Source organism: Lonchura striata, chromosome 3, assembly GCF_050655825.1.
Source record: "Lonchura striata isolate lonStrDom1 chromosome 3, ASM5065582v1, whole genome shotgun sequence".
In the NCBI taxonomy this organism is placed as follows: domain Eukaryota; kingdom Metazoa; phylum Chordata; class Aves; order Passeriformes; family Estrildidae; genus Lonchura; species Lonchura striata.
In genome coordinates this window covers 38977645-39098525 of record NC_140705.1, presented here as the reverse complement: position 1 = coordinate 39098525, position 120881 = coordinate 38977645, and the positions used below count along the sequence as shown (strand labels likewise).

Below are 120881 nucleotides of genomic sequence, written 5' to 3'. Positions count from 1 at the left end.
GTGCAGATAAAAATGATGTTATTTCATGCTGGACTTTTAAGGTAGTATATGCTTAATCCAATTTATCTACCCAAGATTTAGATATTTATATAAATAAATTATTTATATATTTTTATTTTATATGTTCAGCCATTTACCTAAACTTCATTTACAGTTAGTGGAGAGACACAGGCATCCTCAAGTATATATTGGTCTTAAATATCTAAAATACATATCCTATTAGTCATTCCATGGAGATAATTGAAAAGAGAGAGCCTAGGTGTCAAGACTTTCATGTTAAACTATATGCCCAAACTTAAGATAGCTGAACTTGGGTGATATAAAACAAATTTACTATAAATCTAGTTGGTTCCTTTGTGCTCATTCCAGTAGTGAGCCTACTGGTCCCTGTACATTACCAAAATACTTCCTGCTTTTTTTTTTCTTTTCTTCTTAGCCAAATCAGTTTGCGTAAACATATATCCAGCCAATCTTTTGCTGAATATTGAGATGGGAGGCAGTCAAATTCATAGCAGATGATATAAGTGATGATGTGCTAGCATAGTTAACTTGCTGTAAAATAACATGAAATAGTAATGGTTTTTAAAAAAGAGATCTCTTCAGGGCTGCTTAGATCTACTTAGTTGTTTCATACTGCTTATGAACTAGATTTTTTATTTTTGAGATATTTTATTTCAGAAATCATTGATGTCTCAATACCCTTAAGAAATCTTGTGTGCAGAACAAATGCATGGAATACCATAACAGACACTGGTCTGGCCCTCTATTATTTTTCTTTGAAATTAAAAGGAAATAGATTAATAAAAATGCAAGAGTCTGGACAGCACAATACAAACCAGTAAAAGTATTTACATTTTATTTCCCCCTCTCTTGAAGTATTTTTTCCATTTACTTATGTTTTTTCTAGCTGAATCCATAAATTGACCACAGGAAATTTTATGGATTGTGAATTTCTAGGTAATGTCTTATTTCCTTTACACTTCCCTGATAGTTGTTTCTTTTTGAACCTCTCAGGCTTTCAATAATTTTCACTCCTGTCTTTTATGTAATAAAACCCAATTTCCCAGTGTTGCTTCCTTCTGTTGCTAGTTCTAAAACAACAGAGAAATTCTGTCCCATTTCCTGCTTTGCTGCTGTGACACTGAAATTGTTGTTTCCAGCCCAAAGCAATGCCTTCTTTTTTGCCATGCAAGCAGGAGGGAGCTGGTGCTGAGCTGTGGTGCTGCAGGAGGAGGTGTCTTTTCTTTAGCTACAGCCGTGCATCACAGCCCCACACAAGTAGGGAAGGATGTGACAGGTAGAAGCATTCCCTCACTACTTGGTGGGACATTAGGAGAGAAAATTCTATGTACCTTACATAGTTGCAGCCATTCCACCTTATTCACATTTCTGCTAAGAGTACAATTTGAAAAATTCCTGGGCTTTGAGTTTGGGCTCATGAGCCTTCCTGGAGCAAACTGATGGTGGGTGACAATTCTGTTTTGCTCCTCCCCCCACACAATATTTGTCACTTTTCAGGATAAATCCTTTCATCAATGTATGCAATGTACAGCAATCCAGTCCAGCTCACCATATTATCAGCAAAATAAATTCAAAGAGAAATTGGAACGATCAGATTACAATGGTTCTCTGTAAATGGAAGAAATAATCTAAATTTGAAAGGGCAAAATTCACTAAATACAGGTTCAGCAATCAGTAAGGCAAAATCAAAGGCATAAGTACAAAATGAGTAACAACTGGGTTGTCAGAGATACTGCAGTGAAGGCTGTGAGAGTTGTAGCAGATCACAAATGAAACATGATTCCCTGCTGGGATTTTATAAGGAAGGAAAAAGTATCTCTCATTCTGTGTTGTATTAGCAAGAGTGGTGTATAAAGGAACAAATTGCTTCCTCTGTTAAGGACTGCTGAGAACTGGAACTTGGGCAACAAATTTAAAGAAGAATCTATAAAAACCTAGAGGAAGACCATTGAAATTAAAGAAAAAGCCCTTGGGAAGCAGTTGGGTTTATTTGATCTAGAAAACAGAACAGATGGGAAGATGGCAGCAGGCTGTGGCTACCAAAATGTAAGTGTAAGGATATTCTCCATAGTGATCAGAGGCAAGAGAAAAGTTACTTTGCAGCAAGGAAGATTCAAGGCAACTACTCAGAGGAAAAACACTTTTATCCTTCCTTTATAGTATGAGAAGGTCCTTCCTGCGTAGTTTCTGGCACCTTACTGGCCAGACATGTACAACCAGTTTACCTCCAGATACCATGTTCAGTTCTTAAGGTCTCTCCCTGACAAAAGTGCCTTTGGTTCTATAACACGATCTCTGCAACCAGTCAGCCTAAAAGAAGAGTGGCTGTTTTATTAATTTACTGTGAAAATGTTTTAAAAGAGATAAATATAAATTGTCCTAACTTCAGAGACAATGCACATACAAACAGAAATATATGGAAGCTTATTTATTCTATTCATAATTTACTATGGAATCTTGCCAAGGTGAATTACTTCCTTCCAAAATATTTCGTTGAAGGATGAAACAGATGGGCAGGGATTTTTCCTTGGTATGTGTCCATTAAATTATAATTTATGCCTACCAGACTATGAGCTTTACCCAGCTGGGAACCCATACATATGCAGATTCAGTACTACGAACAGATTATATGCCTAGTAGGTAAGTCAGTGGTTATCAATTGAAAACCAACACACAAGAACTTAGAAAACAGACTCAAATAAAAAGATATGCTGACATAATTTTAGAACAAATTCCAGTGAAATTAGCTTTATGTAATTTTGGAACTAAAATAGGTTTTATCTCCAGCAGACTCTTTGTTGGACCTCATGGATCTAGTGTTGTTGCAGAATAATCTAGTGTGTGTTAATTGCGTGCTATATTAGTGATGTTCTTCAGTGAACAAGCCAGACGTTCACCTAAAAAAGGCTGCTGGGCCACAATATTTTGATAAAGAATTCTGTTTGTAGGTTTTACCAGTGAGTTCAGATACAAACTACACCTGGAAACTGAACATGGAAAATACAAAAGGGGGATAGAGTATTTTCCTTGATAATTCAAGAGATATTAAAAAGTAAGCAAGTTTTATTACAATAATCAGTCTTGCCTGCAGTTGCATGAGAGTTTAATATTGTGCAGAGGTATAATGCTGTTGCAGTCAATAAGGTCGATTCAGGAAAAAAGGTAAGTGAACAAATCCCTACCGTCAAAGTTTATGAGCAACATGGGAACAATTGAGTGTTGCCATCCCAAGAAGGGTCTTGTCAGCTTATTGAGGTTTCTGCCAGAAACAGGAGGAAGAAAGAGAGGATCTGAGGCAGAAACAAAAAGAATAAATGACACTGCAAAGTATATACTCTTCATTCACACTCAGCCAAGATATCTGCTCATCTTGCTGCCATGAGGTTAATTCAGAATAGCTTGGGATATTGGGCATAAATTCAGCTCGGCATAAGCAGATTTTTTGGTGAGAAATGTTGTTCATTCAGCTAGTTCTAACCACCTCACATGTTTAAGCTGTGTTATGCAAAATTGTTTTACTGAGTTTTGATGATGAGGTCATAACCTATTACTTTAGAGAAAAAAGCTGTGCCAGTCAAGAGTTTTGGATGGAGATTATTATTTTCTTGTGTTGTAGTGAAAATTAGAACACAAGGAAATAGTGATGGGGTTGTAAATATGCTAGGACTGCTTTATCTTGTCTCTGTGATTTTTAGATCTTAAATTTTAGATGTGCTAGGTTCCACATACCTTACTCAAAATCCCAAAAATCTCAAACCAAAACAATGTATATTGAATTATTCTCTTTTGGGATTTTTATCTGAATGGTATAGAATTTTTGAAGCATGTTGACCTAAATAATGAATTAATATGATGAACTAATTAATGAAATAATTTATTTTTGAAAAGTAAAATGTAATAAGTGTGAAATAGGTGAATTTGGAACATCTATTTAATTTGTTTGCACACATGTAAATAAATATTCATTTGATTCGTTAAAATTTTTCCATGCTGGACATGTGATCTGCCATGGTGAATTTCTCTTGTGTTTCTACAAATACATTCAGTCCCAGTTTGATAAAAAATGTGTCCCAAAATTCAAGGAATTTCAGAAGATGCTTATCAGAAGAGCCAAATTTCTTCTGCTTGTTTCAATATTTCTCTTGTCCACCAGTTCCTGTTCTGTGCAGTTTGTATTTGGAAATATGTACAGAATCTTGCCTTTATTCAATTATATGGAAGCTACCCTTTTTGCCTGAATAGATATTGAGTGCTGTGATTTAATGAATGGACTATTTAATCAAGAGCTATCAATTCTCCAAATACCTGGAAAAGATTGAGTTCACTCTTACATGGTTGAACTCCGCAGGAGGGCTTTCATGGTAATCAAGGGTAGGGAGGTCATCAAACAGCACAAAATTTAGACATAGATTAAGTTCACATTTTATGTCATACCAGTTGTAAGAAATTTTGGTTTCATTAAGGAAGAATTACCACTAAAAAAGGGCAAAATGACGTTAAATACAGACGAGTAAATTGTTAGAACTCTGCCAAACTGATCATGCATTGAACTATAACACAAAAAGATTTTTCCTAAATTGAGTTTAGGGCTCTTTTAGCATAAAGTGATTACCATTCCCAGGGAACATGACAATGCCTTTTGCAGGTGGTGTGATGTGATATTGTTTTAGTTCATGAGAAAGACTATTCATGAATTTAAATAGGTACCTAGTATTAAATGCTTAAATCTATACTTGAAATATAGATGCATTTTACTACTAAAATATGTCCATGACCATTCTCTGGGACTAGCTACAGTAGCCACACATGTCCACAGCTGTCAAATCTATCCTTCAGAACAGAATAGTCATATATTAAATGCCTCTTGGCATGAGATGACCCCTGAAATGTGCTAGGGAGATACTAAGAGGGCAGTAGGTGGTCTGAAGCATAAGTGGGAGCAGGGTTCACTCTAATAATGTAGTTATTTAGATCCCTCTAGCAATGTAACATACTATATCAGATAACAAAGCCTGGGACATGATGGAGAAATTGACCTTGAATATCTGATTCCTGCTGTCTGTGTCTGCATGTGAATATTTGGCCCATAGTTTCATCAAAAGCAGATTTAAGAGAGAGTTGTGCCTTCCTCAGTCATTTTAGGGTCAGGCTGAGAAAGAAACTCTATGGGGTCAAAAGCTGTGGAAGTCCATGGAGCCAAGCAAGGATGAGCCTTCTGACAATTATGAGAGGACTGAGAAAAAAGTATCTTTCACTTATCTGTGACTCCAGGAGGCTAATGCTGGGTCTCTAATTAATTAACAGAAACAGGCCTATATTTTACATTTAGAAAGAGATCAAGAATTCTACTAGTGATTCTACCAACCATGTCACGGTGCTGACAGTAGTTGTGAGGCAACTCTGTGCACACACTGCTGTCTCTAAGGCGTGCAGCTGTCTTGTCCCTGGCAGCGTGTTGTTTAGCACTTCTGCAGGTGCAGAGAGGTGAGTTTTCAATTGACACGCTCAAGAGATATACTTGGAGATAAACGATGCTGTTACACAGGTCTGCCATCTGCTGCCATGTCTGAGGCTGACCAAAAGAGGTGCATGCTGCTGGGATTGCCTGAGGGGTGCACACTGTTAAATACCTATGATGGGGATTTTAGAAGTTGGCCCGTGAACGTGGGGCTGACAGTGGTCTCCAGAATGAAAACCACCGGCCACCTCTGGGACAGCTCTGAGATGCTCTCATGGGAAGCTCACCATGGCACTTTGTATGAGGGCATAAGAAGGATCAAGCTGGGTAGCCTAGGAGTCTCTCCAGGCAGGTGGTCTGTCTCCAAAACAGACACAAGCAGATGTCCAAATGTGCAATATCATAGGCTGCCGAAGAATCATTTTTAATGGCTGTTTGGCTTAATGCTTATTTGTGAGCAGCTTGTGTTTGAGTGAACAGTTGGGAAATGGTTATCCTTTAGCAAAAAATTTTAGCTGTCATTCTCATGTTTAAAACATTTTATCTGGACATTTGAGAAACAGAGTTTTTGTATGTGAGACAAGAAAAATATTGTGTGAAAAGAGCTTTATGTGAAACTTACAAATTCAAGGCAGTCTGAAGAAGAAGGAAAAGGTTTGAAATTGGGTTAAAAGTGAAACAGCAGTTGTTTCAGCAGAGCCTGGCTTTGTCTTTCATGTTGCATGGAAAGTGAACAACTAAACCTGCATTTATCTAAGTGTGTATAAATGGCACATATTTATACTAATGTATGGTAGAAGGAGATATGTATGAGGATTAGATATATTAGATATCCCCTAGGAATATGAGACTTAAGTGATTACTTTCTTTCCTTCTCTGCTTGTCGCTACCTGTGTTTCCCTTTCTGCCACCCTCTTTCACACTTCCTAATTTACCAGCATATCAGCTGATTTCACAGTGTTAGTAGATGCAAAGATAATATGTTCACATGATGTTAATCAAAATAGACAATGAACTAGTCCAAGCAGACCTGTAAAGTCCCCTTTCTGAAAGAAAACCTTATTTATGAATGCAACCCCCCAGAGACATGAGGGAATCCACAACTGAGAACTATTATGAGTGCCCTAATTGTGAGTAAAGCTTTAATTAGATATCATGACTAATTATATGCTAGAGAATCCAACTACAAGACCTGAATTCATAAACTAGGCTTCATTGCTTCCTCTGCTAGAGGATGTTAAAAGGAATATATGTCTGTTAGGAGGATGAGGCTGCTGATATGCTTTGCTGAGAGACTGATGTGGTGGGATGCTGTTATTTTTGGTAAACAGAGTGAGGAAGAGCACCATATTGTCTGGATTAAAAAAATGATAGTGAAGTGTGATGTTTTGAGAAACTTTTTAAAACCAGAACGCATTGTGAAGGAAAACCCACAGAAGCAATTAGTTTCAGAGGAGATAACAAAGCTTATTAAGCATGTATTCCTCTGTCCATGGGGTGTAGTGTTATACAATGGAGATATTAGAACAATGAAATCAACAATGCCTTGAAATTAACATTATGGACTTCACAAGCAATTTCAATTATATTATGCTAATATGTTAAATTGGGAAAACAAAAGCTATGTAAGACTTTTAGATAACGTTGGGGTGCTGAGCTGATAAATGAATGGAGTTTTCCTGTAGTGGGAATAAGTGACTGAGAAACTCTTAAAGAAATGTAATTGGTAAAAGTCCACGAACTAAGCAATCAGCCACTGGAAGAACAATAAGAAACTACTACAAGACCCAAGACACCATTAATAAGGGTCTTCCTTGGGGAGAAAGATGGAAAAATTATTTATTATTTTTGAAATTTTGAAGCTGGTATGACCAAGCATCTCAAGCACTGCGTAGATGTCTAGTCACTCGGATTCAGGAAGAATAAATTCCTCCTAGCAGCTAAGAATATCAGGGGATGGCAAACCCTGGTGTAGGAAGTAAATGGAAGAACAAACTGAAAATGGAGATAGATTGCAACACTACGGAAGCACATCATGAGCCTAAACTTAAGGGAGGAGAAAAGTATTTTCCCTCCTGAGCTAAAGAGCAGTGCTCTCACAAGATGAGATGGATTTTCATGAGAAGGAATGTTCTCACTTAAGAAACTGAGACTTCAGAGCAGCAAAACACCTTCAAAAGTAATTTTTGGCACAAGTATGAATTATACACTCAGATTTGTTGACAATTGCTAGTTCTGGGTGTCCTGGCCTAAAATGCATCCTTTTCAGTCAAGTCTTAAATCTTCTATATCATGTTGCCAGCAAGTGCATGAAAAAGACAGAAGACTACTAGAAAACCAATTGGTAGGAAGAAGACAGCTCTCTCCTCAGTAAGGGTTTTGCAAAACTTTGAATATTCCACTGATGACAGGTTATAGTTGTCTTAAAAGGATTGTGCTGAGAGTTTAAGAGAAGAATCTTTGAGACATCTTTATTAATTTTCTGGTAAACTGTAAAAATATGTGTTAGTATCCACCCCAGGGAGGTGCTCCCAGGTGACTTAGTCACACCTTTCACTATGGATTATGAAATTTAGAAAAGTGCCTAAGGCCTGTTTTGTGACTAACTTTCCTGGAGGATTCTAGAGATTTTCTGAGTTGAAAGGTTTAACAGATCCCCTGCAGAACTGCAATGGTTTGAAATGAGCTTGCTCAGCTGCTGGGCCAGTGCAGAGGGGGGGTTTGTATTTTTGTACAGCTGTGCTGTACAACAGCTGAGCTCCTTCCCCCTGCTCATGACTGCAGTGGGCTGTGCAGACAACCCAGATAGCTCAAGTGTAATGTCAATCATCAACTCTGCCTCAGTTCTTTAATGCAAGGCTGAAAAATTATATTTATATAAGAACATTTTATATAGAAATGAGATATATTTATAAAATAAAATATTTATGCAAGGCACCAGTTTTTCTGGCAAGTAAAGGCCATAATTCTGAAAACACTTGTGCAGATGCTTTACATAAGTGTGGAAAGAGTCTCAAAACCATTAAGCCTACAATTTGCAATATCAAAGGAAAACATTTTTATAGACGCTGAAGGGTCAGATCTATTTCACCAACTCTTTGATCTCCTTGGTGGCTGTGAGAATTATTATAATTTTGGTGCACATTCCTGCATATTTTTGCTGATAAGATAGAGCTCACAAACTATATTTTGATTTAAAAATACATATTTGATCCTTACAAAAAAGGTAAATGAGCTCTGCCTTGCTATACAATATGTTTATCTGTAAATGCATTCATCTTGAACACAAACTTAAATTTAATGCATCAGAGACATGTAAAATCACTACAAAGATTAAGGGATTGATTTTGTAATTTTTGTAAGAGCTTTTGAGTGATTATTTTAAGTGCCACTGCTTACAGAGCTTTTTAATATCAAACAAATAGAAGATAAAAGAATTTTTCAGAGATCCATCATGAAAGACTTGAAAGTTACTGGAAACAAAGAAATATGCACTTTTGAACACATTCTCTTGTTGACCTGGCTCTCATATGGCTAATAGGTGGCCTACAGGATCAATCCTGCACACCAGGCAGTGCTATCCAGCTCTCAGGAATGTTTGAAGATGCATCTGTACTTTCTTGTTTCTGGGAAGTTTGTCCATGGTGCTGGAGAGTTCATGGATTCAAAGAAGCCAGAAGTGCCAGACAGATCCTAGATTGAGACTCAAGGTCTGTGCTGAGGCACAGCTGATAAACTCTGCTGTACACAAACTGAGTTTGTGCAGGATGATATGACTGTAGTAAATTATATGCTATGTCTAGATGTATTTTGGTTGGCTTTTCTTCTATTAGTCAGGGAGTATTGGATAACTGCCTAAATTATTATCCTGTGGTATTTGTCTGTCCCCTCAGCAATGCTTGCTGTCTTTGAGCTGAGGACTGGGGCTGGTGTGGTATAACCACAGGACATCTTGGATCTACATTTGAAGAAAAGGCTTCAAGGGTAAAGCCACCACTCTGGGTGTGATTGTTACATCCAGCTGATTGCAGTGCAATATATTTGTTTGACAAGCAGAACTGATTAAAAATCACCCGATTGCCCATGTACCTCGTTACATTTCATTTCAGGGCATTAAACTTAATGTGAATTAAATCTAATTCAGTGACTAGGAAGGGGAAGTGGCATGAGGGTATCGGGCTCACTACTTCAAGGTTACAGAACCTTGTATTTGTAGCTGGAAAAAGATTTTTTTTTAATGTCAAAATGCAGACAGAGCATGTAAAGATATACAGGTGGTATAAAAGCACAAGGCATGATATGTCTGAGGAAACCACATGGATATAAGGTGAAAAGAATGTCAACAAATGTCAGAAACTGCAGTAACAGGACTGGGCAGCTTAAAAAGCAGAGTGAAGTTCCTAGCTTCTCAGTGTGTATGTCTGAAAGCTGGAAATCAGCCATTAAATGATTGCTCCTGTTGCAGGAATAACAAAATTGTGGTATGGCAACAGTCTGTGACTATATAGAAATTATTTTGAAACCATTTGCAACTCTTCCATATTGATTAGCAATATCCCACTGAGTATGTGTTCTTCACACATGATGACAGGAGCCAAGAGAGGAATGAAAATGCAGTTAATGATATATTCCTCATTCAAGAATCCTGCCATAGAAAAACAAACTCTTTTAGGAAAAGGAACTATTTCAGAAAAATAGTGTTAAAATTAGTATGAAATTTCTGAAATTAAATTTATTTAGCAATTACTGAAATAATAGGTTTTTGATTAAAGACAGGAATTTTGAGAGTAATTTTGATCTTTCATAAAACCATCAATCAGAATGTCAGAAACAACTAATTTTGACTGGAAAATGAAACCTGATAATTTTTCACATTTCAACACAAGCCATTTTCTTTCTTTCTTTTGATTCACTGTACATAAAAATCAATTTTAATAACAATTGTTATTGAACTGCAAGTCATTAAGTTATTTTTTAATATGATCTTAGATAGGATTAACGATGAAAACACTCTGGGTAGGTAAGATGAGTTACTCTCAGACCCCATTTACTTTTTCAAACTTGTGACTATCTTATGTATACTGGAAATTTAGAAATTCAATGCTTGTCTGTCCATCTACCTGTAGAAACCTGTTCTGAGGTATCTTAAATTGCCACCAGGTCTTTGGTCTAAAGACTTGTTATTCTATCCAAAGGGTTTATCAGAACTGAAATATAAGTTGATATATTTCTTGTAAGGAGGCTTCTGTTTTAGTCTGTGTGGGAATTGACATGGAATATTTTGTGTTTTGAGTGGTGGTAGCCTACTCTCAGGCTCACTGGCAGCACACTTGTTTCAATTAAGTGTTTCATGCTGTAGTACCAGCCTGTGTAGAGCTTATGGAGAGCTTATTGTTTGTTTCACCCCATGAAGAAGTTGTGCCAACAGCAGCCTTATCACCCAGAGATGTAGTTTCAGCATCTGTAATAGCACGCTATTGCTGGCAGGGTTAGAAACCTGCACACCTCCTGTGCCCGACCCTTTTCTCTTTCAGGTGGCACTTCAGTGCTGTGCTTTCAGAAGTGTATCATTAAACTGACTGCTTCTGACAGGCAGAGAGACCTGGCTTTCCAAACACACAAGGCTTTGTTGGCATATCGACGAGAATTTTGTGAGAGGAAATAGAAGTGGATCATTTAAGAAGAAGGCTTGGCTTGTTTTAAAGACAGAAAATTCTGTGTTCTGCCCTAGATTGAATTTCTGAAGTGGATTTTGAATGGAAGAATGTGAAAGAGTTGTGTGTCTGTGTGTGTGTGTGTGTGTGTGTGTATGTGTGAAACGTGGCAGGGACTTCTGTCACTCATACTATAGAAAAGTCTGTCTGTCTCTGTGCTAGTCAAGGATGAGCTCAAGATAATGGTAAGTTTGCTTTAAGTAAATGGCAAAAATTAAATAAACTTTTAAAGAATGTATCCAAATTAACAAGGGTTTATTAGCTCAGAAGTAAATTTGGCTGTCTGATAGAAAGGAAAAGGATTTTTGAAGATCCCTAACCTATTTTTGAAGCTGAACAGCAGTCAGATGTAATATTGTGTGTTGGATAAACTGCAATTGCTGTGACCAGAGGATCTTTTCTTTTGGAAATACTGCATTATTTATTACATTTATTTCAGTGGCAGCTCTTTATATTGTTTGCACATGTATTTAAAAATAAATCTGTCACTATTGTAACCATTTACTATTTTAGATGCAGTTAATCTCTGCAAATGTAGGTTATTTGTACAGTAGATATAAAAATGAAAAATGGCCATGTAAATTGCTATTCCACATGGAAAAATTTTAATGATCATTGTTAAAAACAGGGCAAAGTAATGTCAATTACAAGATCATATTAATTAATCTGTACTTGTTGCTGTACATAAAAAAATTGCATGACAGTCTGTATGAATTCAGTTTAATCCTGAGCAGTTACAGGAATCCCTTGTGCAATAGCTTGAAAATGACCAAAATTCTGTTTGTGAAATCTCTGCCAGAAGTCATGGTTATGAGTAGCAACAATCTTCAGATCAGGCTCTTGATGAGAAGTATCACAAGAAGAAAAAGAGTGACATCAGACCTATGAAATAATGATCAGAGACTGTAGTACACTTGGAATGTTCTCTTTTTATTTTAAATATACCTATTACAATATTTTGTTAGGCTTATATAGAGCACTATTATTTACATGATTCAGTGTTTATCCTTTAGGGAGAATTCCAGTGCTCAATAAATAAGAGTCAATGAGCTGCTCGTTAACCATCTTGTAGTTTCAGTGTTCTGAAATATTAATTTCTCATAAATGGTGAAAGTCTGAAATAATTATGGTTACCTGTAGTTTCATTCAGTAGGTATCTTCAGCCTGCAGTTAAATTATGTTGAAAACTCTGAATATAGCTATAGGTAATCAGAAGAAAGTTCAACAACAACATCATACTAAAAAAATACCACAAAACATCAGTGGTTGATCTCTACATTTTCCAGATGCATCTCAGGGTGATGGTAGTGTTCAAAGGGAAGAAAAAATGTTTTTTGGTAGACTCCCTGATATAAAATGTCTAGATCATGGGGCAAAATATACAATCACTAATAAATAAAAAATACAGGTTTTTACAAGGTCTTTCAACATGGCATCTTAAAATGTGCCTGCAGGTAAGAATGGTTTCCATTATTTTTATTAAGATTCAATTTGCCATGGTTACTCTTTCTTACACATGAATTTATGCATTATATATATATATATTATATAAAACACGTGAAAATTTTCAGTACAAGGTATATCATTAGCTGGGAACATTGAAGAAAGGGTTCCTATCAGATCACACTCAATGTTATGTGTGTAAATTCAAATGTAAAAGAAAGGGACTTTGGTCCTGATCTTTCACTAACACAATAAATGTAGTCCCCACGTGTTTCTATGTACAGAACTTACTCTCCCTGCTGAGATTGTCCCAGTCCTGCCTTGACAACCACCCCATTTTCATGGGACCCATCACAGAAACGGAGTTTAAATCAGGACAAACAGCTTGTTTTTTTCCTCCTAATCCTCATTAATGTATATCAGAGGTCAAATCCATGGCACATTATTTAAGAGACTGAATATCTATGATGTTCAGCTATGGCATACAGTTTTATTTCCTCAGCAGGAAATAAAGACAGAAAGACAGCAGGGAAATGCAGCTTGTAACTACCAGGCATTTATCCTAGAAAATGTGACATTGTCATAATTATTGGACTAGAAACTTATGTTTATTGACAATGTGCCTATTTTTCAACAAAACATCATTGATTTCAGTAGCATTACAGTTTGGCAAAAATAGTTTCTGAATTATCTCTGTTACAGATTTGAATCTCTGGCACATTTAAGATGCTCACCCACCTATTCAAATAATATTTTAAAGCAAAATTAATGTTTGATACAAAATAACAGTTGTGCTGCAAATGTGGAAAAATAGTCTACAAAAAATAAGTATAAAAGTGATCTCAGATTTATGAATATGTTTCATATAAACAAGTCCAGATGAATAATCTGTGTTAGAAATGGCCCTTCATAGCCTGTGTCACAACAGAACATCACATTTTTCACAGTTTACAATAACACAGTTAAATTCACAATGTAATGACACCTTATATCAGAAAAATAGTATTTTACAAACTATACATTTGGCATCTATTTTTAGATTTTTTTTCTGCTTCTTTTTCAGTTCCTTTTTTATTTTATTTTTTTTTAATTTTCTTACAAAATAGTGCAAAATTACAGTGCGTTAATAGAAGATTTTGTAAATCCTAATAAAAAGTAAGTGTACTTAACTGTGTTGTTCATTCAATGGAAACAGTTTGGCACATTAGGATTTTGAATAGATGGAAAAGCTTCTCACTTCTTTTCAGTGTATCACGGATTCTTTAAAACATTAAATTACACCAAGGGAGTTAACTTTCCAAACTTTTTAATCTCAGCTCTTATGTGTGTTACAAAGCAGCAAAGAAAGTGTAGGTTTTGTAATTAACTTATTTGCCAAACAGCATCTATCAGGCTGATTTTCTCATGATGTTATAAAGAAATGTATTGATGGGAACATTCTCTTTCTGGTAATTGCTAAAGTGCTTATTTATAGTTTCAAGGTTCTATAGGAAATTTGTCCCAATTTTTTATATATGCATTGGTTTACCATATATCTTTCAAATTTTGCTATCAAACATTTTTCTATATCTGGATCCAGCCAGGACAAATCAAGCCAGGGGGATTAAGTTTCATCAAATCCTCTTTTCCACTGGACTAATTCATAATAAAGAATAACAAACAGTTGCTTTTGCTGCCAATTTGCAATGAGCAAATTATTTTCCTGCTAATTAATTACTTAAGAATGTTAATGAAGAGTTCCCCCAAGTATCAATAACTCATTTGTACAGACTGGCACCACACCTCAAAAAAATGCTAGTTCTCTTGTTACTTGGAGCAGCAAAGCCTTCTGCATTCCCATAAAGAAGCAGGGTACAGGCTGCAGGAGTGAGAGTGTCTTAAGCCACCCTGTGAGCCTGCCGTAAAATGCACAGAGGGTGTCAGATGAGTCTCAGCTCTGTTCCTGGCCTTCCTTGGCTGAAAGCAGCAATGCAAAACCTGCGACCACAGAAGCACCTTCCAGAGGTTGCCAAGCAGGGATCTGCACCAGCCAAGTCCTAACTCTGGCTGCTCAGCTGGGGGTGAGAGGCTCTGTGCCACATGAGTGAACCTCTGAGCTATTCACTCCACAGAGACTGTTGCTTTCAGTCAATAGCGTCGAGAATATGGTGACACAAAAGATTGCCAATTAATTACTTTTACAATAGACTAATGAAGTGACTTCCTCCAGTACGAAAACTGCTGGATGAAGTCTCTAGGCAAAGTTATTTCTCACAAGTTGATGGTTTTATCATCTGTATCGCCCTGTAGCAATTGTGCCATGAATTAAAATTACCACTGCATGGTTTATTTAATCAATTTATTGGTATTTCTGTACTTTTTATGAGCATATCTAACAAGTATGCTTTTTACATTGTTTCTCTGAATGTAGAATTTGCCGTAGCACTAACTAGATATTAAAATATTAGAAGGTAAATATCCATTAATAAGACAGGATTTTTCTAGCCAAGCCATTTCACCCTTGGCTCAATCCTTTGTTACTAGCATAGGAATCTCCCAAATCACCTGATAACTCTGGTAGAAGATTTGCCCAAGCAAGGAGCAAAAGATAAATGTGAAATAACGATCTTGTATAAATCGTATTGATTGATTGATAACATTTTCAAATCAATTTTATTAAAAACAATAACAACAAAAATCTAAAACACCACTGTCAGCCAAAATTAATGAAAAAGCCCACCAGCTTTTAGGTAGATATACAAATACTTCCCCTGGACTCTGTTCTCAATAACATACTAGTTTTAACCAAGGAAACACTTGAGTATTTGTTAAATTTTCACTGCTAGGTTTAAATATGTCAGAAATGTCCTTGTCAGCCTACACAGAGATACCTCTTGTTCCCACTTTGCACACACAGTGATTACTCAGTCTCACCTAGAATGAACCAAATACTTTCCTCACAGGAAAATCAGGTATGGCTGAGACTGACTCCCTGTAGGGCACAGTGAGTCCAGATTTTAGGACATGACCACATTTTATGCTTTCATCCTTGGACAGGCCTCAAAATACTACCTCAGCATCCTCAGCCACTCTGGCTTCTTTATGTCACATGGAAGTTCAGCAACCCAGCACAGCATGGGCAGGCTGTAAGCTGAGTGCTGTGCTGAGGGGGTGGCCTGAGGTGGTGGAGGAGAAGAAAAGTTGGGTGAAGATTTATTGGTTAGACACCAAATCAGAATGAATCCAAGCATTTCAGTGTGGACTGCTCAGTAGTCAGCCACTCTTTACTTTCTACAGACATGATGTAAAAGAGGCCACACAAGTTGGTCTCTGATGTCTATAGATTGCACTCTTTGGCACAATTCCTAAAGGCAATGAAAACATATTCTCTGGAGCCCCAGTGCATTAAATCATTTAAGATGCTCTTAAAATTAAGCACATGCTTAAGTCTCATGGTCATCTGCATACACTTTAGGTCTTTTTGTATCATGTCCAGAAGATTTTGATGCATGAGGACTTGTAAATCAAATAAGAAAATAAGAATAAAGATCCTTGAATCTAGATAAGAAATAGAATTATCTTATTGACAGATTTCTCTCTTCTCCTGAATGTTATTCTGCATCTAATAAAAAAGACAGTACAAGACTAACAGGAGTCCCATTCTTGAATAAAAAGGAGTAGTTATTGTCTATTTAACTGCTTGTTTAGAGATGGGAGAAAATTATGTGGATTTTATTCAAGCCTATTTTGAGAAAAAAACATGAGCATCCAGAGAGAACAAGTAGTTCTTTATTATGTTCAGTGATGTGAATTTCCCACATCTTGCTCATGGGAGCCTGCATGAACTCTACAAAGCCCCACATTTATGATCTATCAGTCAAACTTTCATTTTACTTGATCTGTTTCTTAAAAGACAAATATGTTACTGGATGTCTCCACTTTCTGTGGGCCTTGCTCAGGCTGCTTGCTCACTGTGGTATAGACATGTGGAATGAGGCATTCAAAGAAACTGGCAAGAGGATTCACTATGGAATGGGGATCTCATACTAAGCAAGATTTGCTGTGGACATTGTCTATGAAATAAAAGGAAAATTGCTTTAGAAGGATCTGCTGCCAGTTTTGTCTTGTACCTGCTCACATTCAGTAGGGTAAAAACACATGTGCACTTAGTATTTTATCTGGTTTGGGTCTTATTTTCCATACAGGGAAAAGCAGTTATGTTGATAGCTCAGTGCATGACAGAGAGACAAAAACATCCAAAGTAAGCCACTGTAAAAGAAAGAATGATGATACTCTGTGTCTTCACTGGCTGCTTAGTTAACTTGTGATGAATGCAACTCAAGATTGTTGTGGGCTAGCAAACAAAAGAAACTGAATGTCTGAAAGAATATTGTTGAGAAAACAATTAGAACTGGTGTGATTTCCTATCTTCTAGTTCACTTTTCTGCTACAATTATCTTCTTTTGCCAGTGATACCAAAGCACAATACCTATTTTGCCTAGTCCCTTCCACAGTTGGTTGAGTTTGCTCATTTTCTTTCACAATGATTTGTTATTTTTCTGTTTATGTTTGCTGCTCATGTAGAGTAGATCACAAAAGAAGCACAGACCTCACCAAGCTGAATGTCATATACAAACTGGAAGCAGCCTTAGGTGAGTTAAGTGTCTAGGTCTAGGTAGGCAACCTTTATGCATGCATGGAGCACAGATGTTTTGTATCCACTGCTTCACAACATTTACTATATAGGCTTAACATGTCTAAAAATGCTTCATCTTTTGTCAGCAAAGATCTTTATATCCAGAACTGCTTAAGGCCTGATACTTGCAGATCACCTTAAAATCTTCATAAAAATTGGCTCAATTTTGTTCCAGCACTTACTCTTCAAGAATGCCACAGTGGCATTAGGGTCATGTATATTTTTTGGATTTGGTAATGATTTTTATGCATAATTCTGGATTAGCTTTCTCTCCTGTTTTATTTATCTTTGAAGCAATTTTAGCAATGTTTCCTGAATGAACTATATACAAGCCTTGTGTGGAGCTTCTTGTGAAGAGAACAACATTCTTTCCAGTTCCATGGAAAGACTTTCACATTTTTTAAAATTCAGCCTAAGATTAGCCATGCTGACTGGATCTCGTCCTTACAGAGGTAAAGACATTACTTAGAAGATTAAAATTCAGTGTATATTTCAAAACTTTCCTGTGTATACACTGACAAATATTTGTAGTAACGCTTCATATATCTTATATATGCTTGCTTGTTATTACTATAAGGACTTAGCTGAACTTGCTGCCAAAAAACCAGTCTGAATTGACCCAAGGCCTTCTAGCACACAGAAAAACTCTCATGATCTGAAGTGAGGAATGGTTGTACAAATTCACTTTTCACTGAGGTCAATGCAAAGGACTTCCTAATTCCAGCACTGAGGGAATCAGGTTATTGAGCCAAACCAGTGGTATGTTCAGTGACTGGGAATTTCACACTCCTCCTGGAAACAAAATGTTATGATGTCCTGTAGGACAGACTATAAGCTAAAGCCACTTGCCTTCAAAATGATAAAATACTACTCAGATTACATGCACATCAGAAGTTTGTTTTAAGAAGACTCAGTTTCCTTATATTGCATTAATTTTCAAGGTAAGCTTATCTTGCTGCATACTAGAATGCTGGTGAGTTTAGGTGATTCACAGTATATTGAAATCTAGCTGGATCAGAATACAGGTTTTGAAACCATAGGCAGAGCAGAAGTAATTCCATAACTTTTCCACAGGGTTTTAATTTCTAGAAATTTAACTAATTACTCTTATGGCCTTTTGTGTTTCTATTCCAGCCTGTAATAAGTCCCATTGTCTTTCGCTAAATATTTATAATTTATCTCTCATTTCCTTACTGCAGCAACATTTTTTTCTGCAAATTTAATCTCAGTTACTTGATTGACTACTTTTCTTGATCAGGGTCTTATACATCCCATAAGCAAAAGTCTTTTCAGTTTAACTTTTTTCTTTTTTCTTTTTTTTTTTTTTTCAGTAGCAGGTATGATTTGCAGAACTTTGACCTGAAAATCCAGGCTGATTGGCTTTCATTTGATACCAAAACATACCCATACATTTATGTCATTAAAACAACCTTGTACATATGAATGTATATGGCAATCAGAAAATTGTCTTAACTGAAGGAAAGAAGTAGTAAAATAAAATTATACATGTTTGAAGCAGACATTTTAAAAGTTATGACAATCATCACAATTTTGTATTTGCTATTAGACCAAATTTAATACTTAAAAATCTACTTATATTATCAAATATTGACAGCAGCTGTTCCTCTGAAGAGTGCATTTTTAATACCTCTCATAAAAAATATTTTCAACTTCCCAAATTCACTAGTATAGTAGGTTGAAATGTTATATAGCAACCTGATAGCTTACTTACTGAATTTCAGCATGTTTCTCTGAGAAAACTGCTTAGTAATTTTTCCCCACACTTGTGTCTCATAACATCAAGTTGTCCAGCTACAATAAAAATTCAACAGATCTTTACAGAACTGGGGGAAAATTCACTATAATTCAAGAAATTATATAAGAGAGTTTTCTGAAATTTCTCAGCAAACTGCTTCTAAAAATCCATTATTATCAGCTGAATTCAGTGCATACGGCTGATGTAATCAAACACCTTTGTTAAAATTTGTTTATCTCACTACTTAAAGCCCTGGTTCAGGTTAAAAATACTTGAGACATGTTGAGAGCCAAGGGTGTGCTGCATTTGAATACAGTTAAAAATTGGATGAATCTGGGCTTTGGTCATTTTCTCTAAATCTGACCCTCTTTCAAGGGTAAGAAGGGATATATTCCTGAAGCAACATAATGGGACTGTTTGTTAAGAAACCTTTTTAGAAACAAAGACTATCCAGTATTCTAATACATTTTAAAACTATAGTTCTAGGTTCATTACCCTTAAAAGGGGAGCACTTAATCACACTTCCATAATGTTAGGTATCGTACTCTACTGTGTACTTAAATGCAAGATGAACATATGAAACTTTACTGTCTTTTGAAGTATTACACACGTCTGTCTGGAACAACAAACTATGTTCTTAAAATTTTCTTTTTTTCCAAATAGCTTAAACAACAAAGATAATGTTAAAAAAATGCTAAAAATGACTACTTCAAGTGTAAGACTGGGACATGTTTCACAGAAAATGTGGAAAATTTTGTTTGAAATTTATAATAAGCAATCAAATACTTTTCAGTGCACATAATTAGTATCTGTATTATAATTTGAAACTGGGTACTGATGACTGCTGCTGATCTTTTAAAATCTCTTACAAAATATAAATAGGATAGCCAAGAGATAATAACTTATAAACCATGACATGAGATTCTCTTTTCCTTCCTTTTTTTCTCTTTTCCTTTCCTCTCCACTTGGACTGAAGTCCTTTCTGGCTTCTTCAAAAAAATGCACACACACGCACACACCCACACCTGCCCTCCCCCCCTCCCTGCCCCCCCCCCCCCCCAAATTAATTCCAAAACCATTTTTCTAAATTTCCAATGGACTTGTATTCCTGATGTCTTTTCACATGATCACAAGCAAGACATGCATGTGATTCCCAGAACCTAGGAAGATGCACTGAAAAATCCTTCTTCCAGTTGAAATAACTAAGATACATCTTATTATTTTTGTCAAGCATCAGAAGATATTCTGCCAGCTCTCTGGGGGAGAGAAAATCTTCCACATGTATGAAAGAGTCTGCTGGAATGTAATTTTCATAATTTTCTCTGGAAGGGCCCAGTACAACTGGTACTGATCCAGCCAGAAGAGCATTGTAGAGTTTCTCAGTAATGTAATCTTTGTGGATTGAATTTTCAAAGGAAAGGTAGAATTTGCAGGTGGAGATAGTTGGAATCAAGTTCTTGTCATTGACGTAGTCTCCGAAGGCTTGTCCATAGGTGTGGATTTCAATGTATTTGCTAAGCTCATTGTAATACTTGACTCGAGCGTGCTCAGGGTTCCAGTTACTCACAACCCAACAGACCAAGTTTTCCTTACTTGGTACTTCAAATGTGAAGGAACTGGTGCCAACCATCATGAAGCCATAAGGCACCTGGATATCTGAATCACGCCGGTAAGTCAGGGTCAGGTTAAAAAGGTGTTCAATGCCACTCTTTTGTGGAGTATGAGTTGGAGACTCCAAGTTCATCCAAATCCACTTCTGGAATGGTGGCCTGGCTTGCTGAGGTAAATTAGCCAGATCCCAGCTAATGTCTCTGTGATGAATGAGGACAGCGTGGGATCTGTTATATAGCGAGCGGTCAATAGTCAGATGGCACCCGGGGATGTTGAACATCGTTTGGCAGGATGTTAGATCAAATGTCTGACCAAACGGCCAAACCCAGATCAAAACAGTAGTTTCATTGAGATTATCAGTTTTGGAAGAAAAGAAGTTCTTCATTTTCAACACTGAACTGGCTGATTCTATAGGACCAGAGATCCAGCTATTTGTTGGTTTGATATAAATTAATATAAATGCCATGAAACAACCAAGGATAATGAAGATAATAAAAAATGGCCGGAAAATTCCTTTAGATGTCGATGTCATAATTTGCTCTGAAAAAAAAAAAAAAGAGGAAGAGAAAGAAAATAATATCAGGTATTAAATTACATATATATGTGTCCTGTTAAAACAATCAGCCATCATAATAGATAGAACTTCAATAACACTGAATCGCAACCTCAGAAATTTCCTTTGGAGAGGGCATGGGTTCTTGTGCTCTGTGACAAAGTGACAATATTTCCCTTCTTCACATTAAAAGCTCACTGACAAATTAATACCAGGATTTTAATATGTCTCATACTTGGTAAATTAGTACATATTGAGAAGTTTTTTTGCTCAGAACCTAGGTCAAGCATTTTGAACACAGAAGACAGACAAAATTACCCTATAGTTCTATCCTCGTGTCTGTGTAAAGGATAACATGCTGCAGATTTATTGATTTGTATTTGTGTGACTGTGGAGGACATAGGATTAGAGGACTGGAAAAGGAAGGGACTATAACTTTAATTGTGTAATCAATAAGACTCTTATTAGAAAACTAGTTCATGTCTGGTGGCTACATAGGGATGAACATTCATGCCTTCTCCAGGGGACTCCTAAAATACCTAGGGGAGGAAGCACCAATAGAGGGTTTCCCTATGCAGCCACATATCTCATATATTTCCCACATAAAGAAAAAAAATGAGAAATTGATATAAAAGAAGTCCTTGTATATTTTTATGTGTTAAAAAGGAGAAAAAGCAGAGATATGCTGCATTGTTATGAGGTATCTTTCTTTCCATGGAGAGATAGGGCTGAGACATTCATATAGCCTCCTTTGTCCTTGCTCTAGCTGTTTCCTTCTGAGAGAAGTGATCAGTCTCTTTCCAGAATGACTCTTTCATATGGTCCTTGCAAAACCTAACAACCTAGTTAGGGATTGTTAATAGTTGACTTTTGATCCTGAATGTAGCCCTAGAACTCACAGATGTTCTAAAACTAAAAAAAGTTAACCATGCAGCACCATGGCACACAAGGGAAAAGGAGGGGAAATCAGTTACCACGAAAAAGTATTCTGAACATATTGGCACACTGTAGATTTTACAATGTGTTACAGTAATTTTTGTCTGACTTTCTTTTTCTGCACATTTTTCAATTTTTGTGTTTTGTTTTCTTGGCTAGATAGTGCCACAAAAAAATTTTATTAAAACCCCACCATTATAAATAAAAAAATATATAATAATATATAGATTATATATATATATATATACAATCAAAGTCAAAGAAAGCAGAAAGTGAATTTCAGGACTTTAAATCCACTTCCATAGCTCATCTCTTCCTACTATGAAATAAATCATTAAATTCAGAATGAAGACATTGTAGAATGTGATTCAGAGGCCCACTAATAGCACATAACTTTGCTGCCTTAGTGAATGTAAAAAACTTATGTGTGAGTGTATCACCACAGTTACAACAGAAATGTTTTCACATTGACTGCTCAGGAAAGGAAGAAAGAGGTAACATCCCTTAGCTTAGCTTTATTCTAGCACTCTATCTTGAAGAAAAGGAATTTGTCACAATATCTCCTGGTTTTGGGAAGATGGATGGTCTTAATTCTGGTTTTAGTTATAGTGGTGGGTTAACCTTGTCTGGCTGTCAGACCCACCCAGCCACTCTCTCACTATCTCTCCTCAACAGAATATGGGAAGAAAATAAGATGAAATTCTCATGTTGAAGTAAGGTTGGGAAGGCTGGGTCGAAGTAAGGATGGGAAGGTCACTTACCAGTTACTTTCATAGGCTAAACAGGTTCATCTTGGGGAAAAATAATGAGTTTTATTGCCATTTAAAATAGATTTATATAGTGAGAAACAAAGACAAATATTAAAATAATTTTCCCTCTCTTCTTGCCAGGCTCAGCTTCCTCCTTCATTCCCAACTCCTATACCTCCTACCCACCCCTGAGCAGCGCAGGGGGATAGGAGTGCAGGCTTGTGATCAGTCCATAACTATTCCTCTTAGCTGTTCCTTCCTCCTCATGTATTTCCCTTCCTCCAAATTGAGTCCTATCTTTGGGATGCTGTTCCTTCAGGACACATCCTCCTGCAGGGTCCTTCCCAGGCCACTGTGGGCTGCAAGGGAATCTTTGCTCTAGTGCTCAGAGTACATTTTCCTATCCTTCTCTGACCTTGGTGCTCCAAGGTTATTTCTCACGTTTTCCCCCTCATTCTCCACTGCTTGTGCCTTTGTTAAATACACTTTCCCAGTGATGCCAGCACCTTGGCTGCAGGGCTTAGCCATGCCCTGCAGTGGGTGTGCTGGAATATGCTGGAATTGGCACGGGGTGGCCCCGGCCGCTCTGTGCAGAGGCTGTCTTGCAGTCTCCGCTGCCAGTGCCTGGGCACAAACATCTCCTACAATTATATAAAATACATGGAATGCAGAGTCTGGTGCTTTTATCTAGGCCCTTTTTCTGAAGGACATAATTTAGCAGGCCCTCTTTGATTTTAACAAAATGATCCTGAGGGGAGTAAAGGAGCAGAATGACATGTCCATGGCTTTTCCAGTTATCAGTTTAAATCCCTCTGAAAGAAAAATGAGGCTTTACAGCAACATTACATTGGCTTTTTTTAGCCTGTGTTGATTGTTGGTGGAAAATATTTCTAGAAGGAAGGATATGACCTATAAGCCTAAGACTGCAGCCTTGCCTTACTACAGGGAAAGTGAGAATGGGACCTCTGAGGAAGAAGGGATTTAGGTTGAACAGCTCTAGGAGATGCAGCTCAAGGAAAAAGCAAGAGGCTGAGCTGATATTCATGTAAAGCTGTTCTTTGTTTCTGTGCTTTTGAAAGTGATACACAGAATAACTATAACTTATCACTGAACAGAGAGTGTGACCTGAGTTTGAACAATAGATGGGAGACCTTTATTCACAGGAGCTGACAATTCTCTAGGGATTAAAAAGGATGATGAAAAAATCAGAAAAAAAGGATTTTAACATTATGCCTTGTAACATAGACACCCTCCAGTTAAAAGCCTTTTGACTCAAGTCTCTGACAGGGATTATTTTACGCTAAGCTCTTCTGCTAACTAATAGCAAACCCCTGCATCATCACATGACAATTCTTACTACATAGGAAATGACCAGATATTATGTATTCTCTCCTCTGCCTGAAATTCTAATTTATCCAGACTGTTACATTCGTGGAAGAAGCTTCTGAAGTGTAGAGCCAATGTGAGGATAATCACTTGTGGTTTGTGCTACCCCAAGTACCAATATTAACATCTGACCATGTTAAACAGATAACTTTGCCTATTTTTGTATCTTCTGGGTTGATTTCCTCTCCTGGCTTTGCTGCCCTATGAACGCATGTCCCCCTTATGATGTGGGATTATGGTTTTTAGTTGTTGCCTTTTACATCCACAAAACACATCCAGGCTGTATAGTCCCTTATATTCCTGCATCTTTTGGATTCAGAGAACTAACCATTCATTATGCAGTTCACAGATACAGTAGAGGTATTGGCATGCTTTGCTCTGAAACTACTGCTAATGGAATGGTGAAAAAAGCTTCTAATAGCAAGACCCATTAAAAAATTCCCTGCAAGGAAGCAAAGGACCTGGGCAGACTCCTAAAAATACCACTTAGCTACACCCTGAGGAGCTGGGCAGGATTTTTTCATGGAATTCTATTTTTGTATTCCATTTTGCAGAATATAGTAATAACTATTAAGATGTATACTGGGAATAGCGGCGATTTTTCATGATGAAGTATTAATAGAATCAATAATTTCTGTGCTTCACAAGGCAGATTGAGGAACCCATGGAATGGACCAGCAAACTCCTTTCATGGCTTCTGGGACTGAGTCCTGGCCACAGTCAGGCAGCAGTAAGTATGGTGAAGGCATGTGTTAAGCACTTGTTGACAAATATTATTTGCATAGCGTCATAAAATTGTTTGGGTTGGAAAGGATTTTTTTGAGAAGTAGCTTGTGTATACTACTAGGACATAAAGATTATGGTACATTAGAATTCACAGACTATTTTTTTTCATAATAATCTACAAAATGGGGAATCTTTTCCATATTTGTTTATGTCCTTTTTTGTGCCCAAGATAACCATTAGCATCTCACTGTAATTCTCAGTATAAAGGTGACAATATAAGGAGACATTTGGTACAAGCCATCCAGGCAAGTCACCTTAGTTCACCCTTCCTCTTTTATGGCTTTCCTTCCACCATAGAATCACAAATTTCCTTTCTGTGGATTCCCTCCCCCATGCATGTCGAAGTCTGAAAGGAGAACTTTGTCAAAGAGATGTGTTTACTGAGATTTTTGCCAGCTGGAAGAATTCTGTACTTTTGATAGTTTTGTTATAAAGTACATTTCAGAGTGTTGTGGCATAGCAAGTATTTTCTAGATGCTTTTTTCCCCAAGTTGAAAGTATAGTATTTTATCAGTACAAGATTGTTTTTCTTCTACAAAACTTAGCAAGGCTTCTTTTTAAGTGCAAATCTTGGCATTCCATCAGCAAGCAACTGCATTTAGCAGCAACACAAACAGGGAGATAGTAATGGGGTACCAGCCCTGTTAACCCCAAGTTTACCGGTCAAGGCTTGCAAAAAAATCTGGTTTTGAATGCATTACGTTTATTAAGAAATAAAATTGAATTTTATGGTAGCTGTTTTATCATATTTTCCTCACACCTAGGACTTCTCAGTCATTCTAGAAGGGACAGATAAGTTTTGTAGGTTTTTTTCTGATTGTGCAATACTTCAGTGGAACGAAAATATAAAATTTCAATAATATTGATGCCTATTTCTCCAGCATTTTTTGCACCAATTTCTCCAGTTTCTCAAGGTTTTGTCAATAGCTCAAAATATATCATGACTTGCAGAGGTATAATCTTCATTACTAGTCTAGTACTGAGATTTTCCAAATGAAAAGGACGGTACTTTAAAATAAAAAAAATGAAGAAAATAATCTTAAAAGCATGGACACCGAATAATGAAAAAGCAATCATGTTATTTTTCATACCTTAGAATTCTTAAGTGTTTGGAACTAACTCTTGTCTTCACCACCAGCTGGTCTCAGGATTCCTCAGGTAGAAATACTTAACCTCAAGATAGTCTCTGAGGATCACTTCTGGCATCAGACTGGGTGAAGGACTTTGAGGTTAACAGAGCTGTCAGAGGTAGGTACCTCTAGAAATCTAGGTAGATACTTCAGGGCTATAAAAGGACAGTTGATTCCTATCAGTTTAAACTAATAGGAATCGCAAGCAAACAATTGTTATTTTTAGAAAGAAAACTCATCTGAGATAGCTCTCCCTGTCCTCTGGCATGTTTTACCAGACTCGGCCATGGCATATTTGCATTTATGCTAACAGCTGGATTTTCTTAAAGCACACTTCCAATTAGCTGGAGCTTTTTCACCTGCAGTATTAAAGAAAACCTGACTGCCTCAGGATAGCCAGTGAGTAACTTCTTATCTCCAAGTCACTGCTGCATGGACATGCCCTCAAGAGCTTTTGCTTTAGCTCTCTGAAACTGAAGAGTGCTCCTTTTATTGGAATTAACTCTTACTGCTCCCAGTTAAGCTTCCTCTGTTTCAACCAGAACAGTGGATTTTTTTCCCCCAACATCCAAACACAGGCTTGCTTCCACACATTTCCATGCCTGTCCACAGACTTCTGAAAACAGCCCAGCATGAAAAGGCTAAACAGAGCCTCACAGAGTTAAAAGGCTGAAAACTGAATGAGCTGCTGATCTCAGACTGCATATTTTTATTCTATTGTTTACAGCATTCTTTTTCTTCCCCTCTCCACCTCCTCTGTTTTTGAGTTATTTGTTAATTCCACAGATTCCAGTTTTTTGTATTTGTACTCTGAGAATATTATAGAATAATTTTATTCAGTGGTGGTAAATTTTACTTCAACCAGTTTTAGAAAAATGACCTAAAAGCACCCCGAGGACAGGTAGCCATTAAGATAGATTGCTTAGGGATGGTGCAGACCCTATCACTGGAGACTGGTAAGAGCAAGCTTAGACAAGCACCACTAAACAATGAGAGATCAGATTGTGCCCCCAGGTCCTAGGGCTGAGCTAGAATGACCTCACTTAGTTCCTTCCAGCCTTGTGCTCATAGCATTAAACACGAATTCTTATAAAACCAACTTAATAAGAACGCAACTTGGCAGTCTAAACCTGCACAGAACTGCAGAATAAATGAGTAAAAACATCCCCCATCCTCAAAATTGTCTTGCAAACTATGAAGTAGCCACATGGCACAGAGTGAAAACGTGAAGGAAAGCAAAAAATTATGTGAACCATAGCAACTACAAAGTCCCTATTTTTAAAGGCTAAACCTAAATCTTCCTGTCAATTGCTAGATCGGGTACAGCTGCTTTTTTTTGTGAATGTCTGAATCTTGACCCCTTGCTGAAGAAAACCCTATTTTCAGCTTTCTTCCCCAAATTGCTGTGCAGTGCATAGCATCTTGCTATGGCTCAGCAGCCCCCAGCCTTCCCCCTGATTGTCATCTATCCTCTCCTTCTCTCCATGGCAGTCACACACTGCTACTCTGCAGCTGCTTATGCAACAGCTCAGTGGTTTCTTACTGTGATCCAACTGTACAGCAAAAGGCATTAGCCAGGGACACAGAGTCTCTCAGAACAGCAGGGGAAAATGGCTAAAGCATTGCTGTCCACACTGGAGTGACTCTATGTCGACCAGCACTGCCACATATTAAAAAAAAAAAAAAACAAAAAACAAAACAAAACAAAACAAAACCACCAAAAACCAAACAAACGAACAAACAAAACAAAACAAAACAAAACAAAAATCCAAAAACCACAGTCCTATCAGCAAGAAACTTTTCCAGGCAATCCAGAGTTAGTGTCAGGACACTCCACATGGCAACATTGCTTTCTAATCATGAGCTTATGACTTTGTCTCAGAGGGTACAGGAGGTACTCTTTCCTTCCCTTGGCACAACTGGAAAATAAATGGCATGCAAAATAATCAGAACCTCAGCAGCACTACCAGTCTTGGTAGCATGCAGACAGAACCTTTCTTTACCTTAACTTCCACGTTTGCTTGTCCACATCACAGCTAGTTTATGACCAACAGCAATCTGTGAAAGGAGTGAGGGCTTTCCATACTCTGCTAGGTACAGAAAATGGAGTTCTTCACCACTGTAGCTTAGTAGCAAATTTATCTGCCTTGCTAGAAAAGAGCTTTTTATCTTTCTGAATATAAAGCTCATCCTAGTTATCCAGCACAAGCCAGTCCCTGCCTCTTTCAAAAGCCCTGAAAAGGCTCTGCACAAAATGAAGCTGATCAAAGAAAAGTGCTCCAAAAGCAAGTGGTCTCTTCCTCCCCTCTTTCCATGTGGTTTGGGAACAGCAAACTGCTGTTCTCTCTGATTCTGCCAGAATTGCAGAAAGAGCTCTTCAGCAGCTTTGTGACTGGCTTGTAAAGCTGCAGCCAGCCAGCTGAAATATGAATAAAATACCTGCACAAGCCATGTATTTGTGATGGCCACCTGCCCACCAGAAAGTCCTGATTAACTCACAGTGGCTGTGAAAATGATGTGAGCAAAGCCAAACAGAGAGTGAGCACGAAGTGGCAGGAGAACCATAGGCATTCCTGTGCACATAAGTTAAACTCTCCATCAAAAAATCACAGTTGTTTCTGACTGATTTCCTAATACATAGGTCCCTTGTATAGTGGAAAAACACCTCCTCCTGTGAAGAAGATAAATCAGAATCAGGAAAGAGCAGAGGATGCCTACTTATAATATTGAACACTTACTCTAGGGTATATTAGTTCTGTGCAAAGCAAGGCTTTTAGAGCTCTCAGCACCAGCTGTTTGTGTAGATATGATTAGAGGCTAGGTGCAGTAGTTACACTGCTCTATCCTGCTGCATAAGCAAGATCAAAAAATTTAATTGAGATTTAATGCTGCCTTTTTTTGCAGATAAACCTGCATAGATCTGAGGATTTTGCCAGTGGCAACACAGCTTGTGAGATAGCTCTGTAGCCAGGAAAGAAAGAGACCTGAGAGGCCTTTAAGAAATACTATAAATTCCCCATAATCTGATCTCTGCTTAACATTCCACTTCTCTGCTTGCCTAGCACCTCTTCCTTAAGAGACCCGTTATACCTCTAGGTTTGGGATCTGTACTGATATAACTGGTTATTTGGGATGCAGATCAATGTTCTTGCTTTAATTTGAAAAATCTTCTGTGCCATGGATACTAGTTGCCAGTGAGACAACAACTGCCCTAGAGAGGGAAAAAAAGCTATTTAAGAGCTCAAATCAGTTGCAATCTGCTCTGTGGCTGAATTGGAGAATGCTATTTACTACTATGTTAACAGAGAAGAAAGGTGACAATTTATAGGCTTACTTTTTAAAATATGTCCATCCATATTCTTTGCAAATTAGACTTTTTTCCCTTACAGATGGAAAGATAGGCATTTGTTTTACAATGCAATCAATAGAACTGCATTTCTTGACTATTCTGAGCTAAGAAGTAATTAAGTGTTTGTCAAGAGGATCCAGGATAGCCAAGAGTCCTCATCCAGGTTCTAGTTGTCTAAATGCCTTGAGAAGAACTCCTCACTGATCCAGCTTTCTTAAAAGCCCATCAATGACTCAAAGCTTCAGTTTAGATTCTGTGCATAGAGAATACTTCATATTGTAATATACTGAGTGCCAAAAACAATGGCTGCTTGAAAAGTGCAGTTCAAATAATTGATGGATTGTAAAGCTCTTGTGTGTGTAAGGACACCAGCACTAATTGGAAAAAAAGAAAAACAACACCGATCATTTTCATTGTGCACTAACAGCTATGTTTTCAAGATTATTTGTGTTGGTAGTACGAAATATTTCAAAAGCATAAGCTGTTAAGTGTAAGATAGAAGGTGATTATAAAACAAGACTCTTGAATGAAGTACTTGTCTTGCTAGAGCAAGATTAGTAATTCACAATAAAGATTATACTATACTGTAAAATTTGGACATTGAAAACAAGAGCAGAAGACTTACTATCTTATAGAAGTGCCTTTTTACTCAAACACAGGGAGAAAGAGCAAGATCCACAAAAAGTAAATTCAGAAACTTTCCTAATAAGAAGTTTAAACATACGCATGCACACAAACTTTAAAAATAACTTAATCAACCAAAACCTAAAGCATGATAAAACCAGAATGAAACCATATTTATAAAAAAAATATTTTAGATAGTGTATACTATAAAACCAGCAAAACTAACAATCACTTAACCTGTCAAACTGTACACTCTTCTGACAAAACAAAATTCCAGTTGAGAGAAAGAAGTCGTTAATTTCTTGGACTGTGCATAACTTTCTCTTTGTGTGCACAACAAAAGGAAGAGCAGATAGCCAAAACTACAAGTATAACAAGCTGAGAAATACAAAGCTTAACAAAGTCACTGAAGAGACTTTTTAGGTGGAAAAGACCTGAAGTCCTTCAGTGAAGAAATAGCAAATACAGAAGAGGAATGGGTTGAAAGAACAATTGTCTGAAAAAATCCTCCAGTAGCTGCAAACACCGACATGTTCTAAGGTGATGTTTTCTTTTCACTACTTATTGTCCAGGTTAACATAGACACTGATGCCTCTGAGAGCAACTCAAGGTTAGAACGTGGCAATAAGGAATATTCTGCACAGGCTGCTGAAACAACACTGCACAAAGCAGGCCAGCAGTTAGTCCTGAGACCATATTTCTTTTGAAAAGGGTCAAGTTATTTGATATTTCTTAGCTTATTGTCTTCCTTTTAAGCATCATAAAAAGACAAGATAAATGTTTGCAGTCTAAGTCTAATTTTAATATTCAATTTGCACTTGATTCTAATGTTCATTTACTGGATTTTAGTGTCATACATTATTCTACTCTTAATAGAAAAAAAATCCATAATGAATTAATGAATGTTTTGCCACTAGAGTAACAATTCAATGTACAATTATTTACTGTGTCTTAGAAATACAATTTGCCAAGTAGCCTTTTTCCCATCTTAAGGTTTGCATAGTCTTTCTCTGGCACAACTTGACTGCCTATTAAAACTTGGCATTTAAAAAGTGGAAAGAAAGAGATTTCCTTTGTTCCTACAATTCAAGGAAGACTTTATATAGCAATTTTACTCAGAAAGTAACTTTCTAAAGAAAGGCTGCTTAGATAGGTAGGAGGAAACACAGAGAGGAAGAAAAAGAGCAAGGGAAATAAATTGGAAAAGATTAAAAAAGGGGTCTACATATGAGGTCAGCAGCACTTAATGCTGGATTCCTTTGCTTCCAGGAAATTGGTGTAAAAAAAAGTGATGGCAAGCAGTTGCCTTTTCAAACAGACTGAGAATCCATGCAGTTAATTCAGTTTAGGAAATGTGGGTAGGACAAATTTGATGACAAAAATGTTAAGAGGAATCTAAATCCCTAGTTGATTAGGCTATCCCAAGTCCTAAGAAGCCCCAAACCAGAAACAGGCTCTACTAGTAGGGATCAGGGAGACATGTTGCAGCCCTACAACCCTGAAAACCTCTGTTTATTTGTCTTTTAGTGCTGGTCATGCTTAAACTCTCTGTGACCCTCTGCCTTTCAGACTCCTGTGCTCTGCCTGATGCCAGCACATCCCCAGAAGGGGCTCAGTCTTCATGAGGAAGGGCCACTCAAAATCGATAAACTAGCTATTACCCCAGCTCTGAGCCCTAAGGAAATGGATGTGCCTGGAAGAGCAGACTCCATCTTAAATGCACTGTAACAGCTGCTTTTTGTTTGTTTGAATTTAAAGGAAACAGGCATAGGATGAAGTCCCCTTATGCAGAAATTGAAGCTATGACCTATTAGATATGAATCTTTCTTCATCCTCAAGTGATTCAGATCTCGATATTTCAATTTCCTTAAAGGATTTCTAGCTCCTAGACAACAATATCTGTCGATTTTACAATGTGCGAAGAGCTTTAGGAATAGAGGTGAGCAATCCTTTTCCCCTCACTGGAGGTCTAGGTGCTAATCAAGACAATACTCTTTTCTTTTGACCTCTTTCTGTCTCCTGCCTATTGAGTTCCTAATGATTTATGCCCAGGGGCACATCTGCAGCAGTAGAAGGTAGAGTCAGCTTCCTTTCTCATGCAGTTTACAACCCTGTAAAGAGAAGGTGAAAGAGAGGGTTTACATCTCCATTGTTGGAAACACCACAAAAACTGGTGTTTATTTTGGGTGAATAATTTTATGGCTGCATTTCAAAACGTGTAATTTCCTAACTCCTTCATAAAAGGAAGGGACTAGATCCCTGCTCTTGAGGGAGGATTCCCAGCTCTGAATTCCAAGAAGGAACCAGTCCTTTAGAGCACTGGATGTATCTTGGTGAAGGATGGAGGAAGACACATCCCAGTTCTGTCCTGGGCAGCCTCTTTCACGGTTTGTGGTGTGTTGCACTTGTATAGATTGTCTGCATTAGGTAGGTGCTCCAGGAACCCTAAGGAAGCTTTTGGGCTAACAACCAGACCTGCTGATGGTCAGAAGTTGGTGGTTGTTGAGGACAGCCTTTGATCTCTGTGGTTAGTTGCAGTCAAATGTCACAAAAAACAAATATTAAAGTACCACAAAGACATCTTCCCAGCCAAATTGAATGGAATGTCTGCTAGAATATATGGCTATTGTAAGTCCTCCTAAAGGAAGTGTAATCAAAAGCAATGATAATAATGTTAGGAAATCTTTATTCCAATGACAAGTGCGTTGGTCAGCACTGTTTTACCAGAGCAATTAGAGCCTGCTGACCCTGGCAAGTCTCATACACAGGACATAGAACAACGTGGTAGAGAACTTCCTGACTCTTTTATCAGTTTAATCTGAGTTTAGTTGAGCAGAATTTAATTTGAGTTAGGCACTAATCACTTTCTGTTTCATAGATAGCCAAAGTGTAAGACTACTTTCCTTTAATAAAATACTTTCAAATCTATCAATTAACAGTACCAGCAAAATAAATGCTGCTCTAGTAATAACAATACATTCACTTTTGAAAAGCCTTTCCCTAAAGAATCTTTTGGACTTTTGCAAGCATAAAATTTTAATCACAGCACAGTCAGAAAATTATTACTGAAACTGCTTTATGTAAAGGAGGGGTGGAAATCAAGTCCATTACAATATAATGAAAATTTGAACAAGTATTTGACAACTATGACTTAAATTTGCATCAAAGTAATGGAATCTGTAGGATAGAATTTTTTTCTTCAAACTTCACCAGAAGGTAGTCATATCACATTCAGATCAGATATTTTTTTTATATATCTTTGTTTCAAAATTCTGAAAACACATCCAAATTTTCTTGATTGAGGTAAATTAGTTCAGTAAAATGGAAGATTTAATCAGATAAAAGTCAAAGACCCCTTGATCTTTAAAATAAGAAAACCCCAACCCTTTTGCAGAGCTATAGTTGAAATTCTACCAGCAAAGCTGGATTTGCTGAAAGACAAGAAGTATCAGAGATGAAATCTTGCTCACAGAAATACTGGAAAACCTATTAATTTCAGTAGGAAAACGTACTAATTTCAGAATTTCATATTTCAGTATGAAATTCTGAAATTTCACTTTCAGAAAAAAACAAAGGTTTTGTTCTTTCAGTGGCTTGCAGTAATATGTAAAAAGAGGGAAAAAAAAGAGAGCTCAAAAGCTATCCCTTTGTGCTCCTTAAAGTTAGAAGTAAAAATCCTAAGGCAACTCAGGAGACAGCAAGACAGATGTAAGTTAGAGCACAGCGTATCTAAAATTTGGAACAAGGTGCAAATAATAAACACCCTCCCTTATACACACACATACAGTGACACATACAGTCTGCAACTTCAGGAAAGATTTAATCACCTTTTTGAAGTGTTTCTCAGATTTCACACCTGCAGTATTTTATAAATACATACTTCTATGTATACTTTTATATATATATATATATATACATGCACTATTTACATGGTATTTCTAGCACACTTAATTTTATGAATGTTTAGGCATCACTGCTCAAGCTGCTGGCCCTGGATGGAGGCTGTGATCCAATGGGAAGTGCTACTGTTGTCTTGTCATTGTGAGATGTGCTGCAATGTGACAGCCAGTGGGTGCAGAAGGCAATGGAGTTCCTACTACTGCTGTGCTGGCAAATAGGGAGGAGGGAAATCGAGCACTGAATTCACTGGGGCACTGAGCCAGGGAGAGGTGGATGGGAAAGCAAGGCAGAAAGAAGAGACAGGTAATATTATTATAGAAGAAATAAAATATTTTTCTTTCTTATGTCCTTTAACTCTTTTGTCAGAGAGGACATGAAAGAACATATTACTCTGAAACAATTATTTCAGCAGGAAACACAGCAGCAAGCTGTATCCTGCAATCCTGAAAAATATTTACAACATGAGATGCATGAAACCTCTGTATTAATTACTGGAGATGGAAATCTGCCTTTAGATTTCTAGAAAAAGTCTAGGAAGGAACAGAAGGCAGTTACTTAGACTAGAATTCTGATGAAATATGTCATGGGGGGAATTTGTGAATTTACTCTCCATTAAGTAAACAAGCATGTTTATTGATACAGCTGATATGAATAGAAAGCTTTAAAGAGAAACGATTCTTAAACTCCAATTGAAGTTTCATTCATATTCTGTCCCTTTTTGCATTTTCAGCACCAGCAATTATTATCAACTTCTTTTTTATTACCAGTTTCTTTCAAGCCTTCTGCTCTTTTAAGTTATGAATAAGACAAACACAATTGTTTTCAACAGACTATTTTTAGTGGATTAATTTTAGTTGCAAATACAGATGTCTAAGATTTATGAGCATGCTTAAAAAATAATAAAAAATTCTAAGAACATGTTAGAATAAAGCCTTTTAAAGGCTTTTTCTACATATCTTCTCTTTGGTTTTTAAGTTATTCAGGTTCCTATGTCATGTTCAACACCTTAGCATCTAGTTTTGTTATTTATTGTTCTGAAATTATGCTCTGCAATGCCAAAAGAGAAGATTATAATGTAAGTAGAATTTGGTACAACAAATCAAGAGAAAGATATGAAGATCAGAGGAGTATTTTTAAAAATTGGGTTAGTTTGGATTTTTTGAGGTGTAACTACAGTGCACCTGTAGTTGCAGCAGAATACTTTTTTATAGATTCAAAATAATTTAACTGGAAAACAGAGTTTTCAGATACCCATCAGACAGTCACAAAATTCCATAGAGTTTAAAGGAAGTTTTGCTGCTTTATGCTGTTTGTTTTAATGCCAAGCAAGTATTTATTCAATGTTTATGGTGTAAGCATTTAAATAGAAAATAAAATATTACTTAAGAGTACATGTGTGTGATTGACAGATATTGGAACTGAGTGCAATCTGTGCTACTTAAAATGGTAACAAATGAAATGTATGCATCCAGAAAAGCTGGTCTTGGATGGATGAACTTGACTTGATGAAAGTAAAATGAAATAAATTGCACTTCAACCTCTCTGAAACTGGCATATAATGCTGAACTGAACTGTAAGTATTTCACTAGGAGGCTTCAGATAGATTGTCTAAGATTTTTTTTAATCCTAAATAGAGAATAAAATACAATAATCTCCATGAGACTTCTGGAAAGATATTTTAAATTGTCATTTTATGAATTTTTGCAGACCTGATGTGTTGATAATATGATTACTCCAGCTAGATTTATTTTCCCTTTTGGATTTTACATTACTGTTATCTGCCACATGGAAAGAAAATTAGATAAAAATAACAGCATGCAGGAAAATGTGGATCAGAATTTAGCTTTGGAATAGATTGACTTACAATATTTAAGAACAATAAAAACCTTTTTACTGCTATAATTATTTGAAGTGAAGAGTAAGTTTTTAAAATCTATTTTCCAAAATCCTGCAGCGTATAACCTGTTTTTTGCCAGTGAAGGACAAACTCAGATTTACTGCACAGAAGCTATAAACTATGATGGAAATGAATTTCTTATTTTCATTGGACAAGATGAATTGTGTCCTTTGTTCTCTATTCTCTCTTCATAAACTGCTTCTAAAATGATTTTTTGATGCATTGTGCATAAAACTATATTTTGATCTATGAAAGTTCAAAGATACTCGACCACAAAATGTTTAAATTTTTTTTTTCTGTTATAAGCTTTTCAACACAAAAATCTATCTTGGGAAAGCTGAGTTTGCTAACATTTTCTCAGCAATGTTTTTTTGCCATATTTGAAACAAATTTTCAGGGAAGCGCAAAGATGCTTTAATGTCAGTGTACTTCATTAGGGAGAGATTAGTTTGAAAGATTTCCATTTTGCTCAGGACAAAAAGGGAACATTTCAATATCTCAAAAAATTTTCAGAGGACAAAAATTATCCCAGCGATCATAAAGGTTCCCTTAATGGCTGGAGGATTTGTTCTGCTCTCAAGCTTGATGGAGAGATACACACGGTCAGGATGCTGTCAGGGTGGGATATGACAACAGCATCACATCCCTCTCATGAGCTGTATGACTGTATGACCTTCTAAAAGAAAGTAAGAGGGGAAGAAATGTATCTCACCTTAATTACAGCCTGAGTAATTAGTAGTTTCTATTAGGAGAAAATCCAGCAACTGTTGCTCTAGCAGCAAGCACCCACAGGAGTACCAGTGTCCCCTAAGCTTCCCATTGTCCCCAAAGATTTTAGGTAAGGGCGCCTCAGAAGACCTGTCTTAAAAAGCTTGTACCTGAACATGCACATGTACAATGCTTCTACAATACAATGCTTCTCCTTATGGTGGTAACCCAGATATTATGCTCCTACTAACAGATTGACCTGCTCTCTTAACTGTCCCTCTATTATTTTTTTTCCTTCTACTGTTCCCTTTTCATAATTCTTATGACCCTGTTTTCATCTTTACTCCTTTCTTTTTGGGGCAAGGTCAGAACCTTTCAATTTCTTAGAATTAGAAATGACTAAGGAAATCTGTCAGCTCCAGCAACATACAAACCACTTCACTGAAGTATCCAAATAACACTGCCAATGCCGCTTTTCCTAGCCTTTGTCATAATTTAGAGTGTTTTTATTTACTGAGCATTTACATATATTAAGACACATTAGCAGAACTTTGATTGTTCTTGATAGGGCCCAGCATATTCATTCAACGACAATTATTTCATACATGGAAATTGGTGAAATAGAGATCTATCAAAAGACTAGGAGAAAAGGACTTGGAAGCATTGTATATTTTTTTCCTTTGTGCACTATTCCTTTGAAAAAGGGGAAAGATTATCAGTGGTCAGACAGGGAATGTTAAAGAACTGGAAGCCTTAAGACTTCAAGAGTGCTCAGGAGAGAAAGGATCTCCAGACTCATCCAGAGTAAAGGTGGCAGAACAGAGGCAGTTTCTTGATAGTTATTTTTATGTTAAAGACATAATATATATATGTCCTATTGTGCTATTTATTCTGTGGTTTTGGATCAGAAGTGAAGGATCATGACTTTGCTATGCTATTTATTATGCAGAATTAATTTCCATGCCTATGCATGTTTACGCGAAGGGTGCTGCAGTTACTTTCATGGAGACAAGGTGCAGGGTACTTTACATCCCTGACATTTCATGTAGGCTCTTAATCTTACAATGCATTTTATACCACCCTGACTCTACTCATTCATTACTAGAGTTGGACCTTGTTACCCCAGCAGCAGACACTCCAAATTAAAAATGACTGCAGGATCTAATCAATGACACTTTCAGATGTAATCATTACCCAGTTAATGAGCATGAATTAAAAATCCCATTAATTTGGTTATAACATTTTATTTTGCACAATCTTTCTGGACCTGTGATTGCAGGCTTTGTGTAGATCGCCATCCAAATGATGTCTAAAGAGGCTGACTTGGAACAGAGGCTAGACAGAGTTAAAGGAATAAAGTAGGTATTTATTAAAAGGTTTTCAAGGGATACACTTTGGGCAGTATAAGGGCCTGGCCGTGGCTCTGCCCAAGATGGACACAAGATGGACCCAAGATGCACAACTGGTCATGAATTTTCACACTTTTATAAGTTTTGGTCCATTTACATATTGGGGTCAATTGTCCTGAAGCTGGCCCAACATCTACCTGGTCCTCTTCAGATCTTTAGTGAGGTTCCAAACTGGACTTCACTTTTAATATGCCTAAAATACAATTGTAAGCTTTCAATATGTGTATGTAATTTGGAATCACTGTTCTCAAACTTTCCCTTTTGACTGGCCACAGTATGACCACTAAGCTATAAAGATATCTGTACACCAATCTGGTCAATTTATGATTCCACATCAAGCAGCATAATAAACAAAACCACAGAATGATATAGAGCATAACTATTATCAAACTGAGTACAACACAAAAAAAAAATATTCATTCTGTAGCTGCCAGGGAAGAAAATCACTTAGACAAAGCAAAGCAAGGGAAGCTTAATAAATAAATGATATAGGGAAGGCAATTCTTAGCCCTTTCCCTTTTAACTTTAATGGAAAAGTCTCCTAAGAAGAATAATTCCAAATAGCTGCTTGGGGTAGACTTTTTTCTAAGGGTAAAAAAGATAGGGGAAGCACAAATATGGACTTTCCTTTTCTTCACTGATCAGCACTTTGCCTTTCGCTTTGAAAGCTGTTGTTACTCCCTAAATAAACTCCTTGTTACTCCACTTTTCTATAATAAGGGTGGCAGATGTTTGCTATCGTGTGTCATAAGTCTGAAGGTGTATTTTGGTGGTAAATACAGAGTATGAAACCCACTATTTGGATGTCATTCCCACAGTTCAACTAACATGCTGTCACTGTCATTTTAGCATCCTAATCACATCAACATTGTCCTCTGTGACTCTCACTCACTGCAGATTTCCAATAAAAATGTCTGTGATGAAGGAAGCAGCATTATTGCAATCAAACAGCTGAACAACATCTCTAATCCTAGCTTGTTCAACATCCCAGACACACTATAGAACATAGTGAACAGCTAAACATGGCAGGAAAGTACACCTATGCTGTGAACTGCTCTGCTTAGACAGCTACTGAGAAGCAGTCAAACATGGATGAGAAATGCCAAATTTCAGTGCACCTCACTCCTGGGACACTATAACATTGGAGGATGGTAAAGAAAGAGCATAACAAATATAATTTCTGCCTCTTAGTATCTTTCCTGCATGCTTGCATACAGGCATATGAATTTCCACACAAAAACATCCCACATCATAAAATTACTCAAAATGTTTTCACCATTGGTTTTGATTCAATTTCATGGCAAACCTAAATCCAGCAAGCCTGAAGTTCCTGGGTTCTGCAGCACTGTGCAGAACTGCACAGAGTTAGGCAGAAATGTTTCTCCAAGGAGATACATTTCTAGGAATCACAGCATTACTGCAAAGTTTGAAAAAATAATGTACTCTACCCCAAAAACTAAGATGAAAAAATATGGTACTGATTGCAAAAAATCCTATTAGGAGACTGTAGGAAAGAAGCTCCTGAGTTTCACTGCTATTTCCAATAGAGTATAAGAACTTGCTGCTTGTTCTCTCAAGGCAGAGAGCTCTTAACATGGAAGGTTTGAAATAGTCTTGAACAAATGCTCTTTCCTACCTTTCCTAATTTTTTTTCTTCTTTTGATGCCACATGGGTCTGAACCATGACTGCAGCCTATTTTGTGTCAGGAGCAGAAATTGTGCTGGACACGTTTGGCTGCAATGCGTCATTAGGAACTGGTTTAGGAACTGAGGAGACCCAGAGTAAAAAATATTCGAGTGATGCTCTCTGTGATTTGGAACTCATCAGAGGTGTGGAATGAATATAGTCTGAATAGTTCCAGCTCTATTATTACAGAATTACTGCTCTAATTTGGAGAAATTTGCCACTGATTGGATGTTCCTGTCTAGTTTTACTGCATGGTAAGTCTATGTTAGTTAGCATGTGTGAAGTATTTTCTGCAAATTGTGGTGAGTTTTTTTTCTTTTCTCCTAAAATGATCCATGAATTTTACACTCCTATCCTCTGTTGACATCTCTACCAGTGAGAGCACTAGTGAAACAAAATCATTTTCCTCTTCCCCAGTAATGGTATACACATTGCTTTCTGCACCTTTGGTGAAGAAAACAATGACTATGGTTTGCCAGCACCATCCTTGCTTCTAAAATATGAAGAAACATGAATAATATGTTTATTTTGTGCAAAAAATACAGAAACTATACAGAAACTTTTATTCTGCTGGGGAAGGATATATTGAAGTCTAAAAAAGATTTCAGAGCTACTTATGCTATATATAAATAAAAGTGACTCTTTCCTTATTCTGTTATTAAAGAAAAAAAAAAAGCTTAGGATCCTTGCAGATCTCTCAGATCTAGAATACATTCTTGGGTGAAAACTTTATTCTGAACCATCAAAGCCGTCTGTTCTGAACAGAACATTGATCTGCAGCAAGTCTTCCCAAATGCACATGGAGCTCCCATTCACTTTCTAGCCTCTTCCACAGTTTTTTCCTCAGATTGCCAATCTCACTACTTAATCAAGGCATCAGTTTTCAGCATTGCTCCCAAAGGATTGCTGAGTGTTACAGCAATTGTCCAGCTTTGGAAATCCTGGTATAGCCAGATATGTTACCTGTAAACAAACATTTTTTTTTAAGAAATTGTAGAAAGCATAATGGCTAGTCTGGTATTTAATTTTGCTATAAATGAAAGATTTTTGTCACATAAATAAAATCTCCCTCTACACCAAAAGGAACATGTTTATTTCACTGTAAACTTCTTTACACTTTCCAAGTATCATTTAATTCCTACACATATAAAACTATACTTCAGACTGCCATAAAAGAGAAGCTTTGATGTCACTTCTGACAGAAATTAGAAATGAGAGCAACCTATCATAAGTTTGAGTGTTGGTGACATTTTACCTGGTCTGCTTCAATGTTGAAAGAGCTGATGGGGACACTGGCAAGTCAGATCTTATGCCTTGATTTAGTTTCCTCAAACAAAAAATCGAGTTAAAGAGACTCACCTTCTTTGTGCAGCATTCTGAAAGTAGTTACGGAAATTATAATGTAACTAATATCATGTCACTTTCTCTTGTACTGACTGAATCCTCTGTTAAGTGAATAACTGGGATCTGTGACAGCTTTGGGCTTGCAAATCAGTGCAGATGAGATTCAGCAGACTGGAAAAGCAAAAATCAAAAAGTGCTCTATCAGATTACTTCCTAATCTCAGTGTCGTGTCAAGTGCACCTGTAGTAACTGCAGAAAAAACTCTGAATTGCATTTCTGGTAGGTCCAGATCACCAGATCATAGCCTCAATGTGTTTGATTTCCAAATAAGACCAAAATAAATGATTTTAGTTCAGATATAATGGGAGCACTAGCTGTAATTTACCTGAGCTGATGTATCCAACCTTTCAGCATGGCTTTAAGGGGCTGGCTGCACTGGTGGCCTGAAAACCAGCACGGAGCAGAGCTGGCTCACTTCTTGAGTATGGACAGATCCACTATGCAGCAAAGATCTTACACAGCATAGACATTGTGGCAGTCCTTATGAATCACAATTCATTAGCACTTCTACTACTTCACACAAAAGGGCAATGGGGTCAGAACTTTGCTCATAGGAGGCTCGTACAGGTAATAGTAAAACACTGCATGGATCTTGTGTGTAAAGGATTTCCAGTTTGAAAGATTGTCATGCACTTTCTTTTATTGACACCAAGTTTTTTAAGTTGAGAAAATACATTTTCTATTCTAGTATGACTTCAAAGCCTAGAAAAAGCAGTTTTTAGTCCCAAGGTGATATGAAGAAGGATTACACTGATGGGCACAGAGGAAAAGCAGACTAGGCAAATATACTGCAAGCTGATATGGAGTACAGCTATTATTATTACTGTTACATTTTGTCTGCCTTTATAAACTGTATATATACACACTTGGTAGTAGAGTAGAATTAGCAGTCTCTGTTCATCTATTCATTACTTTCAGATATACTTCAAGTGCTTTTTTAGTTGACATGGATCTAAACCCAAAGAAATCAATAAGAACAAGTAGGCTATAGCAGTTGCACATTAGATTAAAAGAAAAAAAAGTATGTAAGGAGTTCTGTCCCATGTTAAGTTCTTTCTTACTGCATTATCAGTGTAGTTATGCCATTGTAGCACTTTGCTATTAAAATTCATTAACAAAGGTTATTTTTTAGAAAGTATAAATTCTAAAAGTTTTCAGTTGTGCCATTGTCTCTGAGGCAAAAGTTACCCTAAAATTCCTTGTTCAGTTTTCTTCTCTCAGCTACTTCAGATTATTTCCCCAAAACATGATTTTCAATTCAGAGCTATCTTTTTAATGACATATGAATTAGAGCAGTGATCACAGATAATTATTTTTTTCCGTATTATAACTTTAATATGGTCTTATTAAGCTCACAATATTGTTTTATAAACTTAATTATAAGGATAATAAGGATGAATGAAGACTCATTGCTATTTTCTTTCAGAATAACTTCTCTGTGGGAGCTAAAGAAAAAAGCTAAAAAAAGGCGTGACAATAAGAAGATTAAATATTAAGTGTCAGCAAGTGTTTTTATTTCTCTGCAAAGACTTATATATAAAATTAGCTTTTTAAAGATTCTTACAGAGTATTTTATAACTGGTTTACATGGAGTATAAATAAATCACCTAATTTTGGACTAGCCATTTAATAAAGAATCTTAATTAACTCTTTTACACACAAAAAACCTGTTAACTCTTACTATGCAAGTCTAATGATGATGGCCACATTAAATTCCTGATTTAGTACATACTAATGGTTTTGAGAACAGCTTGAGCTATACGTTGCAGAATTCTACAAAATCCCAAGTCAAAATAGTAAGGTTGGTGAAATTCATCCTCTTTGTGGAAGGAATAAGGTCACACTTTAAAAAATCACCTGACATAGATATGCATTAGAAATCCACCACTGATTTCAAAACAAACCTAGACATTTTAATTTGGACTTCAGTCTTCTGAAAGTTAGGCATGTTTTCTAAATTGGTCATATAATCTATTTTCATATTTAGGGAGAGAGACTACTCAGTAAGTAATTCATAAAATAGGTGTCTTTTAGGGAGACTAGATGGTTATTTTTTATTTTCTCTGGGGATGTAGAGTTATTAATTCTTTTTGGAGTTAAGTGGAGGAAGTAGGGTCAGTTCTTTCTGGATTGGCAGGTGGAAAATGTAAGGAGCATGTCTTAAATGCTGTTCTAGAAAATAGGAGAATAAAATCCAAATACCTTCTCTGTGTAATTTGTGTTCTTATCTTCCAGGAAAGAAATCTAACAACTGAGCTGTAAGGAGGAATTCAGAAATAAAGGTGTTTGTGCATCACAGGTGAGACTTAAATACTTGGCTACTGTAACAGAATGTAATTCTCACCAGTACATTGTGGCTGTGGAGACAAAATCTTCCATCTGTGATGCATCCTAGAATACAGCAGCTTCATGAGACAGATTGCAGAATGGGTAAATATCTGTTTTAAAATGAAACAAAACACATTTTAAGGTCATCTTGTGATGTCATAAGTCAGTGCTTTCAGCTACATGTCAGTTAAGCATCCTTCCTTGTCACCCTGATTCTTAAGATTTTCTAAAGCTTTCTGAGTTTACATTCTGTTGGAGAACTTTCCCACACATTTTCTATAAACAAGATATTGTTTTGCATTCCTTCGTGGGGGTGGAGGAAATTGATGTACTGGTGGTTGGTCCAATGTCTTTGGAGAGGTGGCCCATTCACTCTCCAATCCACTGTCACCTTTGAAAAAGTATAAAGGTTGGAGTCAGAATAATAAACTTCCTTCTTCTTTTGCCTCGCCATCGCAGCGGCTCGTGTTGTGCTTTTTGTGTCCTATAGCGATACTTCCTCTCCATGCTGATTTACGTAAAGTTCTGTCATGCTCCAAAAATCATGAGGGGATGAGATATAGGGAGAACACATTTTGATTTGAGAATTCTAGGGGAGTAATGAAATGTCCTCGGGCTTTTGATAGCACAGTCACAGTAGAAAGGTCTGTGGCTTCCTCAGAGCCAAGGAGCCAATGTGTGGATTTCCATGCTAGAGACCTCACCAACAATTTGGATGAAGAGGTCTCCAGAGACAGAAAGCCTACATGGCAGCTGAGAGGGTAGACTGTCCCACAGGTGCCTAAACATTTGAACTTATGAACATGAAGCTGTTGCCTAAGTTATCTTCAATGAGACTTTGACTCTCTAGGCTCTATATAAAATATTTCCATTAGTGACTGTATGTTAAATGTTTTACTTTTATGTAAGGGCCTAAAAATTCAAGCAATAAACCAAGGGAATTTAGCAAATATTCTGGGTATTATATTAAGCATTAATATTCATACCTTCAAATTCTGCCCTCTCCATGCCTTGTACTTGTTTTTGAAAATGAGATTTTAGAAACGCTTTCATAACCTACTCTGAAAAACTACCCTCCCATTTCACTAGAAAAGTGCGTAAGTTTTATTGGTTCAAACACTGACTTAATTTTCATAACATCAAGTTTGCCTTTAAAGAAAGAATAAAGGAGAGTGTAAATACTAATCTTTTAGGGCTTTGATATGTTTGAAAACAGAATCCAATTAAATCCCTATAGTTGCTAATCTTTGTCTTAATAAAGTTTCTGTGGGTGTTATTGGCTGTTTATATCATGAAAACATGGAGAAGCAGTATGATTATTTTCATATTTGTGTTCAGATGTTTTACCATTATAAACACATGAGAAATCCTGCTTGAATCTATTCAATATATAAAAAAGCAAATAGTTTTAAAAAGGAGAGAAGGTAATTAATTTCACTTCTTAATGATGCTCCTAATTTAAACTATGCAAGAGATGTTTAATGGGTGAGAGAAATGTTGCAGAAAAAAACTGTTCTTCAGTTAAACAGACAAAATGAGAATTAGTAGAGTTTGAATCTATTTGCACATCTTCAGCAGACTTACTCTGTGACCTTAACCAAAATATTTGATTTTTTATGCCCTGCAGTTTTTCTATAAAACATGAATAATAAGAGTCAACTTGCTGAGAAATTGTGGGTCTTAATTGTTTACTATTTATATCTTCTGAGGGAATACAGATAGGATTGCAGAGTGTGATGAATGATCAACTTTCTTTTGCTGTTACCAAGCTCTGCTATTTTTGCCCAGCTATTTGATCATACAAAAATTTTTACTTTTTATATCCAACAACTGCCCTGACTGAAATGCATTGAGAAACAAATGTGAAGTCCTTCTCATGTCTCTTAAATGCAATTAATGCCCAAATTACTCTCAAAAGCAGTAGAGAACAATAATGTTCAAGTCTATCTCCACTGATTGTACCTGCCAGTTCTACAGGAAGATGAGTAAAGAGTGTCTTCCAGGTAAAATATATTTACTGCAATTTAATGGTTTAACCCCCCCCAAATCACCGTGAAACTAAGCTTCAGGCTTAGTATGCAAGTCCTGGAGAATGGAAATAAACCCACAACTTTCTGCTTCTGATTGAGCTGGTGAATACACTCGTGGTCAACAGAGAAGATTTGTTTTGCAGATGATGAGTTCCTGAAGCACAGGTCTGGCCCACACAGCTGCTGGATCTGAGTGCCCCACACAGAACATTAAGCAAACCTCTCAAGCTTGGTTACAAGAAAAAGGCTACATAGGTACCAAATGCACTCTAATGGCTGATGACTTGTTCAGAGAAATTACAGCGTAATACTTGTGATGAACGAGTACTGCTACTTCTAAGCAACAAGTAATTGCCAACAAATATCCTCAAAAATTTCCTACATAGTCCAAGAGAAAGAGGTTAATGGTATTTTTACAAAAACATTTTCTTATAGTTATTGGTCTTCATGTATTGTTACTTTGGATTGGGGTGTGCGGACAAAGGTCTTCAGGTTTTTTAAATATCTGATGCAGCCAAGCAAGTGGAACTTCCCACTTGATTTATTTGTCAGCATAAACTAGGAGAAGGTGCATGTATCCTTTCTGGTTACAAAAAAATAATTATTTTGAATAGAAAAAATTCTAATGCTTTCACACAAACTATGTAACAAAACAACAAAATTAGTACACTTTCCAATCTACATTTAATCCTGCTCTGTGGAGTTTGCATGTATGCATACTCATGAACAGTAATATAAAATGCAGACATCAGAAAAATTCTATACCTTGACTATAGACTAAGTTGAACTATAGATCCTGAGCTGTTACAAACAGGGTGCAAAGCAGTGTACATAATACAGTGTATATAGAACATGTCTGTACATGTCTTCTCTACCTTCTTTTAAAATCAAAATCTGAAGGACAGTGCCACTACCTAGGATGTTACAGACTATGAAGAACATTTTATTTCAAAACTTCAAGCAGCAGCTCAGGATATAAATTCCATCATGCCATTACAAATGTGAAATTAATCCAACAAACAAACAAACAAACAAAAAAAACACCCAAAAGAAAATAAAATCTATGCACAATAAACACAGATAAAAAATGGTTTATGAAAGTGCTGTGGTAAAGAAAATAACACAATAAAATAATTAGAAAATATCACAATAAAATAATTAGAAAATCTGGAATAAAGTTTGCTGTTTAATTATTTACTTATTTATTTTATTTATTATTTGAAATGATAATTTAATCCTTGTAATTTAAAATGTTATTAGTAACATGCAAAAATAAAATAAGCTTTTCTGTGATGAAGAAAACCAGCCGTTTCAGGACAGAATCATAGTCTCTTTACAGGCTTGAAGAGAATTAAACATTTGTCAGTGTGACAGGTCTTAAATTCACAGAAAATAATACCGGGATGCAAAAAATAAAATTTCATATTATTGAATGCTAAGGACATCACAGCCACCGGGCATGACAAGTGACAATGACTGATCTAAACCATGTAGTAAGTATGTTAAATAGTGTTTTGAGCAAAGTAAGAGTGCAAACTAAACACCTCTCCTATTTATGACAAAAAAATTTTGAATGCCCTTAGAAGGACAAGATGCAGATATTTTTGACCAATATGATCATATTTTTAATTTGCCAAATACATTTACAACCCTGGAATACATTTGCAATCTATCAGATTAATCCAACATTATATAAGTGTCAGATATGATTTGAAGAAACAGAAGGAAAAGATGCAATTAGAATATAAAAAAAGGCACAATATGTTTATTCTTTTTTGAATTCCTGCTGTCTAGCTTTCCCATGCGTGTGTCACACCTCTCCAATCTGACCTTCAGGGTAAAAAACCAAATGTGAAAAACATGAGGTTTCTTATTTTGTACACAGAGCCTTTTTTGTCCTCTCCTAGCTATTTCAAATCCATTAAATATTTCAGTTGTAGTTTGGGTATTTTCAGACCTACATTTGATTTTTATCTGGTTCATACACTAAAATATTTCTCTTAGTTCCTTATCATTGACCTTCTCAGCAAAACACCTCTTGGTTAGCCTCTGGTTTTCTCCGCAGTGTGCCAAATTCTCCTTCAAAGCTGAGTCAAAGCCTTTTGAATATTACCAGCTTGCTGGTGTGTAGGGTAAGGATTTCAGCTGAGTGTTGTAGCTTACATTAAAACTGTCTGGTGTGCTAAGGGTACAACTAGGCCTGCACCAAGCACACAGCAGGCCTTGGAGAACAGCTCCAGGGGATAACCGCCACGCTGCACACCCTTACCTTCAAGCAGCTGAAGAACACTTGGCTTAAAGCATTCAGTAGATGTGTTCTTAAAACGCCAAGGCTGTACTTCAGGAACACAAACTAATTTAAAATGGAATTAGCAGCTACTTGCTATAGTGAGATGTCCCAGTGAGAGACTCTTCAGGATGCTCTGAGCAGTTTTTTACACAAAATATTGAAAATGAATTGCAGCACAAAACCTCTTAACTCCCTACGCTTACCAAAGGCATCTTTTCCCACTCCCTCTCTTCCAATAGACTTTTTTTTTAGATGTTTCTGTTTACCCCCTCAGAGAAATCAAAAGGGATTGTGTATCTTTGCTCTTTTTTTTGCTCCATCTGATATTGCCTTAGCTCTGAGTCACCTACATTCTCCTGAGCTCTCAGCCTGATCTTGTCTAGGAATTGTACTCATTAACTCAGCTGAAACAAGTTTACAAAGACATCACTAGCATAATATACAGAGTACAGAGTCAAGGTCAAGTTGCTTAACATATGCATTTGTTCAGCTGTTTTTGAAATTTCTTCTGCAAATGTGAGCCTGGGGACTGAGTGGGCTTGCTCAATGCTCTTGGAGATCCCAAATGGTCTAATTCAATATAAGCTTCTTGCATCTGCAAAACTGTTTTTAGCTTTAAATTTTTTTTGCTGTTGTTTTAAAGACTATTTTAAAATTTTAGCTACTACAAATAGAAAAGATAGTGCTAGAGTGTATTACATTATCTGAGAAATAATTAAATACATGTAAATGGTAGCTGTACTATAAACATGTGTGGAAAACAGTAGTTAAGGAATGAAGTTGTTATTTCCTGATGACTCTAAACTATGATATATATGTTAGTCCCTTTTGCTCAAACTGAAAATCTGAAGTACTTTTTTTTTTATACAATACATTTTATTATTCAGTGGAATTTGACTTGCACTTTTGTGTTAGGAGTCATGTCCTGCTTAACAGATGATGGACAGAGCCTATCTCAAACTGAGTTCATTTGGGTCATCAGATAGCTCAAACTTTTTTAAGTCTTTGCAAAACTATATGACCACAGAACCTTCTTTATAAAGATGTAGTTTAACTAGTTTATGTAACACTTAGTTCTAGTTTCTAAAATATTATAGTAATAACATATCTTTTGTCAAGTTCCTGGGGGGCTCCATCAAAACAAAAATTGCATTGTGTTTGCAATATGAGCATTCCCTTGCAGGTGGAAAACTTGCCACAGGAAATATTTTGCCTGAGCCAAGATACAGTAAATGATGGCAGCAAAAGAGGAGAAGAATGGTAAGACAAAAATAGAGGAAGGAAGATCATGCATTTAAATATGCAGTTCTCAATGGCTTCAGAAAACTTAAAGTATCTATCTAGATCAAACATCCTATTTGCTAGTGAATTCATACCAGAGTGCTCTCTCTTTTTTTTTGGTGTTTTTTGACTTTTCTTTCCTTAGTTGTTAATGGCAAGATCGACTCGAGGAGCCTGTTGTAGCATTAAAGGGCAACCTAGAGGGAACTTGAAAGGTGTTTGCTACCACAGCAGCTATATGAGCAAAGATGGACAGGTTCCAAGGTGAGTACAATGGCAAAAACATAAAGGCTGACTCTGATGTAGTAGGAAACAGAAGAAGGAGAAAGAGCTTCAGAACAGAAGCGAGCCTTTCATATCAACTGACACAGCTATTTTGGCAGCTGTATTTTATATGAGCAGAGCAGTGCAGCGAGGAGCCTGGGCAAAAGCCTAAGAGAGCAGAGGAGGCCTTTAGCAGCAATAAAACAAAACACAATGTAAGCTCATCTGAAGGAACCACCTGGCTTTATCATAGCAATAAAGGTAATGGAAAAGGAGAAATTAAAATTTTTCTCTTGCAAGTTAAGGCATCGCTGTTTTTTTAATGTTTGGATTATCTGAAAAATCTGCAAGCACTGCATCATGGCAATCCAGTCTAATGGTGGGAAGGGATGGAACATCTAGGTAAGAAAAACACAGAGTATCCCCATGTCCACACACTAAGTCATTGTTCTTATTGCTGATCCTCATTTTATTCCCTTTCTTTCCAGTGTACTTTACAAATATTCTATATAGCAAATATTCTCCAGCATGGTCTTCAATCTCTCCTGGCTGATTTCTGTTTGCTTGGTGCTTGCTGAATACTCTGAATGAATAATCTGAAATCTTTAAATCTAATTGCATTATTTATTATGTTATTGAGTAGACAACTAACTCCGCACTTAGCCTCCGAGATGTTAGAACTTGAGTGGATGTTGACTTGGCTGCTACAAAGGATACCATTGTCTTTTTCTCCTTCTGCAGTGTGACTACCAGAATGAAGGTACTGTCCCCTTAGTCCTTTTAAAGAAGAGGCCTTTTCTACAGGATATGGCCTCTCAAAACACATGTGAGGAAGGAGGTTTATAAAATCCATTTATACTTCACAAGTAGAAGCCAAAAGGCATTTATAGCCAATAACGGGGATTCTGGATGAATTATGTTTCAATAATTGCATTGGTCCTGAGTTAAATAATTTTCTTGCTCATTTTTCTATCATTTTTTCTCCATCAAATTACAAGTATGAATCTGAGTGCAAAATAGCCCTAAGATTGCCTGGCATACTATAATTCTTTCCCAAACGGAAAGATTCCATCCCAGATAACACTCACTAATCGTCTTACCATCCTGCAACCACTCACTTCACTTTTAACATTAATCTCCAAACTGAAATCATATTGAACACTCTTTGAAATACATCCTTCACAGGTATTAGGAATAATTTCCTCTGGTCTGAACTCATATGCATCTTCTATTCATTTAAGTAGGCAGCAGAGTAGCCACTTTTTTTCTGGCTTTTCTGCCTTTTCTTATAATCCAAATCTTGCGGCAATTTTTGTAACTTTTTTCTAATGAAAGGAAGTTGAAGAATGGGAGAATACAGTGCTCAGAGTTATTTGTCTTAAGAACTAGAAAAGGATTCAGGCAGATACAATTTAATGCTGCAATGCCTAAAACTTCCACACTTGGAGCCAAGCATAACATTTGCACTGAGGGGTGCACTGTGCTACTGAGAAGGGGAGCACTTGGAGTTGGGTTTGCAATATAAAAGCAGGTGCCCTGTTCCCTTGAATGAGTGGGACATCTGGATTTGCACTTAGCAGCAGCTGAAACTATTTGATGCTTAAACCAGTTCAGAGCTGGTCAATCTACGACTCCATTTTGCTTACAAGTAGGCATATTCAGATGGTAGGGGTCATGTCTCTTAAACTGGAAAATGGGTCCTGAAGCCCAGCCCCAGACCTTGGCTACCAAATAAGGTGTTAAGTGGCCTTCCCTTCCTAGGATGTGAAGAATACATGATTGTAGAGTACAGCACTCATGATTGTTAAGGCTGGAAAAGACCTTCAAGAACATCAAATCCAAATAAGAGCAAGTATTTTCAGAAGACTGTCCTAGCCAACAAACTCATTGTGGAAAGATGTTGGTAAAACAACTTCTATTTTTTCACCTGTTGCATTTCATCAGCCAAGAATATGAAAGAAATGGAGGGTGAAAGGCTTGTGTTTTTTCCATATCTCACTAGTGCACAAGTTTGTTGCTGCAACACACATCTAAAAAAGAGTATTCTAGAGGTATCCTGCCAATATGCTCAATTATAGGTAGTCAGTAAATATAATGTTTGACCTGGAGATAATTGAAAACATAAGAAGTAAATTCTTCCTGTGCTGAGGAGGCATAAAGCCAGAATAGTTATAATTGCCTTCAAAACAGGAGCTTCACCCATGAAGCTTGGCTGCTACCTTGAATTTAGACACTGAAATTATTATTTTTTTCCATTTGAACCTGCAGAATCACTTCAGCAAAGCAGAATAACTCATGACCTTAACGTTGAACACAAAGTATTTGAATGGTCATGGACACGAAGCAAGATATATGATGCTTAATAATGGAAGTGGAATTTTCCAAAGTTCCTGTCTGGGTTAGTATAAACTTGTCTCCCTTATCTGTCAACACATATATACAATCAGCATGGCTGCTTTGGTTCCAAATTATAATGTCTCTATCTGCTTCAGATCTGATGGGAAAGCTCTCTTCTCTTTGGGAAAGAACTTTGCAAATCTTGCAAGCCTTTTTAAACTTTCTCCAGTTTCATCCATGAAAGCCTATTAGTTACTGATGTTTACACTAGGCAAGTTGTCCTCATGGGAATCAGGTAGCATGATACCTTCTAGAACAGAAATAGTCTCTTGAAACCTCAAAGCCTTCCTACTTCAAAGTGCTGCTTGTTGCTAATTTATTTCTTGGTTCACATATGTGCAAAAATACCAGTAAGTATCTAAATAGAACTGAAAAACTGATCAAGATTTACTGGTAATCTATTACAAAAAGGTACAAAATACTACATAATTGTCCTTATTAAGAACTAAAATGTTTCACAATTATTTAACAATTTTATCTCATTTTGCTGAATGTAAATTCAGCCCATATATAAAATTAAGTAATTAAAAAAATATTAAAGTGAGTGTTTATTTTTTCTATAATACAAATCTGCTGCTTCAGCCTCAATGAGTTTCTCTTCCTGCATCGTTAAGTTGATTGACAGTCAATCCACTTTGTTCATCAAAAGATTTGAGAAAGCCATTTCCACCACAAGTTCTTCTATATTACTTTTAAAACATCAGATAACTTCCTTTATCTTTCTAGATGAAATGGCATTCACTGTATCTCAGGGGGTTTTTTTGTGTTTGTTATCCATAGGTTATCTTAATTTGACATTTTTTTTTGCCAGTTTTCTGCCTCTTTTTCATTGTCCTAATTTAATCTGATCCTGTGATTCTTTTTTGCCTAGAAATGATTTTTTGCTATTTCTCTTAGTTGATAATATAATTTTTCTTGAGCATATTTCTTATGCTCTTGTCTAATTAGCTATGATATAAACCTATTCCACTCACAAAAAAGGCAGTTTATACTTGCTTAATTGACCTACATCATGACACAAAATAGATTTTAATATAATTTACAACATAAACTGAAAATTTAATATTAAACTAGATTGCTCTGTGTTTCTCCAGAATTCAAATTATTTTAAGGATGTTGGTATTCCTTGTTATACTAACTTTCTAAAAGAAATATAAAAGTAATTTTCATTCATATGTGTTGACAATTCTATTGAGCTGTTACTCACGTGTAAAAAGTTAAGCACATGCAAAAGCATTTCACAGGAATAATTTTAAGATAATGATAATCTCTGGGTAGTTATTTAGAGAATATTGTACTGAAGCAATTTGGATTCAAGTGCCCTATTTTTGGTTTGAAAAAGGCAAGACTAAGACACATGCAAATGATTCCTCACACCTACATATGAGTACAAAATTTTTGGTACCAAGCTAGAAAAAGTGAGCATTACCTTTCACAGCTGCAATGTGGGACAATAATATAGTAGCTTGGCCAATAGATTAAAAAAAAAAAAAAGTTTTTTAAGTTTTTTTTTTTTTGTTTGTTTGTTTTTTTTTCTGGAAGTTCTGCTTGATTGAAAAGTTCATGATCAATTCCCAAAAGGAAAGTTATATTTTCCCCAGCATATCCCAGCATATATGTCTGTATCCTCTGTCCTTTGGAGACACTGTAGCTATGTGTAGATAAATATGAGAGAACAGAACAGGCTTAATAAAAATCAACAACAGATTTGTTTGAATAAGGATTGCATGATCAGGATTTTTACTAGCAGGCTGGCAAGTATCCAAGGTTACACATCCTTAGAGGGAAAGAATACACAAAGAGTGAAGACAAGTTGAAATTTAGAGTAAAATTATTTTACAATTTGAGAACTCTTGTCTTGGGAATATATAGCAACTTTATATTTTCACTGTATTTCTACAGTGCTAGTAAAAGCCTGACCTGTGTTGGCCGTAGAATTTCCATCTGTATGTATTAGGGCAAACTCAATACCTTGGAGCTATTCCCTGCTCACTCTTTCCCGTTATTATTCCTAAAACTGACATACATGAGTTGGCAATAGTATAACTAGCACAAGATAAGTGACTTTTTGCTGCATTTCCCCTCATCCGCTTAAGAAAATTAAGTGATATAGCATAGATTTTATATGCAGAAAACTTCTCTTCCAGAGAATTACAAAGTATTTAGATCCATACGTATAGAATTTTTTCTCTGAAGTGAAATGTCCTTAATGTTGCAAATGGGCAGTTCAAACCAGCTCATTTTTGTCCTTTTGTTGGTGAGTCCTTCTCATAGGGGTGATTTATAACACCTAGTGCAGAACTGAACATTTATCTAATCAAAATAGTTGCATTGCAAAAATGTTTTTTTTTCCTCTGCACAGGAATTAGAATATACAATCACTATGAAAACTGAAAAAGAACCTGTGCAGAACCTGTCCTACTGACATTACTGTTACTGCACCACCAAAGAAGACACTACTGCCTTATAGAAGAATCCAAATTCAAATACAGGAATAAAATGGGTGAGGGAGATTATCCACAATTAAAACAAAAACCAAACCATCAAAAAAACCCCACACCAAAGGGTTCTTTGCCCAGTCTTTTGCATTGGTATTTAATTTGCATCTGGTTGCAGAAGATGGGAAAAGGAATAGTGAAAGAAATCAAATAAATATATAAACCATTTTATATTTAAGTTAAAATATTTTAAAAATCATTAACTCACTTTTAAAATTGCAGAATAATGAAAACATCAGTTACAAAAACTAGCAGTAAATATGTCTATAATTCAGATTTGCAATTCCACAAATAAACAGCACTTCTCTGTGTCTACCAACTGGTTCAGAGACAGAATGCTTGGTTTTAAACAAAATCATGAAATACATTTTAAAAAATGTAGTTATTTTAAACAAAATCATGAAATACATTTTAAAAAATGTAGTTAGTTACAGATAACCTCTTCTGTTGTTTATAGGTAATCTGTTAGTTTATAGTTTGTAGATAATCTCTTCATAGCTTTAAACTCACCAGTATTCATGGTATACTGTTAAACTACAAATTAACCATCTAAAGTGTTAGGCAGATGCATGAAATGCTGGTTTGGACCTCTTTGTAATCACACCACCTGAGTCTCATTATCTTCATAAACCAAGATTATCCCTTTACACTTGGGCCAGAAGATAAGAGAACGTTAAAAACCAAAACAAAGTCTAATTTCACTAGCATAAGTGTGTATTTTCCCACAGATTTAAGTGAGAAAATGGTTTGTCTTATCTACTACACAATCTGCTACCATCAAGCTACTGAGAATTGATCAGATGGAAAAAAATCACTGCAGAGACAAAGCATGGTCAGAATCAACCCTGTGACAATCGCTGCCCTATTTTCACCTAAGTTTTTACCAATACAAAAGGCTCCTTTTCCTGGAAGTGGATCTGTTAATTTTTTCTCAGTGATCCAAAGTTTGACTTAAATTAGTTTTGCATGAATTTTTTGCATGAATTTCTGTGTAATGGCAATGGTTCAAAAAAGAAAAAATCAAAAGCCATATTGTGGTGAGCAATTCTTGTGTGGAAGCACATCATGAAGGTGATTTTCTCTTTAGTATCATATTCCCTCTCTTTAGAAGTGTATTTTTTTTTTCTTCAGACTCAGTTTTTTTTATCTTTAGCAAACACAATGTAAGTCAAGAACAATGTGGAGTTCAGATTAACATAATTTCCATTACTTTCTCTAAAATCTGTTAAACAGTGAGACTTTGGGCTTTCATGCACGCTTTTATAAACTGGCACATTTATGCCATGGTACTAGAAAGATGGAGGCACCTGCCTGCTCTTTTGCATTGCAAAAAACCCACTTGATTTTAGTGAGCTAAACAAGCCTCTGAGCGTGCCTTTGCAGGATAAAAGCTTAGTTGCTTCAAACTTCAAGTTTCAAGTGAAAACATGACACACCTAGGTCAAGTTTCTTTTCTGTTTTAATAATCTCTTTCTGTAATTGCTTTTGTTATGTGCTCTGTTTTTCATCCTACTTTCTGTAATTAAATTTGTAGTTCAAACCTATGCTTATTTAGCAATTTATCAAAATAAAAACAAAGCTAGCTATGCTGTTTTTGACAAAAAACCCCACAGAATCAATAAAGCAGCTAAAACTTTTTTCAGAAAAATAAAGTCAAACCAACAGGTCAGGCAGAAATTCATAAAAACTGAGACTTATTTAAGCACACACACATAAGAAATCTTAGAATGAAACTGGAAAGGCATAAAGAAAATTGTTTTCTTGCAGATTAGGTACCTATGAAATGTACAAAAAAAGATTACCCAGATATTTCAATTTAAAGTATAATATAGCTGTTTGTCATAGCCTGTAATAGCTCTATAACTGGACATAAAAGAAGTAATGGAGTGACAGGCAGGGAAAAAGTTTCTGTGTTTCTCTGACAGAGTTTTAAACTGCGGGAAACCCTATGAGACTTATGCACTTTATATTTCAAATTATTTGCATTCATCTTCCCATATGACTGTCTTTCCTCTGAAGATTTTTCTTCCCTTCATTTAGTTCTACTCTGTGCATTCATACCATACTGGTTTGCTAGGTGGAACAGTAATGTAAAACTGACTTTCTGATTTGTGAGTTTTGCTTTGAAGATAGAAGGCAAAGTAGTCAGATTTTATGTCAGGCACTCATGAGCCAATTTGACCAGGTCTGTCTATGGAGGAGCTTAAGCTGCTGATTAGCTATAAAAGGAAGTGAGCATTATTGGATGACATAGCATCTAATAGCTTAGAAGTCACCAGTTTATGGGATGGCTATAACAATAAAAGGTGGATTAATCTTGCCTTTGTTTATACTCATCAGCCTTCAACTTGATTATTCACCTAGAAATCATTATGCACAAAAGACATGGTCCTTGTGCTGTTTACTCTGGTTAACATAAATAACATGGCCTTGAGCATTTGGAAGCTGATTATTAGACCATTGCTTTACTTTTTTTTTTTTTTTTTTTTTTTTTTTTTTTGTCTTCAGAACATGGGCGAAACTACTGAGTGATGGTACTGATTGCTTTTGATTTATCTATCTTTTCTTCTGGAGTATGTGAGCTAAGTACTTGACATTCTTCCTCAGGTCTTGCCTCTCATCTCTTGGTTTTGGTCAGCTAAAGACTCTTCCAGATGGTGAATAATCGTAATAATAATCAAATCATAATCAGAGAAAAACACTGCAGATTGAGGCTGAGTGGGAGCAGTGTGGTTTCTTGTCCCTAATGATGTTCACACTATGCTCCATGTGCTGGAACTACCTGATCATCCACAATATTCTTATCCTTCTGTTGCTATCTTCCTGGGACTGAAATTAGCATAACTTTTTTTCCTCAAGTGGCTCTACTAACTAGCAATTAAATACAGCTAAAGAACATTCACTTTATAATTTATCTGTGCAACTGGGCTGTCTTATAAATTGTTTCAAACTGTACATTATAAATATCTATTATAAAATGCAGTATGGAGGAAAACTTGTGCTGTTGCTAAAAATGCAGCTGGGTCGCTACTATTAATGTAAGTAGAAGTCAAACAGCTTGTTCATTTCAAAGTTTGTTTGCATTTAAATACTTAAATATTCTGAAAATTGCATAAGGAAATAGGATACTTTCAATTGACTTCCCTGTAAAAAACTTACCGTTATTTAGACACTTGGATGCCTACTCTATATGTTCACCCGCTCCACCCCTATAAAGTAAAAAGTAACTTCCTTTTTTGTCTTTTCTTTTCCCCCTTGGCCAATAAATCTTCATCTTTCCTTTAGTATAAATGTTTTTTGAATAGATGAGCCCTTTATTTGCCATTCACTGAGGATTTACAAAGTTTTGTGACCAGTGTGGCAAGGTGCTTTGGGAAAACCAGTATGGGATTGTGCAATTAAAGATATAAAACACACATTCACACAAGGGTAGACTGATACTGACAAATCTTGACTCTGACACTTCGCAGCTCTTTGTTTTGGCTTTCCAGCCCAAGTAACCTTCTTCAACCCTTTTTTTGTGGGTGAAGAGTTGGTTTATGTGAATTACCATTTGTAGGAAGTGTGATTCAAATAAAGAGAGGAATAGTCTGAACTGAATTCAAGTGTTGCACAACTTTCCAAAAAATGTGAATTCATTGTGCATCAAGTAGACTGAGCAACTTTTCCTACTTTGCTTTCAGAAAGAATTGACTTGACATCTTTGTGTTATTCTATATATTTTCATGCCTCTGGGGACACTCCTCTGCTTTTTATCATTGCATGTAATTATTTATCTTCCTCCCAGGTAAGTTTATCTACAGCTATCTATATCTTCAGTCTGCAGGTAAAGGAAAGAGTCTTCATTGGATTTCCAAGTTACTCTATAGTAGATCAGTATTTGAACATTGTAGTTTAAAAATAGGCCAGTAGCAACATTGGAGGGATTCTTATATGCTTTTACTCAACTGCACTAGTTTTTTGTAGAAAAGAGACTGTGAGGTGAAACTTTTCTGAAGTAAAAAAAATACTCTATAAATATCTGTAGAAACTAGATCTTAGGAATCATATAATCTTCCATTTCTTTTCCAATTCTGCCATTGTATCTATCCTGCCTTGAGGAAGCTGAGACCTCAAGGTCTGAGTGGTGAGAACTCTTGCTCAGTTCACAGCACTTAGCCCAGTTTGATGGATATGAACTCAATACAAGTTTATCAGCTAAGAACAGAATTAATAGGATGGGATTTTTTTGATTGCTACAATTCTGAGATTGCATTTGAGCCCACCATTTTCTTATTAAAATGAAGTAGGGAAACAAAGGCCCACAGGCAATTGCACATAAAAACCCAAGTTTTTACTGCGTCATAAAAAGATGACATATTTACCATAATTTTAACACAGTGTGAAACAAGCAGCAGATATTGGTTTCAGTGAACAAAGCTCCATTTTTTTCTTAGGATCTGGACCTGTAAATTTCTAAAGCAACAATACCATAATGAATACAAAGGTTTCCACCATCTGTTCTGTTTTATAGGGATTATTTGTTGCCCTTGTGATTTTGGGAAGTTTCCAGTAAATATTCCAGCAAATTTGAGCATAGAAATAGCCAGGTATGAAGCATATGACCATTATTGTTTTTGATGTGCTATAAAACATGAAGCAGTGAGGGAACAGAGAGGAGAAGATAAAAATAGAGCACCAAACACAAGGGAACAAATGTTAAAAGATATAAAGAATATTTAATTTTTTAAAAAAATTCACTAAAATTTCACAATTCTATGCCTTAAAAAAGACTAATATTAAGGCTGTGATTTCAAACACATAAAAGCAGTAAATATGCTGTTGGACTCCTCATCAACTGTATAGAAGTCCCTTGTGGCTTTATGAGAAATTGTCCTGCCTGAGAGGAACTCAGGTGACAGTGAGGTGTGGAGCTTGTGACAAAGATGAAAAGATACTGGTGGCATATGTAAAATGGTCAACAGCAAACGACTTTAAAACAGGAGTACAAGGATGACGCTTTAAACTAGGAAAAAATAATTATAAAATCATTATCTTTGGTAGAAGAATTGACAACAAGTTAACACATGGTATTTCTATTTCATTTTGTGAGGCACTGCATAAAATTTAGCTTTACTGTATTCATCTGAGTGCCTGAGAGTGTTCTGTTGTCACTGTGAATTAATGAGGTATGCTTCCTCTCATGTGCTCAAAGTTGCAGCAGGAGCAGCCTCAGACTTTCCTATGCAATGTCTTGCATAGGAAGACATTGCATAGGAAAACATAAAAAAAAAAATCAAAAAGAATTAACAAAGGGCAAGTAGATTTAAAAAAAAACCAACATTGCTATGACCAGGAGATTCATATTAAGAGGAATAGTGTTTTGAGCAAAATAGAGAAATAGCTGTTCTGATTTCTATTCAGATCCTTGACACAGTCTTCTTTTTGATAACAGAGAAGACTTATATGAAGTAGGATAGTCTAAAAATGATAGAGACCCCTGAAATTTTTTTAATTTTTCACTTGAGCTTTTTTTGGTCCAGTTTAATAATAAATTATTTGTAATCTATGAAATGAAAAAAAATAATAAAAAAAAATGCCAGCCACTCCTCCAAATCTGAATGGAAAAAAAAGAAAAATCTCAGGTTTCTTTTTCAGTTTGTTTGAGTTTTGTGAGCAAGTGTTAGATGTTTGTCTAGGGCCTCTAGAATCTGGTATAGAGCTACTGCAAAATTCAGGTTAGAATGTTCATGGCAAAATCAACTCTGCTATCTCAACTCTCAATCTGTACAACTTTGCTTATTGTTGCAATGTTTTCCTGAGTTGCTATTAACATGTTTGACCAGTCAACAAACAAATAAAGCAAATTAAGTGTTTGCTTTGAAAAGAAAATAACAAGGCTGTGATCCATAGTGAAGATGGATAAGGTTGGCAGGGTTACCAGAGGACTAAGGAAATATGTTCCAGTTCAGTATTTGTTCAGAATTTTCTCTTTTCAGACTAAGATAGTAATAAATAAACTAAATTAAAGTAAAATAACATAGGTTGTTCTTGTAAAGGCATCATCAGATATATATATAAAAAATACAATGCCTCTTTGTGGCAGCTGTGGGAGGACACAGTCCTGGACAGGAAGGCTTCAGAGGATATTGATGAAAAGAGAGCAAGACCATGAAATGGAAACAAAGTGATAAGGAATCCTGGAGGCATTGATTTATGAGAAAAATGAAAAAGGTAAAAGAAATCTATTGCTAATCAGTGACTGAGGATGAAAGGCAGCAATGGATGTGGGCATGCTTTATAGTCATGCAGGGAAATGTTACTGGAATAATAGAGGTTCTGGGGATTGGCAGCCCAGTTATCTCATTCCAAGATGATCCAAAAGAGCTCAATAGGCTGACTAACATTTAAAAGCAATGGAAATAGAAAAGGCAGTAATTGACTACAGGTGATAGAGACAATAGAACTAGATTTTTAGTTTCAAATTCAGTAGCATATTAATGTCAAAATGGAGCTGGGAAAAAGAATTTGCCATGCTGACTGCTATAGTGGCTGTCCTCAGCCTATATCCTCTTCTTTTCCATGGTTATCCCTATCACACTGGGCAAGGAGAATGTAAGGATCATGTATGTCTGTGGAGCTAAGCAGCTTATGGGGCAGGATATATACAAGATATTTGTTCAGCCTAAATTCAATGCATGTGGCTGTAGAAAGTATTGAACCTTGCTCTCTCTTAATAGTGACTGACTCATCTGCCATTGTCTGAGGACACATGAATGACCTCTCACCTTAGTGACCACAGGCACACTGCCATCCAAATGGAAAGAAAATCTTTTGTTGATCTGAAATACATTCATATTTATATATGAATATACAAATGAAATACTGAAAAAAATTTCTGGTGTGTTAGTTGATGGAAAGGTTCTAAGACCAGCCTCCAAAAGGGCACCCCTGAGTTTGCCATATGAATTACAGAGTTTGATGGGTACATCTGAAAAGGAAGAAAGCCCAAAATATGTTTACTTTTTTCTCTTTTTGATGGCATGAAAATCCCTGTATACTCTAGTGAAGAAAATAAGTACAGCATGTCTATGAATGTACCTGTCTGCTAAAGATAATCCTGGCTTCAGGATTTCTGGCACTTAAAAAAGCCTATGAGTGGGATTTAGTATATCAGGAAAGAGTGAAAAAAGGTATTATTTGAAGATTCAAACAAGCTTGGTACTGCTTTCAACAAAGGTGGTTTAGATCATGTGTTCTTCTCAAAAAGACCTATTCAGAAGCAAAGAAAATGCTGCACTAAATGAGCAGTAAAGGTTACACGAGGGCACCAAAAATGACCATTTCAATTACAATTTATGTTAATTTGAACTAAGAATGGCTTAGCTTTCATGAGCTTTCCAGCTCTCACTGCTAGAATGACTTGTGAATGACCATCTTACATAGATGCTTTTGTCTTTAGAGAACGAAGATGTATCTCTGTGATAAGTGTTTTTGGTAAGAAATTTTTCTGCCTTGGCAACCAAATAAATAGGTAAGGGCTAATGGCCTATGACTCAGAGTGATTTAAGCAAGCTGGAGGAAACTGGAAGAATGGGCCAGAAGAAAAGTTGCAAATTTCAGTAACAAATGCCAAGTCCTGCACCTGGGAAGAAGACCCCTTGTCATGACTGGGGAACAGGCCTGTGAAAAGGAACTGAAGGTATTGGCAGACAGGAAGCTGAATGGGAGCCATCACTGTGCCTGGCAGGAAAGGCCAGCAGCATCTGGGATCTGGCCAAAGATCAAAGGAAATTATTAACCCCCACTAACTCAGATGACACCCAGACATGTGGTAAGGTACCAGGTCCAGTACATGACTGATAAAGTCAAGTAAATTCAGTGAAGGACCACCAAGATTCTCGGGGGGCTGTAGCATGCCCTGTGAGGAGAAGCTGAGGGACTACTGCCTTTGTGCCTGGAGAAGATGTGGCTCTGGGGACACTTAACAGCTCTTCAAATCTACAAGGTGGTCCCTGAGAAAACTAACCCATGATCCTCTCTAGTGGTACATGGAGAGAGAAAAAGACATGATGGACATAAACTTAAATAAATAGAGAAAATTTTATAATCTGAAGACAGCCAAGCTGGTTAGAGATGTCAAGTAGCCTCTGTCCTTGGAGATTTAGAAGACTCAGCTGGACACAAACCTGAGTATCTGGTCTGGTCTGAGATCTATTTTGAACAAGACAGTGGACTAGAAATGTCGCAAGGTCCATTCCTACCTCCATTACTCTCAGATTCTTACTGAATGAATGACACTGCTAGGTCAGTTGGATGAACTTGATGGTCTAGGCAATTGTAATCTACTGAAGGCTTTAAATGAGAATATAACATTGAAATCAGAGAGGACTGTAGCTAAAAAATTTACTGGAGCACTAGGTTTAAGACCTAATATCAATTCTGTTTAAATGTGTCACAAACTTCGTAAATACTTCAGTACCACCAACTCAAAGGAAAAAAAAAGAGAGTAAGCCAGTTTCTGCTCACAGTTGCAGTGACTTAAGTGTTTGCTTTTTCACATTTTTTCATGTGCAAAGATAAGGACATTCAGTGATGTCCCATAACACTAACAAATAAAATATAATGATTCAGTGCTCAGCCAAGGGAAAATTAACTGCACCTGGAATTCATATAGCTGTCTTCTTGTTTACCTGTATGATTTAAAGAGTCTATAAAAATCCCCAAACAAAAAAATCTTAGCAATAAGAAAAAAACCTCATAAAATATTTTTAATGGATTGAACCCTAGAACAAGAGTAATTCAATTAATTCAATTTATTATTTAATCAGGGAATGCAGAATTCTGGGTATGCTACCAAAACATTTTAAAAAGCAAATTAATAATGCCCAAGTGACTGACAATACAGCAGCACTATCCTTAGGCTTCATTTTGAATTTAATTTATTTAATCCAAAAAGCCGAGACACGCAGCAAGCAAAAGTCTTTTCCACTTTAAGTAAAGATTTAGAGGTAAAGAAACTACATACTACAGAAACTATTAACTTATTTATACTTTATTTGCCATTCAAAAATTATTTAAAATAGAAAGACATCAATTTTGTCCTATAATTACCTTTGTCAAAGTCACCAATTTTATACCTAGCTGACTGATTTTTTTCCTGATTATATTATCTGCTGAAAAAATACTATGTTTGAAATGAAAGGCACTTATGGTATACCTATAAAATTCATTTTTAAAATCTGTACACACTATCTATATTAATATATATTATTATTAAATAACAAATCTCATAAAGTTTTTATGAATTGTATTAATTTGGAGTGGATGCATGTTTCCATTTATCTTTGTTGTGCTGGATCACAAGTGTCCATACCATTAATAAACATGTTTAAAATTATCTTTTTTGTCTATTAATTTTCCTTTCACTTTGTAAATACTTCCTTTGTGTCTTCCTTCTTCCTTCTACCTTTTGGAATTTCTCCAAGTTATCTCTATGTTTGAACTACGTATTTCTTCTCTAATTATTCTGTAACTCCCTGCTTCCTTCTCTTTCCTTGTTACACATTTGTCTACCTTTTATTCCAATCCATGACTAGACATTTGTTACTCTTAAAAGAGGACCTCATGGAATCTGTAATGAGACATATTAGCATGGGGCAGAAACACACAACCCATGGAAAGAGGAATGGAAAAAAATCAGTATGGGAGGGAGGCAATCCTCACTATGCCTTAGATACCAGGAGTCTAAGAGTGTTAGATGAAAGAGCAGTGCAATTAAACACCATCAGCAAAGAGCAGCTGTTGTGGTGTTCAAGTTAAAGACAAGGAGGAGAAAGGCAATGTCATATTGCAACAGAAAAGTTACATATATATACATATACATGCACTCTCATTGCTGTTATATTTCCCTGCTTTGTGTTTCTGTTTTCAGAGCTGGAAAATCTCTATTATTCCTTTCAATGTATTTTGATAGCAGAATCATCTTTTTAAACACTGTCTCCATTAACAACTGTATGCTTTCACCACAGTCTGCATAATGAAGAAACTACTGTAACTACCCTAAAGTAATGAGAAATGAGCAAATTAAATTGGCTGTGGAAGATGTTAAAAATTTCTAACTAGGGAATGCATCCTCTTGAAATATGAAATCATAAAAGTACACAAGTCAGAGCACTGCTTAGTTTCATTCTAAGAACAAGGCTGTAATTTTTTGCAAGTTACACAAAAAGCCAGATATCAAATTATCTTCAGAAGTCATACTAAAACTGTAATTCTGGAATTATATTCAAATACAAAAATATATATGCTTTCTCAGAAGAGTTATGTATGTATGTATATGTACGTGTGTATATATATATATATATATATATATACATACATATATATATAATTACAGCAGAAGAGTTTTCCCCTGGACTGTAAAATGACAAAAGGTGTCACTTCTCTGAGACTGAAACTAATTTTGTATCACATAAAAGAATAAAAGATGGCAACATCTATTTTTTTTAAAGGTGAGAAGTTTCCCAACTATATAACTTGGGATTAAAAAAAAAATCTATCAAGAAATCAAGGATAATGTGCATAAATGTCACAAATAATGAAGGTATTTTGACAGAAAAATATAAAAAAGTACTAATATTTAATCAGTTTAGCAAGAACTGATTTTTTTCTAGGGAGTGTGAAAAAAAAAATACTTTTTATTATGACTTAAAGTACTTATAGGTCACATATAAAATATTATAGAAATACTTTATGCTTTCTCTTGAAAACATTGAAATAAACCAAGTTAGAAAAACACAGATTTTATTGGTCTTCATAAATCACCATTTGTGATTTGTCTCAGACTGGTGGTTTCTAAAATAGTGACCTTCTGTAATTTTAAAACAAGGGGTGTCTTTCAAGTTTGATGTTCAGGCAAAAAGATTTGAATCTTTGTGCCAATTTTTTAGAATAGGTGGTAATGCCCTACTGCCATGGGTGTAATATAAACTCATATGTCGGATGGTCTTGTACTAGCCCAGCTCCCCAGGAGAATTTGGGATCGTGCTTCCACAAAAATAAAGTGACAGGGACATATCTGAAAGAAAGAAATACTGCCCAATACCGGCAGACTGTTTAGTCCATATGATACTGAATTTTCACAATGGGAATATAATTTGGTTTTAAAAGAGAACAATATGAGAGGGTGTGGGATAATATACCATGAACATAAAGCTTTTTAAACATAAAATTCTCAGAATAATGAGAAAGTTGCAGCTCAGAATAGAGAAACAAAATTCAGCTCCACAGAGACATTTGCAAACAAGTGCCCTGCACAGAAGACCTTAATCATATATGCTGTTCAGCTCTTGTTTTTAAGACATCTAAGTCATCTTTTCCTTTGTTCATTCATTAATATTATATGAACATCTTTAAAGAAGAGGAAGATGAGCCATCAGTGTGTACTGTCATAAACAAATTATCCCAGACTCTCAATAGTTTCTTCACTTCCAGTTTGTGCATGGGGTTCTGGATATCTGACAGGGGCTACTGCTGATGTGATGGCCCAAAATATCTCAATTTCCCTTTCCTTTAATGTGTTTCTTCCCTCAAAATCACTGGGGATAACATGAACTTTTGGCAGTGCAGGGGAGGAGGGGGCAGGTCCTGTCCTGAATAAGAGATTTTGGTAGATACACTCCAGTGATGATCCATGCTAATAAAAAGCAGGCAAAGAGTTAGGAAAGACACATTTGTTGTGTGACCCAGCACATACTTTCCTAAAATGGAAATTACTCCTTGAAATTGTATTTTGGAGTATGTGCAGGCACCGATGTTTTGATTAGAATTATGAGATCCCAAAAGGGAAGATTCTCCATGAGATGAAGCAGTACTTCAAAAATGCTTTTAGATTTTGAATTGTTTTCTTGGAGTTCAATGCTAAAATTCTCACTGTGGCCTCTGAAGTACCATAATTTGCATCTTCTTTTCTAAGATCACATGCCATTTTCCAGATAAAATGCTACTATACCTGCAACTGTATAGATGACCTTGCAATGATGTCATTTTTTTTCCCCCCACTTTTTAGGATGCTGCTTTCATTATTCATAGCACATTCAAAAGTACAGTGAAATCACATTTTTTGTGATTTATATTTATCATGCTTTTATGCAATCATCCCTTTGTTTTCATGCCTGTGTTTCAGTGATTGTCAGTGTGTACATTTATTCCACCATTAGCAGAAAATATTTCTCTTTAGAAGTAAATCCTTATCTTATTTTTAACCTATTAATATAATATTTGATAACTCTTTCTTTGTATAGTTCAAAGCCTGAATATAGTTTTTTTTTTTCTTTGCTACCTATTCTCTAGACTGAAAATATTAACTGATACTTTCTCCAAGTAGTCAATAAGTGTTATTAAACTATTTAATGAGTGAAAATTATTTTGAAATACATCCTTACCATGATATTTATGAGAGGAATTCAAATGAGTGAAAATGCATTTTTGCCTTTGTAAGCTAAAATATATTTGTGTTTCCAATTGCAAAAACTTAATTAATATTGTATTTTGATTCTCAATAATGATCAAATATTTGTGCTGAACCACAAAGATCCTTATCCAAAGAAAATATACCAAATTCTACTACATGTAACATAATGAATATAAGACTCAGGAATGAAGGCAGGACAGTACAGTAAGAGCAAAGGAGTTCCATGCATAACAGGATTATATTTTATCACAACTATGCTAATATTTGGAAGGACAGATCCAAGTCAGGATTATTTATTATGCTATCTAGATAAATAGATGCAACATATCTAAGTAGATAAATGGCTGATGAGATTCTTGCAGACATCACAGAAGAATAGGCTGGTCAGAATAGATTTAAAGAAAATAGTAGGAACCCTGTAGGTGTTTTAGAATGATGTAAAAGAAGATAATAAAGGAAAGAAGAGGTCATGGGAGAAAGGAGAAGAATTTAAGGGTAAAGCACCTACCTTAAAGCAGTTGAGGTGCCTGCAGAGTGTGCCAGCAGAACCACCACTACAACCTGCACCTGAAGGATTGGCTGGTAGAATGGACAGTGTACCCATGGGCATAATCCCAATGGCAGTGTAAAAGAGCACAAACCTTGGCAATGGCAAAGAGGCATCAGAACTGAAGGAGTAATTTATTTATATACAGTGACAAGCACTCGTAGGTTTTTAATCTGTATGACAAAAACAGAAACAAAAAAATGGTGCAAAGACACAGCATTATTGAATTTTCATGTTTTAAGAAGACAGCTGTGTCAAGGCAAATAGCTCCTGGAGAAGATACAGTTTATTTCCAAACATATTGTTCTCTATAGTTAAAGTGTGCTGTCATATAGATACTCTGTACAGCTCTATGTAGTGACTTGGAACTGTGCTTCACTTTCAGACTGATTATTGAGGTTTTTTACAGAAATGGTTTACTGGGAATGGAATGAAATTGTCCCCTAAGAGCAGACATAAGTGACTGCCTATATGATGAAGACAAAATAGTGCCTGAAATAATGTTTGATTTGAGCATTCTTATTCTAAAGCAAAACATTGCAAGAATACACAAATCTTGCAATGCATTTATTCTGTCATATATGAGTAGATTTTAGTGTATGGAATCTTTACAACTGCACAACTGTAATATTCAATTTCAAGTAATTTACCTTTTTTTTTTAAACAGGACAGTAACCTAAAAAGTACCCAAAGAAAAGACTTTATCTAGGCCAGTCCTATTTCCTGTGTTCTTTCAGGTCAAAAACCTGATCTTGTGAAGTCAACAAAACATCTTCATACCCATCCAGACTCTGGAATCAACTCCTCTTTGCTGCTATAATTGCTATAATGAGGATGAATTTATTCACCTGCTCAGTGAATCCCAGGTGTGCAGTGAGTGCCTGATCTCTGTCCCAGCCTTTCTGTGGACCTGCCTCAAAAGTTTGGTTCCAGCAAGTAAGACCTGTTAATTGAAATAACACTGTTAAATAATCTGAGAGCAAATTCTCATTTTTTTTAAAGGTCCATAATTCTACTTCATCATTAAGTCAAATTCTGGACCACAATATGTCACAGGGACTGAGCAATTTACTGAGCACCTAATTAGTGAGTGTAAATATTCTTGAGTGCCTCAATAATGAGTATAAACAAGTAAAGGTGTATCTAGAAAGAGGTTCAATTTAAAATGAGGTTTATGAATTTAATATTGGTCTCTTGGCCAATTTACATATGGGTAATTCCTATCTATATTGCTTTTGCAGTTCAGCTGGAAAAGATAGGTTTCTTTTTTCACCTTTTAACACCTCTAGTTTGCAGCCATGTGTCATCTATCTGTTGCTGCATTTGGACTCCAAAATGATCTTTTATTTTTGTGGCTTCGTTTAACTTACTGCTCATTAAATAAGGTGCCACTCCTTCATCTTCAATTCACATCTGTAAATTTATTCACATTTATGTTCTTTACTTATTAGGGCTATTCATTCATAAGAGTAAAATTACAAAAATAACCTTTGTAATGTAAAGCACCTACAGATTAATGTTCATTCTATAGCTAGGCAATCTCTTGCCTCTTTTTAACCAGTGTTATAGGGCTTAGAGAAAGATTCTATAAACTCACTCTTTTTTTTTTTTTTTTAATAATATATATGATTTTCTCAGTTAGGTGTTTTGTCCCGATCTCACAGAGACTTGTTTAAGCCTCAAAACATAAAAACATAAAGCCTCAAGACTTTTCATAATGTTTCTAAGCAGCAATGGTAATGCCAGTCTGGGAATCTCAGGATTGTTCTCACTATATTATCACTATATTATATCTTGTGTAACCACTCAGAAGTCTGCTAAGTTAGTATAGAAACATCAGAGCCTTGCTGATTTATGTCTTTCTTTTTTTTTTTTTTTTTTTTTTTAAGGTGAGGGGAGAAGAAAACCTCTTTAGACTTTTAATTTTGGACCAAAATCAAAATCCTATAGCCTAACAGACACTAAGCTAAATGCCTACTAAATTCTGGGCATTGGATGAAATATCAGATATTACTTCCATTTGGCTGAGAATACAAAATATATGTTTTGAACTTAAAAGAAGAGGAGTTCCTTTATAATGTGTATTATTAGAAATTATTTTAGACTTGTTGTCAAACAGGCTCACTTAACTATTCAAAAAGCCTTGCAGTTTTCATTCTGCATCAAGAGAAATGGCTTGAACACCGAAAGGGTCAGGCAGAGAGGGAAGTGCATTAGTTGAACATGCCAAAGGGTAACCAACAGAGAGAGAAACCACTCATCCTTTAAAATTAAATTGCAGTGTGTGTGTGTGTGTGCTGTATATTCTATATTCAGTGCTATTCTTTTTACTGTTATTGAAGCTCTTTTCCAGTTCAGAGCCAACAGCTATAAGTGTAACTGATCTGGATTAATTTACACTCATTTTGTAACAGTTATTTTGACAAATGAATTTTTTGTTAAAAAAATCCATTTCAGCATATAATTATCAGCCACAACTTTCTCCTGCAATATTGCCAGTAAATTTCAAATAAACTAGATGCCTGAGAAATAAATAGAATTTAGGTTCTAAATAGTTATAATACAAGTTCTACATCTGTAAAACTGAGATCAATACTTCAGAGGCTGTGGAATGCTCTAGTTGTATGAATATGATGTGAATAAAGCTATTGCCATGACAGATGAATTAAAATGCATTATTTATGATTTCATTTCTGTCTCATTTAAATCTTTGTCTTATTCTGATGTCTAAGTTAAATTCTCCTTATTTTCCCCCTGTTACTAACTGACACAGCCTGCAGAATTGCTTTTAGGAAGGCAGATCTTTTGCTTCAGTAGACACGGTAAATTCCTAGTGTTGAAATAACCAATTTGTTTAAGAACTTCAGTTTCTGAACTGATCTCTTATGCTTGAGATATACTCTTTCTAAATGTGTGTACTGATAAAGGACATGAAAATGAAACCCAAGTACATGTGCCTGGTAGGTACCATTTATTATGAAAATGCACTTTGAGTTTGAATGTGAGATACTAGAATGTGTTCATAATTCTCCATTTTTGGGTATTTTCGGAGGCCTTGAGCTCTGTATAAATTCCACAATATTTGGATTGGTAAGTATCAGAGCTAAAGGTCATGAAGATATGAAGGTCCATGAGGTTCTGTTTCTATGCTGTGCTCTGCCATGCTGGGCTATGATGAATGCATGACTTTGTTTTGGATGCTGTCTGTTGCTAGTCCTGGTAGATAAACATGCTGTCCTTACACACTATCTCAGCAGCAGGGATGTCCAGAGGAATGAGCTCTAAATTTAGTATAGGAGATTAATGAAAGCAGCTGATGGACTGGACTAGTATTTCTTATGTTAGAATAATGTTTGTCAGTGCACATGTAAACATACATCTATGGCTTCACCAAAGTCTTATGTAAGGATACGGTAGTGTTGCAACAACTTTGAAAGACAGCTGCTGACTGTTGGGTGTGTATAAATGCTAAGTCCTAAAATAACATTAGTCAAGACTTTATGTATTTTGTCTCATTTTTTTAAAATTATGAGCTGTGACTGATCAGTAATACTTAGAATTTTGTTATCTGTGACTGAAAAATCAAAACAGCATAAAATAAATTTTTACTTCCTGTTCACAATAAAATTGGTGTAAATATTTACAGGGAGAAGAAAAAACCCTGTATTTCAAAACTAAAAAATGTTTTGCTCTTGAAACAAAGCAGGAAGCTCTTTGGAGCAGATTTGGATTCAATATTTTTATATAAGAAAATCGTGAGTTTTCAGAAGCAAAATTGGGGAAGCAAGATATTAAATATTTTTTTTTGTTTGTTTTTCAATAAGTGCTCTGCAATCTGTAATGAAAATTCTGGTCAGAGCCATGAGCATGACCAGATTCCTCCTGTGTAAATGATCTTTAACCTGGGATTGGAGAGAGCTAAGGTCAGATACTGAAGCCCAGTTCAAGTATTTGATTAAAGAAAGATGGCTGATGGCCATGAATTTAGGGTCACACTTATAGATTAAAACCCAAGCCGGAGCCTGAGGATAACTTATGCCACATGTCCATGGACAAACTTCTTTCTCGTGAAGTGGGGTAGATTTATTGATACTGCTGGCTGAATTCTATGTATTCTGCCAGTCTCCAAACCATGTTTCAACATTTCTTAGTTCCAGAGAAAATTAAGGCAGGGAACATGCTAAAAACTAACCAATGTAAGATGATGATAATGACTTGTTTGTTTAGCTAATGCTGATGTAGCCTTAGTGTCCTGCATTCCAGTCTTCCCTTCATTTTCAGGGCTATAATTTTCAGAAGTTCAGCAAAATGTAAATATTTCCACTCAATAGAAAAGGGCATGAGATGATCAGCTCAACCTTTCATTACAATCACTCTAAATCCCTGAGTACAAAGGTACTGGCAACAGAGCATCTGAAGCAGGTGAGAAGAATTGTTATGTTCATTTTGACCGCAGTAAGGTCAGTACTGAGAAAGGTCTCAGCTTAGTTTTTCACAGAAGTTATAGAGAAATCTGTAGCAAGTCATCCAACATCTATGTGACTCACCCCTCTCCTTTATTTAGTGGTCTTACTATGATGCTTTAAATAGCAGAGAATACCCCAAGGTGGTTTTCCTTTCATAATTTGCAGTGATGGTTACTCAGGCACTTGGCTAACATGGATGTTGCCTCTCTTATGCTTCCCATTCCAGAGCTTGCTTGTTGGAGCAGGGAACTCTACAGATGGCTACCCTACAGCGCTGGGAAGCAAATGCTGTTTTCTTCTTTGAGTATAAGTGTCTTAAAAACCAAGCACTTAGGACTGAAAGAACTTTAAGTTTTAAGCTTATAAGGCCTTTAAGGTTTAAAGTGATGCTTAAGTTATAAATTTTAAGCTTTTATATAGCTATATAAAATAATTATATTTTCTTTTTCTAGTTTTTCTTTTTTTTTTCTTCTGAGAGGAATTTGTTTTGATCTTTTTTACACATTCAGTAAATATGAATTTACTTTCTTACATTCAGTAAGTTAAACAAATTTCAGGCTTTAAATTTCTTGACATACTTGCTAGCAACAGCTCTCAGAAGCTATCTCTTTGATTCTACTTTTCTTCCCAAATCTTTATTGCAGATGCTAAGTATCATTACAACTGCCAGTGAAACTTAGACCAAATTCAGAATAATTAATCAGATAATATTCTCAAGCTTATTTTTTAAAATTTAGTCCTTCAGAATTTGAACTATATGGGTTCAAAATCAACCAGAACAAAGACAACATTTTTCTGTAGCTTTTTTTTTTTTCCAGTACACATTATGGAATTTACAATTAAATGAAGGCAAAATAATGGTATTCAACCTTTCATGGAGTTTTATCCATTCTTTCCATATACAAATGATGAGCTATTACTTACTGTAGCATTTTAAAGGCATATCACTCTACATAGACAGGTACAGCACAGAGGGATACAATGCTTTGTAATCCTTAGAAGAAAACCTGTCATTTTATATGATAGCTAAGCATATTAGGAATCATTTAATTTACATGCCGATACAGTGACACAAAAAAAAGCTGTAGCATTTTATCTGCACTTCTATAAATCTGAATTGTCAGTTCTTTTAAGATGGATAGGATTTTGATGGGATTGTTATAACTGTACATCATGATAAGAAACTAAACCCTTCCACAGAAATCCCATAAATATACAAGAACCTTTTACCCAGCTGTTTGAGAAACATTTTTGTAAGGTACAAAACATGAAAAGGCATCAACATAGAGGCATCATCCAGGCACTCAATTTTTGAAACAAAGTATTTGAATGAGATTGGGACAGGAAGCCTTCCCCACCCAAAACCATGATGTCACAGACAGCTATGAGATATTCCTTCCATCCTCTTGTCTCCTTTTTCTCTCAGGATCATGGAACTATTTCTATATCCATATCTATATATCTGTATCTATCTATACATAATTTATCTTCTACTAGCATCTTGTCACAGTCCTCTGCACTCAATAGGAGAAATTGATTTTCATCATGAAAACAAAATGAAGGTTCCTCATAAGTAGTATTCAGAATTTATTCATATTTTTAAGCCATGTACTTTCCTTGAACACCATGTAATACATATTTTTGACAAGAAAATTGTTTTCTAGTAAATGTCTCAAAGAAAGTTCAGTTATTTCTGAGCACACAACCTAGTGTACACAGAATAGTTAAAGAAGACAAGAGAATTCATTAGCATTCTAGTGACCTTCTAGACAGACTGCATAGGAATCCTGAAGGTTAATTTAGAGGTAAATTAATTAAGATAGCACATAATTAATAGCACAAAAGAATTAAGACAGCAAATTTTCAGGACAGTGACAGGACAAGGGACAGTGGGCACAAATTGAGACACAGGAATCTCCATCTGAATATGGCAAAAAACTTTATTTTGGGGTTGATGGAATTGCCAAAAGAAGTTATAGAGTCTCCTCTGGAATTATTCAAAATTTGTCTGGCTGTGATCCTGTGCAACCTACTTCAGCAGATGGATTGGACCAGATGATCTCCAGAAGTGCCTTCCAGCCCTAACCATTCTGCAATTCTGTCACTGTGATAATACACAATATCAGACTGTGGTCTTTCCAGAATTTTTCTGTCTGAACAAGGCATTAGTTCTTAAGTTTGTTCTTTAAAAAAAAAAAGTACTTATCTGTGTCACATTATATGCAAAATATTTAGGAAAGCAAAGAAGAATGAATTTCTAATGCACTTTCATTCTTGCTGAGTTATATCACTCAATCATCAGGTTTTTTCTGCCATCTTTTCCTTAATCATAAATAAATGCAAAGGTGTAAATGATTAATTAGTCCAAAGCTGGCCAGGGGAAGCAGGGAGAAAATACGAGAAATGCTATTCAGATGGAAAGGAGGTATTCAGGTCAGAAAAGGGGTAAAATAGAGCAGTGATGAAAATTACCGTAAGGACAGCCATTGTTTACATACGTGAAAACGCCACTCTCATTTGAGTACTTCCATCATTCCATGAAATGAAATGACATCTTAACAGAATCCATTGCATCTTATTCAGGAGAGCAAAAATGATAAATTAATTAATTTTTAAAAAGCAGAAAGCACAGCTCTGATATATTTGATTACTTTCTGTCTTAGGAGTATCTGGAGTCTCTATAGGTTGGTATTGACTAACTAGGCCAACCAGGTCACATAGTGTCTCTTTTTTTCTTTCAGCCATAAGTAATAATTGCTTTTATCCATGGCTGTGGCACTGAAACAGCCATTGATCACTTCATAGCTTTTAAGGCCAGAAGAGAACACTACACTCATTTAGTCTGACACATAATGTGACATAGGCAGTAACACTCCACCCAATGACATCCATATGAAATCCAATAGTTTATGGTTTAATACGGTACATCTCTGGAAAGAAACCCAGTATTGATTTTAAAATGTTGCATGATGGACAGAAAATCTACTACTTTCCTTCATAAAGTGGCCCAATAGCAATTTTCTCTCACTGGTAGAAACATGTCTCATATTTCCGCTCTGAATTTTTCTATCTATAAACTGTAGGCAATGAGTTTTGTTGTAGCTATAAATAACATGGCATCCATTAGCCCTCTCCTACTGCATACTTCTGGCTTAATATTATGTTATAGGTCAGTCTCTTTATTTCCTCTCCATGGATAGATTGCCTCCTTGAGTATTTGCCTCTGAGGGGCTTTTGAGTCCCATGATTCATTCTGAGTAACAGCTAGAAATTTTGTTTTCAGACTACTGCTTGAAACTGGGAACTAGAAGCCTTTCATGTATAGAGGCAATATAAGGTTTTGAGTCTTACTAACCACTTAGCTGTATATGTACAAATGATTTAAAAGAGTATCAAATAATCTTATGATGATGATGGTGGATCTTGCAATTCTATATCTTAATGTGGAAACAGCCCCTGCAGATTGGCAAATGGGACAGCACTTACAGATGGCTGGATATGAAGAAAATAAACTATATTAAAGTCATATAGTCTGAAGGGGCTTCCTTGCCAGTCTGAACTATATAACAGGCTGCAGAAAGAGAGGTTCCTAGGAGGAAAGAGGTCAGAGAGTACCAAAATACATAATGTTTTCTTGACCATAATACCTACTGCACTGGCAATATCTGTATGGAACATTGTTAGAAATGTAAAATAGATATTTTTTTTTATTTGTTAGTGTGCAGTTAGCAATGTTAGTTAGTTTGTTTCATGGGGTTGTCAGTGTTTTTATTGTTAGGTGTTACAAATTAGGTCTGAGCTTGAAATATTCTTAGGAACTCCACAGATAAATACACTGGCTAATTTTATGTCATGTTCCTCAAATGTATTGTAGAAGTCCTATTGACGAGGGCCAATGAAGTATTCTAGGTATGGAAATTAGACTATCTGAACATTCTTTTTTTAAGCAAATTTTTTTCTATTCTTTCAGAACAACCCAATTTCCAATATAAACCAGTCTTCTCCAGCATCTCAAAAACAAAGGAGACAAACTGGATTTTCTGGATTGTTCTCATGGCATAACCTAGTTTCCACAAAAGGCAATGGAAGATTTATCAATTGTTATAACGGGAGATTAAATGGCAAACTTGACAAAAACATCTAACCATAATGTTTTTGTGTCAATATTAACTCTGCCAAGTTGAGCTGTACTGAGGATCCAACCTAAAACAGCAGGATACCTGATACTGCAATTACCATCCTGCCTGTCAAAAGCCCTTCTTTTTTGACAGTAATGCCATGATTTTTTTCACTTGAAACCTCTTTAATTTGCTGTAAGAATTCATAGATGGTGTTCAAACAGTTGGTGATGGAAAAAGTTCTGAGTTTGCAATGAACATCATAAATGAAAAGTTCCTAGAACTATGAAAAACTAATTTTAGGATTTTTTAAATCTCATTTTTGCAGTATAAAGCATCTAATTTGGGCAGTAGTGCATAAACTTCTAGTCCATGGAGGCAGGTGGTAAACAATATGACTGACTTTATTGCCTTCTATAGTAAAGTGAAAGGATCTGTGGGCAAGGATAGAGCAGTGGATGACATTAGCATGGGTTTTAGCAAGGCTTTTGACTGTCTCTCATAATGCTATTGTATCCCAATAAGGACTTGTGACTGATTAGAAAATCTAAGGGTAGAAAGATGGAGGGTTAGACTGGGGGCTGGCATTTAGTTGGTCATATGCTACAGGAAGGCAAGTAACAAGTGATCATCACAGGGTCTAACTGGGTACCCCCTCCCCTCAACACTTCTATTTTTGGCCTGGAGGAGGCAATTCTCATCCTTCAACTCCCAAAGCCCAGGAAAAGCATCAGTAACTTGGAGGCAGCACAGCAAAGGCAACCAAGCTGTTCAGTGAACCGGAGTACTTGTCCTCTGAGGAGAGACTGAGGGAGTTTAGCAGGAGAAGAGGCAGCTTTGGGGAGACTGAACAGCAGCCCACTGTTAGCTACTCATGGGCATTGAGAAAGCAGAGCTGGCCCTTGCAGCTGTGAACAATCAAAGGGTGAGAGACAGTGGGCATAGCTTGAAACATGAAATGTTCAGACTAGATGTAAATAGAAACAGTGGAATAGGTTGTATGGAGAAGTTGTGCTGTCTCCATCCTTGGAGGTTTCCCAGGTCCAGCTGGGTAAAGCCCTGGACAACAGTGAGTTGGATGAGAAATGTTCTGAGGACCCTTCCATCCTTGACCCTGTGGTTTTAACTCTTCATAATAGCTAATTGCCCCATAGGGTGCCTAAACTGCTATGGAAAGAGCCTTTCTTAGATTAAGATGCCTGATTTTTAAGGTGCCAGTTGACAGGAATATCATCCTATGAGGGAAGGTAAATGGTGTAATAAATGGAGTCATAATACTAATCATAGCACAGGACTCTTAAATGACAAGCCACTTTTTAAATCTCACCCTGTAATAGTAACCAAGTATTTTCTCCTGGAGAAGCCATTTTATGTAAATTCCTGTCATAGGTATTTAGATATTTTTCTCTTTCACCCACACATTCACACACACACTAACCATGAAGCCTCATTCCAAGTAGTTTCTGAGCGGTATTTATGCAAATTTTAATAATTTCAAAGAGCAGAAGGTTACTCTAAGTCCATGTTTATGCTTGACGATGTGAGATCCAGAAGGACATTGCTGTCCTCCTTTCTATAGACACTGGACTTCATGTTTATCATGTCTTCCTTGAAAATTGTCATGTTTATCAAGTCTTCCTTGAAAATTGTCCTCCTACATCTTATTATAATCAGATGAAATAGCTAAGAACCATGGTTCTGCTGGTCATGCTTTATTCCAGCAGTGCCTATTTATCTAGTATGGTTATGCTTGCTTCCAAAGCAGTACTTGGCTTCAGGTCCAGTACCCTGTTAGATGTCTCTGATGAACGTTTGGCTTTTAGCTGCTTACAACTATGACCTATTCATTTATTAATACAATAGTAGCTAAATTACAAATGAAATGGCCTTTGGTATCATGAAAGACAAGTGTCTTAATCAACAGCAAAGTCAATAATAGTTTAAAGGTATGTAAAGTTATCATCTGGAGTACAGATATGAGAGGGGAGCTGATAGTCTGAAGGGTAAACTTAATAGCCTAGGACAAATTATACATGCCTAATTATTAGATGCTTAATTTCCTATCTCTGTTAAAATGTAGGAGCAGACATGCAGTCTGCCTGAACTTCTTTACACTCTGAAATGAGAGGGGAAGCCTGAAGAGCAGATGTCTATGAACAATATAAAATTCTTTAAAGAAAATATATGGACGTTTTATTCCTATGAATAGGAAACTATTGTATGTGCCTTAAGATTCTTATCTCCATTTAATTATTCATCAATTATAAAGCTAGTGAATTTAATTTGTAAATAATCAGTGATTATTTCATTTATATGGTTCTAGTTGCATACCTTAACAAATTTACACAGCGTTGAAGAGCTCTGTCCTCCCTTGTTTTTAACCTCCCAGTCATGCCATCTGGTTCTCTGCAATGGCTGTTGAAATCATTCCTTTTTAAGGTGACCTTGGTTTGACTTCACATGTCACATAACTGATTAAACTTAGTGGCAATTATTTTCAGATATTTTAACATACTCTGAATCCTTTCTCATGTACTTGCCAGAAATCTAATTTTAAAATAAATTTGCACATGTAACATTTTTGCTATTTGCTTTAAGTGTATAATTATAGTGGTACCACTGTGAAGACACCTTCAATGTGTCCAAAATGGGTATAAAGACCTGCTAGCAAGTGTATTCAAGATGGTAATTTGGACATCATCTTTCCAATGTACAGATGATGATGAAACAAGTACAAGAACCCATTATTTAGAATTAGGCCTGTAGCAATACATATGTTCCAATAGATAAAAGTCTTGAGTACTCTAATGTACAAAGTGCCACCCTGGTCATTTATTCTATCTTTGGATAGAATAAATGGAAATATCTTTGAATCTTTGCCATCTGATCATGCAATCCCAATTCAGCAGGCCTGTTGAATTACTGAATATCATTCAGGCATTTTGTTTCAATGATTTGATTTTGTATTGTAATTTATACTCAGAAGTTATTATAAATTAATTAAAAGACCATCTGAAACCCCTCAGGTAATTTTCAAACACAATGAGAATCTCCCTCATACGGATACTGCTGTCCCTGTCAGTCTGTGAAGATATTTTAATCAGATACATTAATTTTTTTCCACTAAAATGTAAGGGGGAAATATATGATTATGGTCTGTCCCTACTGTCAGCAATGCATAAATCTACTGGAATAAGTAGGATGCACAGAGTGTAAGTCAATGGCACAAATCCAGTATATTATTTCACTTGAAATATCGCAGGCTGTAACAAAGCAAAAAGCCATTCTGTGTAGGCTGTCATGTGTAAGAAAGCCAAGATGAAGAAAGATTTATTTAACACCTTTGGTAATTAATATACATATGTGTTATGATAGCTCATGGAAGCAGTTGGCAACAGTACCCTCTAAAATAGCAGTTCAGCTGAGATGCTCAAGGATACAGGAAACCCACTGGTGACAAAGGATGTCTGTCTGAAAGCTGCCTCTTTCTCTTCTCTGTTAGTCTTACTACTTGAGTTGTCTGTTTTATGGTTTTGTGCAAGTGAGACATACATACTTCTCCTTTTCTTGGTAATTTTGGTCTTAGATGCTCAATAGTTTTTGCATATCATTCATGGGGAGGGTCTTTTACTGCTTTGCTGCTCATGCTGACTTCTCTGTATTAATAATGAGCCATTGCAACAGGTGAGTGAGCTTTATCTTAATTTCATTTTACTATTATGGATCCAAGGTTCTAACTGACCAACAGTGGCTTTTTAAGAACTTACTGTCTTCCTATAGGTATTAGCCTACTGGTAGCTGATAACAAAAGTGAAAAGGCATTGCCCTCTGAGCTGCCACTGTCCACAACCTGTGACACTCCCATAGAAGCCACACATTTCATTTTCAAATGATATGCAGAACCACAGGGTGTCATGACCCAGAAGATAATATATATACTTCTTCTACTAGGGCATAAAAATTCTGGAGCAAATAAAAAGGGATGACTACTTCTTAAAATATGTCACCAGAAATCAGGAGACCTCACTAATCACTTCCATTTGAATTTTTCCTTCTGGTACTGTTCCATTTTCCATAGGTTTAGCCAGAAGAAGTAAGTTTTTAGGAGTGGTTCTTCTAGAGTGATGAAGGATAAGGAATCTCTAGCAGCTTTCAAAATAAGCTGGAAAGGAAGAAGTAAAATATATTTTCATTACAGAAGGTCTGTAGTTTGGGGGAAGCTCTTCATATCTTTGCAGAAAGTCATGGGTTTTTTATGTATTCCCAATACATTATAATACTTGTTGTTGAATCCTGTTCTCCTGCTATGGCTGTTGGAATGTATAATCTTGATAAAGGAGACAAAATAGAGTAAAAAATGACAAAAAACCCCTCAGTTTGCTAGTATGCTTTGCAGTTTTGTATTCTTATCTTCAAAATATTTTTATTTAGGGCAGCAATCCCAGTGTCTCCTGTTACCCACACTAAAATGTAAATGGTGGTGTTAGTGGGCTACTCTGTAGAAGTGTCACTTCTGCCTTGGGCTTTTTTATCTTCTTTTTTTTTGTTACTCTACTGAAACTGCAGAAGCTGAGTTGAGAATCAAGGAGAATAGAGGTGGGCTCACTTTCTGAAAGGTGATCACATCAACTAACACAATTTAAATGTTTGAAGGAAAAATGATTGCTGCTCAGGTTCTAGGCTTTCATATAATCTTTAAGATATGCTTGAGTATTTCTAAGGCCAAAGTATTGCAGATAGCAAGCTATTTCAGGACAGTTCCTGTGGCTGAATTCCATACTCAATGAAAATTGAAACTACTGTACTGTATACTGGATGTCAAGGTCACAACATTTTTGCTTCAATTACCCTTCAACCACTGGCTTTTAAAATTAAGAATGCAATTATCCAACACTGGTTTTGTAATCCATGTGTTTAGGATTCATGTTGGGAGGAGTGTCAAGAGTGTAAAGAATCAAAAATAAAGCAAAATAAAGTAAATATCCCATATCTAGATAGATACAAATTAAATCATTGACTAATAGATTGTTTGGAAATATTTTCCTATTTAATTTTTAAAAATATATCTCTTAAAATTATGCATAATATCTTGGTTTAGTGCCTGTCTCAACACCCACAAGAAATATTATCATGGGAGCCTTATATCCAGATTTGAGAACACAGGATTTTTTGACCAGTCAAATACAGTTGTAACCTGTTGAATATACAGCTGTTTTATCTTTTACTAAATATAAAGAAAGGCCCTACAAGATGCAATCAATCCATCATAAATGGAAGAAAAACTCAAAATAATCTCTGTTAACACACAGGAGTACTTTAAATTTGGTCTGAACTGTCAGAATCTCAAGTTTCTATTTAAGTGTCACTTGGTTTTCCTCAAATAAACAGCAGAGTGATCCTTTAAAAACACCAGCTAGAACTGCTACAATGAAGTACAATCACTTGTGTGATCATGGACAAGAGCATTTCTGTGTATGTTTGTCAAGCTTACAGCAAAATTGGCTGAGGAAGTCCGAATTCTACTGCTAATAAATATTCTCACTAGATACCCTGGAGAGAGACAAAGAAAATGAACATGGAACAGAGAAAACAACATATGAAGAGAAAAGGAAAAAAAGGAGGCCACATAAGATCACGAAGTAAGAGGTAGATTTGAAAAGGGAAACAGAAAAGGGAGGGGGATGAATACATGTTAGAAACAGGGAAGCTGTTGATAGCACCATAGAATGAGCTTGCATTCATTCTTTCTTTTTCCTCATAGGATATTTAAAGGTATGACCTATAGAATTGCAGATGAAAATACAGAGATGAATGATACATACAGCACAGCATACTTAAGCCCATAACTAATTATTATGACAGTCATTATGGGGCTCACAAGCAATTTAGAGGGATACCAACCTGCCAACAGTGAAGAAACTAAGAAAATAAAGTGCTTGAACTAGGAATTCAGTTAATTACATCTTGCAGAAGTCAAATAGATAAGAACACTTCTATTTTTAAATGCTCAAATACTTTTTTTATTATTTACTCATGAAAAACAGCACTGGAAGAAGGCAATATTTCTGGGCTGAATCAATTCAAGTACAGTTTACTTTTTTGGAGACCAGGGATGCTCCCATTATTAGCAAAATAAATTAATTTTTAAGACGCAGTTAACATTCTGTTACTCAGAGGAACTGATAGTATAATAAGGAGCTGGTAGAATACAAATCCTGTAAAGGAAAAGTTACTTTCAAAGGTTAATGGCATATAATTTGCAATAAATTTCTTTTCTTGACTGTAGCGGAAAGTCAGAATGTGCTGAACTCTCACAATACTCAGACTAAAAAACATATTCTTTTACACTTTTCTCCCTAACCTTGAAATTTCTCCATCACTTTACTCCTTTGGAGCTTATGCTCTAATGTGATATGCTGCAAAATTTGCAATAATGAATCATAATATCTATAGCAGTACTTAAAACACAGTCTCAGATTATAATCTTAAATATGCAAGTATTGGGTCATCCTAAAAGTAATTTTTATTGCTCTTTCAGAATGAGATATTAAAACAAAAAATCATAACAAAGGTTTTTCATTCTTAAAATGTACTTTCTGGCAGGGAAAGGCTCCAAGAGAAAAAGTGTCTTCACTAAAATTTAGTGAGTGGTTAATGACCCTCCATTTGAACCTCAATTTCATACACTTCAGTTCTTGCATTTAGATATTTTTTCTCCTTAACAAATCAACAAGTAATTTAGCTTCCTAAGGAATACAATATCAAAGCAATATCAGAACCAAATCCAGTAGGCTTAAAGTGAGATATGTTTGAACTTTCTGAATAATATTGGGAGTGTTTAAGCAATTATTTTGCAAAGCTTGTAGAATATCATGCTGCTAATGAAACCTTGCAGTTTCAGTGATATAACTTTGTCACTACAAACCATTTTCTTATAATTTATATTTTTTGGTTAACAAAAATGCAATGATAATTCTCAATTCTTTTCAGGCTATGTGAACACTTTTTTACTTTGCAGTAGTAATTTATAATTTTTATTCACAACACATTGTAAAGTAGACTGGGGAATAAAAAGAGAACTTTGCAGGGCTGTGAAAGAATTGTGGACGTGACTGTCCTTGTCTAATTACCCTAAACCAACCCACAGCAGAGGATCGCAGTTTAGCACGCTCCAGAGGTGTTGCAGGGTCTCCAGCCCTGTTCCTGAGCAATTATTTTGATCTCCTGGCTTGTCTTTGGCCTTGAATTGTTACCCATCTGATGCACTTAATACTGCCTGCCTTTACCCAGGGGACAGCAGGTATCAGTCTGTGCCAGCACCATTCCCCCCGGCTCTCAGGGAAGGCTCTAAACTGAATTAACTCCCACATGGAGACAATGGTTGCCTGTGACCGAGTCACAAACCTTTACAATGGAAGAATGCTCAGAGGAGATGGCTGTGGGTGATGTACTTGCAGTGCTTGGAGCAGAGGGCAGAAAGTGATAATGGCTATGGGAGAGGGAAGTGAAGCTGAGCAAGGGAATAGGACTGTGTGTTCTCAAGAGGTCCCTTCCCATCTAAAGGATTCAATGATTCTGTACAAAAAGCTGTTCAAAGTTTGCTGCAAAGCCAAAGAGAGAACTAAAACCAGAATTGACCAAGTTGCAAGAGAAGTCGAAGGTTGTTTACTTTAGCCTACAGTTTTGTACAAAACTTTGCTCTCAGAATTCCACCTTTGACATAAATAACATATAATGATAAATAGTGATTTAACTCTAATGGAAAAGTAAACTTAAGTCTAAAATTTGTGCCTCAATTCATGCAATAAAAGTGACAGTTATAACATTTTACATACTCAAAGCTTAATTTGCTGCTTTTCAAAGAGAAGCATTAATTTTGTGGTGCTTGAAATTACTTGATTAAATCCTGGAACCACTGAAGTCTGTGTAAGGTTAGCCACTGGCAGAGTTTTGCATAATTTACTCTCTGCAAGAGAGTAAATAATTTACTCCCTAAGAGTCATTGAACATATTTCTTGGAATTCCTATAGTGCATCTGCAAATGTTGTAATGAATCAATTCCTCCCATTCCCATCAACTTTCAAGTTGTCTTATTAGTGTGTGCATCATACCTAGCTGACAGTGTGCTTGCTGATCTACTCTTTCTTTCCCATAGCCTCAGAAAAGTTCAGGTGCAGTCTGTACAAACTCCTGGGTCACCATTAGCACCACGATATTGAGTAATTAACTGAACACACAGCTTACAGAACTCAGAAGGGAAAAGAAGCACTGCATCAACAGAAACAAATGGGCACTGGAAACCCAACATAAAATTCTGCAATTCTGACCTAGGAAACAGAGGTGGGTTCCTAAACTCTGCAATCAAAAGAGTAAGTCTGTATTCCCAGCAGGCTGCAGACTGTGCAGAAATGCTCAGAGAAGCATGCTTAGATGCACGCTTTGGACCTGTCCACATGAAACTGCTGTCCAGTTCTGGCCACAGCTCATGGTCTAAGCTACTCCTACACAATGAGATACTGAACAACTTGCAGTGGAACCCACATTAGAAGTTAAATTCTATTCAAGATGACAACATGTGAGCAAGTGACAGGAGAAGTAGAAAACTAGGAGAGTTTGGATTCACTCCTGGTAAGATGTGATATGCCTCACCTTTCACCACTGATTGGTCTAAAGAAGGAATTGTGACAGAGCTGACTTCCATCCAATGCAGTTTGAAAATCCTATGCCAGGGGGTAAGACATGATGAGAAACAGAGAAATATTCCATGTAAGCAAAATAAATAGGCAAACAAACAAATAAATAACAACCCCCCACCACCACCAAAACCAAAATATTTAGAAAACTGTTTCTATTTAGGATCTACTGTAAACCTGCTATTTTCATCAAAAAGTTTAACATTATGTCAGAAAATTGAATTCTGGCAGCAGAGCAGACCACAGAGTGTATCTCTGACTGACAATGAATTTTCAATATGCTTGTCTTGAATATTCCATACCTGAGACCATCAACTGACTTCGTGTGCACAACTCAGGATAGTGGGATTTTATTTTTTTGTCTCTAGTTCATATGTATAAAGAATCAATTTCTATTTCCAACTAAAATGTCTGTTCTGTTCTAAAAAATAATGCTTATATAGACTGTAAGTGACTGACTGTAAATATGAACTTTCAACCAGTGATGGAAGCTTTAATTATGTATAAATAATAGAATCACAGAATATTTAAAGTTAGAAGGGATCCCCAAGTATTTCCAAAAACTTTCTGCTGAGCAGAGCAGTAACTTTTAATTTCCTTCTGTTGACTTCCACTGGCTGCCCTCTGTTCCTAGGCTGTATCTACATGTTGTAGTTGTTAACTGCTGCTGTCTCAGTCCCTATGGAAATGGAAATAAACTGAGATGGTACTGAAAGGTTGTTAGGAAACAGTCAGATGATGGTGATGAGGAGGACCGGGTCCTCTTATTCAGGATATTTCTCTACAGTTTGTCAATATAGATGGCCTTTGACAATTTATCAATGATAGGTACTGCTAAAGAATTAAATTTTAAAAAATTCAGTAATTCTTTTCATACCTGCACTTAGAGAAATGTAAATTTTTTTTTTTACAAGATTTTGATGCTTTTCTCAACTGTACATGGAACAACTCTTAAATTTTATTCTAACTCAGGCTGATCTAGAGTGCAGTAAATTATCAGACAAGTTGTATAGCACACTTATTATACTTCATATATCTCTTTATAGCATACTCACAAGAAATATTTGAGTGCTTTCCAGTAGTACATTAAGCAATGTGACTAATGGTTGTTACATGTTTATTCTTTCATTCCTCTCCCCAGGGGAAGATGTGTCTACTGTGTAATGTTTTGTTATACAACATATAATGTTTGTCTGACTGTTTGTCTAAATGTTTATGTTGCAGAAGGAAAGGTTAAGAAAATCTAATTCGCAGTTGGAAAGGAGGATGGCACTCAACTTGTTCTAGACCTTGCCTCCTGCTTGAGTCGATTTCTCAATCTCAGACTGGCCCCAGCAAAAACACTGCTTGCTATTAAATAAGATTTACCGTCCTTGGAAAGGTTTCCCTTTGCTAGTAGAACAAAATCGTCAATCACTCCTTTCATTCTGGGACTTCAGTTTAGATACCCTGGGTCCTGGTAACAAAAAAACCCAGTGCAACTTTAGAATCCAATTCAGTAGCTGGTGAGACTGGAAATAACCCTCTGTAAACTGCAGCAGTTGTTTGTCAGCTGGAAGAGTTTGAAATCCCCCACAGCTCACTAGGCTGCTACCACAAAGATTATTTCTCTTGCCACATTCTGTGGCTGTGACCTGCAAATGTGACCAGGATTTACTTTTAGCAAAAGGGCTTTCTGATGGCCTGTGTTTTGGGAGAAATGCTCTCTTGTACAGGAAGCTTCCAAATAGGAAAAATACAAGGATTGGCAGCACACAGGCCCCAACAGGAAAATCAGATGGATGGTGAAAAAAAATAGAGGAAGGGAAAAGAAGGAATTTGTTATCTGGTTTATTTTGATATTGCAAAAAAACTATTGAAAGAAATCTTTGCTAAGTTTTCAATACAACACAGAATTTTTTAATAATTAATGATATCTGTAGTGAGCTGCAAGCAAATTTGTAAAAGGAAAGTATAAAAGAGATATTGATTTCAGTTTTATCTTTATTTTATTTGTACTCTATAAATTGTAAAATTTCATTATAAAATTCTCACTTCATGCTTTATGGCATTTTTATACTTAAGCTGTATTAGTGCCATTACTGTGTATTTTATGTTTCATAGCACATAATGTTTCTCATAGCAATAACAACATCTTTCCTGGTAGCAGTCAGTATCATAAAGAGTCCTGAAGGTACAGCATAATTTCTGGAGATGAGCTTTACAGCAATCAGGACCATGTGCCCAGGCTAAAACATCTGGAATAGCCATAAGGCTTAATATTTGCATATTAGTGAAACTGAAAATGAAAAGTTTTGAAAGGTTTCAGCAGATGTTAGCAAATTCAGTGAAAAGACTACCTACATGCAGCAATGGGAGGATCACTGGTTTTGTGTTTTTTTTTTTTCTTTGCAACTTGCAATAATCTTTAAGACATAAAGAAGAGCGTAATGGATCAATCAAACTATTTTTCAGGAAAAGTTATGACTACCCTAAGACATTAGCACTTTCTTTCTTCTCTGCTCTCCCTTTATATTTTAATAGATATTTATTATAGTTTGCCAAAACTGTATCTGAAATACCTGCTTTTGTGAAAGAATATAAAAATAAACCTTTCTGAATCTTACTACACTATAGAAAAAAAGTGTTCTCTTTTTATGTCCTGTGTTTATAAAAATGTAATCAATGAGATAGATATATAAAGACAAATTAAGACTCCTTTGCACACCTTCTTGTACATGAAATACATTTTTATGTTGGCAAATGTTTTTCTCTAAGATTGAAGTTTTTCTCATCTCATCAGTAAGTTACAAGTAAATCAAATTATGACAGTGAAGGACCTATCATTTCCTACAGTATAGCAGATGGGTCCCATGGTTTAATTAAATAATGTTGCTGTGGGCACTAAGATTGAACAGAAGTGTTGAAAACTTCAGTGCTGCAGAATTCACTGCCAAAGAGCAAATGCAAAAATGGGTACTTGGGAAAATATGTAAGAGGAATAGTCACAAGTACTCTACCCTCAAAAATATATATATTGGAAATCCACTGGTCTCCTGACCTGTCTATCCTCTTCTCTGGTCTTCCTTTATACTTAACTGCATTCCCAGTTGAATGAATGAAAAGTTTGTTTCACTTTTCTCCTATTTCTCAGCTGATTTATACCAGTTGTAACAAGACGAGTCTCAGAGGACTAATCTTAGGAAAATCTATTTGCACTGGGGTGTGTTTTATAACCAGCACATTCAAAATATTCCTGTGATAGCATCTTTTGTAATGTCTGCATAACATCTGATACCATCTAAATCCCACATGTTTATTTGTGTATCATCTTTGGATTAGATCCTTTAATCAGAAAATTTGCTATCTATTTGTCACAGTTTAAAAAGCAATTAATGATTTTTTTCCTGTTACTATCAGAAAATATTTCTATCACAGGAATTTAATTCTCCCTGGTAAGTTTTCATAAACAGAAAATTTCACTCCCCCCATTTAGTTAAAATTTATTCATTCAGAAAAATGATGTAAAAAGCCCTACTACAATGACCTGAAGGAGATTATCTTGTTTTTAGGAAAATTTAAGAGGCCTAATAAAGATGAGAATAAGAGGCCTTGTGGTGAATTTTTACAAATATATCATAGTAAAAATGGGAGATGAAAGGTGACAGCCATTAGTAATTTAATCAATAAATTCATCTAAGAAGATAGGATATATTTAATTAAATAAAAAAAACTTTTCTGTTAATTGAGGTTCCAGGTTTCTTCTCAGTGCAGCTGAGAACCGGGCTTTAACTTTGGACCTGAGTTATGACCTTGTGCTACATAAAAGCCCTTGCAAGGAGTCAGTCAAATATTACTGATGATAACATATTTTGGTATTTTTCAATTAAATTTATGAATAAAGAGTTGTCTTATCAGTCCTGTATGTCTTCCTCCTTTCTCCTACGCATTTCTCAACATTAAAATGAGATTCTGTCTTTCTAAAAGACATCATAGATATATATTATTTATTCAGAAAATTAAAATCTATGTCACAATTAAGTAACATGGAAGTATTTTTTAAATCATGTGGAAACCACATAGTATGCTACAAAAAATAAAACTCCTGTGAACCCTAGCAGAGTCCAGAATCCTAGAATGACAATAGCTGTGAAAAGTAGTAAAATAAAACAACAGGCAGTCTGTTATTTTTCTAAGCTATCCAGTTTTTACACAATTTAATGTCAATGCCAGTATTCATGCATACAATTATATTCACAATTTCATGTGGAGAGAGTGGATGTAATTGAGATGTTTAGTGGAACATGTACTCATCAACTGATAATGTCTCAATTTAAAACTTGCACACAAACTGAGTGGGACAATCACTGTCAAGAAATATAACAATGGGGACTAAATATGTAACTGCTGCTACCTGTAAAAAATAGTGATAAAGATGGTCATCAGCACTGTCACCAATTTACTGCATCCCAATTTAGCATTTTTTCTGCAAATCTCCAATTGTATCTGTGGGCTTTGTTTTCAGTAAGAAAAGATGTGAACACAATTTTAGATTGCTGGTTAACAGACAGATATATCTTTTTGGGTTCAGCTTCACCAAATAAATGCTTTTCCTTGAGAAATTCTACAGAAAGTGCTTTATCTGTGCAGCCCTGAAATGGAGCCAGAACCTGCAGTCACTGTCTCAGAAATAGTGCTACCATCTTTTACCTTGTGAGGATGTTACTAGTCATGTTCTAGGATTCACTGTCACTCCTGGTTTGGGACTTACCAGAGTTCAATGACGTGCATAAACTGGAAATAGTATTGACAGAAATAGGAAGTCAGTATGAAGACAATCTGGGAAGTTAGAAGAAATATAAAAGACGAGGGAAGATACAGATAAAAAGGACAGAGAAGAATGAATTAATTAATTTAATGGAGGGATAGAATGGAAGGATATGGGATTCCAGACAGTAAGAACAAAATGAAGTTAGCATCAGAATAAAAATTAGCTGGTTTTGGAAGAGGCTGGTGAGTTTGATGGAGACTAAGGAAATATATTTTATGGATGAAAATACAATCGTGAAGAAACTTCAGAGTATGTGAACCACTTAAGCCTGTTTTGTTCTATGGATAAAGGAAAATTATGGAAGGAAGTAACCCTGAACCTGTAGTTTGAAAAAGAATAATGATATATTGGCTATAAGTGGTCAAGTCTATCCTCAAAACCACTTTGTGTAGAAGACAGTTCAGACAAAGCTCAATCTGAACAGCTTGAACATAAGTTTGAAACAACACAAGAGAAAACAGTGAATTCTCTGCCAAGTATTATTCCATACATACATATTATTCCTGCTTTTTCATCATTATTTTTGTGCAAAAGGCAAATGGATAAAATATGTATAATTTCCAACAACCATTTCTGGGTGTAGGGTCTTGTAAAAGCTATGCAAAATCAAATGCATTGAAGGATCATTGATTAGGGCCTGGAAAGTTGGGAAGCAGAACAAATATCAAGTTTCTAAATATTGCCATTAAGTAGGAAATACATATGCAACTAGACCATCTAAATTTCTGTACCAATTACAAGCAGTATTTGCATGCTTAGCTGGCTTTCCTCAAAAGCTTACCCACCTCTTTTTATGCTCCCAATTACACAGACAATTGCTATCATTAGGCAATGAGTGCAGATGAATCTCTCAGAAAATTCATCTTGCAAAAGGAAGGAGAAAAAGATTGTTGGTAAGGGTTAGGTTTTATCATTCTGTCTCAAACAATAACTTCTCCAGGTTTTGAAGAGTACATATCCTTCCTCTTGTCACATATCTAACATGGAGTTCAGGTTCCTCTAAAACTAAAATGTTAAGTTATTAAAATACATGGAAGCCACCATGCTTTCTCCCTGTCCTTGCAGTAGTAAAACAGGATCTTTGGGAACATTATGCTGGAGAAGGCACTGAAAACTAAGTAATAAAGATGCCATTTTTTGTCTTAGTTTTTGTTTATCTTTACACTGTAATAAAACAAGATTGTAAATTATTAACATAAAAATATAGCAATGTAGAACAGAGATATTTATGAATGGGACTATAACTTATAATATTCTGTATACGATGTGATTGCTTTCATTTCAAGTGTATTGGGGATAACTTCCATAAAGTATGGGAAAAAAAAAAAAAACATTTCAGGGCACTTTGTAGGAGATATTTGCCTGTTAAACAGGTTTTTTTTTGTCTGTTTACATGTGTTAGACTAACTACGTATTTTTGTTGGTTTACTTGAGGAGCTTCTATTCACAAAAATATGATCTTCAGTGCCATCACATGGCATCTGAGGGATGACCAGGGTATCAGGTCCAATCAGCATGTTGTGCCAAGGCAAACTTAGTCTGGATATCATAAAAAATTCAATCATAGAGAGGGTTGTTATGCATTAGAACAGCCATAGTAGAGTCAATCTCTGGAGGTATCTGAAAGAGATGCAAATGTGGCATTTAGGGAGACGATTTAATGTTGGACTTGGGAGTGCTGGGTTCATGGCTGGACTTGATGATCCTAGAGGTTTTCCAACCTACACAATTCTATGATTCTATTACATACAGCAGTGTTTCCATTTGCTCAGAGAAATTGTGCAATTGTAATTTGGGTCAAAGATGATGTGTTCAGCTCACTGGACTTGGTAACCAAAAGAGTGTACTGCCATACTGCTATAACAGACTAAAGCAGAACTTCACCTTGTGTTAACTTGAAACTTATGAGCACTTGCAAAGCAATATTAAAAGTTAAAAAGTGAAAATAATTTGTGGTATTTGTCATACTTTCTTTGGAACAGAGCAAACAAAGTGGAATTTCCCTGAGGGATATTGGTGATTTCTTGGCCACTTCCAATCAAAATACATTTTTTATTCAATACCAGTTGATAAGACAGATACCAGATCTCTGGCTAATTTTCCCTGCTTATTGTTGTATTTATGCTAGTTTGACTTGTTCTATTTTTCACTGCCAACATATTTTCAATCAATTTTTATGCTGTACATTCCTCTGTGCTTTGTTTCCTGATGTATTGTAAACTTTGCAGTGAAAATACATTATAATACAAGAGATGGAGAAAGCAGCCAAAGGAAGCAGCCAAGGCAATAATACAAAAAAAATCGATATTAAGCCAGCTGTTATGTTTGACTTCCTCATGTAGAAAGCCCTGGAAAAAGAAGTGAGAAGGTTTAGTTGGGAACAGTGATTTTGGCATTCTTGGTATATGTGCCTTTCCATGACATCCAAAATCTTTCCCCTTATCATTCCCTGCTAAAATAACCCTTCAACACTCCAGTCTTATTCTTGCTGTAAAAAAACCCTCATAAGTAGCAGAGACATCTCTGCCTCCCAGGCAACATAGATGCAAACTCCCGTTTTGGTGCTGACCACCACTTGAAATGTGTTTTGATTTTGTTGTTCTCAAATCTAGCCATCACACAGGCCTTCAATATTTGGGAGTGCTCAAATACTGAGTGCCAGGCCTGCTCACTAAAAGGGAAAGAGAAAACATTTCTTAGAACAAGATAAATGTTACCAGTCACCTGACAGTCACTTTACCTATCGTAAGCACAACCCCCCCTATCGTAAGCACAAACCCCCGTCCCCAGGAGACAAGACTTACATTAATCATCCTACATTATGCAGCCATTGGGTACAAAGATGATGAAAGTTGTGCCCTTTGAGAGCTTGTTATTGACAAGTTTCACTGTGCCTCTGTGATGAACAGCTCTTATTTTTCTTTCCTCCCACACATGTTTCTAGGCACACAAAACAATATTTAGCCTTTGCGGTATGTCACAGATTCAACTATGATTCTCTGTTAATTAGACACTACCAGTATTTATTTATGCCCCTTTTTATTGGGTTTGAATGTCTTTGCTTAAGTATGCCCTTTGCAGCATTTAATGGTGTTCTCTTCAAACCACCTATAATTCAGTTTCTTTCCTTTCTGTGCTTACATAAAATACTATAAGCATCTCCTTTAGGTAAACAGAAAAATGTGCAAAAGGTATCATTAGCTGGGGTATAGAAAATTGAAATGTTCCTTCAGAGTAACTAGTTTTGATTATGCCTGCTTTTCCCCCACATTTTTCAATCTATTTTCAGCTCTTTTCTCATAGGCACGAGGGATTTTATACTGTAATAGCTTCTTCGCTATCCTCAAAGGAAATAAAAGTGATAACAGACTTTTCTATTAAGCAAGCAGTGAAGACAGTGTGCTGACAAGATGTTAATTTTTTTTAAGTTTCCTCATTTATTTTTTCTAACGCAACTTCATTGAACATAATTGGCCTTGTAGTTTTTAACTCAGATGGCAATTGTGTTGTCACTTGTTTTCTCCATTTAAAATATTTGTAAATTCATCCATTGGTACTTCAAACATTTATTCATTTTTCACATAGGATTATTATACACTTAGATTTTATTAATTTAAAAAGGATATGCTGTATTACTTCTTCAAAGTAATGCCAAATCATTCAATTTTGTCCTTAAATGTAGCTTTTTCTCATTTGGGAAGAAAGCCAGTTTCCCACCCTTTGCTCTCTCCCTCACTGTCCCTGTCCTCTATTTTCAGTGGTCATGAAAAGATATTTTCTTTCTCAACTGCTTCAACATCAAGTGCTCCTCTCTTGTTAAAAAAGTCAAGCATTTCCTACTAAAACTTAAACTGACATTTTTATTATACTGCTGATTCTGCTGAGTGAGAAGACCTTAGACAAAGGGTGCTTTTATAAGGGAACTATTCACAGGAGGCTTGTGCTTCTCAGGAATGGGAAAAGCTTTACCTAGTGACAACTAAGGGCAGCAAAACAGAACAAAACTGAATGCTCTAACAGCGCCTCAGATTTCCCAAGTTGAAAGACTGGTTGCAGGCTGCAGCATTGACCCTTTAAATGTAGGAGATAATGAACTGAATATCAAACAATAAAAAGAAGGTGGGTCCAGAAAGATGATGTGATATTTCCTATGTTTTTAAGATCATGTTATTAAAAAAGATACAGAGCAAGGAAGACTGGAAATGTCACAACTGCAGAAGAGACATTATGCAGATAATTCTCATAGTAAGACCAGCAAGACACAAATGAGGATGAAAAAAATTTGTGCTGTTGCTAAAAATTTAAAAGTTAGAAATCATTATTTTGCTTAATTCAGTACCCAAATAGAGCCCCCACCTTGAGCTAATCTGGCTGCTTACTTAGGATTTAAAAGAAACGATTGTCCACCTGTCATATCTGGCTTTAAATAGAGCTATTTTATTAATTTTGGACACATTTATTCATACAGAGTTATGTGCTGTTGTCAGGAGCTCAAGGATAAAAACTCATGGGGTCAAATACCATCTCTTGTTTGGACTTCTCTCTGGTTCTGCTTTCTTCAGCCACTCTAACATTTTCCTCATGCTCATGAGCAGGACACAAGTATTACAGCCTTCAGTATTCCTGCTGCTTGAAGGTGATAATCCCTAAACCAGATCATAAACAGATTTATTTAAATATATTTGAAGAGACAATATTTATCAAATTTTTTGGAGTGATGAAAATTGTCGGGGCTCCTGAATTTAGCAGGTCTTCTGAAGCCTATGATTGGACTCCATATTGCAGTTCCCTACAGGTTTGGTGTGGAATATTTAGCTAATCAAGCTTTATACATGCCAAGAGAACAGACTTAATTTTCAGCTGGCAGTAGTCCATACCTACACACATGAAAGAGGCGTATCTAAGTAGGAATTATATATAGTCCTATTGCCTGACAGTGTCCACTTCCATTTTTTCTTAAAGATGAACAACCCACTTTCAGCATTCAACTATTCCCTTTGAAAAAGATAAATAAGGAATATATACAAAGCAAGGTATCTAGCAAGCATTTTCTAATATTTGAAATGAGTCCTCTCTTTGTCTGGAAGGAAAAAATGGAATTATCATGGAGGTTATGATCCTATTCGCAGAAATGGAAAGGGCAAAGGGAAAGTGATTTTCTCTGTACAACGAGGCAGCCTGGGTGATACTGCCATAAATGTCATGGATTTGGACATGACCACTTTTGCTGCCAGTCACACCAGTCTTATTTTTATTTTTAGCAAAATCCAGCTCAGTCTTTTCAAGTACTTAATGTGTGACTACCCTCATAAGGAGGCTCTGGATGGAATTTGGGGAAAAATTGCACCTTGATAATTCAAAAATCAGGCTGCATAAACAATGCTTTTTGCATCTGTCTTAGTAAATCACTGGTCCCTTAGAATTTATATTAAAATCTTTAATTTTTACAGATATGCTTCCCTTTCTTGCTGATTTTAAAGGTAATTTCTATTTATCTAACTGGAAATACATTCAGAAATAATTTATGTAATGCAGACATTGTGTTTTCAACAATGTATCTGCAGTGGCTGTTCCAATCCTCAGCATTTCTTTTTCCTTCTCTGTCTTTGCTCAGCATAAAAGTGTTTAATTTAATTTTGCTGTCTTTAGCTATTTCCTTTAAGATCCTTCTCTGGATGAACATTTTCACTTTGTTACATGCTGCTGTTATTTCTAGTCTTTAAAAAAATTTTATTTCCTATATTTTAGCACAACTTTGGAAGATCATTAAATCATCCACTCTGAATGATAGGTTCATGATAACTCCTTTCTAAAGATAAAAATCTTTGATCATAAAGAGAAAAATCCTCTTGGACATAAAGTTATCATTCATTTAAAAAGTTTCTCTTAATCTTGTTAAAAAACACACAAACCAACCCAAAACTTCATGAGGCTGGATTCACAGGGAAATGCTCCCTCCTTGAGGAAATGGCAATGCAGGCATCTTCATAATCGTTCAACTACAGTAAAATTTGGAGAGTCCAGGGTTAACTACAGAGATCTGAAAAGCCACATCTTAAACTTGTTTTTATTCACTACAAATTCTGTGCCTTGAAATAAAGCTGAGGTAACACATATTTACTCCCCCAAATCTCAGATAAAGAGTAAGAAAATGTTCATTATTTTAAACATTGAAACTATTTTTCTTTTTCTGTATCAATCAATGGAGTTTAAATATCTTTAGGAAAACAGTCTGTGTGAACAGCAGAATAAGTTTCCTCCACTCCAAAGGAACTTTTTAAGAAACTGTTAGTTTTTTTAATGATGTTATTTGTATAGATAATAAAGTTTTAAATGTGGACTAAAAAAAAAATAGATTCTTAATCATTAGTGCAATAATTTCACCCAGAAAGATGTCTCACATTTAATATCATAGCAAGAGCTTTTTATACTGCCTCCAAAAATATATGCTGAAATGTGTTTAATCACTTTCTTAAATAAATAAAAATTGTTAATGCTGTAAAGAGATAGTAAGATTCAAAAGCAGAATGAATTTGAAGTGCTGATAAAAAAATAGATTATGCTGACCGTACTGAAGCAATTTTGTAAAATTAGCATTAAAGATCTAACGATATGCATGCAGTTTAAAATAAATATATGTGTAATCAGCATAATTCAGTTTCATTTAGCATCACTATGAATCTATATAAGGAAAACCTATTTTTTAAAATCAAATTTACTCATCTTGACACATTTTTAAAAATTAAGCTCATTTCCAAGGACTGAAATTTACTGCTTTTTCCAAGAACTAGCAAGTTCTGGAGAATGGACTGATAGCACTACCACAGTGCCATAATAGACAGAAATTAAATGACATTGAATGCAACACTAGAGGTCTTTTAAACATCCTTTTAAACTAGTATGATAAATGCCAGTGGTGGAATATTGTGATATGAGGTTTCCTTTTATATGGGGGGAAAATATTACACTTCCTTAATTAGAAAAGAGTTTCAAAAACAATTTTATTCAGCAGGTGTGAACAGGGTATGTTCAGGATTTCTCAGAGGACAGGTGTTACAGAACTCCTTTAATTTCCTTTGAAAGCAGGGTTTGTTCTGTGGTCTCTGTGAAGAAGATCTGTTTTTCCAGATCTTCCAAGATTATTTTGGAAGCCTTCCATGGTGTTGTGAAGGGCTGTAAGGTTGTTTCCCTTTATCATTGTGGTAAGTTCCCTGTGACAGTTCCTCAGCTGATGAGAGTTTGCAGACAAGCCTGGAGGGTACCCAGGGAGCTGTGCTGGCTGTGCAGCACAGCATTTCCAACTTCACAGCAGCAGGGAGGAGCAAATCCTTACAACACCATGGATTGTTTATCTCTCTAACATATCTGTGATGTTCTGACCTTGCACAAGGCAACTGGGTCATACAGAGCAGTGTGAAGGTGTTCCCTGGAGGCCTGGTACTTATTCTAGGTGTTTGTGAGGCTCCCTAAATGGGTGACTTCTAAACAGGAAGAGCATGAAGTGAAATAATGTTTCCTTTAATACTACATACCAGTGTCTAGAGCAAAATTATGTTAACTGCAAAGCTCAACTAGAAATCCAGATGATAAAACTTTCCAAAATATACATCCAACTGAATATTCTCTGAAGTCTGTGCTCCAGTATTAGTCTTTTCAATCTCATCCAATGACATAAGAAGTGGTCCTTAAGGGTGGTAACACAATGCTCAAAATTCTTCAAGAACTTTCTCAGTCTTGTACCAAAAGTAATAGAGTGAAATCTATCTAGAAATCAATATTTGTCTGCCTAGGACAAGAGGACTATGATGCCTAAGTCATATAGAGGATACATTGTTGATCTACACAGTAGTTATATATCACATTAAATGAATTGAATTGAGGGTTTCCATTTCCAAAATCCATTTTTCAAAAAGAAAAAAAAAGAAAAAAGTCTGTGAACTAGATCCCTTTTAAATAAGACTGTAAGAAAAAACCCAAACCAAAATCCACAGTGTGACCTACAATTCAATAACCTAAAGCAAACCAAAAGTTTTCCTGAAAATTTTAGAAACAAAATGCTGTATTTAATATGGCCATTAAATTGCTGATGTTATAATTCTTTAGAATACCATGATCTTGAATACAGTCTGGGATTAAAATTCAAAATGAAAATTATTATATTTTGTGAGTATTACCAAAGAAAATAGCAAAATGCATTAATTTCAAAAATTATAAAGTAGATAATACATTTTATCTGTTACAGAACAATGTTGATAATACATGAAGAAAATCCAGATGCTTAATGAGTTATCAGTTTCTAAAACATAAATAACACATAAAGCTAAATTTCAGATACAATCTATTGTGATTAATGATAAAAGAAATTACTTAGTAAACATGAAGCATTAAGTGGTAGAATTACTACTGCCTTTTTTCTTTGGCAAAACTCAAACAAGAACCTCTCCCATGAAAGTGGATAAGCATCAGATACAGAAGATATTAAACAATGCCTCCTCTGTCCATATGGAGGGCTCAGAATGAATGTTGGCAGCATGCAGCCAAGGACCTGAGTATTTTCCAAGGGAAAGTGATAGTCAGAGGAACAGTTTCCAAGAAATGGCATGTGCTCATGGTGCAGCAGACCTTTAGCTTTTAGTACAACTGGTTTAGCTCTCAAAACTGCAGTAGAAAAGTGTACACCCCCAGTATTCTGGCCTCCACCCAGCTATTTTTGTTACAATCACACCTTTCTCCCACTATTTTCTTGAGGAATAATTTCAATCTTCATTCACTCATGCTTATAAAACCTTCACCAATTTCTGCTAGAGAAAAATAAAAAAGCACAGATGAAAATACTTGACCATCTTGGAACATACAGTACAGTAGGTGAGATGAATGAAGCAGTAATATATAAAGAGCAAGACCTAATGAGCAAATAAAATATGCAGAAAATCAAAGGCCTAGTGTAGAACCTTATGTTTATCAGAAAAAGCAGCTGCTCTGGGAAACCTGCAGCTCACAGCATCAAATCATAATGAGTCATCATCTCCAATTTCCCACGCCCTACCCCATAACCAAAAAACACAGACTAACAAAAGGTTCAATCATAAGGCTTATCTTCAGTTACGAAGCAAGATGAACAGTCAAGAGGACTACTACTTTGTGAAAGATTATAATCATAGCATTAGACATTTCCATGCTGATTACTCACCCTGATTTAAATTCCTACTGGTGAGTAGGCACACTGATGTCAATAGTATTACCTGCTTAGGTATATGATCATCCAAGTATAGGAGATAAATTTGGATTAGGTTAAGATAGGTTGAATTATATATCAGAAAGATAATTTCTTAACAGGTTGCCTATGAAAGCTATTCTGTAGAGAACGTAAAAATGGTAGCTCAAAAGATACTATGAGGTGTGCTCCAAAATTATGTGAATCAAAAAGAAAGACACATGAATACTTTTAAAATATTTTACTTTTTTGTTTTGGATCCATTTTTTTTTTTTTTTTTTTTTTTATGGGATGCCTTTTGAAGTTATTGTCTACATTCATGATATCTAGAAAGTCAGGATTCAGAAGCACATCCTTCCTCTTCTGGTTACAGATATGATTACCTTTATTAACTTCTACCTGCCCTCATCCTGTCACCTGAAAATTATTATTTCTGTGATCTAGAAGTTAAATTTCTCACATTAGTACATGCTCATAATTTGTTCTGTCATTGAGGCTAAAATATGTAGTGTAACCTAAATACTTTTAATAGTATTTATTAGAGAAGACAATAATATGCTTAGCAGCTGGAAAAGATTTTGCATAAAAAGAGTACTATTACTATAGATATATTTCTAGTTTTCTCTCTTTTTAATTTTTTTCCTGTTTATGTCATTTGAGATTTTCATGCAGTGCTATAACTTTCTAAGTTGGAGTATTAAGAGGAAAAAAAAAACAACAAAGCATATCAGAATAATGAGATTAGGTATCACCAGTCCTCTCATGTGCCCATAAGTGGTAGGAAAACTACGCAGTGAATTTTTAGGAGGAGAGACAATGCAAAGATATTGCTGCTATTAAACCAGTTTTAGTTTCCTTATTTTGTGTGCCTTGTTACTTTTAATCAAAAGTCCATTAAGAAACCAAAGTGTATGTGAAAGAATTAAAGCAAACTTTCTGCTCCAAGAAGACAGAGCTGGATCTCAAAGCTGCTGTCTCCATGCTTTCCTCCTGGTGCAAATGCAGCTCAGCGAAGTAGAACAAGTTCAAATGCTCATGCTGTCCTGGCAGTTCTTAGAGAGAGGCATGAGAAATTCCCTTAGAGCAGGTCAGCTCCCTGCTCATCTCTGCTGAGAATGACAGTCATAAATTTAGCTGAGCCTCATTTTTATTGGTTTAGGATCTCCTTATACACAGATTGTCATTTCCCAACCTAGAAGTACTTTTAGGTGAAACAACACAGTTATACTTGTGACAAAGAGTAGTAAACCAAAACAGAGACCGGTCTATTCCAATGTAAAGACATTTTTCTTGGCAAACACAGATTTGATTCTCTCCAATCAAAATACTTCCTGTTGCAAAACCCTATGAAGCACTAATACTACAGGGTCTAACTTAAATTAAATCTATTCAGCTGGTAAAATGATAATAACTGTACAGAAAGTCAGACTTGCTTCTCAGGCTTTCAGAAAAATTGCAATTTTATTTTATCCTCCATAGTCTTGAAGTGCTAAAAGAAATACTGATATATCATGAAAAGCTTCAGAAAATCTTATTTGGAAGGGCACTGTAAGCATTTACTGCAAAATTTATGTGGTCTATACTTTTGGTTTGGGAGTAATTAATGATCTGCACTTGTCTAAGCATTCAGCTTGAATTCATTAACAAAAAATTACAAAAGGACATTTCTGTAATTTATTTAAGTTGAATTACTCCTCCAGAACTGAATATCTGGATGTTCTCACTTTTTTCCTGCTTAACATGTTCTTTAATATAGATGTGCATTCATGTAGAAATTGGAGGGTGAAGGAATGATTGTATTGCTTCTCAGGAGAGCATGCACTCTGTACCAGCAAGTAGCTTGCATGAGATGTCTCTAAGATATCTCTGAAGGTTTGGGATAATCTGTCCAAAACCAAGTTAGAAACTGAAAGAATGTGTTAATCTGGAAGAAACTTGCTAAATATGCGGGCTTTTCTAATCTGCTTGCTATTAAAAAATTTCATATTAGTTTTTTTTTATTCTGCCAGAGAATTAGGCTGGTTTCAGCAGTGTTTCTTTACACAGTGTGCAGTGCTGCATGAACACAGCTGTGCTGCTCCACAATGGCTTCTGTGCTGGCAGCTCAAATGTCTGTGTGCCACAGTCCTCTGCTTTCCCAACTGCAGGGGTAGCACAGCAAGCTCCTCTGGCTCCTTTCCTGCTCTCTACACATAACCCACATCAACCACACTAGAAACTGAAAGTCTTGTAGAAGTATAATTAATAGTCTTAAATAATGCCATCATATTTTAAAAAGAAGTCTCCTTGGTATATATTCTCTATGGTACTCACTGAAGCCTCTCTGTAGTGCTATATAGACTCTCTCCTTTATAGAGGAAGAGACTCTAAGAGACAGGTCCAGAAAGTGAAGTGAATTATCCTCTTGGGATGGCTTTCTCTCTCCTAACTACAGAACTCTTGAAGGTTAGCTGACTTCTTGGTGGCTAAAGTTACCTGAGGAAAAAACCACTCATGAGTGCATTTTGAACTTCTCCAGGCTGACAGCTTTGGGTAATTATATATAAAATTACAAGTAAGATCATGAACCTGAGTGAAAGAATACTGCTAAAAAAAGATAGGAAGGTACAGAAGATGAGAAAGAAAGGTGCAGATTACTAGCAACAAAAAGGAGAAAAAATACAGGGATTAAAATACTTAAACCTAAAATTTAGGTGGCTTCACAAGGAAGGTTAGGCTGTATTTCAAATTAATTAAATACTTAATTGTCAGAGGCACACCTCTATCTTAACTCACTGACTTTAAAGAAAAACTCAGGGATTTCAAAATGCAAATATTTAAAGTTAGCTTTCCCACACCTATTAAAGTGCACTCAATCCATAGCTGAGGATTTGACTAGCAGGAAACAATGATTATGCTGGCATATCTGTGCTTCAGAAAGAAAATATAGACTTTGCAAAACTCACAGAGAGACATAGACCCAAAAATAATTTGAAAGATTAATATATTGTGGAATAGATATATTGTAGTCACTGGATTGTAAGTCCAGGAGTAATGCAAGTCATAATTGATCTATCCAAGAATTGCAGGATACTCATCCAAAAGGAATTACACACGTAACAATGAAGCTACACATTATAATCAGAAAAATAACATTTTCCAACCTGTTAAAACTTATATAGATACTTTTTTTTGCATTAAATCACATTGGTTTGGGTTAGAGGAAGCTGTAAAAGGTTAATAGGTGAAGGCACCTTCTAAACAGGGAATAATAAATGTCAAGTATTTGTTTTCTTCCATTTTCTGAATGAGGGACGATTTACCACAAACATTAGAGTTTTCTCTGGAATTATATCTATGATTTGAAAATTCCTCAAGGAGCATTAGGAACTATGAATGCCCAGATGAACTTGAATAAATTATATTTTTAAGGACATCAGCAAATCAGTTTTAATGCTACAGAAACCTATGTAAAATAAAAATGTAAAAGCTATATCAGATTAAGTTGAACTATCAAGCTAATCCAGAGATGATTTCTGGGACACAGGACCCATGAAGACTTAAAAGTCTTCAATAGGAAGAGCAACTGGTAAAGAACTTAAGTAAAGATCTTTTTGAGTAAGTAGTAAGTCAAAATTTACTATTTATGGGAAGTGATATGAAGTTTCATCTGAAGCCTAATTCCCTGAACTAAAACATTTTTCTTTCAATTGAACATTAACTTATTTTATTATTTTGCCACTTGAATACCTTCTGACAATAAATGGAGAAAAAGTGCTGAAGTAAATGGAAAGCTATACTATCACAGAGTACACTCTATCTCCTACTTGAAAGGAGAGAGATCTTTAGTACCCCAAACTGGATACTAAGATCTTGCTCTAAAATATTAAAATTATGAAATGTTTCCATTATAAGTATCTTCCTGTATTTCCTAAGTGTTGCTTTTTAATGCCCTAAAATGGACTACCAACTCTATCAACGGATTCCACTTTGCTCCATGCCAAGTTGAGCATTCAGACACCCCCAACACTTTCCAGCCTCCAGACAACTGCAGCACAGTCCAAGCTCATGGAGCTCATGCACCAGCTCCCTCAAGCACTGAGCCTACCAAGGTTCTTGGGCCACAAACCTGTTTTCAAGAGGTAGCAGTCTTACAGTCTCGCCCCACAGAGAGAACCACTATATTTTCTGAGAACACACTTGCCAGAGCAGATGCCACATGAATGGGAGGAAAAAAAAAATCCCAAAAGAAAAAAAAAAAAAAAGATAGAAGCAAGACTTTCTGAAACTGCAGAAAATTAAATTCCCTCTCGGGAAACTGACAAGCCCACTTTATCTGATCTACAGAGAGTATAAGAATTAAGATTTTCTGCCTCCCAGGAGGTTCCTATTAACCAGAAAATATTTGTTATTTGACAAGACAACTTTTTAATTTCCCCCTCTTGGAACTATTCAGTTTGCTTTTAAATATTTATTCAACCAAATAGCAAGCAACTCACTCCACAGACCAATGTTAGTCTGTTCTTCTGTGAAGAAAAGGGGTCAGGTTTAAGTTCCTGCTCCATTAGCTATTTAATCAATTATCCAAATTGGCAAGGTTTCAAGAGGAGAAAGTCACTAACTTCATCCTAAAATAACCATTCAGTGAGTAGCTAGGGCACATTTCTGACCTGAAAATGCCTATGAGAGAAATTTTTTCTCAACTCAGGAGTGTCTTTATATGTTTAAAAGGTCATCCACCTCAGTGGTAAGTGTTCTAATTACTGGATATTTGGGCATCAATTAGCAGCATGTTCTAGTAATTTTGGAGAAAAGGAAGATTGGTCTTATATATTTATTTTCAGAGACCTCTCCAGTGCTGAAAGGAGATACCTTAAAAGTGTAGGTTTTATGTATATTACTGTCCCACCATATTTCTTGAAGTTATTTTTCCTTCTGCTCAATGATTTCTCTGGTTGCCCCTCTTAGCCATCTATCTCTTATGCTTTGTCCAGGAAGCCTAACTCAGGCTAGAGAAAGTCTTTATAAACAAAGTCAGTTCAACATTGCAATGCTTGATGGTTGCATTCAAAGAAGTGTTAGGGAGCTAAAAGCAGACCAATCCACTACACTACTTTTGGTGTCTTGTCCCCATGTTGGATGAAGCATGTTTCATCCATATGAAGCATGTCCCCATGGACTAAAATATGGATGAAGCATCCATAATTTACTGTTTATGAAGTGTATGAGCATCTCTCAGGAAGGTAAGCAGTACACACTGGGTAGTGGGAAACCCAGAGAGCTATGTAATGCCATGGCACTGAAAAGGAACTTTGATACAGAGGAGAGTCTTAATCACTAAGTCTGTTTTAAATTTTACTCAGCCAGAAGTTAAGTGCCTATACAAGATTAAAAAGAGATGCATCTATCTGTTCAGACTTCAGATTTTGTTAGCAAACTAAACTTATTTTTAGAAACTGGAGAGAGAGGAAAAAGAAATGGAATCAAGATTTTTCTTAAACTAAAAGGATAAGAGATGTGCTGGTGTTCTCCTAATGATATTGTGATTTGATTTGCTAGACAAAATACTGACAGAGTTCAATTTTGCTGATTCCCTGCTGTATTTGTGGCACTGCAACCCACTACTCCCAGAGAATGTATTGAGATAAAATGTTGGCCACATGTAGCATCCCATGAACTCTCCCACCATGGTCAATTCCCAAGTCCTCGGCCCCAGCAATGGCAGTAACTACTCACTGCAGAGTCAGTTCTCCTGGGGGAAAAAGCCCATATGGGCTTCTGTGTCAACTTCCCCTGTGTAACATCTCCTGGTTTCTGCTTTCCCTGTGCCCTCACTGGATTGGCATCCCTGGTGGCCACCTCCCTTTCCCTGGACATCAAACTCCTCTGCCCAGCCCTTAGCTCCATTCCCCATCCCTTCCCCTTCTTAAGCTGCCTTCTCCACGTGTTTATTCTCTTTTACCTCACTGGGTTCCCTTCAGTCACATGTGATATCCTTCACTGGAATAAAACCTGGCAAAAAGAGCCTTTCTTGCCTCTGTTGCTGAGCCAGCTGGGGGAGTGTGGAGTGAGGTCTGGCTGTGTTGCCAGAAGGCTAACTCAGCTTGCTTTTCCACAGGAGAGGCTTGTTGGGAACAGATTATAGGCAGCAGCAACCACATTTTTAGCCACACCTGCAGGAACCATGATCAGAATTAAGGAAATAAATGTTTATTTGGCCACACAATAGTGGGGAATGACTCTTTAGCCTAATGCCTGACACAGCTGACTAAGAAGTGAGTAACTGATTGCAGTACTTGGTCCATGAGCCAGAACAATGAAATATTTACAGTTCTCAGACTTGTTTACTTTTCAGAAGACTTTAGGGCTCTCCTAGGGACAGAAACAAATAAAAATTTCAAGGCTGAGAACTGAGTTAGGAATGTGCAATTGCAGGACAAGGTGGTGGAGTTTGTTGTTGGGAACCTAGGAGAGTGCCACTTGGCTGGGAGACACAGTGTTGGTTTGCAGTGAATGAATCCCAATTGCCATACATTGGTTAGACTTGGAAGCAGCCATGGTGCGCATGGATTAGATTTCTCTTGAAGCAAAGTAATCTGGAAGCTCTGATTAAAGTCTGTATCAAATGTACTGTAACCTGTAGTGGGGACAAAAGGATCTGAACTAATTAGTCCTTTGAATAGCCTCAAACTACTATCAGTATAATAGCATTTTGTCTGAGACAACAAACTAGATCTAGTCTGTGGTAAAACATATTGATCACGCTTAAATATAAGGACCTCCACACCAGATGCTTTGGTCTACTGCTCTGCTCCTATTGTGCTGAATTGGTTGCTAATACAGGCAAAAACATCCAAGTCACATTTTCTGCTACCTAAAAACCTCTATAGAGCTGTAAGTCTCTGTGTGGATTTTGCCTTCATTCATCACAGATAATTGCTAGTGAAAACTTCAAATTTCCCCCATTTTTTCTCTAGAGCAAATAAAATAACTTTTCAATAATTAAGTAAGAAGGAATAATTGGGGGAAAGATACAAAGGACAAGATGGAAATTAAGAACTGAAATAAAACAAATATTTTTTGTTTCATTATTTTGCATATTGAGGAACAATATGCAGGAAGAAAGTTTCACAGAAGTTAAGAAAATGTTAAATAATGACTAAGAGGGAACAAACCAGAAAGGAAAACAGGTGGTAATTAATCAGCAGGAAAATGTTATATTGAAGCAACAGTTTGTAGAAAGCTTAAAAAAATATGCATACCATATATATAGAGAGAGAGATAATTTTTGTACATTCAAATGTATACATATCAGTAGATAAGTTATCTAGACTGATCAGAGACTATCTTCCCAAGTCTATACCAGCATTTACTCATTTCTGGTGAAGTAATCTATGATTATCACACATTACCTCCCCTTCATGGCATCAAAATTGTTGCCCATATTTTGAGGGAAATCTGTGCTAAACTAATTTTGTATTATCTGAGGAGACATGGCTGGAGCTGGGGATTGGGAACTTAGAGCCTTGGCTTCCATGTGTATCTGTGCTTCTCTGGTCTCCAGGGAGGGATAATTCTGAAGTTATTTTTTTTCTACTTACCTGAAAACCATAGATAATCCATAATCATTACATGGCATTAAGCACTTACAAAAACAGGACACAAACATCAAAATTACTTATTCTATAACAAGCCAGTGAAAGGAACAAATATCTGCATAGTAATGTGAGCAAAAAGAATTACAAATTAGGCTAAACCAAAAAAGTTCAAGAAAAAAAATCACTTCATCAATCTACCACAGCAGATTGCTCTATTGGAAAACAAAAACCCCAAAACTGCTGAGTTTCAGGGAGGAAGATTTTAACCAGGTTGGGTGCCTGAGGAGATCAGCTGCTATTGCAGACCAGAAAGAAGTATATATTTGTGTGTATGTACATATATATACTTTTAGATACATGCATATTCCTTTGTAAGTGTGTATATATACACTAAAGAATTATATATATGCATATGCATGTGTATAAACACACACACACACACACACACACAGAGTCTATATATATATATATAAACTAATTATATGGTTAAGGCAAAGTGATACTGTTCATCAAATTAAACTACTGCTGTTATACACTTTAACACAGAAAGCTGCAGGTTTTCCAATATCTTCTGGTAGGACATGATATAATTCCTCTAGATCTACAGCTGCATGAAATTTATCTGGGAAGAATGAAAGACAGCTTGGTATTTTTACACAAAAAAAAAAAAGTTGGAACTCTGCAAATTTCAAGAAAGAATTGTTTTGAAAGAGGTATATTTGTAAGGTTTCTCTTCTAAAATATCTTTCCACTGCAGTGTCTTTTTCCATTTTAAAGAAGTAACCAATTGGTTTGGTTTTATCATAATCAGTCTTTTAAATTTATCTACCACTAAGTTGACCTAAAGGAGAATTACTGACTGAAAAAAAAGTTCCAGTTCTTAAATATTCAATTTATGGTTTTGCTCTTTTGGAAAACTAGTTAAACTGTAAAATTTCCATAAATGAAATAATGTTTTCAAATGGCTGAGCGCTTCATTGATAATGTAACAGACTCCTGTCCTTTTATTGAATTGATTCATTCATACTCTAGTTTGCATGTGCACACACATAGCAGCCACCTTCCTATTTATTTCATTGATTGAATCAAATTAAATTATTTTCAAGCTCATGCTGGGTTTTATTGACTGTATAAAAATTCTCAGCCTTGAGTTTCATAGGAGTGCTGTTGTGTTTCACTCCAATGCAAGCAGCGTGGAGGTCCTTCCCATTGAATATTGGTGCCACTTGCCATGCAAGGTTTAAACGTCTATTGTCTGGAAAGATCTATAAACCAGATGTAATTGTTTGTTTTGATTTTGGTTTTTTGTTTATGATTTTATTTATGTTTATGTTTTGTTTTTGCTTTAAAAATACAGATGCTCTCATCTATTTGTGCTTGCCTTCCCTAGGATGTCTGTGGAAAGAATTTTCATCTCAATTGGGCCTTAAAGGAAACATACTTCTATCTATATGCATTTTAACTGCCAAAATATTTTAAATGCCATTTTTAAATTTCTCATAGCTTTCTCCCTCAATATTCTTTAGTTTGAAATACTGTCAGTTTGTGGCAGGTGGTCACACAGGCCAGTGCTGGAGGTCCAGCAGGTAAGGAAGCTATGTACACAGTACTGAGGCTTAGTGAGGTCAAATAATTGGAAATTTTGTCTGTGTTCCCCAGGAAGCTCTGCTGGGGAGGCAGCTGGTACTTCCTGTGCTCACCAGGCATGCTGTCCAGAAAGGGTGGCTGGTAAGCATCTGTAGGGAAGCCATGGAGACCATCCAAGCACTAAAACTCAATCCCTTCCTCGAGCTCCTACCTTCCAACTCTAAGACCAGCCCTAACACTGAACATAGGACATCAGCTGTCTTGGTGTAGCTGGTTGAGGTGAATGTTGTTTGTGGCAAACATTCTTTTTGGAAAGTCCCCTAATTTTTGCAAGTTCTAGAATGAGCAAGCTTGTTATGTTCCCAAAAAGCCATTTGTTGGATACTACTGCATTTTCTTTCTCCATTTATCTAAATGAGGTTGCTTAAAAACTCTTTTTTAAGTCTGGTAGTTGCAAGAAACTAATTACCATTTGTGTCAGAGCAATCTTACTTCATTATGCTTAAACATTGGCCTTTAAACTATGGGTATTTAGAACTGCTGAACAACAGTCTTAAGCAGCTAGCTTGTGAAAATCTTCTATTGTCAGCTTAAATAAATCATAAAATCAGTATAGCCTAGGTTGATAGCCTTGTCTGATAAATTTTATTCCAAACATAACATATAGGCAATAATTTGATTGCTTTAAGTGTAGTTGGGTGTCCTCTCATTCCATTTAAATGCAGTACTCATCAGCAGTGGCTATAAAATATTTACAATTTCAAACTATAAATTGCAATTTATGCTTTTCTGTTTTTCAAGATAAATTAGTGGTCTTCTATTACTGACCCTCACTACTAATTTCAAAGGATTAACTATTTCCATTGAAAAATAACTCTGATGGAGAATTGCAGATCAATTTCTACCAAAAGTTCTATCCTCTCCCTCTAAGACAAGAATTTCACTGCTTTGCCAAAGACTCAATTCTGATAAATTCAAAGTACTTGCCACATGAGTAACTTGATGTACACAATCAGTTAATTTATTGGAATGCACACACTCCCTTTGCTCTGCATCTACACAAATAATTTTCAGATTGATGCATTCATTCACCACAACCCTAATTTTAAGGAAGGTGTTTCTTTTCTAGTTTAAGCCATGGAAGAAACTTTACTGAAGTCCTATCTTGTCAGAGTATGGAATCCATTCATTTTGTTTCCCATAACTGAAATAACTTTGCTGGGTTTAGTTTGAAAGAAAAAAGATTTCAAAAAAGAAATATTTAAATTGCCTCTGATATGCTGGTATGTGTATTACAATATACATACAATACCTTTTATTCTATCCAAAATGTTTGCATGAATAAACTGTTTTTTGAGGACTTCTAAATCTGTGTCTTTTATTTCCAAAGGAGAGATGTGAAATTTGAAATGTCATGCTGATAAACAGGGAAAACTGGTTTTGTTGCTTTGTGAGCCTGCTTCACCCCATGGTGTCTGGCATGGTCTCCTTGCCACCTGCGTCCATCTGTTTTTGGTTAGGAATCTGCTCTGGGTACTGCTGTTGGTACCTGACTTCACAAGATGTGGTGACTCATTTGAAGAAAGTCTTTGAATATACAGGGAGTTAATGCTGCTTAATTTTAAAAATAAAGGTTCTTGACAAATACAAATTCCACCCCACTCCCACCAATATTCCATATTTTAAAAAGCCTATACTCATTGCCTCAGTGACAAGAATATTTTTGATGGAAGCATTTGTTTTATATCATTTTGACAAAGCTAACCTCCAAAACTTAGACCTTATGGGTCCCTGCCTCTCACCTCTGTTCTAACACTGGAATGGGAAAACAGGCTTTCCTGCAACTTCAGCTCTTACACACTTTCTCAGTTTGAAATTCCTGTAGTAGCTGCCCTGGTTAAACTAAGAGGAAGAAGACATCTGTAGAAAAGACAAGAGATCTTTGAACAGATGGATTATTAATTAAATATTCATTTTCAGTGTTGGTGGCTTTCCTTAATTCAGTAGCATTATTTACATAGTAGGTTTGGATTGTAGCATAAAATGATTACAATAGTTTTAAGCTGATTTTTTTCCCAAAAGACTACTAGGTTTAAATTAGACAAAATAAGCCATTTTACATAAAGATCCATGATAAATAAAGTATGTTTATTTATTTAGTCTACACTTGTTTTTACATTTAAGTATTTATATGATCTTTTAGTGGTAGATATGGGGGGAAAACCCAAAACTACAAACATTAGTATTAGAATGTTTCAATTTAGCCATGTATGGGAGCGTATGGTGGGAGCGTATGGTTAAATCATTTTCTACTGTCAAATCAAAAATGCAGCATTATTATTATTTGGTAAAGAAATACAAATCTATGAGGCTGTTTGCTCACAGATTAGATATGTATTCCAGAACCAAATATCTGGCATTTACAGTCTCTCTACAAAAAAAAAAAAAACAAAAACAAAAAAACAAACCAAACCAAAACAAAACAAAAACAAAACAAAAACCAAAACAAATCAAAACAAAAAAATCTGTGAAAGCACTTTTTAAAACAAAATAAAAATATTTGTGTTGTTAATTCATTTCTCTCTACCTCAGTTTCTGAAATACAAATAAGCATTTCCAATAAGCTATTTTTGAAGAACTAAATGTCTCATGGGACTGGATAATCACATTTTTGGAGCCTTTCACCTCTAGTTCACTGATTCAAATACAGCCAACATGCAACAGTGATGGAAAATCATTATGATTTGAAAGCTGGTTTGTGGCCTGTATGAAATGAACAGGTATTTCACTCCATTTTTTAGAGGATCCTGAGCAGGCACTTGGCACTTCTGAAAGCACTGATGCTGAGCTCCTTGCAGGATCCAGTTGGGTCCCCATGGAGTCACAACCAGGGCTGAGGTTATCAACTGAAATCCCATTCCAGACAAATTTCCTCAGTACATTGATCACTTGGAGCAAATTGGTCCTTAGCCACCTGGAAGATCTCAGTGGGCAAACTTTTTTCCCATGTCAAGAAGCTAGTGAAACCAGGCTGAAGTGGCAGATCATTCTGGGGTCACCACACTGCACTGTTGCTTCCTGTGCTCCACAAAGGCTGAGTGAAAACAGTTTCATTTTCCACTTCTGCTAATCTGGTACTTTGTACTTTCAATTGGCATTAGTTATACTTAATTTGGGGAGAAAAACAGCAGAAAAATGTTTATTTCTGTTTATTTCTGCAGAAAGTCACAGAATAGGTGACTTCGTCTCTTTCTTTAGATAGAGGTTCATCCATAGTTATGAATAGTTAATAAAATGTCCTTTATTGAGATAATACATACCATATTCTAGAAAATTTGTCTGACAACATTTTTTTTCTCATCATCCACAAATTATCTCAGTTCTGTTTCCCAGGCTTTATATCATCTTTTAATGATTTGATCTCCTTTATGCTCAGAACTTATCTTCACAAAACTTGCATATGTTTTTAAGAAAATAAAGTAGGTTTTTTTTCTGACCATTTAATATCTTGTATTAGGAGTTTCCTCAGAGGGAAGAAAGAAAAGTCTATCTTCATTAACTACTAAATATAATGTGGGGAAATTAAAACATTTGGATGTCATGTCAGCTATATATGTTGTCTTCGATGATGTCACATTTGATTTTCTTTTTTTTATGACTTTTGACAGCATCATATTAAAAATTTGATTGCACTATGACAGTACAGGCTTTGAATTATTCAGTTTATAAGTGCAGTCTTGCAGGAAGACTGTTTTGTATTTCTTGCCATTTCTGAAAAACTGACATTTAAAAAAATGTAAAAAGAAAGAGAAAATGGTTACCAATCACTAATTAATTATTTGAGCTTGGCAAAGGCAACATCATTTTAATAAAACATCACACAAATTAAAACCAGATTAACTATAATGTGCCATGTTTTTTAAAACTAATTTGAAACATTATTCTCAGGTTGACATTTTGGCCCTGAGAAACAGATAGCAAGCCTCCAATTCATTTTCAGTGAAGTCAGGACTTCCTTCCAACTGTAGAAAGACCATACCTTTCTAATCTGATTTCAATAACTATCACTCTGAATTCTTGTGGTACTTAGTTAATTACCCATCTCTTCTCTTAGCATACATTCCACACTATTAATGTTTACTGAAATCAATGGGGCTTTTTCTTTTTGACTCCCGTAAGGGAGTCAAACAGTTAACATTGGAGTCTCTTGGGCAATTTTTGCAACTCTTTCAGGATTTATACTGTGCTTTTCCCAAGATGTCTTGTTTTTGCCAGCTTTCTTTTTTGTTCCATTTTACTACTGTCTCATGTTAAATAAGTGCAATCTGTTGGTTAGTTTGTATCAAATAACTTTATTTGTAACCCTTTTCAGAATGTCCAAATTTGTCTTTTCTTCATTACGACTTAAGGTTATTTTTAAATCTCTAAGGATATTTTTAATCACTAAAGATAGAAGCATCTACCCTCCATCTTGATTAAATTAATCTAGTCCTTTCAGATTAGAACCTTAAAGCAAATAAAGCAAAAAAAAACAAAAACCAAAAACCACATTTTAAGAAATGTGTTATTCCCACTCCCTAATATGAAATTTTTGTGCTATCTGATATGAAGATATCATACAAAGTCAAACCTTTTTCCAGTAAACATGACTATTATTTGGTCATAATAAAGCTGCCCCTAAAAACATGTATTATTCTTTCTCACAAGAATTATCTCAGCTGAGCTGTCTGGGCAGGTAAGAACTGTAGGCCTGACTACTGCTTAGGAGGGTAAAGTGTGGGCTATTCCATATGAGATACAAAAGAAATCCTTCCAGCTATGATAATGGGGAAAAATACAAATGATCTTTTCATGTTCCCATTCTTCAAAAATGGATAGCAGAGTTGTCTTTGATTCAGCTCACAACAGTGCCAAGGGAGAATCTCATACTGATTTAGCTGGGATCAGAATCATGACGAAAGTTATACTACAAAATGGGCTTGCATTCCCTCAGAAATACTTGATGTTTATTCAAGAGTTCTGTCTGTCATTAAATATAGGTATTTTGCTGTTCTTCATCTCTGTTCCAGCATCTCTAAATTCCAACTCAAAGATAACAGTACCTATTTTCATTATAAGCAGTGAAAATTATTTATGGATCACTTACACTACATTGTTTTAGTTCACTTATTTAACCTGAATCTAGCCTGTTTCTAGACATGAATCACCCTGGGACAGCATTTTTTTAAACTTAAATCAACATTTACACATTTGTGTTGCTTTCCCACTGATAAGCCAAACATTTCAAAATGTACAATTGGAAACAAGATATCACAATTCAATAACATTTCATTCTGCAATATCAATATCAGTCTTCAAATATTCTGATGGAAATAAAAATGCAGGAGCTGCCAGGACAAAAATCCTCTGTCCTTATCATTTACTGCTCAATCTCTACCCAAGCAAACTCTGATCGAAGACAACAAATGGTATCTACAAAAGTGCAGAGTAAAAATGTCAAAGTAGTACAGCCTGCTACCAATTTTATGAGTTTTAACATCCATCCTCCTCAATGGTTTCAGGGTTTAAACACTGTGTCTAAAAAACTAACTAAACTGAAATCAGAATCAGACTGTTTCTCTTAGAACTATATGTGTTTTGGCTTAGAATAGGCTGACCACTAAATGTGATAGAGAAACTTACTTCCATAATAGCCTTTAAATCTTATTGTTTCAGACTGCCACCAGCTGTGGCAGGTAAGATGTGCTGAAACCATTCAGATGAGTCTCGTAGATATTCCTCTCTGCATTACAAGGAGAAAACCATCATCCTGTGACTTGCACAGAAAAGCAAATCTACAGAATTACAAGATATTGCAAATGATGTGCTTTACTTGTATGTAAGAGCACTTGAATCCATTTGCCCAGTCTAATGCAGGACTAAAGACATTCTCTCCAAGTAAGAAAAAAGTGTCAGTAAAACACATGAAAAAGCACAACTCACAATCAAGCTAAAATTCTGACAAAATTTAGCAAAAAGCAGGAATTAGGTATGGGGGAAAGACATTTTACTCCAACCTCCTCCAGTCATTAGCTTTATCACAGCACCAGCTTCTGGAGAAGGGAGTGAAGATTGAGTGTGAATCTTATATTTGTATTTGTTCTCTATTTGTCAAAGAGGCACGAGACTGCTTTATTATCTTTTTTGTCCTTTCTTTCTTTCTTTCTTTCTTTCTTTCTTTCTTTCTTTCTTTCTTTCTTTTTATTTTTTTTTATTTTCTTTTTAATTAAGGCTGTTTCCAGGTCTTTGACATTACCCTGTGCCAGAGATAAAAAAAAAATAAAAGAAGCGAGGACCGCTGCTGCCATAACAACCCTTCGACAGGGAACTACTGGGATACAGATAGTTACTATACTAGTGTACCACCAGCCGTGTGCATCATGACACATAAAAACCAGAAAACCCTTTTCAGAGACAGCATCCCGTCGTTTGCACTCGCGGCTCTGGGCAGCGAAAGAAGATCAAGCAGAGACTTCTAGCCCACCCCCCCCACCCCCCCCTTCACTTTATTTATTTAATTATGCTAGTGGAGGGAGTGTTAGAAAAGTCCATCGAGCGCCGAGCCCTGCCCGAAGCCGCCCCCGAGCCCCGGGGAAGGGCCGCGCTCGGCGGCTCCGGGAGGGGGACCAGGACCCTCCGCCACCTCCCTCCGGGGCGACTCCGGGGAAGCTGCCAATTCTGCTGAGCTGGGTGCTCCTTCCCCACCTCCAAAGGGTCCCTTGCAAAGTTAAGGCGCTGCCCCCTCTCCGAGAGCCGCCCCGGGCGCCCGGGGGTGCGGGCTCGGGGGGCTCGGGGGTCTCCTGGCCGCGGCTGGGGAGCGGCGCTGCCGGGGCGTCCGCGTACGCCTGTGGAAGATCCCGTGGGAACGGGCGGCGGTGCCCGGGAGGGGCAGCAGGGCGGGAGCCCCGTTGCTCACATCCCGGCGGAGCCGCGGGGACATCCCCGCTGCCCCGCGGACCTTCCGCACGGGCGCAGGGGGCGCGGGCCGGGACGCTCCGTTCCCCCGGGGCGGGGGCCGGGGGGGAGCGCGGAGCCGCCCCCGCGGGCCCCCGCTCCCCCGGCACGCGTCCCCGGGGCCACCCCGGCACGGGAGGCGCGGGAGCGGGAATGGGGGGATGCCGGGCAGGTGCTTTTCGGGGCGAGGGCGCAGGGCCCGGTCACTCACCCGTCCGAGGCGGGGGCTGCGGATGGCGCGGCGGCGGCGCTGCCCCCGGTGCGCGGGGGGCTGCGGGGCAGGAGCAGCAGCGGGCGCGGGAGCAGGGGCGAGCGGCGGGGCCCGGGCTGCTCCTGGGCGCGCTCTCGCTGCCCATCCCCGGCGCTGCCGCCGTCGCCGCCGCCGGAGGAGGATGCGAGGAGAGTCAGCCCCGGGCGCGGGCACGCGCAGCGGCGGAGCGGGGAGGGGGGACCGGGAGACGCGCGGGGGCGCGCAGCGCAGGGCGAGAAGCTGGGAAGCTCGGGCGCTCGCTCTGGCAGCCCCCTGTCCTTCATCGCTTCCATCCCTTCGTCCCTCAGCCTTTATTCTCTCATTTTAATACCCTTCCTCCTTGCATCCCTCTTTCCTGCATCCCGTATCCTCCGATCCATCTGTCCTTCACCCCTCCATCACTCCACCCGTTACCCCTCATCCCTCATCCATCCGTCCATCCCGCCATTCTTCAGCCCCTCCGCTTCCCCGGCCGCGGAGCCGCCGTTCCCCCGCGGTGCCCTCCCCGCGCTCTCCGCCGCAGGGTGTCCCCGGAGCTCCCCGGGGCCACGGCGGGCGTGATGCTGCCCCCGCGGGGCATTCAGACGACTCCCCCTTCCCTCCCCCCCGCCTTCCCTGCCCCTGGGAAGGGCAACCTGCTCCTCTGAAGGACAGGAGGTCGCCAGCCTCGCTCCCTCACTCCCGCCACAAGCCCTAAAGAAAAAGCACTGCTAGAGCTTTCCTATCCTGCTCTCCTGCTCTTCCTTTCTTCTGCTTTGTTGGTTTTTTGGTTGTTTGTTTTTTCTTTTTTCCCTGCAGGGCAGGAGGAAAAAACCCGTTCTTCTGTGGCAGGGAAAAAGGGAGTAAACAAGAGGAAAACATAGAATGCAATAATCATTGACTGAACGAGAAACAAACCATACACTGGATTAGTTCTTAAAAGCAGTCTTTCAAGCCTGCTCCTGAAATCTAAAGGATATCTTGGATGTTTATTTAGGATCAGGAATAACATTGATCATTAAAAATAAAAGTAAAAACAGCTCAAAGTACATTGTGTAAAGATGAGACCTATGAATCAAGCGAGTAAAAAAAAACAAGCACACCAAAAGCTGGCTATCAACTCTTTATCCTTGTCCTGAACCCTCCCTGCATTATATAATGTTGATAAACTGCTGCAAGTACATTTGGGGAAAAGATACTGCAATGATGAGAACACACTGCTTTTTATTAGAGCACATTAGTATCCTTACCTGACAAGTAGTTGCTTCAGAGGTTCATTTGCACGTTTCTCATCAACCCTCCAAGTAAACAATTTGCTCGATGTTCAGTGCAGACATATGATTCCCTGGTGTCACTGTCTCTGTCCTAGACGTTTCTGAATGGCTTGTGGATTAACTTACTGTGCTCTTCTGCTCTGCCTCGTACCAGGAGCTGTGCAGGTATCAACAGCTCCCACTTGTGAAGCCAGGAAAGAGAGAGATTGGGTAGATTTCCTCGTAGCTCCACAAACTGCTGATTTGCTGCAAGGGCTATAATCACTTAGAGAGTAGGTCTGGTCTTCCAGCAGGTTAATTCAGAAAGAGAGGCCTGACCCAAAATTCACTGTAGACAATACAAATATTTCTATAACCATGGTGGGAATTGGTTTAAACCCCCGTGAGCTTGCTGTTGGCGTGAAGGTATTTTTGAGTGCAGCTATTCTAGTGAGAACTCCCTGGGAACAAGAAAAATTACTCACAGGGAACAGGAAAAGGTACTAAAATATGCATCTTTTATTATTGAGAGAAGGTCAGGGACCTGACTGTGTTTCCCTGCAGCAGTTGGCAAAAAATATGTACTAGAAGGCAGGTTACAGCCCCTGGCTAGAGGATGTCTTGTGTCGCTGTAGGCTCAACCAAGCTACCAAATACAAAAATGAAAGGAAAGGGAAATTACAGGTCCAGCTCTGGGCATCACTAAAGTCAGCAGGAGAAGAACTTAATGTTTCATTTCAAACCATTGCGGCCTGTGAAAAAACTCAACAAATTAAATTTTCAGGGTTTTTTTTCTTTTCTGGTCTCAGTCCTGGGATTAGATCTAAGCACCATTCTAACTTGCAGATTTTTACTATTTTGCCTGTGTTTTTCTGTCCTCTCCCCTTCTCCTTGCCTTCTCCAGCAGAGGATCTAGGCTATTACGAGAAATGGAGGAAGTCAGAGAAGGTAAATAGGGCAGTGGGAAAGATTTAGGCTCTGTGTAGATAATGACATCATCTTATTTAGCCTGAGAGGCAAAGAATTTGGCTTATATTTTTAAATATAGTTAAGATAGGAGTTTAGTATATTTCATGCAGTTTTTAATATAGTTAATTTTTTTTGTTGTTTCTCACTTGCTCTCTAGTTGCTGATGAATGACTTCAGTAGGGACAATACAATAGTAGTCTGGTAGTTAGAGTCATTCCTGAGAAATGAGAAACTGAGTGTAAACATTTTTTTCACTGAGATTCAGAATAGGAAATGAACCGTTGAGGTTCTGTCTTTCCTCAGATGAATGGCTTTAGCTCTCCTATCTTTGACTACATATTTAGCTTGCATTAAAGCAAGCTTGTATATGCCCACAGAATTTTTTTTTTCACCAAAATTATTTTGTTGACAATTGGCCAGTTCTTCAGGATATTACAGGGCTTACTTCATATTTTTGCATTTATATATTTGTGCAAGGATTTGTGTTTATGTACAATGATTTAGCTGTCTTTAAATTATAGCAGAATTTAGCTTATGAAGAACACAAATATTAACCTTTACATTTCAAAGTCAATGTAGTGAACTGCTTTATTCTTAGATATGAGGTTTCACCTCTTGTATAAAACCTTTGTAATTGCATTAAATATTTTTTCCCCATTGAAGATAAAATGTAAGCCCTTTGTGATTATACTGTTGCTGTATAAATTACCTTTGCAAACGCTGGCTGCTGAGCTTGTCACTTTAGACTGGAAATACAGCTTATGTTGTCTTCTGTGTGAAGGTTCCAAAATATTTTCTGAGAGCACAGTAATAGGTTTTATCCACATAATGAAAAATGTGGATATTAATAGATATTTTAAAAGTAAAATAGCACTATATTGTCAGGGTCGAAAGAAACAGAACAATAGTACAAAAATAAAACAAAAGAAACAACAATTCCATTCTCAATTAGTTTCCCAACTGCAAAAGTAGATACAAATCAAAATCATTGAAAAAAAATTATTTTGTATCAAACATGATCTGAATATTTATATGAGATGATTTTAAAGAAGAAATATTTAAGAGCTTACTGAAATTCTTACATGCTGTACATAAATGTGTGCTCTTCCACTGGTGTTTCCATAAACTTAATCCCATCAGTGTTTGCAAGGATAGGACCCAGAACCCATGCTTGTGGGAGTCCTGTGTGCATTAACTATTTGTAATTGATTGTTGGCTTGGGGGTTAAATGAATCATTTAAAAATCTATCATCCTTTGGCTTGCTGTTCACGACGTTCATTAGTTATAGCTTGCCTTAGACTTGACCCTGTTTCTGTAGCTGGTTTGCCTAATGCCAGTACCTGGAGCTGGGCACAGGGACTAGATGCAGTATGCAAAGTTGTGGACAAGGAGTAGGATTCTAGATTGGGACCAAAACTGTGTTGTACAGTGAGAACTGAACCCAGGCTGAGGCTTTGGGTTTGATTAAGTTTAACAAATAACACAAAATACTGTTACTATTTGAATCTGAGAAAGAACTGTATGCTGTCAGAGCCCACTCTGAGAGTGGAGTGGTTTAAGTGTCTATTTTTAGGCACATTTATACTGTCCGTTAATGTCTTTATTTTAGAGAAAATAAAATAAATAACTTATTAAAATATGTTCTATATGGAAAGGTAGATAATAGGTTACATTACTGCTTTCTTTTATTTACAGAAAATTTTGTTTTCCCTATTAGTTTTTTTCAAGGATAAACAAAGATTAAGAATAAGTAATCTCTTGCGAAATAGGGTGCTTTGGGGTTTGGGTTTGGTTTGGCCTTGGGTTTGGCTTTTTTTGTGCATGTGCATAGTACCATTTTTGCTAAGTAAAGCTGTTTGCTAAGCAGCAGTTCCACATTATACTGGATAATCAGATTTAAAATTTAAAATTAAATGCCTCTGCTCTATGACTCATAGGACTGATCCTGAAAAAGTGTTTTGCTCTAACAGGCCAAGACAAAGCAAGGACTTAATTCTTGAATCCAGAATGGTCTGGGGTACCACTATCTTTAAAGGGACTATACTGCATCTAAGCATCAAACTCCCCTGAGCTCAAAGGATTGCTGTGAAAACTACAACTATTCTAGTTAAGACTTTCTGTCACAAATTTCTTAACAAATTTGATCCTCTTCGCTTACTAAACACAAAGAACTTTACAGGCAAGCTTATATCAGCTGGTGAAAAAAGTGTGAGAAAAGAATTGAAATACAGTTACCCCTTTTCTATTACAAGAACAACTTAGGAGAGGGAAGATAGAATCAGAAACCAAACATGGTATACAACTGATATAACTTTCTTTCCATTTTAATCAAGTGCAAAAAGGACAAATAATTGAACTAAGGAACTTCAATATATTTATAGATTCTCATAATATGCAGTAAATCTTTACAGTTCTACTCTCCAAGGAGATTCTTGAGTAAATAATAATGACTTTGGCCTCTTGGATAAATAAAGATGGATGCACTGAGAAAAATCTAATTATAGATTTCTCCTGCCTCTTTCCTGCCTTGACTCTTATCTTGTGCACCAGTATTATATTGTTGATACTTCATATATATATATATATTTCAGTAGTGGTACACTAAATGGAAGCTTAATACAGGAAAAAGGGAGTACAAAAACTTCAATAGATTTGTTTCTAAGTTAGTTCAGTGTTAAATCTGGTGGTTTTGGAAACAAAGAATTTACCAATTTCTTTGAAAATTACCCAGTGATGCCAAGTGAATACAACTATGCTGCAAACTCTGCCTGTTCTGTGTATTATCAACAGAATTGTTCACTAAGGGCCACATGATTAAAGTTCTTTGTAATATGTGTCATAGTAGTAACTCTTTCTAAATAAAGATGCAACTTCTTTTGTGAAGTTATGTATTGCATAGTTTATTTGATCACCTCTGAATCAAACAAGCTAAGCAGCTGAACAAACTTACAGCTAAAAGCTCTTTTTCTTTGTGGGTTGTTGTGTTTAGCTTTTCTTTTTTAGATGTGAATAGGCTTATAACAGGAGCTTCTGTAAGACATTTTCATATCAGTGGATCACAGAGCTATGCCCACAGAAGTCTGCAATGTAGGCATAGCTGAATTTCAAGTTGGAACTGGCAGCGGAATATAGAAACTGTTATTGAGTGCATTACTGAAGAAAATAAGGACCCAGGTGGTCTGGCCATTTTTACTGCTAACACTGAGGGGAATAGAAATACAGCCTTTTCATGTGAGAGGCCAGTCTGGTTGGGCAGAGCCTATAGTTGGAAAAATGGACATGTTTTCTACTTGAAACATAAAGTCAATTATGGAATGGTTTGGGCTGGGAAGGACCTTACAGAAGATCAGTTGCAACTCTCCCTGTGCGGGGCAGGGACATTTTCCTCTAGAAAAGGCTGATATGTATATATGTGACCAAAGTAACAGAGAGAAGTACAAACATTTAACTCCCCAGTAACTCATTTTACTGTGTCCTTGAAGGGACATATTAAACTTTAAAAGTCTTCTTGCCCATGTGAGAGTTTATCCTCTATTCTCTCAGCGTTTTTCTTTAGTATCAGTTACAATTGTTAAATATTAATTATAGACCTGACTCTTCCTTTTGCACGGTTGTCTTAGATTCCTGGCTTCTCTCATTTGTCTGGAAGGACTATAAGGTGCTTGGAATCACAACCCATAATTTGT

At 36.4% G+C, this 120881-nt stretch overlaps 1 protein-coding gene across 21 annotated transcripts; it reads right to left on the bottom strand.

Annotated features, from left to right (window-relative positions):
* Window positions 1-12102: 12102 nt before the first annotated feature.
* Window positions 12103-116457, bottom strand: FUT9 (fucosyltransferase 9). Of its 21 annotated transcripts, none has more exons than XM_085574853.1 (5): window positions 116223-116455; window positions 68134-68228; window positions 67247-67379; window positions 43541-43634; window positions 12103-21218 (listed from the first exon to the last, which is right to left on the bottom strand). In XM_085574853.1, the coding sequence occupies exons 3-5, from the start codon at window positions 67346-67348 to the stop codon at window positions 20131-20133; spliced, it is 1284 nt and encodes a 427-aa protein (XP_085430979.1). In that variant the 5' UTR covers window positions 67349-67379; window positions 68134-68228; window positions 116223-116455; the 3' UTR covers window positions 12103-20130. The 21 variants fall into 21 exon arrangements, with proteins under 21 accessions (XP_085430979.1, XP_085430985.1, XP_085430987.1 ...); XM_085574859.1 differs by lacking the exons at window positions 67247-67379; window positions 68134-68228 and adding exons at window positions 41152-41307; window positions 43399-43452; XM_085574861.1 differs by lacking the exons at window positions 67247-67379; window positions 68134-68228; window positions 116223-116455 and adding exons at window positions 41152-41307; window positions 43399-43452; window positions 84519-114312.
* Between the last annotated feature and the right edge of the window lie 4424 nt (window positions 116458-120881).

What these genes read in the sequence shown, in the direction of transcription:
- FUT9 (XM_085574850.1), bottom strand. Translation starts at nt 115,099, where the DNA reads ATGGGCAGCGAGAGCGCGCCCAGGAGCAGCCCGGGCCCCGCCGCTCGC. An exon ending in GCAGCCCCCGCCTCGGACGG is followed by an intron (nt 68,229 to 114,954) that starts GTGAGTGACCGG and finishes TTCAATTAACAG; the next exon opens with GTCTTACTTGCTGGAACCAA. An exon ending in TCCACAGCCACAATGTACTG is followed by an intron (nt 21,219 to 43,540) that starts GTGAGAATTACA and finishes TTTTTTTTTCAG; the next exon opens with AGCAAATTATGACATCGACA.